At 43.5% G+C, this 144,179-nt stretch overlaps 1 protein-coding gene across 1 annotated transcript; it reads left to right on the forward strand.

Annotated features, from left to right (window-relative positions):
* The first annotated feature begins 6,053 nt into the window (after positions 1–6,053).
* RERG (RAS like estrogen regulated growth inhibitor) lies at positions 6,054–118,313 on the forward strand. Its single transcript, XM_084765416.1, has 5 exons — positions 6,054–6,484; positions 10,418–10,586; positions 104,550–104,606; positions 115,248–115,321; positions 116,612–118,313. Exons 2-5 carry the CDS (start codon positions 10,526–10,528, stop codon positions 117,017–117,019), a joined length of 600 nt encoding a protein of 199 aa, XP_084621542.1. The 5' UTR covers positions 6,054–6,484; positions 10,418–10,525; the 3' UTR covers positions 117,020–118,313.
* Positions 118,314–144,179: the final 25,866 nt, after the last annotated feature.

Below are 144,179 nucleotides of genomic sequence, written 5' to 3' on the forward strand. Positions count from 1 at the left end.
TAATGCTGTGACTTGACTTGGTTAATGGTCACTTATTTTGACCTACGTATTGGCATTGACTGAACTTGTTGGTTACTATTTATTTATTTTTCTTCCATCGAGAATCATGAACATAAAGATAAAATATTCTTCAGTGAATTCTCCCAAATGGTTTTTGAGTGAATGACTTATTTCAGTCAATGTACAATTTTGGTGTGGAACTTTAATTATGCCACTCTGTCATTTTTCATCTTCCATACATTATGTTGAGAGATTATCATTCATTCTGATTAGCTTTTTGTTTGTTTGTTTGTTTGTTTTTGTATTTCAAGACAGGGTCTCTCTGTGTAGTGATGGCTGTCCTGGACTTGCTCTGTAGACCAAGCTAGTCTCGAACTCACAGCAATCCCCCTGCCTCTTCCTCCGGAGTGCTAGAATTAAAGGCATGCGCCACCACACCTGGCTTTCATTCTGATTAGTTTTAAGATGATATTTCCATGGTTACTTTGAGTACTTTTTCTCTGTATCTTGATTTCTGCATGTTGGTCAGCCTGTGTGTAGTAAAATTCTTCTGGTATTTGTCTTGTTGAGTGTTCATGGAGCTTCTTGTACAGGCGCGTTTCCAGTTCTCACGTTTGCAAAACATTTGCAAAAATCTTTTTCAACCTTTATTTCCTGAGTCTACTCTTTCTCGCTTCTTCTCTGAGTGGGACTACGGTTGTGTTAGGCTGTAGCATCATGGTCCACCTTTCTCATGAGGGTCAAGTTTTTCTTGTCACTTGCCTTTGTTGTTTCTTCCAGATATTTTCTAATATCACATCTTTGAATTTACTGATTTTTCTTCTTTTTAAATTTTAACTTTTTTGTAATTTTATATGAGTACTGAATTTATTTCATTTCACTAATTATTTCTTTTAATCTTGTATTCCACAGTTAAACTCACCAGATGTGCTCTTAATTTAAGGTATTATATTTAAATTCATATTATTTATATTTATATGATTTTCACACAGCCATTTGCTTCCATTCTGTGTCAGTTACTTTCCTATTGCTGTGATAAAACACCATGGCTGAGACAACTTACAGAAGGCCTATCTATCCCCAGTGACACATGAAGCCCGCCCCCACGTGTCATACTAAGCCTGCCCTAGTGACCTACTTTCTACAATTAGGCCTTCCAGCAACTAAAGCCTCCCAAAGCAGCACCACCAGCTAGCAATCAAGTATGCAAATTCTTGAAATTGTGTGTGTGTGTGTGGGGGGGGGGGTTGGGCAGGGCAGTGAGGGGGTGGATCTCACCCAAGCCACCACTGTCTGTTGAGATAGCCACACACATGAAAGCTGTACTTCATGGTTTCACCCGTTCCTGCCCACCGTTTCTCTCATTGTCTTTAGCCTACTGACGCAGCACCAGCGCCCCTGAAGCTGCCCTCACACTGCAGCTCTAGATCTCCCAGCAACTCGCCTCCCTCCCTCAGTGCCAGCTTCTGTCGCTGCTGTTTTGTCTTTTGTGTTTCATTGCTGCTTAGTAAGTTTTACTGCGTGTGTCATGAATGAATGTCTGTGTGCCCACAAACATCCTACAGCGACACCATCATTCCCAATGTGAGTGGATTTGGAGAAGATAAACATTCTCCCAAATGAGCTACATTCCCAGGCTCAGTGCGATTCCTGATAAAAAGAATAAGCCATGTAACAAATATGAAATATATTGTTGTGTTAGTCAGGGTTCTTTATAGGAGCAGAAAGAATGTGTATGTATGTATGTATGCGTGTATGTATGTATGTATGTGTGTATGTATGTATGTATGTATGCATGTATGTATGTATGTATATGTGTGTGTGTTTGTGCATACAAACCTGGAGAATGGCTTACAGGTAGTGGTCCAGCTAGTAGAACAATGGCTATCAACAGGAGATCCAAGAATCTAGTAGCTTTTCAGTCCACAAAGCTGGATGTCTCAGCTGGTCTTCAACATACACCAGAATCCCAAAGAAGTAGACTCTAGTGACCATGAAAGGATGGAGTAGCCAGTAAGAGCAGACAGGGAAGGAGAGCAAGCTCTTTTCTTCCATGGCCTTTGTGTAGACCTCCAGCAGACTGTGTGGGCCAGAGTAAAAGATCTTCCCACCTCATAAGATCAGGATTAAAAGTGAGTCTTCCTGCTTCAAATGATTTAATTGAGGGGGGAAAAATCCTTCATAGGTGCACCCAGCCACTTGGGGCTTAGCTAATCCCAGGTGTAGTCAAGTTGACAACCAAGGTTAGCCACCACACATGTACAAGAAACGATGGTGGCGGGATCAATGTAAGCAAAAATAAGCTAATAAAATATGGCTGAAAAGAGGCAGACATCGTCAGATAGGTATACAGAGGGTAGCTGCAGGGCCTTCTGGGAAACACTATTTCATGAGTCATAGCAAAGAGCTGGTAATAGACAAACCATGATCATAGAATTACTAAACTAATTTCTTCCACTAAAACATTTAAATGACCGGGAGAATGAGAACTGTAAGTGAAATGCAAATGATACACACCTTGACAATGAGCCAGTGACACCCCAGCAAAAACAGAGAGGAAGCTGGAAGCCGTGAGGGCACATAAGAAAGCTGGTCGCCTGCCCTTGTAATGGTGGCGAGAAGCCCTCTGAGAGAGCAGGAAGCAGACACTGGCGCAGATATCAGGAAGTCAGATCCACGGTATGTAATAATGCTGACTCTGGAGGAACTGTTAAGGATGGAGAAGCCTGTGACACAAGACAACATCTAAAGGCCACTTCTCCACGTTCCCTCTGATCTAGTTACCAGCTGCCTAGCTGTGTGTTTCTTAAATGGGAGATGGCATTTCAAAATGATGGGGCCCCTGGCCTCATGGTGAGCATCACTATTGTTACTTGTGGTAACAGTGGCCATTTGTGGACACTGTGAGTTTCAGGGATGAGTTTCTACTTCTTTGTGATTTCCCACATGCTTTGATCATTTATGATGAATAATATATTTAGCAGCTTTACACACAACTTCAGCTTGAGGTCGACTTTGCGGTTGGTTTCACTGTCTCTTCGTCTATTAACACCGAGTTAGAAGTTTAAGTCTGAAAGCCAGGGAGTGTGACAAAGCCTGTCCCCAGCAGAGTGAATGCCCAGCTGGCAGCCAAGCCTCACGGAACCCTCTCTGCTCCTGTGACTGATCTGTGATGCAGGCGGCATAAGGGAGAGAGTGGGCATTTGGGGGTGCTTTTGGTAAAGGATTCGTTCCATAGAGCAGAGGTCCTTGGACTAATATGGCCGACGAGAGGCTCCAGCAGAGTGCTGTGTGTGCAGGACGGCAGGCATGACATTTATACATCCATGTCTGGTGGGGAGCACAGAGGTCTTTGTGCTCACACAGAAGTATTAAGTGGAAACAGGACTTTTTAATGGGGGCGGGGAGCAGATAAAATACCTGTTTCCCTTCCCAGAAGGCTGAGGGTGGATTTTGTTAACAGTCTGGTGACCTTCTTGCTATCTGTGGTGACAGACCTCACCCACTTTTTGCTACAGAGGCAGACCTCACCCGAATTCCCTAGAATGGTTATCCCAGATTCTTCCCTCCCTAGACCATGACCCATCACTAGGGGAGATGCCACATGCCCTCTATGGCCTGCTGTCCTCTATGCTATTGGTCAGAGACCACACTAGATTCTAGGCCTCTTAGTAGTAGAATGCACCCTCATGGTCACATGGGCTGTGTGAAAGAGTCTCTGTGTAGTCACAGCTTAAGCTTTATTGTGCACCTGGGATTGGACTGATGATTGGTGTACCCTGTGTCCTTTTCCCAAATTGTTCTGTGCTTTAAATATGCCGACAATGAACCTTCTGGCGTTAGACTCCCTGATGTGTGATCCAGGCTGCACTGGGTTTTCACTGTTCTCCTCATGAGGTTTGTTTCCTCGTATGACACCTGCAGGGACTCCTCACATGTGCACTGATGTCCTAGCCACAGTGACAAGGACAACATAGAGCCAGCCTGCATGCCCGTTAACAGAAGAACAGATCTCAAAAATGTGCATGCACACACTATGGGATTTTAGTCATCTGTCAAGAAAAAAAAACAACAACAACAAAAAACAAAAACTGAACCTATGAAACATGCAGGAAAGTGGATGGAGCAGCAAAGGATTCTATTGATGCAGCTGACCCAGCCTCAGCAAGTTGGAAAGTCACATGTTGTCTCTCATCCGTGGGTCCTGACTCCTAACATTCATATGAATGTAAACAAGGAGTTGGGAGAAGAGATATAGACCATGGGACTAGAAAGGAGACCCTGAAAAGGGGGCACAGAGGTGTTTGTGGCACCAAAGGTCACATGTGACATGAAAGTGGAAAGAGGTTGGAGGGCACCGGAGAGGGAAGGTGGGGGTGGGGGGATGGGGGTGGGGGGATGGGCATTCCAGGGATGGGGACATGGGGGGTGAGAAACAACAAGAGTTTTGTTTGAAAAAAAAAAAAGCCACAGTGAAAAACGTAATTTTTTGTAGGCTAATACAAAGTTTCAAAGAAGTTGCAGGCGTGCACACTAACGCCTCCCTTTACTGAGTGAGGCGTGCTGGGTTGTAAGGGGCATACAAGAGAAGAGAGAAACAGCCTCTGGGACAAGATGGTAAAGGTTTGTTCACATGTGACCTGGCTTGTGTCCTCAGTAGTATCTATGGTATAGGAGAGGTCTAATGAAAACTCCACATTAAGTCACTGTAAAATTACATATATATATACAAATACATATATATATTCTAATTTTGTTTTACATATAAAGTATATATTTGTAGATACTGTAAATATGCATCAGACATTCATAGACATTGTTATCAAGTACTGCCTACAAAACATGATGGGGAAAGAGAGTAAATGGAAACTTGACAGCATTAATGCTACAAAAATTCCACAAAATTTAAATTATATAGAATTCTGTATCATCTTCATGAGTCTTATTACTGTAGGCTTTGAGATACTTTGTAATCTGAGATGCTGAAATCTCTGTTTCTTAAATATGGAACCTGTTTCTTCCAAGTCCACACTGGATAGCTCTTTCTAGATCAGCGTATAAACAATTTAGATAAATCTTATCTCAAGTTGTCTTCGTGTTGTATTCATTCTGTCATAGTGCTGTGTAGTAGGCCTGCAAGAAAGGAAGACTGTACACACCACACACACACACACACACACACACACACACACACACACACACAATGTTCCTCAATTTTCCAGCCTCTGAGACTTCAAGGTTTAGCAGAAGACTGAGAAACCAGAGTGAATGCAAAGCAAACACGGTACGGGCAGGGTGATGTGAGGTGTGGGAGGGAGTGTTGCGGGGAGGTTGAGGTGATGGGGAAACTCATGATGGACCAGGTGCGTTAAATTTTCTCAGTTATCAGGACACATCCCCTGGCTGTCACAGGTCCAACCACTTTATCCTGCCTTCTTGGCAAGTCCTGCCTGCACAGTAACCTTTCCCACCCCACCCCACCCCCACGCCCGTCTCCTCTTGTTGCCTTGCTCTCAGTAAGTCACCAGATACCCTGGTAAGAAAGCCCAGGCCGGGAATTAAAAAGGAGAAAGGCACAGACATTTCCTGTTTGCTTTGTTCACGCACACCATTGTCTTTGGGAATCCTTTAACCTCTCTGAAGCTCCCCTTCCCCACGGAAAGAACAGCAATTACAACAGGCCGGCTTACCTCAAGGGAGGTGAATATCAAAGGAGGCTTAGGATGTAAGCGGGCCTTGCATAGCTTTAGCATAGCATGCATGTTAATTATCTTTGTTAGGCTTTGAGCACGGTGGGGTTTGACGCCAAGGCAAATCTTATAAATGCTGGTCTTGCCGAGGGAACAGAGCACTCTGGGGACTTCCTCATACACACAAACATGAATTGCAGTTGAATTTTGTGTTTACATCTTTCGAAGTCTATTTGTTTCCGATCCGGTCTGGAATTCCTCCCAACTATTTACTAGCCTTGAACCGTTTTTCCTCCTCTCTTTTCTTTAAAAGCCCCTGCTTCCTCTTGAATATCTTGAGAATAACTGAACACATTCCCAAGGCGCATCGGCTAGATCCTTTGAAACGAGGCGAAGGGAACACTGCGTAAGTGATGCTTTTTAATCAAGAAAGGACTTTGCTGGAGCCTGCAGGCCTGGCGCGGAGCGAGGCTGGGGTGTGAGGCGCTCGGCTCGCAGGCTTGTCCGGCAGGGGGCGCCCGAGCGCCTCACTGCAGCATCCCGGCCGCGGCCGGAGCTCGCGTCCTGCCGCAGTCTCTTCGGCTGCTAGTCAGGGCGAGCGCGAGGGAGGAGACCCCCGCCCGGGCACCGCACTTGCAGCCGGGGAGACTCCCACCCGCGATCGCGGCCCCCTGACTCTCCAACGCCACCTGCAGTCTGCGTGGGACAGCGCGAGAAGGCTCCCGGGGCTCCGAGGCCGGATTGCGAACTTAAGAGAGGATCGCGGTTCTCTCCCCGGCCTGGAGAGTGAACAGGTGAGTGACACACACGTGTCCAGGTGGCTCCCCGAGGACAGTGTGCGAGTCCCTGAGAGCTCAGCCTCTGGGTACGCCGTCCAGGTCCCTCGGTCCCTCGCCAAGGGCGACTTTGGGGTTCTCCGAGAAGGATGTGAGCGCCCGCACCAGGCTTGACAGCGCGTCCTAAGCTGAGGGCGTCCTTCTGATACCAGGGACATCTGCTCTCAGTGTGGAGCCTGCGGTCTGCAGGACCTGCAATCTACCATGGGATTGCTCCTGGTTTCAGACCTGTTGATTTCAGGGTAGCGAGATAACCCGGGGGCTTGCACAGTTAACAACCTCTTTGCCGAGCGTATTGCGTTGTGATAAGACGAAGGAAAATTCCTAGCAGAGTAACTGAGAAATCTTGATTTCAGGAGAAGTCTGGCCCAGAACCGTCAGACTGGATTCATTGCTGTCCTGGACAGCTAGCTGCACTTCGTTGTTTTTTGTTTTATTTTGTTTTGTTGGAGGCCATAAAAAAAACATTAAAATGTAATTATGAAGATGCCCCTCCCCGCCCCCCAGAGGAAGTAGAAAACACTGATCTTGATAAGCCCCGTCTGGGAAATGATTTAATAGGAGCAAAACCTTTTGATAAGTAAATAAACGTGTGAGTGAGGCTTTAGAAACACAAATGTCATAGGTCTAAAGGAGTCCCCACAGGTAGGCGCTTTGGTTTGTACGAACATTTTTCTCTTTAGTTTACCCAAATATGACTTCATGCGTACTAAACAAAACAAAAGCAAAATAACCAAAGCCACTTCCTTTTATCTCCTAACGTGAAAGTTGGCTGTTTGTGTGCCCCCCAGCAAAGCGCTCTGCTTCCAAGAGTGAACTTCCTGCCCAAGGAAGGCATAATTCCTTGTGGTGTTAGAACCAATGAGTTCTCTCAGATGTGAGGCTAGGTCTCCAGTTAATTCCACAGAAACTTGCCTGTGGGTTACTATGACAACAATTGACACGTTGATGGCTTCTGTCAAATTTTCATGTGGAAATAAAATGTGAAGGCATCTTTAGGGGTCAGCTTTGCGTCTTCCCTTTGATTTTTCTAAAAATATCATGAGTCTGACAGTAACCAGCTGGACCTTTATTACGTTACAGATGGGGGAAACTTAACTCACGTAATTTCTCTCTCATCTGCGAAACCCATGAGTTTCAGAGGCCAATGAGAGTTGCTGAACTATTTGACCTGGCTTTAAAAAAAAAAAACATTTGATAGTTAATTTTATGAAGCATTTATCAAGAATATAAGCAGAGTTTAGATACATAGCAATGACACTTTTGTATGAAATAGCATATTATTATTTATGAGTGCTCCTGACACACGCATGCTCTGTGTTTCAAAACAATGCAAGCCAGCAGCTACGTATACGTTGAAATATAGTTAACAAATTTAATATGCAAATCTTCAATATAAGGCCTTTTCTAAGTGGATGCGAATTGAATGACAAATAAAGAGTTTTGTTTAGTTTTGGCACACTGTCTGAGGTGGCCTGGAATAGGCTGGAAGTCATGATGTACCTCAAGCTTCACCACTGTCCTCCCATCTCAGCCTCCCACGCGCTGGTGTTACAGACCAGCCCCTGAGGAAATACTTCCTCTACAGCCAAAGGATGGGCCTGGATATTTAAGATCTTAGCCCGAGAATCACTATAAAGTTGGCGTTGCTTCCTGTTTGGATGTGGAAGAAAAGGCCGCGTTAAGCAACTGCCTGTGCTTTCCTTAGAAGCACCCACACTTAGAAACCTGCACATCAAAATGGGTTTGGTACACGTTAATGCCTCAAATACCTGATAAGAGACTACATAGGAACCAACTCCTCTTGTGGGATGTATACTCAGAGGGAGTTCGGTTTTCTTTCCCTTTCTTGGGTTGTTTTTAAAAGCTGTCTATCTAAATAAGTAGCCCAGACAGGATGGGTTAACTGTGCTTCAAAACCCACCCCACCTCGCCCCCTTTTTGGATTTGAAAGAAAGGTTCTCTAGCCCAGGCTGGCCTCAAGTGGGCTATACAGCTGAGAGTGGCCTTGAACTTCTGCACCTCTTCCTAAATTCTGGGGATATAGGTGTGTGACACCATGCCTGGCACAAATATAACTTCACAAACTCCAACCGTGAATGAATTCCAAACACGAGTGCCACTGAGTTAACATATATAAAAGGGAGGCTTGAGATTAGGTCAGGCACTGATGGAGTTCAGGCAGTGAGAGAGTCCTTAGCCCGTGGGAGAGATGAGAGGCTTCCGGTGATTGGCTGTGCTGGGGGCAACTAGAGAGACCAGATCCAGAGCTCTGTTGTGACAGGCTGTCAGGTTATGTGTCAGGTTGTGAAGAAGGGAACTCCATGTTTTTAGAGTCATTAAAACAGCGAGTGCCTGGGGACAACTGTGCATATGGCAAGAGGGAGACGGGAAAGCCAAAAACTTAAGCAAAGAGTTTTAATTGCTGTGTGTCCCCTGAAGTACAGACCAACAGCTGGCCTTTACTTTCCTCGAAAATGGAAGCCTGGGATGGGGTAGCATCCTAACAGCTGCCAGGCTATTTAGCCAGATATGAGTGAAAGAAATGATTTGTTTTTAAGAGAAGGATCAGGACATCCCAGGCACAAGTCACAGACTTGTCATAGCCTAATGTAATCAATAAGTAAGAGAGTTGTCCTCTCTTAGAAATTAGAAAAGGCTGCCTACAAATGATACCAATTACAAAGGACATAAACTTATCTCGAATACCTGGAAGCAGCCAATCAGACAGACTTGCCTGAGATCATCTTTAAAAGGGAACATGGAACACACTACATGCCTTTTGGGTACGAGGGTATCATACCCAGCAAAACGTAGAAGTTTGATTGGCTATTATGTATTTATTGACTTTGGAAGATCCATCTGTGTATTTGTTACATGGTTTATCCTGTGACCTAGAATGAACAGAGATGAAATTTAGCCTTGAAATAGAAAATTAAACTGTGTGGCAGTGGAGTCGACTTTTATGAATCCATATTGTTCAATAAGGAATGCCTCTCCTCATCGTGTGTTATTTAAATGTTGAGTGTTATCAAGCGGGGGGTAGATGTATTTATTCACATAGAACATATTATCAATTGTGCCAAGAAACAACCTATTCATAAAAACTTAAAGTACTTTAAGAGACGATACTATGTGCACAGTGCACACATATTTTAAAACCAAACAGTGCTAAATTCTTTTTTTAAGATTTACTTTATTTTTAATTATGCATGTGTATGTTTGGAGATGTGTGCACATGATTGTAGTGCCCATGGAGACAAGCAGAGGACTTTTGATTCCCTGTTGTGAGTCACTTAATGTGGGTGCAGGGAACAGAACTCAGGTCTCCCGGAAGACCAGTATTTACTCTTCAGCACTCATCCGTCCCTCCCGCCTCCAGATCCACCTTACTGGTTAGTGGTTTGCAATCCGTTTCTACTGAGGCCTTCTCACTGGGCAGTGGTGAAAATCAAATTAGAAGATGCACAACTTGGGCAGTGTGATTGTCAGTGGTAGCTGTCAACTTGACAGAATTCTGGAAATCTTCTGGGAGATGGACTTTTGAGCGTGCCTGTGGGAGATTACCTTGATGGCAGATGGAGAGCCCCGCCCACTGTGAGGTGGGCAGCGGCGCTCATGCACTAATCCCTAAGCGCTTTCTGGTTGTAGGTGTGAGGTGCGCACCTGCTTCCAGCTCCTACTGTCTTGACTTCCTGTCTGCCATGGTAGACTATATCTTGAACTGTGGACAACAATAAATTCCTTCCCCCTTGTTGCTGTCGCCACAATATTGTACAACAGTGACAGGAAAAGAGACGAAGACAAAGGGTGCCCGGTGTGCATCCGATGCTTCATGGGTACGGATTCATTTCTCATCGCTCAGAATTCCAACTCTCTGTTCTCTTAAAGATCGTGAGCCTTTCCCTGATTGACAATGACGCAGTGGAACTAAAGGCCGCCACCCAAACCGTCTGTTCACATCCGGAGTCTAAACAGTAAGGCCAATCACCAGCAGCCATGGCTAAGAGCGCGGAGGTCAAACTGGCCATATTTGGGAGAGCAGGCGTGGGCAAGTCAGGTAAGGTTCTTCCTGTGACATTTGTAGGGCCTATGAGTTGGTCACAGCTTTGGGAATGTGGCAGATAAGCAGTCAGCATTTGCGGCAGTCTATCTGCTGTCCTTTCTCTGTAGCTGGCTTTGTTTTTCACAACCAACTCATGAATTCTTCTGCTTATTTATGACAAATTAAATTTGCTGATAATATAGCAAGGAACTCTATGCATCATAAACAACCTCCAAAGAAATCAAGCTGTGGGAATTTCATAAAATATCTGGGTTTTTTTCCTATGTTCTTTCCTTTACGATGGAAGATCTCAAGGGGTCCATTATATGTCTCATTTGTTTGGATATTCTCAGCAAAATGCTCCAAGCTCAAGCAGATGTTGGGGTCCTAGTAAGTTCTTATTGAATGAATCTGTCTTCGGCAGTGACAGAATTGTTTCTTGCTGAACGCTTCTACAGCAGGAGAAGGGCACTTGAAAAGTAGGAATGCAAACTTCCAAGCAAGGTTGCCAGGCCTGTGAAATGGCTTTAAATCGTCAAGTCTGAGCAACATCAATGACCTAGAAGCCTCCTTTTCTTTGGCAGTGCTCTGGAGGTGGAAGCCTGCACCTTGTACGTGCTAGGCTATCACTCTGTCCCCAAGCAACAGCCCCAGCCCTAGGTCCTTGAGACAGAGTCTCACAACAAAGCGCAAACTCATCTCTTACTCCCTATACTTAAAACTAAGTGCATGCTAAAGGAGATGTCACCCAAATGCTACTGCCGCATGACTTCCAGTGATAAGGCCTGGTGTCTCGGAGGAAGGACCCAAAACCATGCAGAACGTTTGGCTGTCAGTAAAGGACACAAATGCCTCTGGTTGGGGCGCGTGGGTAGACAGAAACCTTCCTGGAAGCAAACCAGCTAATTCCCACAGAGATGATCTATATGCTCTTAAAGAAACGTATACATACACACACACATGTACACACACTTACATACACATGGACATGCATGCCCACGCATGCACACATTCCTTCTAGTTCTGTGCCCACCCTCCCTTCTACTGGTCCTCCTGGCTTGAGTCTCTGCAGTGCTCTGCCATGCTGTAAGTCTTAGTCTCCGTTTAGATTTTCTCGGCTTTTTCTGTCACTTGCTTCTCCTCTGCAGTTCTTGCCTCTGCAAGAATCCAAGCAAGGTGATTGTATGTATTGTCCTTGGTTGGTGCCTTAGATCGAGCAGAACCCCTGGGCCCAGATCCACCCATCATAGTGTTCTTCTTATAGGTTTCTAGGACCTTCTGGATCCATCTATTTCCCTATCTCCTATATTTTTCTCACCTAGAGTCCCAATAGGATGTCCTCACCTCTATCCCACTTTCCTGGTAAGTGAAGACTTCCATGAGACTTGCCCCTTAGGCTAGTGTCGAGTTATAAGTGAGTATATACCATTTGAGTCTCTCTGCTTCTGGGTTAGCTCATTCATTATGATCATTTCTAGTTCAATCCATTTGTCCACAAATTTTGGACAGATGTAGCCAAGGGACAGAACATTCTCCACTGTTAAGTGGAGGCTGGGGACTGACTTTCACACGAACTCTGGTGCCCCATATTTGGCCATGTCCCCTTGATGGGGAGTCCTGATGGCACTCGGAGGAAGGATAGCAGACTACCAAGAAGAGACCTGATACCCTAGCATCATATTCAGGGGAAGGAGGTCCCCCTCAGTCACAGTCACAGGGAAGGGGAATGGGGTGAAAGCGGGAGGGAAGGAGGGTGCATGGGATGGGATAGCAAATGAGATGTATTATGAATTATTTTATTTTTCAATTAAAACAAACAAACAAAAAAAGAATCCAAGCAAGGGAAAGAGCAGGCCTGGACTGAAGATGCTCAAGCCCCTCCCCTTTAATCTCCTGTGGTGTTTCCCAATGGCGTGAGAACCTCTGCCTGTTGCTGGCAGAAGGATGTGGAGAATGAGGAAACTGCCCCAGGGAGTGTCTCTGGTGGAGGGAATAGACTATGTGGGATGGAGAGAAGGGTGTGAGGGGAGTGGAGGGAGGGCTGATGGCAAGTCTGTGTTGCTAACACTGGCTTGATTTATGTGACTGAGGAGTTTGGCCCGCCATCCATCTTTCTTTCTTTCTTTCTTTCTTTCTTTCTTTCTTTCTTTCTTTCTTTCTTTCTTTCTTTCTTCCTCTTCCTACATCTATTCCACAGGTAGAATATGAGGATGAGCTCTTCCAAGCTTTTGTGTATGGTTTGGAAAGCTGGACACAGGGCCCGGGAAGATGATCGGGAGATAGGAGAGCTTGCTGCTCAAACACAGGTCACTGGAGCAGAAGCCCAGGCACCGGTGTAAAAGTCTGGGCATGACTAGCTCTCATCCCCAGCCTGAGCTGTGGCTGAAGGAGTAGGATTGCTGGGCCTTGCTGACAGGCAGCCTAGCTCCAGACCCCATGAGCCTTTCTCAAGGTAATTATATATAGAACAACCAGGACCCTTAGTACCCTGCCGGAGCCTATATACATGCTGCACACGCCACACAGACTGTACACACACATCTCCCCTAAATGATAAACACTTGAATTAAAAAAGGATAAAAATAATATAGACATAAAGACAAAGCCCCTGAGAAGAAGTACTCAGGTCTGTGAAGACCCATCTGTGTTCCGTCTTCACCACATCAGAGGAAACTGGATCCTCCTCTATCCTGAGCTGCACCCTTTGTGGACTTTCAAAGTAGTTTCTTTTACTGTCGCACCTGTCCCCATCACTTCCCCACTGACTGGTTTTCCCCAAGCCCCCGCCTGTGTTCACATCACCATCTTTGTCTTTTCACGGGTCTAGCGAATGTGGGCGCTGTGTTTCCTGACTTAGCCTTTCCACTCGTTCATTGTATAAGCACGTTGGCCCGCCACTGCAGCCATTCCACAGAAGGTCACTACCTGGGAATAAAAGTCAGTCCCTGAGAAAGGGAGTCAACCAACCACCATGATGTGCCCTCTTAGGCTTCCTTGTACCACTTTACATGACCAGCCCGTGTCTCCCACATTGCCTAGCACCTGCCCTCCAGGCTTTCTGGGTTCTTCTGTTGTCTTCTGCCTGCCTCTGTCCTTGAGTCTCCTGTGGGGGGAGGTGGTCTGTGTGATAACTAGACCCTCCAGACTCTTTCCATTTCCTGTGGGAGATTCTTCACATGCAAAGGAAAATTGGCACCCACCCTAGAGGGATAACATCAGCTGAGCTAGCAGAGGTTGAAACTGCGTATGAAGGTTCTAAACCTTGATTGTTAAAAAGTAAGTCTTTCTTTTTCAATCTGTTTCTCTAGCCTCCCTGCAGATGTTCCTCCAGTGTTCAAACATAATAGTGTGTGTGTGTGTGTGTGTGTGTGTGTGTGTGTGTGTGTGTGTGTGTATGAGAGAGAGAGAGAGAGAGAGAGAGAGAGAGAGAGAGAGAGAGAGAGAGAGAGAGAGACAGAGGCAGAGACAGAGAGACAGAGAGAGAGACAGAGAGAGACAGAGGAGAAAGAAAGCATTTATGGAAGGCAGGGAACTACTTGTTTTCTCCTTCCACTATGTAGGTCTTGAAGGAGAGGGCAGGATGAGGGAGTTGAACTCAAGGAGTCAAGCTTGGTGGCAAGTGCCTCTACCTATTGAGCCATCCTGCTGTGCCAGGCTCTTCCCCTTTTGTTTCTTCTCACTGAGGTGGAAATGAAAATGACAGTCAACTTGTCACTATCGTAACTTGCTGTGCGTTCTTTATAGGCAGACTCTGTTTCCCTATTTCAACATCCCATTTCTCTCCTGAGACCTGAGCCACACCCCTCACTGAGAAGACGCCGCAGTCTAGACTTAGGCCTGGGAAGACTATTCTGAACTTTTCCACAGCTCAGTGGAAACCACCACAGACTGATCTATCAGCTTTGAAAACACACCGTAGCGATGAGCTCAGGTTTACTCTAGGGTCTTAAACTGTCCCTACCTTGTTTCTGCTTGGTCAGGAAGCCACCCTCCAGCCTTAAAGACTTAAAAGTTACCTTTGCTTGGTTCCTCGCCACTCCCTGCCCCGTGTGTGTGTGTGTGTGTGTGTGTGTGTGTGCGCGCGCGCACCCAACCACACTCATGCATATATGTGTACAGATGTAAGCCAGAGGCCAGCCTCTGACATCTTCAACTGGTAGAAACCTTGTTTCTTGAGTTTCTCCACTTGGCCTGGAGTTTGCCCCTTCGGCTTGGCTGGTTGGCCATTGGACCCCAGGTATCTGCCTATTTCCACGTTCCCAGTGCTGAGATTGCCAAAGCACCACAAGGAAAGGCTTTCCCTCCACAGGTTCTGAGTATCAAATGAAGGCTTTGCATATAAAGCAGTTAATCAGCTGAGCCACTTACTTCCTCGGGCCAACTTTTTCTTCACATCTGTAGGAAATAGCAAATGCTAGGATAAATGGCAGTTCATGACTTACTCAGCTGCCTTTTGAGCCTAGCCATGGGTCTCCCTTGGGCCCGCAGTCTAATCTTTCTCCAGCCACTGGAATACCTCACAGGGAGTGGAGCTGTGTGAGGTTTGGGGCTGTAGAGACTGAGCAGCTCTGAGTTGACATGGTCTGAGTGTTCCAGGGTTCAGTCTTATGACACCCCTCTGCTTTCTCACCCAGTCACTGATGTACTGGTGTCCGGGATATGTAGGCCACATTGCCTGTGTACTATTCCGAGTCTTGAGCTCTGGGCATGTGCTGTGATGGTCTGATTTCCAAGCCCCACCCCTACCCCCATATCTGCTCTGTGCACTTGGCAATGTGAGGCAAGTCCCTTCTCAGTTCTTGAAGTATGGGAAGTACAGAGTAGTGCCCATCTCGGTTATCAACATTGAGTTATTATTACATTCAAGTCTTTTAGTGGGATCATGGCATGTAGCAGGCGTGCATGTTAGCTCGTGTTATTAGGATGTTTCAAGTATGCTTTTGATTTTTAAGTTCCCCAGTGAATAAATTAAATCAAAGTATATATATATATATATATATATATATATATATATATATATATATACGCTCATGCACATGCTCACATACATACATACATACATATGCACACATACAAACATACACAAATCAAATATACATACACATACATACACACAGCCATACATACATACACACATACATACACACCTATATACACACGCACACACACACAGGTGAGGAAGGAACAGACAGATATAGAGTGAGAATGAGAGAGACAATGAAACAGAGCTTCCATGAGTCCAAAGGTCTGGTTCATGTCAACTACAGCTTGTCCACTGGTGGTTATAATGAGACATCATGGCTTTATATTAAATCATGGGACAGTAACCAGAAATGCATTAGTGTCATCAATACATTGGCACTCTTCCATTTGAAAGTGCTGCTGGTGTGTAGCAGAGGACTTTCCGACCCCAAGTGACAGAAGAACCTTCGGGGTTTGAAGAAGAATTGAATAGAACTTTCCAGTTGACAGGATGACCACAGAAGCATCAGCAAAGAGACAACTGAAGAATGTGCTAATTACTAGAGTGGACCAATAACATATGTGAGCAGTGTGTATGACACTTATGTGGCAGCATGCATGTGGCCTGGTAGGGCACAGACTCTTCTTCCAGACTCATTTCACCTGGCAGGCCTGTCTTGAGTGAGCTCACTGGCCGAGTGACGGCATGCTGAGCACAGTGCTGGTGAGATACAGTGTGGGCTATGGTTTTTCAGCCTTTCCGGTCTTCTGCCCCAGCAGGATAATCATTTTTCTTCATTAGCCAATGAATAACATGATACCCACACTCCCCTCCTGAGTGCCTCAGTCTATATTTTGACAGGCTCCAAGTAATTAAAGCAAAAAAAAAAAAAAAAAACCTGCCAAAGCCCAGACGACACCAGACACACATTTTATTAAATGCTTCCTAGATTCACGTTATTCATATTGTAGCAAGTGTGGGAAGGGTTGATAGGAAAACAACTGAAAATTTAAATTTGGTCTCACAGTTGACACCCTAATTTCAGAACTGAAACACTCCGCGCCATCACAACATGTATTTTTTGAAAGGGCTAGTCTAGTTGATTGAGTAATGCTATCCTCTAATTCAAAAACCATCTGATGCACTCAAGCATGCAGGGCTTAAATTCATACACTCAGATTTCTGGACCATAAACTGGCTGCCAAATGAAAACAAAGCTTCTGATATTTTTATCCCTTGGCACAAAGTTATTTTTCTTCCTTGTATTCTTGTCTGCCACTTTTTACTCTAATGAAAGAGCAGCCTTTTAATTTAATTTAATTTTATTTTTGGATAGAGGGTCTCATGCAGCCCAGGCTGGCTTCAACTTGATTGTAGAGCTGAGGATGACCTTGAACTCCTTATCTTCCTGCCTTTAGCTCTCAAGTGCTGGAATGGAAGATGTGTTATACCAAGCCCAGATTTTTGTACCGTGCTAGGAATGAAAGCCAGGATTGACACATACTAGGTGCAGATTCTACCAATGAGTCATAGCCCCAGCTCAATGATTGTGATTTTAGAAGTGATTTTTGGTATGCACACAAAGCTACTTTAAAATATAGGTGTACCTTATGACCAGAATTTACTTGTGAGTCCCGTGTGCCATCAGGTCAGTCTCCTTAGGCTTAGAGAAGGTTTTGAGTGTGTAAGTGGCTATGCCATACCAATTTTTTTTGTCTTTGAGACTTCGTGGTGTCGCATGGCTCTTGAACACTGTTGTCTAATTATGACAAGAAAAGAAAAAGATGTAGGGGAATGGGGGTTTGTGAGCCTCTCATAATCTTTTAATTCTTTTGTGTGTTTCATTATATAAAATGCATGTAGAATAATACTAATATATGTTTTTACCTATGTTTGTAGCTGTACAGGACATTTTGACAAGTTGATTTTTGGCTCCAGTAAAACACCACAGAGGCCAGAAGAGGGCATTGGATCTCCTAGACCTGGAGTTGCGAGCCGCCTGATGTGGGTGCTGGGAACTGAACTTGGTTCCTTTGCAAGCACAGTGTGTTGTCCGAATCACTGAGCTGAGCCTTCAGCCTCCTCCTTAGTTTTTGAGACAGGGTTTCTTACTGAATTTGAAGCTCAAGAAGTGCCTAGGATCCTTATGTCTCTGCCCTGGGCCCCCAGGCAGGGATTACAGGTGTTCGCCACCACATTTGAGTTTTCAGTATGAACAGAAGGGATTCTACCCTGGTCCTCATATGGTCTTCTTGCTTTCAGAGCAAGCACTGGACCCAGAGAGCCATGTCCTGAGCCCTGATCTCCTCGGATAGTCATCATTCCTTTGTGGTGAGAACAGGCACCATTGAGTTATACATAATTAACTTATTAATAAGTTAGTAATAATATCACGTTAGTAATAAAGTGTTAAAGTCACCGTGGTGGGCAATACGCCGCCAGAAGTTGTGTCTCCTGAAAAGACCAAACTTTGTACCTTCGGATCAGCATCTAATCTTCCCCATCCATGCCTGCCCCCCCCCAAACTTCTGGTAAATGCCACTCTGTTTTCTGCTCCTGAGAATGAATTTGGCTTTTTAATGTTTTCCATGAAGATTAGATAGTGTGGCTTTTTTTCCTCCTGTGTCTAACTGTTCTTCCTTAGCATCTTGGCTAAGTCCTCTGGCTCCTCAAGGCTTTTGGAAGACAGGATTCCCTGATTCTAGTACTCTGTTCTGTGAACAAATGATCTTTTCTTTAACTGCCCATTGATGGTTAGCTAGTTTGGTGGCTTAATATCCTGATAATTGTGAATAATACTGTAGTGAATGTGGGAGCACAGGTATAGATTATATAATATAGTGATGACTTTCTAAAAATATTAGTTAGGATAAAAAAGGATAGACCATGTTAACTTTTTCCTATGTAAAAACTTGCAAGGTGTGTGTGTGTGTGTGTGTGTGTGTGTGTGTGTATGTGTGTTTGTGTGTGTGTGTGAGTGTGTGTGTGAGTGTGTGTGTGTGTGTGTGAGTGTGTGTGTGTATGTGAGTGTGTGTGTGTTTGTGTGTGTGTGTGAGTGTGTGTATGTGTGTTTGTGTGTGTGAGTGTGTGTGAGTGTGTGTGTGTGTGTTTGTGTGTATGTGTGAGTGTGTGTGTGTGTTTGTGTGTGTGTGTGAGTGTGTGTGTTTGTGTGTGTGTGAGTGTGTGTGTGAGTGTGTGTGTGTGTTTGTGTGTGTGTGTGAGTGTGTGTGTGTGTGTGTGAGTGTGTGTGTGTGAGTGTGTGTGTGTGTGTGTACCCCTCCCCCCTCATTTTTTAAGACAAGATTTCTCATCATAGCACTGAGTGCCCTGGAACTCACTACGTAGACCAGACTGGCCTTGAACTCACAGAGGTCCTCCTGCCTCTGCCTCAAGAGTGCTGAGGTTAAAGGTGTGCACCACCGTGCCTAACTGTCCTTCAATTGTTACAAGAAATGAGGTCAATTGAAGACTCCTGTAGTTAATGGTTAGAAGAAGAGTTTCAAGGATTGGGCCAAAGGTGAGGGTAGGGTGAGTGTGGGTGGGGAGAAGTTGTCTGCAGACATCTGAGTGAGGCTAGAAAAAAAACTAACTCCTGCAATGTTAGAGAAACATGTGTCTTCTTACATCTACACTGACCAAAAAAAAAAAAAAAAAAAAAAAAAAGCAAGAGGATGAAAATGAGTTTTTGTTCCATCCATCTCAAGGGCGCCCAAAGGATACTTTCAAGTTGTAAGACTCTGTTTGTGAGTATATGTAAAGCCGCTGTTCTGTGTAAGTCTAAGCCGTGCATGGCCACCCTTGCATGCACAAGCAAAGAAAGTGTATTATTTCGTCTCTCTTTGCTGTGACTAAAAACTTGACCAGAAGCAGCATCAGGGGTGAGGGAGGAAGGGCTTATTTTGCCTTAGAGGTTGAGGAGCTACAGCTGATTCTGGCAGGGAAGGCATGACCTCCGGAGAGTGAGTTAGCAGGTCTTTGAATCTGTAGAGCTCCAACAGGAAGTAAGGCTGCACCATAAGACCTCAGGGCATGTTCCCACTGACCTCACACTTCCTCCATCCTTCAGGGAGTCCCTACTGCAGGCTGATGATCAAGTGTTCAAATACATGACCTATGGGAGCAACAGAAGATATATAAACTGCAACAGGAAGAGGAGGAACTGTGCCTTCTCCAGAGTCCCAGGGAAAGACAAGCAATGCAGATGTTAACTGACTCTTAGGAGGCAGCTAAGAGCTTTGTCAGCGTCAGTGATCAATTTCTAGTTAAAACTTTCCACTTAAGAGGAATTGTTGCAGTATCACATGAAAATGGCTCTCGTTCTTTTATTTTTATTTTTATTTTCGTTCTTCTTGTAATGGAGGCAGCAAGACAAGAACGTGAAGGAGGCAGAAAGATGCATTATGGGGGAAACAGTGCTGGGAAACAAAACGGTTAAATAATGAACTCTTTTTAAAAGCCAGCAGGACACTTCTCTGCCGCTGTTTATTCCATTGTAATATATTATTAAATTCAATCATACTTTACTTTTAGTTGCTGGCTACTTAATTCACTGAAGCACCATCTCAGTAGTTAAGGATCAGGCATTTGCTACTTCCAATCGAACTTGACATTTTTTTTTCCTCTGTAGCTGATGAGGACTAACTTTAAGATGAGTGAAGAATATTTTGAATCATCCCTTTTATTCCCTTGTTATTCTTGGTACCTCTCCAACTTAAGGGTTTGGGGAAATAAGCCAACTTTTCAAGGTGGTACTGGCCTTGGAGCCAAAATTCCAGTGCAAACGCATCTCTGTAGCTTCAGCTGCCTTTGAAAATTGATGTGGTTTCTGGGGGGTGGGGGGGGAAGACCCATAATTTCTTCCATCTCATTAAAAATAGGAGTGTAGTATTGCAAAAGCAAGGCAATCTGAAGTAGGTAATTGCAACATAAGCATACAAATATGCAAAGCTGATATACATATGCATGAGATGCAAATGAAGAACCTGGTGGTATATGGTCACAGCTCTATGGTGTGAGAACTGAGACTAGAGCCCCAGTTTCGGACTTCACAGACATTTTCTTACGACTATGCTCATTTTGCATCATCCAGGTCTTCTCCGTGTCTTCTCAAACAATTTCTCTTACGAAATGAGATGATCATCAGAGTTTCATAATACGACCCTTGTAAAAGCCAGCGCTTCGTTTTACAGGAAACTTCCAGTGAATAACCAGTGTGTGGCAACGATTCCTGGGAATGCCAGGTGTGTTGTCAATCATGACTTGTTGGCGTGCAGGCCTTCCGATGGTTGGCGGAAGACCACCCACACTCTCAAGGTCATCTGCTATAACGTCAAGTCTATTAATGGAGAATGGTCGAGCCTGAATTAGTATTGATTGCATGCAGGGCCCCTGTGCAGCACATCTGCATCAGCACAAAGCTTGCACAGCACTCATGATGCTCGCTGCTTTGGCTCTTTGCAATCTGGGATGTTTTTAGCGCCTGCTCATAACACCACCCAGAACCACTTCCTTTTGACAGCCCGTCACATAGTTAAAGGAAACTAGCAAACTTCACTCAACCCTTTCTCTCCTAGTCTAGTGACAGTCACTTCGTTCACTGCCCAGAGGGCACGGCTTTGGGTCGCAGCCTTGTCCTCGCTGACCTGCTCAACCTGGTTACCCTAAAGCACATTGCTGAGGATGGATTGCAGCCCTTGCTGAAGTGGTTGGAACAAAACAAACCAGGGCAAGACAAATTTTCTTCCACATACTCATGCTGCTAAGACATCCAGAGGTCACCGCTGCTCTCGGGGTGGCAGGAGACATGAAGGTGGCTTGCTCGTGGGGACTTCGTGGCAAATGAAGGCTTTGGGTTTGCTGTGTGTGGTTTGGGTTTTTTAAATGTATACTCTTGCTGAGCTAAGTATTCTCTAACAGGGTGTGTGCATTCTACCCTGGTGAAGAAGTTTATTTTCACCCTCCTAAGTATTGTTTTGTTAGATTTAATCGGGCTGTCTGTCAGGGCCTTTTGGATCTAAATATGTGTTATTCCTCCCAGTTTTCCATCATCAGAATGTATATTTGTTTGGGAATATTTCAGGCCTCTCTCTCTCTCTCTCTCTCTCTTCTCTCTCTCTCTCTCTCTCTCTCTCTGTGTGTGTGTGTGTGTGTGTGTCTGTGTGTGTGTCTGCCTGTCTGTATATGCGTGCACGTGTGTGTGTGTTTGTAAAAGCCAGAGAACAACCTCAGATGGACCTCTTGCTGGTCTGGAACTTGCCAAGTACGGTTTGTGAACTGGCCAGCCCCAGGGATCTGCCTGTCTCAATGGTAACCCCAGCAGGGAGGTTATAATCTCACACCACTGTGCCTGGATTTTTAGACTATAGATTTTAGGTACTGACACCAGACCTTTTGATTGACTGAGCTATCTCCTCAACAGTCAAAGAATTTTCTACTTTGATATTGCTTGATTTAGTGAAATCATGAGAATGACTAGTATCATTAGACCATTGTTAAGGATAATGTATTATTGCGTGAGAAGAAATTATGGGTCTTGAGCTGGCAAGGTAGGTGGCTTAGCAGGTAAAGGCGCTTGCCACCAAGTCTGAGGACCTGAGTTTGATTCCTGGAACTCACATGGTGGAAGGAGAGAACAGACTTCCACAAGTTGCCCTTTGCCCTACACACACACACACACACACACACACACACACACACTTTATTTATTTATTTATTTATTTATTTATTTATTTATTTATTTATGTCTTATTTCTTTATCTATCAAATAACTTCTGCTTGGGAGTTATTGCACTAAAAAGTGAGCTGTGTGGGCCCTTATATTGCTACGTCCTCATTTATTATTGTCCTCAACCCCTCTTGTTTCTGTGGCATATGCTCCTCTTAGGACCCATGGTCTACTACTATATAAAGTGTACACATGATCCAATGTGGTTAGTCCCAGTAGGTCTTCTAGTTAAAAAGCCATTTTCAGGAAGCCATTCCAAGATATGTCGGTATAAAACTAACCTAACCTGTGTGATTTGAAGTTGATGCTACCAACCAGAGCTGAATATGGGCTAGAATGTTCTTTTCTAGTTTACGATAATCGCTAGGAAATCTACCCACATCTCAGAATCACCTAGAGGGGTTAGGACAGTATGTTTCCAGCCACCTCTGCCAGGGCTTTGATTTACTCAGTGTACAGTGGGGTTCAGAGAATTTGAATTTCCAGCAAGTTTCCATTGAGGCAGATTTTCTAGCCTCACTTTGGGAAGCATTGTGCTGCTTGCTCGGTGTTTAATTTCCATTTAGAGATGAAAAAAATTCAACTTCAAAACAAACAAACAGGCACAGATGCATTAGCTAGCTGCGTGCTCCGTGTGTCCAGCACTGCTGAGGGCACGGGTGACTCAACATGAAGTAGCAGACAGAAGGCATGACAGAATCATAGTGGGGGCGGTCCAAGTGAGCCAAAAAGAGCCCTGTGCAACAAGGCACATGCAGCACTTTTCTGTGGTTCTTTGGTTAAAAGTGGGACTTTCCCTCACATCATACTAGGGCAAGGATGGTTTTCTGAGAAGTGCACACCTAAGTAATTCTTATACGAGGAATTTTGGTTTTGAGAGGGTGAGTTATGTGCTGGTAGTGGGGACAGGTGGAGCTACCCTGTAGCATGTCAGAAGTTAATCACGTAAGCCAACTATGACCCAAGTTAAGCACTCCTAATCGAAAACTCCAGAGTTAGAAATGCTCTGAAATTTGATGTTTTCTGAGTGTGGACATAGGGCTTGAAAAATTTCAGGCATGAAGATAAAAGATTCTCACCTGTTAATTGATGAAAACATTTCAATATCAAAAAAAACTGTAAAAAAAATTGAAACGCTTCTTGTAGAACACAAGGATGGATGGTCAGCTTGCCCCAAAGTTTTTACAAAGAAGACCACACAGGAATCGAACCCAGAAACTGAATCTCCTTAACACCGTGCTGCACAGTCAAGTCTCAGACAGAGACAGACCGAGGCACGATAGCCAGATACTTGTTACAAAAAGATTTTCGTTGCTCCTTGGTAAATGGTGTTTATAAGATTTATTGAAGGTGGTGTCGAAAGACCTGCCAGGTAGAGAAAAGCTTATGCATCTCTACATTTTCAGGAGCATGAGTAACACATTTTCTTCAGTGATACATTTCCTGTCTCCTTAAAAGATATTTTTAAATGTTTTCCTCTATTTTCTGCCATTGGGCAGTAATTTAAGAGAGAAAGGCAAAAATAAAATAAAAATAGAAAGGTAAGATTTAAAAAAAAAAATATGAATATTTTCCTGAAAAGTAATTCATTTCTTTTTGCATCAAGAACTCTATAAATTATAAGAGAACCAAACAGCTGGGCCAGCTTCTTGCTCACGTGGCCTCAGATAGTGAGATGCTTTCAAGGGTGACTCAACTACAGGTGCTAAGAGGAGACAGACAATTATCCTCTACTGTGCCTAGGAGTCTTCCCATTAATGTATGTTTATTGTGTCTTTTTTAACTCTTTTTTTTTTTCTTTTTGAGACACTACATAGACCTGGCTGGCCTGGAACTTGCCATAGAGACTAAATGTACATCAATCCTCCTGCCTCTGCCACCTGAATGCTGAGATTACAGGTGAAGATGTTTTGTATCTTGACCATAGGTATTTAAGACAGGGTCTCATTTAGTTCAGGATGCCTTTGAACTAACTATTCAGTCTAGGGTGGCCTTGAACTCTTGATCCTCTTGTATCCATCTTCAAAATTCCTGAGTTGCTCCCACAGGTGTCACTGGCTCACTTGTTTGCAGTGCTGGGGTTTGAACCCATATCTTTGGGCATGCACTCTACCTCCTGAGCTACATCTTCAGCCCAATGATAACTCCACTTCTTTCTTTCTTTCCTTCTTTTTTTCTTTCTTTCTTTCTTTCTTTCTTTCTTTCTTTCTTTCTTTCTTTCTTTCTTTTTTCATTAACCACAACACATTATCACAGGACTGACACGGCCCGGCATTGACTGTATGACACGAATATAACAAAGCTAATCTTAAAATGATTTTTTTTCTTAATTCAGTTCATTCTTGGGTCCTGTTTGAAGAGAGAATTGGGAAGGAATAGATAATAGCTTGAAGGAGGGATAGAGCTTGTGAGTTCTAAAAGCAGGAACTCCAATAGGCAGGTGCGAACAGAAATGCTGTGTTAGGCCGGCAGGCTGGCTCAGCGGCAAGGGCGGTTGCCGCCTAGCCTGATATCTGAGTTCTATCCTCAGAACTTGTGTGGCAGAAGGAGAGAACGGGCTACTGCTAGCTGTCCTCAGACCTTCCTACTTTCACTGACACACACACACACACACACACACACACACACACACACACACACACATCAAATAAATAAGAAAATGTTTCTTTAGGGAAATCTCATCTTGCGGTATGTGTATAGTCACTGTTTAGATCCCAAAGAGACAGAATGTTGGCCTCTGCCTTTAGGTCATGAGGGCTAAGGATGGGTTTGAAGAAGAGAGCGCTGCCTACAGATGAACCAAGCAGAGTGCAGATGAGTGAGTAAGGAGATGTCCCTGTCGTAAGTCAGCCATGGGACTCTGATGATACTCGGTCATCAAGGGCCTCTGGTTCCCTAGCATTCCAAAGTGTTCCAGCGTCATCCCAAGCGCAACTGTAGGTGCTCAGCAAGTATGCCTTTCCCTTCTCCTTGCCTGGCCTTTTCCTTGTAACCCAACGAATTCATCGCCTTTCTCATAACTATGACAAAACATGACAGAGCAACTGAGAGAGGAGAGGATTTGTTTCACCTCACGGTTTGAGAGGGCTGTGCGTGACGCAGTTCATGGCGGTCCGGACATGTGGCTGGGATGCCCTCCCATCTCCATAGTTCAGGAAACAGGTGCAGAGAGAGAGTAAGACAGCAAGCCTCACACCCCACTCCCACCAGTCATCCCCGGTTGCAAGGATCTTCTTATAAAAGGTCCAGGAGCCCCACCAGCTAAGAGCATGTGCTAAAACACTTGAGCCTATGAGGCTATTTCACCTTCAAACACAACCCCCCTCACCCCACCCTCCCCCCCCCCCCCCCCCCCCCCCCCCGCCGAAGGCTGATTCAGGCTAAAACAGTGTCTGTCTATGAAAATGTGTCTTTACTTTGTTTGAAAATTGCTAGAGGAATAGGGACCCAGAACAAAGGAAGCTGCAATTACACTAAGAGATCCGGGAGCCTTATTTTTCGACGTTCAGCTCTGTTTTAAAAATAATTTTTCTTTTTCAAATCCCACCTATGATTTCACGGTAAAACCTCTTATTTGGCTTTGGAAGCTGAACAGTAAGTGAGTGGTTGCAGAGGGAAGATGGGAATTATAAAAAAAAGATGGAAAAGCAGAATTTTTAGTCTGCAAAGAACTTGCTAAATGTCCTCAGTGGGGGGAAAAAAAGAAGGGATATGCTAAAACTTGACTCTAAAGCCCAGTGAACAAAAATGAGTCGTTTTTCTAAAACATGAGAGTCCATCTTTTCAATAGTAAGGAAAATATGCAGTCAAGTCAAAGAGTTTAAAATAGCTGTTCAATACAGTGGGAAGGCCTCTGGTCCTTCACCAAGGAACAGGATGGCCTTGTGAAGCAAGGAGCAGGAAGCACCTGGGCTGATGATCGCCAACTGGTTAGGCTGGAATCCCATCAGATAAGTGGAGATCTTGAACCAGCCATGAACAGTTCATGATTAATTATTGCTGGAGCCTTCTAGGTCATCATAGTTTTAAGAACTACGATGCTTCTTATAAATGTCAAGGATCACTGTTTTTATTGTTATTAATATTTTGATTCTGTAACTGAATGTTCAACGTTATAATGTGTGGACATTTCATGAAAATTTGACATGCAGATCATTGATGGCAAAGTAGGAACTTTACTACGTGCTTCTTTAGGGACCCTTTCTCCCCTGCCCCCAAGTAAAGTAGTAAAGAAATTTTCTTTAGTGCAAGTTAAATTCTTCAAACCGATCATCACTGAGACCATATAAGCAATTATAAATGGACTTTTTTAAGACTCCAAGTCTCATGAAGAAAGATTTTTTTTTTCAAAGCATAGCTTTGAAAATATTTGTTTTGTTTTTATTTGTGTGTCTATGTGTATGCCATGTGTGCTTGGGTGGGGGTGCCCTTGGAAGGCAGAAGAGGCCATCAGTTTCCCAGGAGCTAGAGTTGGTATTATTATCTAGTATTACCATTGTTTTTAGTATATAAGTAAACAGTTTCTGTCTTAATTGATCATCTGTCAGATATCCATTATTACCAAATGCCAGTCCAGTTTGTTGGCTGACCTGGGAACCTTGTTTGAAGTTGAAATATCATTCCCACTATCAGCACACTTTATTTGTAACAAGTAGTAATTTGAAAGGTGCTAACTTCTCTTTAACTTTTATTATGGTGGTAAGATTTTTCCATTTTACCGAAGGAATGGAATTGTTAAGAAATGGCAAGTTTGTTTTCACCCCAGAATGCTTTTGCTATGAAGGTGCCCTGATGCAGGCAGGCAGAAAGCAAGTCAAAGTCCACAAGTGTCAGTTCAGTCAGCTGGCTCCTGAACTGAATTCATTGTGTGCTTTTCAACACTCCAATGGGGGGGGGCAGTGAGATGCAGGTGGCCCAACCCTTGATTGACAAACTGAATCCAATCCTCAGGACTTACACGGTAAAAGGAGATAACCAACCCTGCAAGTTGTCCTCTGACCTACACACACACACACACACACACACACACACACACACACAGAACTTTAAATTACCACTGTTTGTGATTAATGGGTATGTACCACCTTGTGTCTGTGTGATGGTTAAAGCTAAAATTCCAGGCACTCGGAAGCCAAGTGATCTGTGAATGATCATGCTTGTTAGCTTGTCAATGAATAGAAGATTTGGGGATATAAAGAAAGTCAGTATTTAGCTTCACATTTAGGTTTGTTCCTCCACACAGGGCAAATCCTCATCTAATATGGGAATATAAGAAAAATGTGAAACTGCCTCTATCCTACACGCTGGGATCTGTACTAGGCCTACAGTAGCCTGATCCAAACCAAACCAAACCAAACCAAACCAAACCAAACCAAACCAAAAACACTCATAAAAATGCCTGGGATGCAGCAGAGAAGTCACAGTAAGTCAGTCATCTTTAAACTGCTACATTGGGAAATAAGACAAGACGCCGCCAGCCAGGGCCTCACTCATGTCTGATCTACAGGAAGTAGATGATGTGATTCTGGACATTTGAGCTAGTGACATTTTGGCCTGAGACTACAATGGGCTGAGAATATTGAGGGAGTTTGGATGAAGTGAATTATGCTACAAACGGGTATGTCTGTAGCGGGGTCACAGAGAGAACTGTGTCAAGTGGCTAGTTTTCGAAACTTGTGATTATGTCCCCTTACACGGAAAAGGGGACTTTGCAGCGAGACTGAGATGATGAATGCAGAGATGAGGGGAGTTTTCTTAGATGTATCCAGCGGAGCCAAACCTAGAAGTTGAAACGTGAGGGACCTCTCCAGGCTCAGGTGAGAGCCTGAGGCCGGGGGAAGATGGGTCTAAGAAGTAACAGACATGAGCCATAACGGTTCCAAGACTTTTTTTGAACCCTGAAGGGGCCTGTGATGGTGAGAGATTTTTAACAAGTCCCCAGGGCATGGATCTAGGAAATGACCAAGTGTGAACCAGAACTAGGTATGCAGCCCACGGGAAGATCTTTGTATTTTACGTCAGTCTCCCACTACCGTATGGTGACCAGCTCATCTGAACTCACCACTTCAAATCGCAGAACACAAATGTCTCCCAGTTGTCTCCCCTTAATCTGCTTATTACTTATGAGGTTCTCATTGGATTCCAAAAGAGCCATCAGTGCAGTAAGTCTATAGCACTGTAGATTCCAAACCCTGGCCTCACTGCTGGACTGGAATGCGAGTCACAGAAGGTGGGCATTTGTGCGTGAGCTGACCTCATCACTCATTGGAATAAATACCTGGAGAAGAAAAGAGCTCCTTGGACTGGCATTGTAAGTGCTGCAGAGAATAGCCTGGGAGATACTTTAGAATAAAGCAGCACATGCTGTTCTCAGGCATGAGAATAGGACCTGTGCATCCACGATTGGCTGAGTCTGCGGCCTTGGAACACTCATTATTGGGAAGTAGGGTTATTTTATGACTGGAGCCTTCTTCTCTTGTTCCTGGACTTTCTCACCTTTCATTCCCACTGGAACTGTTTTGTTTCAGTGGCAACACTTAAGTAGGATTATACAGTGTTTATCGAATACAAGGTCAGCTACAAACGCTTAAGAATAACCTCCATTCTCCAGTACAATTTTGCATAAAATACCCAGCACTCAGTGAATTGCTAGCAATCGCTTAGGTTGGAGTCCTCCCTTTAAAGGTCTTTAAGAATGAATTTTCTGCCCAGAGAGGTGACGTGGGTCTCATTTTTTTTTATTAACTTAGTGTTTTCTGTGATTATTCTTCGTTGTCAACTTGGCTGGATGTAGAGTCAAGATGGAAAGAAAAGGCTGGGTTCGGTGAGGGTTTCCCAGCATGCTTTGATGGAGGAGGTGAAAGCCACCCTAATATGGCTGGCACCATGCCGTGGGCTGGGGTCCCTGGAAAAACAGAAGCTGAGTACCACCATCCACTTCTGTGTGCTCCCTGCCTGTGCACACAGTGTGACCAGGCACCTCACTCTCCTGCTGCTGCCGTGTCTTTGCTGTGATGGGCTGTACCCTCGAGCCACATGAGCCAACATAAACCTTCCCTGCCTTATGGTGCTTTTTGTGAAGGATTTTACCACAACAATGAGGAAAAGGTGACTAAAAGCCCACAGGGTAGCAATTGCTTTCCCCTGCCCTAGTGTTTGAGGTGACCATCAGCATATTTTTAACCTCACACATTAGGCCCTTCAGCTTGAGCTTAGTTGATGATACAGAGTCCAAGCTTGAGGCTGCAGGTATCTGAGAAATACCTTCCCCAGAGACAAAGTGTGATTTTTTTTTTTTAGCATGTTTATGCCAGCTTTGTCATAAGCTGACCATGTTAATTATGTCTGTTCAGGAAGCTAGGGCCATCTCTTCAGTCTGCAAAGCTTTGCCTGAACAGTGTTCCATCTTCGTGTTTTCGTGAGTAAAAATGCCATGTCTATACTGTCTCACATGACGGCACACTGTGTTCAGCCCCACATGCCTGTTACTGCTTCCTCTATGTACTGATGTCTTTAGATTCACGAATCAAATAAGAAATCGTTGCCCAGTGCAGATTCTCTTGCACACGAAGTTGTGTAGCACCATAGTCTTGCTATCCTTTTCTAAACGCACAAGGGAGGAAGGTCATTTGGTCTACACTCTTCAAGCAGTCAAAGATCACACATTGGGCTCTGGAGCCCCTGTAGCATGGGACGGCCGTGGGTACTGTATTGGGTGTACTTAAAGATTTGACAACTTCCCCCCTTTCACATGCTTCTCCGTCCAAATTTTGTAACACTGAGGTACACAAAACACAAGCCATTGATTGAGTTACTGTTGGCTTTTAGTTCATGCGTCAGATCTGGATTCTGAAGCTGTAAACTCTCTGGGGAGGGGAAATAACACATTCGCAATGTATTCACTGTAAGTGACGTAACTCGTGTGTCTCTTGCCTACCTCCGTCTTGCGCCATCCTGGTTTCCACCCACTTTCTCTGAAGTGATTTTATTTGACCTCTGTTCAATTCCAAACAAATAAACGCTAATGGGTTCGGGTAATTAATGAAACAAACAAGGAGAAACAAAACCAGTTGAGCTCGCTGTGCCTTAAGAAGACAAGTGGAAATTTTCCACAGGTACAGAAGCAGGCTATGCCATCATTCACAGAGCTGGGTGAAGGCCACCTACTTAGCAGGAAGAAAAATGAGTGGGCAGGAAAGAAAGGTTAGCAGTGACCTTTCTCTTTGCCCCCATACTGCTTCCTAAGCAAGCTGAGAAGTTGCCCTTGAGGGGGAGTGGGGGGCCTAGTCTGTTCCAGCACTTTGGAGGTGTTGGACTTTTCCCAAATCAACACTCCTGAAGGCTGCTGAGGAAATCTCAGCACCCCCTTACCCTATCTCCCCACAGCTAATTAGATTCTTCTCAAGTCAACAGCTATTTGTTCATTAGTCATGATTTGAGTGGTGCTCAGGAAGGCTCTTCTTCTCAAGACTTGGCAAACATTAACTTAACAAGCTCTTTGACTGTGGGGGTAGTGGGGTCAAAACATTTTTAAGGATTTATTTTGTTTTTCGTTATAAGTCTACATAGGAGTTTGTGGACGTGAGTGCAGGTGCCTACAGGTGGTAGAGGAGTGGCAGGCACCCTGACGTTGGAGTTACAGATGGTTGCAAACAACCTAATGTGTGCTGGGGAGAGAACAAGGGTCCTCTGATAGAGCAGTTGATGCTCATGACCACTGAGCTTTCTCTCCAGCCCTACAGGTTAAATACTTCTACAGATTATGTTATGTGCTGGGAGGTATATTGGATGGAGGTTTTAGCAACACAGAATATTCCACTTCTCGGGAGTGGGTGAGCGAATCCTCAGAACAAGCTACTTTGTGATGTTAGGCAAGCTGGGAATTGGTTTTGCAGACACAGTGGCCATTGGGGTGGTTACACAAATGATGCCTGGAAATCAGGTGACAGAGGCCAGCCTGGTCTACGCAGAGAGTTTCAGGCTGTCTTGGGAGAAGGGAAGAGTGGTGTTAATATGGGTCTGGAGAGATGGCTCAGTGATTCAAGTGCTCTGTCTGCTCTTCTAGAGGCTCTGAGTTCAATTCTCAGCATCCTCATGAGGCAGTTGTGAGCTGCCTCTAACTAACTCTGGAAGCTCCAGCTCTCCAAGGGCACATAAACTTATGTAAGATAAAGGAAATCTGTTCTGAAAAAGCAATGCCCAGAGAATCTTACTCCTAGGTAAGGTGTTTTGTGTTTTATTTTTGGTTTATTTTTTTTTATATACTTTATGTACGTGAGCAGTTTGTATGTATGTCTGCACATCAGAAAAGGGCATCAGATCCAACTACAGATGGCTGTGAGCCACCATGTGGTTGCTGGGAACTGAACTCAGAGCCTCTAGAAGATCAGAGCAGACAGTGCTCTTAACCATTGGGCCATCTTTCCAGTCCTTGGTAAGATTTTTGCCCTCAGGATTTTAGCACGTTCTCAGCAGTCAGACACAATGAGCCCAAACTCAGCTAGCTGGGGGAAAACCAGGGTCCTGCTGCCTTCACCAGAACTGTTCTGAATCAGCAAAGCAGAGAGAGCCCGTCTCTTGGCGACTGGAGGCTATGTTGAGAATTCTTGGGAAAGATGGGCTCCGGTCTTTTAAACAATGCTGCGGCTGTATACACAGTGTATGAATCTGAGATAAGGGTCTGCTAGCAAAATTCATAGCATTCCTTTGTGACAGAGACCCCACTGCGTTAGGGGAGCTGTGCTCCCCTTCATTTAGAATCATAAATGATTTTCAAAGGAAAGATATACCTATTTTTAATTGAAAATAGTGTTTTTCATGCAGTATATTCCGATTATAGCCCGTATCTTCCCTGTGCTTCTGACTCTGCAGCTCTTCTGACAGCCTCTCTAACTCCCTTGCCATCCAAAGTCACACCCTGCCTCTCTTTCACTAACAAACAAACATCTGAGAAATAATAATAAAATAAGATAAAGCAAAAGCGTACAGGCAAGAATAGGACAAAAGAAACATAAACTAAAAAAGAGGCAAAGAAAGAGCTCAAGAAATACAGTTAGTTGCAGACAGACAGACAGATACACACACACACACACACACACACACACACACACAGGGATCTATTTTTTAAAACTAGGAAGCTATAGGCAAAGTATGTGTGAACAGGAAGAATGTTGTTCCAAAGAGGCCAGTTTTTGTGTGACTTCTGAATGAGTCTGTGCTGTCCAACTGAAGGCCTCTGCTGCCCCTCCCACCCTCCTGTCCCCCACCCCCTCCCCCTCCCCCACTCCCACCCCCTCCTAGCAAGGCCTGGAATGTGCTGCAGAAGGAAGTCTGTGTTTGTTAGTTAGACTTCAGCCTGCAGCCTGTGAAAGTGTGCCAGGCAAGCCTTGAAGTCCTCCAGAAGCCAGCTTTCCCAGCTCCACCCTGCTGCATGCAATTTACCCTAATCCCCTGCAGGTTCTCCACACTGGGAAATGATCTTAAACCCATAACTCACTGTTTTGGTTGTTCTAAAGGTACTCAATTTCTACTTCTCTTCCTCCTCTTGCTGCCAAGTCTGGGATTCAAACCCTTCTTGGGGGGAAGGGTGGGAAAACAGAGTCTGAGAAGAAGCACCCTACCCCCCACATCCCCACCCCTGCTCTTGTGCTGGTGTGCTTTCCTCAAGGTGACAATAACCAGAAACATTTGCTAGCACCCCAATTTAGGGACAAGGAAGAGACAAAGAAACAGTAGCCAATGGGTTGAGAACCATTTACAGTCATACTTACTTGTTTGACACTTATTTTTTTCGCATTTGACAGAATCGTTATTTTCATCCAAACCAGACAGTCGAAATGGCGGATGATCAGGGATGTCTCCTAGCCTTAGGTCAGCACACCCTAGGTTGTATGCTGTGAGACTGTTAATAGGTCACGTTTGTCCATTGAACTCCTAACTCCTTTTCCTGGTTTGTTTTTCTTTGAGGGGAGCCTAGGAGTGAGGATAGAGTTTAAATTGTCACTGTCTTCAGAGACAGGCATACGTTCTAGTCCTCCCCAGGAAGAGCACACCAATTGGCTATCCCACCCCAGATGCTCAGCTCTGAAAACACATGTACAAGTAACATTTCACAGACGGAACAGGCTCTATCTGGAAATATGTACGTATATACACATCTGTGTGGCAATAATCAATAAAAAAGAGTCCCCCGGATTTGAAAGAGAGTAAACAGATGTATACGAGAGGGCTTGGAAGGAGGATAGGAAAGGGAGGGAATGAATTAATTATGCTATAATCTCAAAAAATAACAGAGAAACCGTGAAAGGAGCCAGAATTCCACAGAGAATTGGTTGCGTGTGGCCTTGCTACTTGGAGATGAAAGTTTATGGGGAGTATCTTGCGATGTGAAAAGGAAGTGTATGTGTGTCAGGCGGGGGGCATTACTATAAAAGAAATCTGTTATTTGGTTGATAGTATCCTAGCATTATTACTTTCTTAGGGCGCATGCAATTTGGTGGTTACATGCGACACTGACATTCCCGAATCCTGGCAAAAGTAGGTGGGACTCTTCCACTGTTCTTACAAATCTTTTCTAGGTCCACTGTGGTCTCAAATGAGTTATGTAGGTTGCTATTTTGTTATCTTTGTACACTTTTCAACACTAGGGAATAAGTGATTAGGCAATAACCAGGTCAGTGTCAAGATAGCTGCATCCAAAGAAACTTGGCGTCTGTTTGTTTGTTCCACAGTCAATAGAGCAATTGCTCTGTCAATCTGGATTAAACAGCTCACAGTTAGGCAGATCCTGGTAAAGCTATTTGTACCAAGACTGGGGAGGTACTCAGGCCTGAGGGGAGACAAAGAAGAAGCTAACTTAGACTCAGAGGACCAGATACCATGCAGCTGCAAATATGCACGGGTTAGCCAAGAGGGGACTGACTGAAGAAAGAGGAGAGGTGGGGTAAGACTGTCTGAGGCAAATGAAACGGCACAGCAGAGAGGAGAGACAGACAGATAAGGAGTCGGGGGAGAGTGAAGCAGGAGTGTTTAGATTCTGGAGCTCAGTGAGGGACCGATGAAGCTGCAAAGATAATGGAGTCTAGGTTACACTAAGGCGTCAGTGGTCTAACTGAAATGTGATGGGAATCTAATAAAGAGCTTGGACCAGGAGCCTCAGGAGATGGCTCTGTTGGAGAATGCTTGCTTCACTAGGTGATCCCCAGAGCTCAGTCCACAGTGGAGTGTGGCAGTGACCACTCACACTGTCGAGCAGCTGGACCCAGAACATTTCCACCTAGACAGCCCAGCAAACCGCTGGGCTCCAGGTTCAGTGGGAGACCCAATTGAGGATACACCTGATACTGACCTCTGACCTGCACAATTACACATATGTACTCACGTGCACACATATGAACACAAGCAGGACTTGAATCAGGAAGCTTAATTTAAAAATTCATATTTGCACCCAAACCAAAAATCTCTGGCTTCCTTAGAAGAGAAATAAATTGTGTTGGGGTGGAAGAAGAGGGGACGGATGAGAGAGCAGTTGCCATAGTCTTAGTAAACAATGTCACAACCTTGGCATCCTGATAAGGATTTAGAACGAATGAGGACAGATTGGAGGAGCCTCCGGAAAACGGTCAACAGAGCCAATGTTTGATGTGCTAAGAGTGACAAGGAAGGGGGAGATTTGCTGTTTAGAACATTCCTCTCCACATCTAAACTTTGTAAGTCATTTAGGCCACACATGCATTCGAGCTTGGCGGGCAGCAGTGGTCTGTGACTGGTCTGGGGGCTCTCAGGAGATCCATACGCGCATATGTGGGTGTGGCAGACATACTCCTCATCAGTCATGTCCTCCCTCCATCTTTGAGTTCAAGCAGAATCTGTAATTTGCTTCTAACCAGTAGAAAATGAGAAGGATGGGGAAATGGCACTTCTATAATTAAATTATGCTATATAAAACATTATCTCAGCTGATTGCATGCAAAGACCTTGCCTGCTCGCTTTGAAGTTTCTGCTGTATTTAAAAGGAACTTCATGGCAAGGGTTTGTGGGTAAAGTCTTAGCTCTATAGTGGCCATGGGTGACCCTGACCATGAAACCTTAAACCTACAAAAAAACAAATCACTTTGAGCCATCGAGTTCTGCCAAGTATGGGAAGACATTTGGAAGCAAATCTTCCCCAAGCCAAGTCCCCAGCAAGGTGACACTTTCCAACAGATGCCTTCGTTGCTTGGAGCCAAGGTCCCCTGACCTACAGAAACTGAGGTGCTCAGTTTGGTGGTGTGGACCTGTAATCCAAGCACTTGGGAGGCGAAGGCAGCAGAATCAGGTGATGTTAATCCACTAGAAGACCAACAACCTCATGCGAGCGCTTGATGGTTGCCAGCTGAAAAGATCCATGAAATGAGCTCAGAACTGGAGGTGGGGCTTTTTGGAGACTTTAGATAGTTTTGGTGGATAGTTTTGGCTGTTCATCACTGCACTTCAAGATGCTCCTAGAGAGAACCGCTCGAGGGAAGGCTTCGGGGGCTCCGGCTCCTGCTGAGGTTCCGGGTTCTGGTTACTCCAGGTTGCAGCAGAAGAAATCCTGCTGATGACACCAGGAGAATCACTTCTCCAAACTGATATCCTTACGGTTTTGTTGTTGTGTTCCTTAATCCTCATTTCATATAGTTTTGATTAGTTGAGTTATAAGTGGCGTACGCTCGGTTAATAAGTTATAATAAAATATAGTGGTTAAGAAAATTGAGCCTACAATCAGGAGTCATGGACAGCCTTGGCTACATAGTGTGTTTGAGATTAGCCCAGGCTACATGAAAGAAACTCAGAAACCCTAAGGTAACAAAGTATGCTGTTCTGAGCCACTGAGTTGGTGTCAGTTTGTTCTGCAGCAACAGGAAGGGACATCCAGCATCTCTTTGTTCCTCCCTCTTCTGTGCTCCTCGTCCCTACCCGTGTGAACCCTCAGAGGCTTAATCCGAAGGCTCTTCCATTCGTCTTTCAGTTGACCTTTACGTTTCCAGTGACCTAGGCTGGATATTCCCTGTACTGAAATCTCTCATTGGCCCTGTTTGCAGAACTGGCTCACTTACAAATTAAGACATATCTTTGCCACCTTGGGGCAAACTTAGAATGATGGTGTGAAAACAGGACATTTGTTCCCAGGTGTTAGAACACCTCAGTGGTTTCCTGTTGCTTAAACGGGCAAGCCGATCAAGGACCCACAGCGGCCTCCCACTCTGTGGACCTATGCTGCCTTAAAGCTTTATGTAAGCCACCGTCACCCTCATCCCCTTAGTTTTGTGCTTTTTTTTTTCTTTTTTCTTTCTTTTTTTATTTTCTTTTCTGTTTTTTTGTTTGTTTGGTTTGGTTTTTTTTTTTTTTTTGGTTTGTTTTTTGGGTTTTCGAGACAGGGTTTCTCTGTGTAGCCTTGGCTGTCCTAGACTCACTTTGTAGACCAGGCTGGCCTTGAACTCACAGTGATCCGCCTGCCTCTGCCTCCCGAGTGCTGGGATTAAAGTGCGCCATCACGCCTGGCAGTTTTGGGCTTCTTGAACTCCTCTTTAATCTCTAGCAAAACATCTGATCCTCCCTCATTCCCATGCTACCGCGAAGAATGAGATGCCTTGAGTCAACACTAGTGAATGTATAGAAATCGTGCAAACAGCACGTTTGGGAATGTACAGAGTCTAAGAATTCATGCACGTGTCTATCTGTGAGTCCTCCTGAAATCAAGGTCAAGCTTTGGGCTGAGATTGGTGATAACCAGAGGCATTCAGCTTTAGATTTTTCCATGGATTAATGAGAATGGAGTTATCAAGAAATTCCTTTGGCTTAAAACAAACAAACAAACAAACAAACAAACAAAGCAAAAACCCAAACAAAACAAAACTATTTTTTTGGTCCTCACTTTTAGTGAGTTTATCTCCCAGAAGACCCCTTTCCTAATCCTCGGGTTATTGAATAGTTTATTCAGCTAATGCTTATTTGTCACTTGTTCTAAGCCTCTGCCTGGGGCTCTGGGGATAGAGCAATGAGCAGGCTGGCTGAACTCAATGGAATTTGTCTTGTAAAATAGAGATAATATATCACAAGACAGTTAATAGCTACGGCACATAGCGTTTCAGAAGTGATGTCTCCAGTAAGCAAAATAAAGAGATGGGACTAGGAATAGAGTGTGGAACTTTACAAGTTTGGACAGAGTGTGTCAGAAAATAATTCCCGGGGCAACAGTGCCCTTAATGAAATAGCTGAACGGAGTGAGGGAGTAGATGGTTAACAGTTCCCCCATGCAAAGAGAACCCCAAGTGTGGAGGTCTTGTGTTTGTGAAGGGGAAGGTCAGCTTTGGGGACCAGAGCGGAGAAGAGAAAATGGAAGCGGTCTGAGAGAATCTTTAGCGTGCTTGAACCATGCAGATCTATGGACTGCAGTGCAGCTCTTCCTAGAACAGGATGCAAGGCCCCTGGAATATTTTAAGCCGGAGAGCGATCAAAGACAAGACGAAAACAGACGCCATCTAGGAGTATGCTGCCGCAATGTGCAGTAAACTCAGCACGTCTCCATCACCACAGAAGGTCCTGCTGGAATTCTGAGCAGGAAGGACCACCTGGGAGTATTTGTTCTTTTTGAGTGATAGTGTTTCTTTCCTCTCTCTGTGATGACATGACAGTCTGGAATATTCTCTTCACTGCTACCAATGGAGTAAAAAACAAAAAACAAACAAACAAAAACCTGTGGAAGTGATGGTAGATTCCTCCTTTGTCTCAGGAAGGATGCCTATGTGCCCTCTAATTTTAGCTGGAAAAGCCTTTAAAGGAAGCAGAAATAAGCTGTTCGTTGCTCTGTGAAAGTACAGCTTTCATATGCTTTTGGTATAAGCATGCAGTATGTCAACCCATTCAATGTCTACAGCGGTTTCACTTTTATATTCACACTAATCATGTAAACTATATCTCCATCTGTGGGTAGAGCTGTTGCTCAAAGATGAAGGAGAAGCTCAGGGTAGAAGCCAGCGTTGAGTAGGGACTGAGTTCCCAAAGGTCACCCCTTTTCAGGCATGTACTTTACACTGCCTGTCTCTGGGGGATTTCTGCATTGCTGGCAGATGAAAGCAAAGCCAAGACTAGAAAGCCTTCTGCTTTTGTGTAACTCCATGGATATAGCTGTCTGTGACCATCTCCAAGTAACAGTGGCTACCCAAGCTCAGACCTCTGACCAGGTGAGCTTTCTCATTGCCCCTAAGCCTAGTCTAATACAGCACAGGCTATGGCTGTACCAGAAGACATAAAATAGTGGTGATATGAGCCCTGGATGGATAGAAGGTGGTAGCGGGGGTGGGGGGCAGGGGGGGTGGTAGGGGGGTGGGGAGCGTTATATTCTGCATTTGGCCGCTAGCTAAACTTGTGATCTTAGCGAAGGAAGTAACCCATCTACCTGGATATTTACTTCAAATACTTCCTGTTTGGGGGACTGAATCCAGTTCTGGTTCTGGGACTGGATAACCCAGCATGATGCTCTCATCCTTATTCTCCATGCCCTCATTATTCTGCTATTTATGTATATTATGATGATGCAGAGATCAATGTGCAGTCTTATAGCATTGTACTGAAGACTCACTTCCACACCATTCACTTCATATGGGTCAATAGAGAGCATCAGTGCCCTTAGTTTTTCTCTAGAAAATAGTGAGATGGCAAAGAAAAAGCTGTGAATATTCATTAGCTTCATTTGCATTTGTGCCTGACTCAAGCTTTAGGGTTAACATGTCATGGCTGGTCTCTGAAGTGCAGGCAACTAAGCAATAGTGTTTAGACCTTGGGCCCGACGAACTTGCTGCCTTCTAGTGCAACCCCACTTGATCCACATGGGTGTTGTCAGCACTGGATTGCATTTGGGGCTACATTTACTCCGGGGCACACTGTAAGCTTTGCTCTCCCACTAGGACAGTGCCTTCTACTGACTGTTCATTGTTGGGCCTTGATCCTATTTGTTTTCTCAAGAGCAGGCTCCGCTACCTCTGAAAGGTCAGTTTTTTTTTTAAATACATTTTTATTAATTTATACATATTACATCTCAGTTGTTAGCCCATCCCATGTATCCTCCCATTCCTCCCTTCCTCCCACTTCCCCCCTACTCCCCTCCCCTCCCCTAAGTCTGTGTCTGAGGGGGACCTCCTCCCCCTGAATATGCTCATACGGTATCAAGTCTCTCCTTGGTGACCTCTTATCTTTCCTCTGAGTGCCACATGTCCAAGGGACATGTTCAAATATGGGGCACCAGAGTTTGTGTGAAAGTTAGATCTCCTTCTCCACTCAACAGTGGAGAATGTCCATCGGCTAGTCCGGGTAGGGGTTCAAGGTTTTTACTGCCTATTTTTTCCTTGGCTGTTGCCACAGTTTGCGGAGGGCCCCAGGGCCCAGACTCGCCTGTAGTTTTCCAGGACCCACTGGGTCCTTCCATTTCCTCTTTCTCCCAGGCTTCTCACACCTAAAGTTTCAATAGGATGTCCTCCCCTCTTACCCACTATTCTGGTAGGTACAGTTTTTCATGGGGACGTACACCTTGGACTAGTGTCTCGATATAAGTGAGTATATACCATTTAGCTCTTTTTGCTTCTGTGTGAACTCACTCATTATGACAATTTCTAGTTCAATCCATTTGTCCACAAATTTTGGAAATTCCTTGTTTTTAATAGCTGAGTAGTATTCCATAGTGTAAATGTACCACAGTTTCTTTATCCATTCTTCTATAGAGGGACACGTAGGTTGTTTCCAAGTTCTGGCTATTATGAATAAGGCAGCTATGAACATGGTTGAGCATATGTCCCTGTTGTGTAGTAGTACATCCTCTGGGTATATTCCAAGGAGTGGAATAGCTGGGTCTTGAGGAAGCCCTATTCCCATTTTTCTGAGAAAGCACCAGATAGCTTTCCAAAGTGGTTGTACTAGTTTGCATTCCCACCAGCAATGCAGGAGTGTTCCTCTTTCTCCACACCCTCGCCAGCATGAGGTGTCAGTTGAGTTATTGATCTTAGCCATTCTGATGGGTGTAAGATGGAATCTCAGTGTCGTTTTGATTTGCATTTCTCTGATGACTAAGGAGGTCGAGCATTTCTTTAAGTGTTTCTCAGCCATTTGATATTCCTCTGTTGAGAATTCTCTGTTTAGCTCTGCGCCCCATTTCTCTATTGGGTTATTTGGTTTGGTGGTGTTTAATTGAAAGGTCAGTTTTTAATGGTCAATTTTTCCCCCTCCTCTCTTTAAAAAGTGATTTTGGTCCCAACTCCCAAGTTGGCCTCGGAGAGTGGAAAAGTTCTCCAGGGTTGAGACTGGAATAGCAAGAGCTGACCCAGACAGTCTATCTCTGTAGGGATCTTAATTGAAACCAAACTCTTTCTCCATGTTAATGTTTTCTTAATAGGGGGAAAAAAAAAAGGAAGCCAGACCCAGTACCCAAACCTCCTTGCATTTTCTGCTCAGTGGTGAAGTTAACAAGGAGCCTTTCCTGGGTGTTATGCATTAGCTGGGAATTGGTTGACTGTCCCCAGGGCCATGCACTGTCCCAGCTGTCTATTAATCTCTGGGAAATCCCCAGCACTGCAACTGTCACTGTATAATTAAATGCTTTGCTATTCTCTGCGTGGCCCTGTACTTTGGCAGCATATTTTTTTTTTTTATTAAGAGCAGGGCCTGTTGTTTGTCATTTGTTCCATATGGCTGTTGAGAAAGCAGCTCTGTGAAGTCTCCGCTGTGTTCATTTCTTCTTCTGAATTAAGCAGTATTCTTTTCTCTCCTTCCTTCTTTTCCTCCTCTTCTTCCTTCTATCCATATGGACACACACACATACACACACACACATACAATTTTGCTTTTTTTTCTGTTTGAAATGGGGTGCCATTATATGTAGCCCTTACTGACCTGGGTCTCACTCTGTAGGCCAGGCTGGCCTTGAACTCACAAGAGGCCTCTGTCTCCTTAGTGCTGGCTTCAAGGTGTGCGCACACCTTTCCTGTACACAGTATTGGGTTTCAGTCATAAGGATGTGTTAATACAGGCCTAGGATGTACTTTGACCATGACTGCTGTCTTTGTATCTTTTCCCTCATTCTTTTTGCTCAAAGACTGATTCTCCAAAGTATTATGTCACCATCAGCTGTTTTTTCCCCTTAATCTGTCCGAAGAAGGAAATGAAAATTAAAGCATTAGTATTAAGTGTGCAGTCATGTTGCTGCCACCCAGAAGGTTAATCTTTCACTTGGGCACATGACCGCCTACTATCCAGATAGTACAAATTGTAACAAAACATTTAACTTCCTGATGCTGTCACTATGCTAGTAATGTCTTATTCGTCATGACAAAGGCGTATCCTGATAGTATGGACAGGGCTTAAAGTCATTATTTTGACCTGGAACAAAACTTTCTCTTGAGACCTCCAATTACTGCTCAAAGACAAGGCAGCTGCTTCCCCATCTGTAGAGAGATTTTTGTCACAAAAGGAGTCTCTTAGTTAGGTGAGAGACGATGGGCTTTCTAGAAGCAAAAGGTCCTCTGCTCTGAATTAACAAGTTCCTCCCAAAGAAGTGCCCCTCCCCCTTATATTAAAAACCTTTGTCCATTTGCTCTCAGCTTTGAGGGAACATTGCAATTAAGTTGGAACCACACCCAAGACTGACACGTGGGTGGGGATGGAGGTGGGGATGGGGGTGAGGATGGGGGTGGGGCTAGGGGTGGGGGTGCTGTACTCAGGAGACAGTAACAACAAAGGAGGTAATCATGATGAGAATGGCCTCACGGCTCCTGCCCCTATTGCAAGCTGTTACACAGCCAGCAGCTGGGTTTGGTATCTCTCTAGAAATCTCACTTTCTTAAAGGGAGGTGGCAGAGAGGAGCAGATATTCTTAGCATTCTGCTTCAGTCTGCCTACCTGTGATGTCACTGCTTACCTGCCATGGGGCGTGGCCCTGCCCAGGGCTATATAAAAGCACAGTTCTACCTCACCCCTCCCTCTTACTCTCCACACACTCTCTCTTCTTCTCACTCTTCCTGTCTCTGTCTCTGTCTTTCTGTCTGTCTGTCTCTCTCTCTCTCTCTCTCTCTCTCTCTCTCTCTCTCTCTCTCTCTCTCTCTCTCGGATACCCCTTCCCCCCCATCCATCTCCCCCCATGCTCATTTAATAAACTCCTCTATACTATCTGGCATCTGGTACCTTATCTTATTATCCTACAGTCTAGTTTTAAACATAAAAGATATGCTTGTTTTCTGGGGTCAGATCTTAGCAAGATTTGAGCCCGCTGCCTCTTTGAGTCTCAGAGTTCTCATTTTAAACAATTGACATAGTGCTACTCATTCCATATGTTTGCCATCACTTAAGAACTCACCCATGAAGTGTGCAGGCAGAGCGAGGTGCACTTCCTAATAACCTGACAAGTGGGAGTTATGGTTAAGGTGGGGTCTAGTAGGATAACAGTCCAAACCATCCCCTCTCTCTGCCTCACATCCCCTCTGTGCCCACACAGTTGCACCAGGTGGACCTCTGTTCGTGTTTCCTCCCACAGTTTCCTCCACAGTTTTGCATGTTTTCCCTTCTAATCATGAGCATCCCTTCCTTTGACAGATGGTAAAAGTGATACCTATCCAATGATTTTTGTCTTGCATTCTAGTACAATGAAAGCATAGTAAAGGGAACCAACTAGATAGCCAGGCCAACTAGATAGTCTAGGAATTACTAAGGAGAGTTTCTTGCTCTGGTGTACAGTATATCTATTTGAGAGACTAGGAATATGGGGAATATGGGAAAACCAGTTCTGAAAAGGCCGAGATTGGGTTGTAGTAAAGAAGATGGAGAGGCCTTTGTGTTCCGGGGGCACAAAATTTAGTTTATAAAACTGAACTGAATTTCCATCTTCCCAAGGAGCTTCCCAACTCTGACTGCCCACTCACCAAGGAACTAACAGAGAGTTGAGCCCAGCATCTTATATCATTCCCCTAGATCCAGGTGTCAACATTTATTGATAGTCCCCTAATGACTTCAGCCACGAGCCAGGGTGGGGACCTGCTGCCTAGTATATAGTGCCTGTCTGAGATTCTGGCCCACAGGAGTGAACCATCTGCTTCTAATTGTGTAACTGAACCTTTTACTCAACTCCCTCATCACTGCTGAGAATCTGAGCAAATCACAGTTTCCCAAATACTGAATTAATCATTCCTATAAGTCTTCAAAACAGACAAGAGCAGCTAACTTGTAGCTTCAGGAAATGAGTGTCTTTGTCATCACTATTTTTGGTGTGAACCACTTTTCTCTGTCAAACTAATGCATTAAGTCCTTACCGTTTTTAGAAAGGCCCAATAGTACGGGGACAGAAAATGGTGCTGTATGGTGTGGAAAGAGAGTGATGAGCTGGCTGTTCCTGCCAAGTGACCATTGGAATGTCTTGTTACCCTGGCCAAAGAATAGAGATGGCCTATGACCCTCACAAGCAGAGAGTAGCTATTTGATATTCTCCAGAGCAGTGTTCTAAGCTTAGCTTTTGGTCTCAGTGCAGAACTGTACAACACTCACACAATGAAGAGAAGAAGCATCCATGTGGATCACAAGGGCCTTGCCTCCTAGATACGAAGGTAGTCATGATGTCCTGAGGATGGGGAGGTGAAGGAAGGGGGATCCGGGGGCCATCTTTAGTTCCATCCCTCCTTCTTATCATGGAAGCGGTAGCATGCTGATTGTATATATTAGTGTTCTTGTTGCTGTAGCAGACAATGAAGAAACGTGGTTTTTTTTTTTTTTTGACTCATGGGTTGGAGGAATATAGTCCATCACGTCAGAGAAGATGCAGACATGAGTGGCTCAGTGGTGGCAGAAGCACGTGGCTTCTATCTCAAAGGACCAGAAGGCACAATAAGGATAGGAAACAAAGCTAGGCTATACAGCTGAAAGTCCTAAATCCGCCCCCCCCCCAAAATCCGAAGAGAATTGCTTCCACCAGATTTGTTGCAGCTCTCAAACACATATGGGGAGCATTTTACACGAAAGCTACAGTGCTGATGCTCCTCCAAACTTCAGAGCCTATGAATTCAGGTTGGGACAAGATCCGATACACTTGCTGATTGCTTATAGAACACTGGCACACCGTACAGGAAAGTTTCCAGAAGGGGATCTTTCAGCAGCATTCCTTGAGGGTGGAAAGGGTGCTTCTTATAGATTGGCACTGCTCACGGCTCAGGAGTGCCTTCCCTCAGGGGACCAGCTCACCTCCTCCCTCCAAGGATGTTTAAATTAAATTGGTGCCTTGGACTGTGTGCCTATGACCCATGAACTACAGAACAAGGTACTATTTATATTACATTTCATTAAAGCATAGGAAGTTATCCCAAATTTAGTGATGCATTTTCCCCAGTCTTTACAGGCCAGGAGTCTAAACTCAGCTCAGACACACTCCCTGCTAAGGGATTCATCAAGAGTCAACTGCTATTTGCTCTTCTTAAAAAACATGAGTAAGGGAAAAACATTGTAAGCTCATTTTAGGTTTTAAAGATTTATTTTTTATTTGAATGTGTGTGTGAGTGTACACAGACACCTTTAAGTAAGAAAAGCTACCAAGATTAAATCCTTCTTCTGTAACTCAGTGTTTCAGTGTTTGAGTTACGGTTTATCTGGAAACAGCACGCTGTAGATTGTTTTCTCTGGAGTGTGGACTCCTATAGGCAGGGTCAGCCTCCTGCTGAATCTTCCAGGGCTGGATTGGATAGATGGGAAAAGTAACCAAACAAATAGAGTTACCATAGTTACCATAAACCTTGCCTCTCCCTCTGAAAGAGACATGCGTGTCAATGTGAAGAGAAGATGAAGTCTTAGATGATGCTAGTGTTAGGCTAGCGGAGAGCAGGTCACCGCATCGCAGCCCATGCGTGTCAGTGTGAAGAGAAGATGAAGTCTTAGATGATGCTAGTGTTAGGCTAGCGGAGAGCAGGTCACCGCATCGCAGCCCACGCCGTCCTTCTCTGGGGACTCTGTCTGAGGCTGGGGTATTCACAAGCAGTGTTTCAGGAATGCCTCTCGTTTACAAAGAAACTGCATGCTCTGCACTCTGCATTCGAGTTGTTGAAACAGGAAGGAGATGGGGTCTGCTTTGCGTGTGTTCTGAAAACAAGCGATTCTCTCCAGAGCTAAGTGTTTTGGAGTAATAGGCATCAGGTATCGGGAGGAAAGAGGCTGAGGGCTCCTGTGGCTTCGCTGTCAGGGAAGGGAATCAGAATGGGAAGAGTGGGATGGAGACAATTTACGCCATGCTTAGCCTGGGCTTGACACATTACTGGGGTGCTTTTCTGTTCATTCCCTTTGGAGTGCTATATTAGGTTAAGGAAAGATAGAGTTCCTATAGACAGAATATCCTCTGCTCTTCCCGCGCCCATTCTGAGCTGTGTTCCATTATGGCATCTAAAGAACCCCCTAAGTACTTCAGATAGGTTCCGAAAGAGCCCCCAAGGGTCAGGTAAGAAGTGCGAAGGAAATCACTTTGTCGCCCGCAAACAGGCTCTGCAGTGTTCATCTTTCATCATTCGTCTCCTGTTGCCTGGAGAACACACCCTCTGCCCATATGACTGGGTGCCATTAAATTCATCGTTTCAAATACACTGTGTTCCTAGGTTTATGGCTTGTAATAACGATCAAGGGCTCTGCATTCTTGATAAGCGAGGCTCATCATGATCATATAGCATGCATTGGGAAGGCTTGCTGGGTTAAAAAAAAAAAAGCAATTATTCTGGCTCAAGGCATAGTCTCTAGTGTTTCCTTATTGGAAATAATCTCTTTTTCTCTCTTAAGTCAGCTAATGTAGAAGTGCAGCACCCACTGCAGGAGCATGACCGCCTTTCACACAATATTAGTGTCACATACAAAGAAACAGCTTTGCTTCTTGTCAGCACTGGGTGCACTCAGGGTTCCTCCCTGTCACTCGTGCACTAACAGTCTGCACGTTATAAAAAATACAAAAGACTAGAGATGTAGTTGCGACGGTAGAGGGCTTGCCTGGCATGCAAGAAGCCGTGAGTTCAATCCCCAGCACCGCACAAAACCAAACGCAATGGCGCCCATCTGTACCCCTGCGCCCCCCCAGGATCCAGGAAGTAGAGATTGGAGAATCAGAAGTTCAAGGCTATACTCAGCGAGATAGCAAATTCAAGCTCAGTCACCTCAGGATACACGAGAGCCTGCCTCCACTTCCTCCCCCCCCCCCCATAGATAGATATTCAAATCTGAGCACTTCCTTCTTGGACCCATGTGCAGGCCTGTCATGGGGATGAGCAAACAGACGCAGTGACAGGAAGGGACTCATCTCTCCCTCATCTCCAGCTGTGTTTCCTGTCCCCTTCTGATGTGACCTGCATGCTGCTGGTTGCAGGAGGAGCTGGGCGGTTTTTCATGAAGTCACACCACACGTTTTACTTTTTGAGACCGTTACAGACATATCAAGCGTTTGCTTACAGGTTCTTCCTCCTATTCCGCACGGACTGTGAAGAGATGCAAGGCTCTGATAAGGCCGGGCATTCATCCCAGCTCGGTTCATGGCAGGTTAAGTCCCAAACACAGGAGTCTAGGGTGAGTCAGACTGTCCCTCTGCTTTCAAGCACCTGGTGCCTTTTCTGAGCTGAGATGGACTGAAGTTGTCTCTCCAGCATAACAGAAGACCTGTTTCTAAAAGAGGAGATAAAAATGCTAATAGGTTCTGGTTTCCCAGCATCTCAGAATAACAGATTGTAAACATGCTGTACGCATAAAACCAAGAAGTTTAGATTGTCTGCCGTATTTCATGTCTCATTGGCTTTTCTTTTGATGAATATTTAGATAAATGTCTATATTTTTAGCTGCCAAAACAAAGACATTGTGTGTGTGTGTGTGTGTGCGTGTGCATGTGTGCCTATATATGCATGAAATGATAAAAAATAGTTTTTAAGTTACTTTGATTTCACATCTATAATTTTTAGAGTCCTGAGCTAAGTTGAGAAGTCAAATTTGACTTTTTTTAAATACTCTCTCTCGTACATGGTAGATCTTGGTTCACTTGAGTGCTCCTGCTTAAACAAACTTGATTTGAGAGTCCTATGATGCTAGGCATCAGAAGGCATCCTCTGGACCATGAAAACTGATATGATAGTGGGTTCTTTTTATGACATCTCAAAGATGTGTCACGCTTTGGGCCTTAAGTTCTCCTTCTCTCCCATCTGACCTTTTTATAACGTTTGGGCCAGAATGTCTCACTAATGCTTCCTTAGTGTGATAAATGCGGGGTTAGGTGTTTGGAGATCTTCGAGAGAGTCGCACGGGTTGTCACGGAAACACAGCTGATGTGCTGTCATTCTGAAGTCAACACCAATATGGAGAAGGCGTACGCTTAGCAGTCTAGAACTTTACACTGGAAATAGCAATTTCCTTCTCTTTCCTAGAACTCGTGCTAACTTTGGTGGCATTAAATAAAAAAAAAAAAAAGACATTTGCCTCACGGCACTGTGTATAGGCCAAACACAGTGATTTGACTCTGAAATCTTTGCCTGCTGCTGTCCCCAGGTTCCCCTGTGATTAAGGCTGAAGGAGAAGTGATTTGGTAAGGATGAATAGTGAAGTTAGCAGAAACCCAAGACATCCAGAGATTTGCTTTACTTTAGTTGTATGTATTTGCCTGTGTGTGCGTAAGGGTGTGTGCCTGTGCCCATAGAGGCCAGAAGAGGATGTAAAAGCCCCTGGGGCTGAAGTTGTGGGTGGTTGGGAACTACATGATGTAGGTGCTAGGAACCAAACTCCAATCCCCCGCAAGAGCAGCAAGTGCTTGTTAAGCGTTGATGCATCCCTGCAACCCAGACGATCCTTTTCAAACACCACTCAGACTGTTTTCTGACTGGGAAAACTAGAAGTAACATAGGTTGTTTGGCCGATGCCTCTGGTTCTGAAAGGATGGTGCTGGCGTCGAGCACGGACATTCTTGCTAGGTCATAGCCTGATCAAGTGAGTTGGAAAGAAACAGAGGGAAAAAAAAATATGTCTGAACTCTTGTGGTAACTATCTTATTCCCTGAATAACTGCATTATTCTCCCCATGCCAGGAAAGCCGCAGCATTCTGCCAAAGATCTCCCATCTTGATACCCTCATAATTGAATTAAATTTAAGCATGAATTTTAGAAGAGCCATTCAAGCCATATCAGAACTTATTCTGTTGCAGTATTTTCTTCCTTTGAGAAGGAATTGTGTCACAAACTGTAATTTGCTTCTTCGAGGTATGAAAAAGCAGGAATTAATTTCCAGATGGCTCCTAGTGGTCGTCATCATGATATTTTCCAGTTTACTCTATAAATAGCTAAGCTGTGAGGTCATGTATGACAGTGACCTCAGAGGACATTTCACCTGGCTGTAATGTGACGTCACATCTTGCGATTTTTCTCCTTGTTGATGTCAACTTACACAGTATCCCAACTGTCCGGTGATTTCCTTTGATCCTACATGGCTAAAAATAAAACTTCACATTTATCGAATTCTTAGGATGCCCAAGTATGATTCTGATAAATTTATGTATATTCATCAGCAATCATAACAGCCCATGCAAGAGTAATATTTACACACACACACACACACACACACACACACACACACACACACATACACACACCACCGCCACTTACAGGGGGAGAAACTGACGTGAGAGAGGTTGGGCATCGTATCCAAGGTTACACAACTAGCAAGCGACAGGCTAGGACCATACACCAGCAACAGTGACTGCCAGCACTATCCACTAACGTCTCAACAGTAACTCATTCTCCCTTAAGTCTGCAAAGCTCAGCCATCAGCAACCTTGATGGATGAGACATCTGTGACAAGCAAGGGAATAAACCCAGCCTAGCTTTTCAATCAAATACGGAATTTCATAAAAAATACTCTGCCCTTAGTATTTGATTTCTTGTTTGGGTTATTAATATTTTCTTTATTTTTCTTCCTCTAGTATGGGGTGGGGTGTGTGTGTGGGGGGGAGCCAACAAGCTTGCTGACTGTTGAGTTCTTGGATGAAATCCACATGACTTAGTCATAATCAGACTCCCTGGGGGGGCCCTCTACTGTCCCGGGTAGACTGAAGGCTTTCCGTAGACTGCATGTTGTTTGCTAGCTCTAAATGAAACCAGTCTTAGCTGCAGAAGGTGAAGCAAAGGCATAGCCTTAAAGACTAGTGATGCCCCTGTTTGGTTCGTGATGGCTTAAGGAAGTCTCAGGGCCAGGGGGAAGGGGGACGCAATCAGAAAACAATTGAGTATTTGTCTTCAGGAGACCCGCTCCTATTAATCATCTGTGTATGCTGCAGGACTTGAGACTGAGAGCATGCACGGCATCTTAGCAACCTGGAGAGAAGCGACCTGGCTGTGTGGTCTTCCTCTAAACTGGAGAGAGAAAAGGCTGCTTTTTACTCATGAGGCTAGGAGTTCTGTATGCCCTGATAGATCAAAACCAGGAGAAACTAGAGGCCAAGGGAGCCAGGAGGGAGGCTAACAGATGAGCCCCAGGGTGTTGTTGTTGTCGTCATCATCATCATCGTCGTCATCGTCGTCGTCGTCGTTGTCGTCGTCTTTTTAATCAGAAGGTCATGTAAGGGATAGATGATGGCCCTGCTGGTTCCTAGGAGAGAGGAGAGTTTCCCATATATCCTGTTGATTTCAGCCAGGGCAACTTCCGTCTTGGGCCATGGAATCCAGTCAGAGGGTCTTATGGATGATTTATTAGGCTTGTCTCATGAGTGTGGGTGTGGCATTGAACGTTCCTGGCCATAGATCTCCGAGCTACTGCTTGAAAGGAAGCTGGGCTCTGGCTGTTCGTGAGAAGAAGCCCAGTTCCAAGCCTTCTGGACCGAGGGTCCCCTGCTGGCCTGCCCCTTACTCCAGGACAGAGGCTTTCTTGCTGGAAATTGGGTCTTTCCTTTTGACTTTATAATTGCAGCTTTTATTCATTTCACACATCAGTCTTTTATAGTAAAATCCCAAGGTTTCAGTCACTAGCCCAGTAAAGTTGTGTGTTTGTGGGGTCTCTGTGGCATTGTATTCTTCGGCTTTACCTATTTAGAAAAGTTAGGGTTTTTAGAAACAGAACTTGTTTTCTTTCTTCTTCTATTGTTTTTCTATAGTAGATTCAGATGAGTGTATCTGTCTCAGCACCCTTGTTTTCAGATTTCTAACTTCAGTCCCCCTGCCTTTCAGTTGACCTTTGGCCGGATCACTAACTCTGTTGTCTAAGTCCAAGCAGAAGAAGCCTTGTTCTGTGTTGCCTTTAAAAGCTGGGCAGAGCTTTTGGAGCTCCTGGTGCATGGTGGGTAAGCAGCGATGCTGTTTGATTCCCAGTGAAGCGGCTCGCACCGTATCTTTGCTGTCTGACTTCGCTTTCTCTGTTGACTGGTAACTTTGCCCACGACAAGCGGTGAATCACACTGTTGTGGCTTTCACGGATGGCGACTGGGATGGCAACCCCCCGCAGGCATTTTCACACATGTCTCCTAATGCCTTGGTATTTTGGGATGTTACATGGCAGCTAGCAAATGTTTCCTAACAAACTTTTTTTGAGGGAAAAGAAACTCAGTCTGCATATGGAAGAGAGTGTATTCAAGAGAATAAGCCAGAAACTTTAAAAGGTTTTGGTGTAAATTCAGAAAAATCTATGTTTTAGTTGGAGCAATTTGGGGTACAAGATTATGTTGGATCAGCTCCAGACCCCTCACCCTGTCAACAGTGACTGATGACAGGGCCGTTAATGTGTTTCTATACCCCAGCTGGTCAAGTACAAGAGATTTGGACTGCATTGGCCTTTGACCTCTTGGTCTTCTGAACCACTTTTGAGACTTCAAAACGTCATGGCTGATTACCTAAGAACCATCTTTAGAATGCACTGGATTAACTAGAGGCCAGTCATAGAGTTGAGCCTGGTTTTCAGATAGCTGCGAAGTAATTACTCTCACCGCCAATCCTGGCATACCAGCACTCACATTCAACCCACGTGCCCTGCCCCCCCAAACACACATCCTCTCCCCTTCTGCCCATTTTTCCTTTTGTCTCTCCTGCTAGTATCTCAATAGAACAATTCTCAATATCTAGTGACAGAGCTTTGTCTGACCTGGGCACAGGGAAGCAATGCCCCCTGGGCAACAGATGAAGCTGTAGTTTATAACATCAGCTCACTCTGCAAGAGAGAGGACCTGCAGTGTCTATGGCAGATTCTGGTCCACAGCAAAGACCTTGCTGTGAGGAGGCAGAAACTCTAACATGGGGAAGGAGTTGGGATCATTGTTTCCAAGGGCCTTAGGAAGCATGTTCTCTCCCTCTCTCTTTCCTTTCTTCACTACATGGTGAGCTATTCTACCCTGCCACACTAAGCCCACCATTGCTGTGTGCCATCCAAGCAACGGGTCTTGGACTGAGACCGCCCACTCACTATGTAGCTGAAGATGACCCTGAACTCCTAATCTTTTGGCTTCCAACCCCAGAGTGCTGGATTACAAAATCACCATGTTTCCCTACACTGACCTGATTTCTTTTTAAAGATTATTTTTATATTTAAATTATATGCTTATGTGTAGCTGCATGGTTTTTTGTTTGTTTGTTTGTTTGTTTTTTGTTGTTTTTTTTTTTTTGGTCTGTGACCGCAGTGCCCATGGAAGCCAGCAGAGGGCATCAGATCCCTCGGAACTGGAGTTACAGGCAGTTGTGAGCAGCCTGACATGGAAGCTGGGAATCAGACTCTGGTCCTCTGGAAGAGCAGTAAGAGCTCATAATCTTTGAGCCACTTCTGCAGCCCAGCCTGATTCTTTAAAGCACACTGTAACCCTAGACATGACAGTGACTGTATAGTGACTGAAAGACTCTTTTCAGATATATACATCTTGCACAATCCCAGGGACCCCTTGGTTGAATCCGCACACAGGTTGAAGACCTTGGAGCATGTATCTGCTTTGTTGCCTGGGTAAAAGCCTTGGAGGCTTACAGATGCTAAACTCTCCTTTTCGTGCAGTAATTCAATGTTTTTATTTTCCTCTACTTTTCAGTGGAAGAAATTTAGGCTTAAATATAATAAGTGATTTATATATAATTCAGTTAGTAAGGGATGAAACCAAAATTAAGAAATTACAACTATAAAATTAAGGGAAAGGGGGGGAGGCTGTTGTCTTGGGTGTTTTCCTAGAATGTGCACCGATTATTTCTGATACTCTATTTTACATGGTATAAGTTAATTCCATCCACCAGTGACATGGTTTTAGTGGTTACTTTTCTAGCAGTGACTCAAATAAATAAAAAATAGCAAATATTGCAGGAAACCCCAGTGGTGCTGGTTTCAGTGGGGTGGGAGGTAACAGATCTCAGTTAGGAGAATGGCTGAAATGAGGAAGAAGAATGTGGCCATCATAACAGAGGGCACATCACCTCTCAACTTTAATTTCACTGTGGATTTGAATTCTTCTCAGTGCTTTAGTGACATAGTGACAGTGCTATGTGGGAGGAGCATCTTTCCCTCTAGGGTCTGTGAGGCTGTGTCTGCTTTTTTCACAGCCACTGTGGTTGTGTCTGCTAGCTTTCCAAGCTACTGCAGAGCTGGGAGGTGTTTCAGAACAGTAGAGCGGAGTGAAGCGCTGCAAACAGTCAGCAGTTTGTGTGTTTTATGAATACGTGCTTTTAAGATTGTTGCAGAACTTTAGTTGATTCTTTACGCTGAAAACATCAATTTTGGCCAGCCAGGGAACGACGCTTCTCCTGCACAGAACTGTCACTAAAGCCTGTTTAGTAGTCTTGAGAAACACCATGGAAAGGGTGTTGTAGGATATGAGTTATAGACTCAGGAGATGCCCTATCTACAGGGTGCTCATCAGAAACAATCAATGCTAATTGCTTAACATGTCAGACAACCAAGATGATGGCTAGACATGTGAAAGGTCAACAGAGATTTTTGGAAAGCTCTGATATAATCCTGGGCATGTAGTAGGGTGCACTCATGTTTGAGTGCATATACACAGAATCCATATACATATACAAAATACATATACATACACATGTACATAGTGCACATATATACATACACATATACAGAATGCATATACATACACATGCACAGAATACATACACATGTACATAGAATACATATACACACATATACATACACATATACACAGAAACCAAATACATACACATGTACACAGAATACATATGCATACCCATATACACATACATAAGCATATATAGAATACATACACATATACACAGAATACGTATAAATACACATGTACATAGAAGCAGACAGCTGCCTGGCCTGGGTGTTGAGGGATGAACTTAGGTCCTATGAAAGAACAGCCTGTTATACTTTTCACTGCTGAGCCATCTCTTCAACTCAGTCACCCAACATCCTTCCAAATCCACAAGAAATTTCTAAAATTTCTTCAGAAACTTGGTGGTCACAAGGTATCCAAATGGTATTGAAAAGAAGAAAGAAAGCTGGAAACTCATACACCCTCATTCCTAAACTTTGTACAAAACCATAATGACCAAGATAATACAGTATTGGTGTGGAGACTGACATATAGCTCAATGGAACAGAATGGTCCAGAAACAACCATCTATGCTTTTTTTTTTTTAAATTATCTCTTGAGGTGTCTACAGAGAAAGCACACTCTCCAAGCAGCTCTATAACTGCTGACTGTTCACATGCAAATTAATGAAGTGGAAACTTTGTCTCAAGTTGTCTACAAAATTTTACTCAAAGTAGCCCTTAGGCTTAAATAAAAACTCTAAGAAGAAAATCTAGGAGTTGGGACTTGAAAGTTTGACTTAATTGAGTTTCTTACATATGAGGTGAAGGACAAATAACAAAAGAAAAAGTTCATCTTGTCAAAATTAAGGCTTAATGCATCAAAGGATAGTATTTTTTTAAAAAAAGAGCTGGGTGTACATGCTCCTCATCCCAACCCTTGAGAGCTGCGAGTAGGAGGTTGAGAGGCGAAGGCCGTCCTTGGCTGTATATAAAATCCGAGGCCAGCCTGGGCTGTGGCTACGTGAGACCTTGTCTAAAGACAGAAAAAAAGGGAGGGGAGAGGCTAGAAGACGGAGGGAGGGAAGGAGGAAGAAAGGAAAGACAGAAAATACAACTCACAGAATAGGAGAAAATACATTAGAATGAAATATTAATTAAGGTTATATATTCAGAATTGAAGAATAGAATTTTATACTCAGTAATAAAAAGATGAACAACTCAGTTGAAATTGTACAACGAATTTAAATTGATTCTTTGTCATAGAAAGTACTCAAGAAACAGTAGGCGCAAAACCATAAGCATAAACATCATTAACCATTGGGGACAAAAGCAAGTAAGAGCATTATAACACACATTCCCTTAAAACTACAGTGACAGCTAGGCATGGTAGTGCATGCCTTTAATCTCAGCACTCGGGAGGCAGAGGCAGAGGCAGGTGGATCACTGTGAGTTCGAGGCCAGCCTGGTATACAGAAGAAGTCTAGGACAGCCAAGGATAACACAGAGAAACCCTGTCTCAAAAAACAAAAACAAACAAAACAAAACAAAAGAAAAAAAAGCCTAATCATCTAAACAAGAAACTACAGTGACAATATTCATACATAGCATACAAAGGTGTGGGAAAAAATTGTCTCTGGATGTTGAGAGGAATGTAAAACAGTGAAGCTACTTTGGGAAACAATTTGACAGTCCATACAAAATGTTGCATGTGACCAAAGTGTTCTCATGTGTTCTCTCTCTCTCTCTCTCTCTCTCTCTCTCTCTCTCTCTCTCTCTCTCTCTCTCTCTCTCTCTCCCTCCCTCTGTTCCTCCCTCTTCCCCCTTCTTTTCCCTTTCTCTCTACACACAAAAGCAATATAAAGAAAAGTCATATCTGCACAGGATTCTCTATACATATGTTTATAGAATATTTACCATCATCTGAAAGTTAAAAATCACCAAAATGTCCATAAATATGTGGATAAACAACATCACACACCTACAGACTAGGCTGTTACTCAGCATGTAAATTAATAGCAATTGATGCACGGTGAACCAGGAAAGACTCCTGAAAACACAATGCAGAGGGAAGCAAACCAGCCACAGAGGCTGCATGCTGGTGATAACACGGAAGGTGGGATGTTCAGAGAAGAGGCAGAAGGGTCAGCAGTTGCCTGGGGCGAAGGGGCATGGGAGCGGGCTAAGGACTGATGGATAACCGGGTATGTTATAAGATTAGATTGTGTGGGTGTGACACAACTGTCAATAAACTGAGAACATTGACTTGTACACTTAAATAGAAGAATTTTTGTGTTGTGTTAATTAAGTCTATTTCATTTTATTTTTGAGACAGGGGCTCACTATGTAGCCCTAGCTGGCCTTGAATTTGTTTTGTAAACCAGGCTGGCCTTGAACTCACAGGGATCCTTCTGGTTCTGCCTCAAAAGTGCTAGGACTAAAGGTGTCTGCTACCATGTTAGGATCACCATGCATACTTTACAAAGTTATTTGGGAAAACTATAAAAATAAGAAGTATTGGTGGTTATGCTGTAATTATTAAAGCATATATTAATTGTGCATGCCAACATTAATTGCATATGTTAAAATACTAATTATACATATGTGGTGCCTGGCCACCATAAGCTCATAGGAGCTTGTAGGAGAAAGTGTGTCGTCACTGGGGGATGGGCTTTGGGGGTTCAGAAACTGAGGCCAGGCCCAGTGTCATCTTCCTTTCCTGTTTTCTACCAATTGGGATGAGGACCTCTCAGCCACTCTCCAGCACCATGTCTGCCTGCATGCCACCGTGTTTCCTGCGTGATGACAAGGGGCTAAACCTCTGAACTGTAAGCCATCCCCAATGAAATGTTTTCCTTTATAAAAGTAACCGTGACTGGGTGGTGGCGGCACACACCTTTAATCCCAGCACTCAGGAGGCAGAGGCAGGTGGATCCTTGTGAGTTGGAGGTCACCCTGGGCTACAAAATGAGTCTAGGACAGACAGCCAAAGCTACCCAGAGAAACCCTGTCTCGAAAAACAAACAAACAAACAAAAAAGTAACCATGGCCATAGTGTCTCTTCATAGCAATAAAATCCTAACCAAGACAACATATAAGCTATCATTTCTGCATATTAGCTGTACATGTTAATAAATTAATTGCATACTCATGGCATCTCTGGGACAATTTTATACATGAACATATCATACTGTTGTCTCAGCAGCTTTTTCCCACCCTGCGCTCCCCTCCTGACATCTGGCTCTCTTCTTAGCCCTGTGTGTGCACAAACCCCCGTGTCCTGGGAAGGGCCTTCCCTTCTACACCAAATGCTTTCTTTTTGCTATGAAGCACTGTTGGCTCCTGTTGTGAAAACCTCATTCTGTATCTACTGAGATGATTGCACGGTTTCCACCCTTCATTCGGTGCCTGAGCTGCATTATGTTCATTGGGCCCTGTGTGTCGTCCTAGCCTTCTATCCCCAGAGTAAAACCAACTTATTCGTCGTATATGATCCTTTTAATATTTTTTTAGGTCAGCTGGCAAGGACTTTAAATGTGATTTTTGTGTCTGTGACTAATGAGGACACTAGACTGTTGTTTTTTCTTTCTCTGTTTCTTTTTCTTATTGTTATGTCCTTATTGCTTTTGGACATTAGGTAATGCATGCTTTGTAGACTGAGTTCGGAAGCAACCATGCCCTTTCTACTTCATGGGATGCTTTGGGGGAAAGTACTGTTGGTTCTTCTTTAAAAGTGTAGAACAGTGCACTGTGAAATCACCCAGCCAGGGGATTTCCCTTGATGGAAGCTTTTAATTACAACTTTAATCTCATTATTTACTATTACTTATCTTGATTCCATATATGGTCGGGTCAGTGTTTGTGGATGATCTTGCTCTAGAAATTGCTTCATTCTTCCTGTTTTTCTAATGTACTGGCATAACATTTTAAAAAATATTTGCTAATGATCATCTGAGTTTCAATGGTGCTTCTAATTTTATTGATTTTTGTCTTCCCTCATTCCTTTAAGATTAGTTTGGCTAAAAGTTGGACACTTTTTACTATTTTCAGATCTAGTATTTGCCCAATTCTTTGAATCATTGAGCTTTGACATTTTTTCATTTATATTTTTATTTATTTCTTCTCTAATGTTGTTTTCCTAACAATTTTGATTTTATTTGTTCTTAATTTTCTTGGGATGTCTCACCAGGTTATTTGAGCTATCTCTTTTAAATATAGGCATTATTACTATAAAATTTGTTCATTCAACAACTTTTGTTTGTTTCAGTTTTCATTTGATTTTAGTTAAGTTCTCAATTTCCCCATCAGAATATATTGATGTTTTGTTTTATAAAAACTATAATAAATATGATCTTTATTAATTATTGACATGTGTTATTTTGAGGATGTTTGATCAATAACCTCCATTATTCTGATGAATTATACTTTGTGTGCTAGTATTCTTTTTCTGGGTATTATAACACTTACAAAATATCCTTGTATGTGTTCAAGGAAACTGAAAACACTTATGAACACATGCCTGCATGACTGGTTAAAGAAAATGTACACTCTGCGTGTTCGAGGCAGCTTTCTCTACAAAGTGAGTCCAGGACAGCCAAGGCTACACAGAGCAACCCTATCTCGAAAAACCAGAGACAGAGGGGCAGGGGCAGGGAGAAAATGTACTTAGAGCCAATGGAATTAGGCATTCTTAGGACAAGAGATGGATTAGAGATCAATATATTAAGTGAAATAAGCCAGACTCAGAAAGACAAATCTCACACGTCCTCTCTTACGTTGAAATCTAGTTTTAAATGTACACACATAAGAGTTGACTAAGAGAGAAGAGAGGAGGGAAGTCTAAATGGAGGGAGAGCGGAAGCCTGCGAGAAGGTGATGGAGGAGATGAGAGTCTGAAGAGGATGAAGAAAGTGAACATCGGAGGCATGCAGGGGAGCAGGGGAGCAGGGGAGCAAAAGGGCCCCGGCCAGGGTAGAGGGAGGGTTCATACGAGCAGCAGATAAGAATGTGTGCACATATGAAACGTCGTAATGAAATCTAGAGCTTGCTCACTTACATTTACTTGCCTGTGGAGAACACCAGCACAGTAAGCACTGTAAGCATAACTTAGCACCATGTGTGCTAACTTGGAGGACATTTTGACACACTCCCAGGAGTTGCACAGCTGGGTCATATGGTGGGTCTAATTTTAGGGATTTTTGAGGATCTACATAGTAATTTATAAAGGGCTTTAGTTTACATTGCTACCATAAATATACAAGGGTCCCCCCACCCCACACACTTGCCAGCATTTGTTGTTGTTTGTTTAAGATATAGAACACAAGGCAGGGGAGATGGCTCAGTCTGTAAAGTGTTTGCCTTGCAGATATGAGAACCTGGATTTGATCTCCAGAGCTATTAAATGCACACATGTGTGTGCGTGCACACACATACACACAGACACACACACACTCACACTGATTATTTCATATAAGATGGAAAAAACAAAAAACAAAAAAACAAAAAAGATGGAAAAAACAGGCTTTGTGGAACTCACTTGTAATCTGCAAGCTGGGGTGATAGAGACAGGCAGACTTCTGTGGCTTACTGGCCAGTCAGTCCAGCCTAACTGGCAAGGCAGTAGCAGACCTGTCTCAAAATAAACAGCGGTCTTGAGAAATTGCACCCAAGGCATCCTCTGGCCTCCATGTGCAAACACACCAGTGAATATACAGCCCCACACACATGCACCTACACATGCACACACACACATATGCACCTACACATGCAACACACACACACACACACACACACACACACAAACCATATAAAGCACAAAACACTTTACTGTCCTGGTCTTCTGAGCTCTTGTGTTGCACAGCCCTGATTTTATACATACATGCATTCACACAGAATCTTAAGTCAACAATGTGTACATTCCTCATGTGGGTGCATATGTGTGTCTGGCTGGCTTCTTTTAGTATCCTTAACATGTGGTGTCTGTAAGGACTTGTACTTAAGCTTTTAGAAAGGAAGTCTGGTAATGCGCAGGGATTGGTGGTACATAACTGTCCAGCTAGGAGCTCATAAAAGTAAAAATTCTGTACACATAGGGATTTGCTGTGTTAGCATTCTCTAGAAGAATAAAACCAATAAGATATACATGTTAAGTGAGATTAATTACAAGGAATGGCTTAACATAATCAATTCCACGGTCAGCTATCTGCAGTTGGAGGCCCACCCGGGAGTCTCATGAGGTGGTTGATCCTCACACAACTGTGCAGCCCGTGGACCAGAAGCACCAAAAACAGGAGTTCACTGTCAAGCTCAGGGACAGACAGAAGAGAAAATTCTCCTTGCCAATTTTTTTTGTCCTAGTCAGAAGGAACAGATGATTGCCACCTAGATAGGTGAGAGTACACACTCGAGTGTGCAAATAAATGTGTGTGCAAGAATGAGTGCGCGTTTGTGCACATCCGAGTGTTTGTACCTGCATCTGGAGGCCAGCAGTCACACTTTAGTGATGTTACTCAGGGCGCACAATAATGGCTCCTGCTTTCTTATGGGAGTTCTGGAGAGAGAGAGCTCAGATCCTTAGGCTTGCACAGCAAGCTGTTCACCAACCGAGCCATCTCTTTGTCCCAGCGATGGTTTATTCTTACTCAAGTCTCTTAACTCAAACCTTGAGTCTTTCTGAAAACAGCTTCGTATGCACACCTAAAAAAGGCAAGACCATAAGATGCACTCCCTGCCCCAAAAGTGGGGGTGTGGTGGGTGGAATTAGGGTGTTCCTTATGGTCCAATTGCTGATTTTTACTGTTTTTCTTGTTTTACTGCTTTAAAAACTGGGTGGGTCTTATGGCCAGGTGCATCTTATAGTCCAAAAAAAAAAAAATGGTAGTTAGCCAAATGTCTGGACACTTTTAACCATGTCAAGTTAATGAATGAAATTGCGTGCCACATCCTTGTCTAGCCAGAAGGAACACCACAGACCTGCCTTTCCCAGGTGGTTTCTCAGAGCGGTCAGGAGGTAAAAGCACTTAAGGGCAGCACTCTCTTGTTTGAGTTTATTTTTCACCTTGGTATCTCCTTGATTTACAACGCTTCCTCAGAAGTCATTAAAATAACATCATTTTCAACACAGAATAGTTTGTGTATTAAAATAATACATGCTGGAGCTGAGGAGGATACACGGTTTGAGGAGTGCTTTGCCCAGCACACACAGCACTCTGGGTTCAGCCTGAAGTGTTGTGGTGAAAGGCACTATATACCCTTTAGTTAGGCGCTGTCTTAGTTACTTTCCTGTTGCTGTGGAAACACTACGACCAAGACAACGCATAAATGAAAGCATTTGATTGAGGGCTTGTTGACAATTTCGAAGGGTCAAACCGTGACCACAAGGTGGGGAGCATGGCAGCAGATAGGCAGGCATGGACCTGGAGCAGTAGCTGAGGGCTCACATCTGACCCACAGGCAAGAGGCAGAGAGAGAAAATAGACAGGGCTTGGTGACAGCTTTTGAAAGCTCATCGTTCACTCCCAGTTATACTTCCTCCCAACAAGGTCACACCTCTTGATTCTTCCCCTACCCCTAGAATTTCCACCAACTAGAAACATCCAAATGTGATCCTATGGGAGCCAATCCCATTCAAACCACCACAGTTGTCTGCCTTCCCCCCTAACCAATTTGTTGATATAAGTATGATTTCCCAACTGAGGATGGTAGTAACACATACCTACAGGTTTGTGTGTGCATATGTGTGTGTGAGTGTGTATTTCATATATATTTATGTTTCATATATACATGTATATCCACAGCAGCATAAAAGGAACGGAGGCACTATAAATCTGCACCTGTGTTTCTCCATCTGAAAATGAGGGGGGGGGGATGAACTGTACAGGGTGATCAGTTTACAGACATCATGCATCTGGAAAGGGCTTTGTAGAAGAAGCAGGGTAGCATAAGCAATGTCATACTGGTAAGTCAGTGTAGGACTCTCATCAGTCTCCATCAGTCTCCAAGTTGAACAGAGAGCCACATGCTTGAGAAAGTGCCTGAGATGCGCCGGGGCACACTAACCATCCATCATAAGGAATGCACTCCACCCACAACTGGACAGCAAGAAGGCCTCCTTGGCTCTCGGAAAGATCAATAGTCTGAAGTGTACTTGCTCGTGTTATCTCATCTTGCTCTGGTCAGTACAACAAGCCCCCGGAAGTAATCCACATACAATAAAAATACTCTGGGGAGTCAAGGTGCTCCCTTCAAGGTTCTCAAACCAGAGCACAAAGGAGCTGAGATGCAGGCTGAGTCAGCAGTCTTGGTCAGCACCACCCCCTTGCCGTGTGTCGCCCTGGGACTAACATAGCCAACTGAGGTGTGCCAGAGGCTAAATGTGGCAAAGCAGCAGGAACTGCATCCACGTCATGGCTGAAAAACCTGGGAACAGCACATGACTCTTGGGAAAGCAGATCTCTCCTAGAAAAGTTTAGTGTTCTGCTTTTCTAGTGAAGCCTTGAATAGTCAGACCTTAAAGACCTGCTAAGCCATTAGCTTGGAGGGCAGGGTTTGAGCCACCCAGGTGTCAAAGGTTCCCAGGAGATCAGGAAGCACACTGCTCCAGGAGAGGCAGGCCTACAGGTCCAGTTTGATTGCAATTTTCAATTGGGTAAATCTCTGTCTCCTCCTCCTCTTCTCTGTAGAGCAAGTAGGGAGACCAATTTGGAGGTTGGATCCTTCCCAAAGAGACACGCTCAACCGAAAGTGAGTTTAGTCTCTGGCCGGCTCTGGTTTGTCCAGTTGGACTTGCTTGGGAGTGGGAGAAAACCCCAGACATCTCTGTGTGTGTCCTGCACTTGGCAAGGAAAAACATCTATCTTTTGCACCAAGGCTTGCTTTGCGCTGTCTCCTTATAAGCCGTTCCTTGTTTGAAGTTAGGCGCTGAAAGGCCTTGTGAGCACACAGCAGATGCTGGAAAGCCCTCCCAGCCCTTTGCCAGGAGTGCAGAAGAGTAATGGCAGTGATGGCAGCGATGACTACCCTCCTAACACTTCATCTTGTATAGTCTTTTGTGCGTGCTAACGTGACCTTCAAGTAGCACGCACATTAGGGGAAGTACACGGCCAAGGGAGCATCATCATCCTCACTGCCACGCAATCGTCACTGCCAAGAGGCAGGTCCCTTTTGTCTCACACTTTCACGGTCTCATGGGATGAATCAGGCTGTGTGAAGTTAGTTCTATTTCTAAAACATCTCTGTGCAAGCCTGGAAGAGCGTTTATCACTTTTGCGGTATTTTAAGCTGCCAGGAATTGTGGACTCACTATTGATACTTTCTCTAACCTCCGTCTTTCCCAGTCACCTTCCTGTTCTGCATCACTGCCCAAGCATCCAGCAGGGCCACATGCCGTCCTGATAACAATACAAGTCCCTTAAGAGTTGTTTTTTTTGTTGTTGTTGTTGTTGTTGTTTTTGTTTTTTGTTTTTTGCAGATGAGAAGTTGTTGTTTCCAGAGACTTAAGTCTTTCTTTGCTCTAACTACAAAAAAAATTAGTCTTCCAATTAAAAAAAATTATTTCGCATACAAAATAATGAATTTCCTTATGACATTTTCATTCATATGTTCCACTGTGCTTTATTCATGACCACCCCCAACTATACCTTCCACCAGTCCTTTTTCTCCCCTTCATGGCCCCTCTTTTGCTTTCATGTTAGACATGTTTATATGGTTAAATCTAAACATGCTTATAAGAGAAATTGAGATCTTTTCTTACCACCCCCATTCTACCTGCCACCACCATTTTCATTCTCTCTCCCTCCCTCCCTCCGTCCCTCCCTCCCTCCCTCCATCCATCCCTCCCTCCATCCATCCCTCCCTCCCTCCCTCCCTCTTTTCTAAAACAGATTCGAAGCCCATGCTTGCCTTCAACTTGCTTAGTAGCCAAGGGTGACATTCAACTTCTGATCTTTCTGTCCCCACCTCCCTGGTACTGGGATTCGTCCCAGCTTGGTTTTATGCAGTGGAGAGGAGGTTGAACCTAGGGCATCAAGCGTGCTAAGCAAGCACTTTACCGACTTATCCTTTTTCAGCTCTTTTATTGGGCATGTCACATGGGAGACCCAGTCCTGACAACCAGTCCCAGGGGCTACACTGCAGACTCAGACAGCCCCAGACTGCAGCGACTTTGCAGGACACATTGGCTCCTTGCTGATGCTTCCTGTTCATGACAAAGCCCCTTCTCAACATTATTACTCCCAGCCCAGTCAGCTTGGCCACCTCACCAGTCCCTGTGCCACAGGAAGAACAGGATGCCCTGGAAAAACCTAGCAGTAGTGAGACTCCAGGCTTGACCTAGGACACACCACTTCTGTTCCCATCTCACTGGTCCAGAAATGAGTGTCTTCGCTGTTTCCTGTAGTGATAAGAATAGGCCACACTTCTGGAGTGTCCTGTAAGGAGTGACTTCCACCTACTGGGTAATTGTGGGGCTCCTGCCAATCACAAGCCTAGTGTGATCGAAGCACTCCCAAGCTCTGTCTGTCTCCATCTTCCACAATGTTGGCAGGGCCTGACAGGGACGATAAAGGCCAGGCTGACCTTTGATATTGGACATTCGAAGGGGAGGACATCCCTAGAATTGCCATTAAATTCCAAAGTCGGCGCTGTGCTGGGAATGCGACAGTCATTATTACTTTGCCAACTCTTTGGATCTTGCTAGTACATCCTCCAGGGCACACTGACCCCAGTTTAGAATCCCTTCTGCCAGTGAAAGCTTGCCAGACACATCTGGGTAGGGCTGTTATTTAAAGCTACATCAGTCTCCGCCTGCTGCAAATGAAAGTAACTTGTATGTGGCCTGTCTTACCAACTTGCATAGCAACTAAGTGATCTGCCCAAAGGCGGTTGGTCTACAAAATGAGAGAGCCAGAGATCACTCCTTACCCACTCCGTGAGTTCCCCAAGGGAAGTACAGAGTGTATATTTTCTGGAAGTCAAGTTTATTATGTTGTTTGAAAATGTTACTCTGAGCAACAGATGTTATTTTTGGAGTCTGTGCAACTTTATTTTAGAAAAAAAAAAAAAAAGAGTCTTGGCCCAAGTTAAAAGCTTTCTGGCTGCAAGGGATTGCTGGTATACAGGCTTCCAGTCCGCTTTCTCTAGTTGTGCTGTGACCGCTTGAAGGCAGAGGCAACAAATAGTTTACCAGTTTCCACCGGATTCCAGACTTGGAGTGGTCACCACCCTGCAGTGATTAATGTCCGCTGGCTCAGAGAAGCTCCTCTCCCTAACCTTCCCTTTGAAGAGCTGAGGGGAGAAAGAAGGATGGCAAATCGGTGGCTCCTGTCCCCAGAATCCATTTGGATTCGGTACAGTTCGTTCCTCTCCATTTGGCTGTGAAGAATACCAGTTTGGAGCCTCAAAGGGAGAGAGAGTGTGCAGTCCTCGGTGCCAGGAGGATTATTCACAATTTCCTCTTATGTGAAAAGTCTCAGAGTGGCACTCTGGCTTAATGAAGCCAGCCAGCACTCTCCCGGAAAACTTCAATCAGACCTCTCTGGATTGTCTCCAGAGGGCAAAGGTCAAGCTTCCGGTAGAAATCTGATTGGGTTTTTTTTTTTTTTTCTTTATTCTCCTGTGCCTTTGACTCTCGTGCTAGCAGTGATCACTCTCCTGTGGGCGGCTCATTACTGTGTGAAGCAAAGAAAAGGAAATGTGAATAGTTCGACATGAGGCGAGGTCCAAGCGCAGGGTGGTGATGACAGTGGATCTTCTCACCCAGGACTGGGTCTAGAGCACTGGGCAGGCTGGTGCAGATGTCTCCCGCTGGTTCTTCCTCCTACCCCGTTCCTCAGCAGACCCTAACGGACCTGTACATCTCCAACCCAAATCTGACTGGAGCAAGTGGCACATGAACGGCTCCGGTACTGTTCCTTGAGCCTAGATTTGTCCATACTCCTCTCGCGCTTCTGACAGGACGCTACCGCTCAAAATCTCAACCAAAATTGGAGTTTCCTCCACAGCTCGTGTGTTCAACTGGCTCTGGCGCTCACCACAGGGGCTCATGTGGATGGCACTGCTTTCCAGAGCCCACGGCAGTCTACAAAGCTCACTGATTCTCTTTCCCAAGAGAAAAGAAGCCAGAATGTGGTGGCACACGCCTTTAATCCCAGCACTTGGGTGGCAGAGGCAAGCGGATCGCTGTGAGTTCGAGGCCAGCCTGGTCTACAAAGCGAGTCCAGGACAGTCAAGGCTACACAGAGAAACCCCATCTTGAAAAAACAAACAAACAAAAGCCAACCAACCAACCACCCAAACAAACAAACAAAAAGCAAGAACCCAAACTTCTCCTTTGAGACAGGATAGGAACCCAGAGGCATGGGAAGGAGGGAGAACTAGTGTGCTTCCTTCTCTTGATGCTTCTTGTGGTATTTATCTGCGGTGTCTGCAGCTTGGCTAATTACCTTAAAAAATAAAAATCCTCCCTCATCTGTGCCTTCCTCTGACTCCAGGTTCTTTGGGAAAGTTCCAAATGCTGTTCTCTGGTTACCCACCTCCTCGCACTTACTTCCCACTTACGCATCGGTTCCCTTTTGCCGTGTCTTTCTGTGTTGTTTGATCACCATTATCAACTTTATTGGGCTTAAAACCACCTAGGACATTACTATAGATGATTTTATGTGAAGGCAGTTTCTCAGTTAACTGAGAGGAGAGTCCTGGGCTGAACATGCGCAGCACCATCCAATGGACTTGGGTCCAGACAGAACAAAAGGAGCAAAAGAAAAAGCCAGTCTGCTGAATCCCAGAATTCCCCCCAGCGCAGCTTCCTGTCACATCACATGAGCTGCCTTCTCTGCCTCTCTCTCTCTGTTCCACCCTGGTGCCCAGGACTGAATCATCATGACTGGACCTGGGAAACCATGAGCCAAAACATTTTTTTTTCTTTAAGAATTTTCCCAACCAGTATTTTGTCACAGCATGAAGGAAAATGATTCGTCCCAGGTCTTGAGCTGGGCTGTCGGACCTTTCCTTACTTTAGGAAATAAGGTCCCTATTAAATGGCCTCTATTTGGAAAACCCAGAGCATTTTCTCTTTCCCTGGAAGATCTCAACCTACAGGAGATGCCAACCACTAAATTACTTCCTTTCTTTTAACACACACGTATGCCCTATCCCTTCCTCAAATTATTCTTCCTTTCTAACCCGTTTATTTTCTTCACATGCATGTTGAACTTTAGTTCTTTCAGGACATTCTGCCTTTCCATTGAAATCTGTATTTTCATCTGAAAATGAGCACAGGTACCATTTGTTGTATAGTCTAGGATGCATGGCTTGGAGCCACAGAATGAAATTAAAAGTCTTAATTGCATTCTTTCCTCTTCCTCGCTGTCTCAGGCATCTATTTGTCTACTGTGGAGTTAGTTTCTTTCTTTCTTTCTTTCTTTCTTTCTTTCTTTCTTTCTTTCTTTCTTTCTTTCTTTCTTCTTCAAATATCAGGCCACCTGGCAGGCATAACCAGCCTGCCTTTTATGAGCATCCTCTGGTACTATTGGCCGGAAGCACAGGAAAGTGCTTCCTGATCTCTGTCTCCATTCTGTGTTATTTCAACAAAAGGCAGAAATAGAGGCCCGCATTAGCACCAATTCTTAGCACAACGATGGCTTACCAAGGCTATAAAGATGTTATTAGCTGAGTAATTAAAACTGTTTGGGTAAGATTCCAATTCTGATGTAGTGTTATCAAGAGGTCCAGGATCAGCTCTTCCCTGTGATGGTCACTAGTTGTGTGATAACAGGTAGGGCTCCTTTCTGGGACCATTTTCAAGCTAAGAGTTGGGTACATAATCTCTAAGAGTCCATGCACAGAAAATGATAACTTTAAAGTAAATCTAGCCATGGCTTTTAAAAGCTATTTTGTGTGTGTGTGTGTGTGTGTGCGTGTGTGTGTGTGTGTGTGTGTGTGTGTGATTTATTTTCTATCCTTGAGAACAAAAGAAACCTCCACATGCATAGGAAAGAACATGCTCTGTGTTCCCTTCCTCACCACAGTGTCTCACCAACCTTACTCTTCCTGTTCTCAGCTGTGGTAGAGGTAAAGTGGGTACGGCCAGCTCTCTTGCAGTGGCAGTGAGCTTGAGGCTGAAGCGTTAGCGTAGCTAAGATCACGCACACCTTCTATTCCATTACTCCTTTTGGTTTCCATGGTGGACGGAGCCCCTACAAAGGTTCCCAAAGCACGGACATGAAGGATCCATGTTTCCTCAGCATTTTCACAGGCCTTACAACTGCTTCAAGCTCTGTACACTTTGTTCCATGATGTCACCTGGCTTGGACTTAGGTTGCTACACACAGTGAGGGAGCTCTGATCCTATCATAGTGAAGAACACAGTGTAATACTACAGCTATGTTTAATACAGCATCAAAGAAAGATGTAAAACAAATGAGCCAACTGATTTGGGAGAGAGAAAGAGAGAGGATTGCCCAGTTAAGCAAAAACTGTGCCACCACTGTACTAAAATACATCTGCAGTTTTGCACGAGAAGAAATTTGCCATAGATGGTATGCAGTAGTGTTCTCCTTTCCCTCTTCTGCTTTCCAACATATATGATAATCTCTGAGGTTCTCAGACCCACTCAATCACCATTTTCCCTGCTGTCAGGAAGAGAAGTTAGTTTGAAATTTGTATTTCTTTTTGTTTTCTTTTGTGTCTAGTAATCATAAGAAAGTATCCAAAATCAATAGCCAAATAAAGGACTAAAAATCTCAAAAAAAAATAAATGCAAGTTTATATATATATATGTATGTATGTATGTATCAACCAACTCAGCTTCCCATTAAATTAAAATCAATCCATATTTATGTAAAAAAACTAAAGATTTGCCTCTATATTATCAATGCAGAAAATATGCAAAAACAACAAAATGCTGAGGGTCTGTACTAAACAAATGAAGACCTGCCAAAAGATTCAAGAGGCTTCTCCCTGGCCAGTCCCTATAACAAGTAAATAATGGTAGCAATGTCTCCCACCCATTGAATACAGTGAGAATTCAAGTGTATCTGTGGCTGTAATAGGTATCAATCTACCAACTCGCCCAAGAATGCCCGTGTCCCCACTGATACAAGGACTAAATGAACAAATAAGGCAGCGGAGAGAAGGGCAAGCTCTTGCTTGCACTAGGATGTCACCAACAGCTACAGTAGGAACGACAGAAGGCCAGCATTAGGGTGCCATCTGCTATGGGGTGGGGGTGGCGATGAGGATCAGGAGGTTTTCCAAGCATCTGAGTTCCCCACACATACACAGAGTCCCTGTCACCCATAGGAAAGTTCTATGGTTAAGGGGTCATAAATTTCCAACATACCTTCAAATGGTACAGGAAAAAAAAAAGTACAAATAGCAAAGAAAAATTCATATGTGTGCAAATGCATCCTGTTCGTATCATTTGTCTGTATTTGTGCATATGTGTAGACATGCGTGATCTGTATGCCCAATTATACACCCATACAAATATATGGAGAAAGAGAGTAAATAGTAAAAAAGGAAAAAGAATAGGACAAAATGTTAATATTCAGACAAACAGAACACGAGAAGCATTTGTTCTCTTCTCATAGCTTTGTTTGGAAAAAGAGACTGAAAATCAAAATTCCCCCACAGCAGAGGCCATGGGGTCCATCTCAAGGCAAAGAGAAAGAAACGCTCAACTTCCTGGAGTGAGCAGCTGGACTTCCTGTTTTCTAGTCCTTAATCACCTTCCTGCGCTTCTGGAGCTAAAATTCTGTTTCACTTTCTTTCTTTCTTTTCTTTCTTTCTTTCTTTCTTTCTTTCTTTTCTTTCTTTCTTTCATTCTTTCTTTCTTTTCATGTTTAAGATGGAAACCAAAAAGGAACTGTCAGCTCTGCTCCCCCCATCCCCCAGCAAGGTTAGTGTGACTTCAGGGACAGGCAGACCTTCACACATGTTAGCAGCCCATCCTCAGGAGAGAGGGAGATGGCTGTTTCCAAAAATGGCCATAAATTCCACCCTACAAGTAAGTCTCACATAGTGGGAATCTGTCTGAAAAAAAAAAAAAACCGACTCGTTTCTCAAGCTTCTCGCATATCGCACGTGACAGTTTGGCACAGAAACACTCAGGGTGGGTGGATTGTAAAATATTTCCCCAAATTATAAAATATTTGAAAGCTGACACCAGACTTCCACTCTTATCTGCTGATTGCTTTAAGCTATTCCTGTACGTCTTCTGGTGTTGGTTTTCTCCTGCTTTCTTAAACAGGGGAGTTCTACTAGCCAGTGGACAGGACATTCTCCACAGTTGAGTGGACAGTGGGGACTGACTTTCACACGAACTCTGGTGCCCCTTATTTGACCACGTCCCCTGGATGGGGAGGCCTGGTGGCACTCAGAGGAAAGATAGCAGGCTACAAAGAAGAGACTTGATGCCCTATGAGCATATACGGGGGGGAGGAGGTCCCCCTCAATTACAGTCATAGGGGAGGGGAGTAAGGGAGAAATGGAAGGGAGGGAGGAATGGGAGGATACAAGGGATGGGATAACAATTGAGATGTATATGAATAAATTAATAAAATATATATATATATAAAGATTAAAAAAACAGAGGCGTTCTAGAGTCTTAAGTGAGGGACAAGGCCTATCCAGGCAGATAGATAATTTAGAGGGCTCCAAGAAAAGAAGCTGAAGGACAGGCCTGGAGAAGGTTGGCAGATACACATCCGGCCTGTTCTCTCACTGTAATGGGCAGTAGGTATTTTACAACCCTTTGCAAAATCTAACACTTCATCAGGTGTTACCTCGCTTAATCCCCTTAAAAGCTCCTTGAGATAAACACTGTTTTTATGCACATTTTGTGGCTCAGATACCTAAGCATAGAGAACCAGCTTGCCACATGTGTGTGGTAGTTAGCAAGCTTGGGCTACCCTTTACCTTACCAGTAGTTCATACCTTGACTCCACTTTGTTCTGGGGCCTCTCAAGGCAATGATAGCAACACTCCTTGTATGCTCAAATTGTTGCATACAGACTGCCGGGCGGTGGTGGTGCATGCCTTTAATCCCAGCACTCAGGAGGCAGAGGCAGGTGGATCGCTGTGAGTTCGAGGCCAGTCTGGTCTACAAAGTGAGTCCAGGACAGCCAAGGGTACACAGAGAAACCCTGTCTTGAAACACCAAAAAAAAAAAAAAAAAAAAAAAAAAATAATAATAATAATAATAATAATAAAAATAAAATATAATAATAGTAATAATGAATAAATAAATAAAACAACAGACCAACAATGGCTGAAATTTTTCTGCACTCACTGATATTTGCCAGGCATGCAGGGCCACAATGTTTGCTGCTCATGGTGTCACCTTTTCTGGAGCTAAGATGAGACATCCCATGAACACTGACTATAAAGTTGAGTCCTCAGTGAGGCAAGAGCTGCTGAGGGATCCTTGGGAAGCTGGAAAGGAAAGACAAGCCTCTTCGGTGGGAATCTGAGTCTGAAGTCCTGATCTCGTGAGGACTCCATGACAGTATCCATGGGGATGTGTTCTGTCTCTGCTAACTTTTTGTGACATGTAGTGTTTATTCCTCACTATGAATGTTGAAAACATCCCAGTGTTGTTAGCAAACCTATGACTATGTCACCAAGAAAAATCTGTTAATTTCGATCATATCAATTGTTGCTATCTTAAAGTGTCACGTATACTTCCCATGAGGGTATAATTATGGTAGCTATTAAACTCAAAACTAGTTCCTATTTAAGAAGCTAATAAAAACACAACTGCTATGTTACATTTTAAAATTATTTTCACCATTATGCTAGTGTTTTAAACAATGTAATAGTGGTATTTCAACATAGCTAGTGTTATCTATAATTATATATAATATGTCCAGTAAAATAATATTATATTATAAAATATCATTATAAAACATGATGGCGTTTCAACATAGTGGGTTTATTTGTAATTATGCATGTCATATATGTTATAAAGTATTACTGTGAGATATGAGTCACAGGCTCTGTAAAAACGAGCCACAGCACAAACGTGGCTAAGGACTCTACAGCAAAGGCCACATTAGCATTTGGGGGGATGGATACTTGCTGCCTCAAGAGCCCCCTGAGGGCACTACAGAACAGAACCCACTGAAGTCCTAGATGAAGGTGGTAGTTAGATATGACCATGACTCCAAGCACTTTACAGCCACAACAGGGAAGACACCATCACCACACCATCTCTTTCCTGCTGGCCCCCAAATGCCTCCTCTGCCCTCCTACTCAGTTTGAATGAAGGTAAAGCTCCTGGACCTCAGAGAGACCCAGTGCCCCGGAAGCCGGGCCTGTGTTAGCAGGCCCAAGGGGTGGATTGAAGCCAAGGCTTTGGTGACTCCCACACCCATCTTGTTTTCTTGTGGAAACACAGCTCAGGAGGCCTATGCTGCAGGGTTGACCGACTAAGTTTATATAGCTTTACTGGAAACTCATGCTGTCCCTTTGTGTGACATTTTCTCTAGTTTCAGTGGTTTTAAGCTTTTATTTTCCAGCAGGCAAAGTCTGGTTACATCTACACAGGTGGCCCCAGGTGTGCATATTTTTCTGATAGCTATAATGCATCATAAATACTTACTGGGAGCGGAAAGGCCAAAATGAACGGATGAAGTTTATAAACACAGCATCCAAGGATCATTGGGGTAACTGCTAGCTGTGCTGTTTACACTGTCTGACAGGGGATGGATGAACTGCCCCATGTTCAAAGTAGTAGAAGCCTTTCTGTGCTCCGGAAACAGCAGCAGGTGACCGTGATGGCTGTTTGTAATTCTAGTAGGTTTTTTTTTTCCTTCTCTTGACCAAATTATTAATCAGGCTACAGGGCTGTTTGCAAAGGACATAAGCAAACACTGAGCCTTTTCTGATTATCGTGTTCCCTTCTTTCTTCTTTGAGTTAACAGATTTTCTTTCCTGAATGTTTTGGGCCTGGCAAATTTTGAAAGGAGCTGGGCATCACATAGATGGCAGCCTGGAGAGGACCAGTTGGTCAGATCACATGGCAATCCGGGCAAAGCTTCTGTGCTCTGTAGATTGCCAAGGAGACTCGGTGGTTAAATTGCAACCTCAGAGACACATACCAAAAAGATCGTCTGCACTCAGTCCCAGCATGTCCATCACAAAGTACCATGAGCTAGAGAGTTCAAAATTCAGAAATGTATTCCCTGGTAGTGCTGCAGGTGAGATGTCCAGAATCACACGGCACTTGTTTTCTCCTGAAGGCTGAAGGAGAGTCTGCTTCATCTTTCTGTGCTAGCTTCTGATAACCTTGAGTGTACTTTGGCTCTTATTTCTATGTCTTATTTATTAATTTTTTATTATTTTGTTTATTTTTTTGCATGCGTGCACACAAGCGCATGTGCACGTGTAGACATGTGTGTAAATCTGGAGGCTAGAAGATTTCAAAGCAACCTCATGCTTAGAAATTTGAATGGCCCGGGTGTCTTTTCTACCGCCCTTCCTCTAGTCTTTGAGGCAGGGTCTCCCCTTGAACTTGGGATGCACATTTTTGCCTGTCCCAGCTAGCCTGGCAAGCAGCAAGCCCTAGCTATCTCGTCTCCATCTCTCTTGGAACTGGTGTTATAAACACACACAAGGCACCCAGCTTGTGACACACTTGCTGTATCTGGACTCCGGCCCTCACAATTACATGGCAAGCGTCCTGAAGTCCCGACCCATCTCTCTAGCCTCCGTGTTTATGTCTTAACATCATCTTATTCTGTATACATCTGTGTCTGTGACCAAATTCCCCCCTAGAAGAACACAGTTGTAATTGATAACAGCCCAGGAAGCCATCTTAAGTCCATCAATAAAAGCCTGCAAGGACTCTGCTTCTAGATAAGGTTACATTCGTGGGGCTGACGACTTTAGGATCATGGGGGAGGGCACCATTCAACCTGTAACACTATTCATCTTGAAAACTTCCCAGAGAAGATAATTCATAGCTGCTAGTGGAGTGTGTAGGCGCACATATTTTGCCTTTAGTGAATGTAGTTATTCTAGATTCCTTATCTAGGTGAGGAGATGCTAAAAATATCAATTTTTTCTATAAATTATAAATATTCTTTAATTCCACATTTTCTGGGGACTGGTTCTCTTGCTAGTTCTTCCTAGAACTTGTGGGCATTTTTTTTTCCTGAATGATTTTATTTCCCCTTCATTTGTATACTTTAGAGTTTCTTTTGCTCTTTAAACACATGTCTAAAGATAAGGAAAAAGAGCTTCTTTTATGGACAAAGTATGTATCTGTGGCCCTGTTGTAAAGGGCGTTTAATGGAAGAACATTCGTTTCAAAAAGCTCACACTCAGGGTTCCAGAGCAGGAGCTGTCACAGTGGTTGGTCGTGTTGTCTAGAAACAGCAGATAATTTTACAATTCAATATAAATGCCTATCTAAGTGTCCTCCCCTGCTTCTTTGAGAAAAACCTAAGGAAACCCTTAGTGACCCTAAGACTGCAGAGTAGCTGGAAAAACACTGACCCAGAAAATAAATGTGGAACAAGTCAGATTTTCTCCATTACTTAAGGGAAACTGTGTTGTTAATTTTTATTCTTAATCTATCTGCTAAGTGTAAGTCCATGAGTCACTGAACTGCCTTACTCCTACACCATAAATATTAGGACCTACAAAGAAGTTGAGTCCACGTATGATGAGCAAATACTTTCCTATACTTACTCACTCACAAAGGGGCAGCAGGAAGCATTTTTTTAAGCGGCAGTAGTAACTTTAATGTCATTAAAAAGCAATGTTATTTTCAAAGAAAAGTTATACTAATAAAAGAATCTTTTTTTTTAAAGATAATAATATAATTACATTAGGCTGTAATACCTAAAAGCACGCAAGCTAGATCTGGTTCTAATGAAAAACAGCTCTGTTAAACTTCAAATGAATACTATGTGAAATCAATTAAAAAAAAAAAAGCTTGATTTTGGCAGATGTTTATTCCTAGGAACAGGGAAGCACAGGGCAGGAATTCGAATTCCACCTGAGTCGGCTTCCCTGTTTCAAGTCATCACACTATGTCTAAGGCACGCCAATATGGAAAAGTTGTGCACAGTGTCACAGAAGGGAAGGCACACATGTCCTCTGTCCTTCCAGCGGCCTCTCCTGCCTGACCTAGATCAAGGAGCATGAAACAACAATCTGCCTTCTCCATAAGGTGCCTCTGCTGTCCAAAGCAAGGGCTTTCAGCTTCAACTGTCCCTAGGCCTTGTGGCTGGAGGGGGGAGGGGGCACTGTGCACAGTGACGTCAGAAGATAGCCCGTATGCCTTGGTAGATGAGGCAGAAATACCAGTCATCATCCGATGCAGGTGCACGGAGACATTTAGAAGGATGTGAGTCATCTTGGGACAGGCAGAGGTACCAGAGGAAAGGCGTCTTCATGATACAGTTTCAACATCATTGCGCCTTTGCTAACAGTCTTCTGCTTTCTTCTCTGCCCCAACAGCTGCCCAGCCTCTGTGCTTTCTGTGGGAACACTACCATCTTCTACTACTTCCTTGTAGAATTTGATGGGGGGTTTTGGAACCTCCTTGTTTCCTTTCCTTGATAAAGATTAGGTTTTCTTTCTTTCTTTCAACAAAAGCCTAAAAATGAGGCTAAGGGATTTCTTTGTTAAACGTTGTTCTCAGCAGTGCTACTTAATAGCTCAAGACTAACCAGGCCCTGCCTTCTGTGTCTTATAATTCCAGAGTCATTGCATGTATTTTGTAATTATCTCAGAAGGCCTTTATTAATCTCTGGAGTGCAGACAAGGAGACGCTATTATAGTTCATTTAAACCATCACAGGACAAGTCAGAACTTTGTACAGAGAACACACTGGGCATTTATTGTCAAAGCACAGATTTTTACTATCCAAATGGTTTCAGCCATCGAAGAGGCCCCTAGCAAGAAGAGTGATACAGAGTTCATCATCCTCCTGTAAGGGAGGAAAAAATATTACCTGACTTATACAGCAAAGACAAGCATAACAAGGCGGGTTGGGGGGCATGGGGGGGTCTGGTGGCACTTCACTGGCTTTGCTTTCTTTGCTTAGAATGGAGGAAGGTGGGGAGGGCTGTCAACACTTCTTCACAAAGCTTCGAGCATTCTGGTGGTGCCCTCTGGTGGATGGATGGAAGGCTCGGCTGACACCCCTCAGTTTGGGGACATTTGTGTCCTCTGTAGATTTGGTGTCCTTTGCACTCATCCCTGCATCTCCTCCCCATCTCGGAGGCTAGAGCTTTCTGTGACAAGATGTGAGCCATTCATGGTCTGCGAGGGGCATCAATGGTAAAGTCAACCAAAGTGGTAGCCTTAGAGTGGCCTCCTGGTCAGTGTGGGTGCAATTTAGCTGCTGCGTGCAAACACCAGCCTTCATTATGTTTTTGCAAATGGTTCAAAGCTGCGGCCCGTGTCTCTGGCAAACTGCTTACGAGGAACAAAGGAGAAATGAGAATGTTTTTCATTTAAAAAGGCATGTGGTTCTTATTGCCTCCCTGAGATTAGGTTTTGTTTTCTCTTCATTTTATTCTTAAAGTTCATTTTCCACCGTGAGATGAAGTGATTTTCATAGTCAATGTTGACAGTTTAGAGGGAGGGGGATCAACTATAGCCATACCAAAGCGAGGACTGATTTGGGATGTAGCCAATGGCTCAGACTCCTTCCTTGGCGTGTACCCTACAGAATTTAATGGGTTGGGCTAATTTACCTATCTGCACAGCTGCTTATCTGATTTAAGAATCCAACGATAACATTGCATTTATGTATTTCCTGTCTCAAATTAGGAATGGTACCCGTCGGCATACTAACAATAGAAGCTACTTAGTCATGTTCAGTCCTTACCTCGGCAAGGGCTCCTTATCTCCTGGGGAGAACAACTCCATCCTTGGCCAGTCTTTCCCCACAGTCCCTGCCTGAGCTCGTTCAACTTCCTTGGTCCTTATTCCACCAGGATTTGTTTATGTGGCAGTAGTTAAGCATAGCTTATTAAATCCTTATCACATAAAAATCACACGCAGCCTGATTGAGTTGTAAAATGGGCCTTCCCGCCTTGTACCTGTGACTTCTTGGATGAGCAATTGACAAGGATTCAGATTCCTCCTTTTATGTCAAGAAGAGGTCCCGAGGCCATAGAAAAAGCATAGAGGCAAGAATCCTATGATCGTCTAATAATGCCTGGTACAGACATCAAATGAGGATGGTGAAAGTCCATAGAGGCAAGTATGCTGTGATCAACTAATAATGCCTGGTACAGACATCAAATGGGGATGTCGGAAGTCCACAGGCTTCTGTAGGATGTCATTAATATACATTTGCATACATACTTTCTTTTAAGCATTTTATTTTCTAAATCCGGCCTTGGGGTGTTAGTCTATTGGAAGCAGAGGCAAGAGGATAGTGAGTTTGAGCCTAGGCTGGGCTACATAGCAAGACCCTGTCTGAAAATAAATAAGTAAATGAATAAACAAGAACACCCCTCTACTATTAAAAGACTTTGAAAAAGGGCTGGGGTTGGAGCTCAGGGGTAGCATGACTGCTTAGCATATAAAAAAGACCTGGGTCACCACTCAGGGTCAAAACACACGAACAAAGCAAAGCACCCTAAGCCAGATAGATGAAAGTTCTCACGGCTGTCAAGAAGCATCCAGGAGCCAGAGAGATTTATCAGCAGGCAAAGGTACTTGTCACAGGCCTGACCACCTGAGTCCCATCGAAGGACCCCATAGAAAAAGAGAGCTGAGCTAAGTCCAACAAGTTCTTCTTTAACTGTCACAGAAATGCTGTGGTACATGTATGCTCTACTCTACACACAAACACACAAACAAACACATGCACAGTTATACGTGTGCACACACACATGCTAGAGGTAATAAGAAAATTTAAATACCTAATAAGCAAATAAACATTGCCCCTTTTCACAGTCATTATTACAGATCAACATTTCCAATTTAAAAAGTAACTGTCTGTTAAAATGGGCATTGTAGCACACATCATAATTCAAGCACTTGGAGAGTAGAAGCAAGAAGATCAGGAGTTCAAGGCCAGCCTAGACTATATAGAAAGATAGTCTGAGTTTCAGAATGAGGCCCTATTTTATTTAAAAAATAATAATAATAGAGGAAGGAGAATGCTAACGAATGAGATAGAACTACTGTTCAAAGAATTGGGGTTCAAAATCTCTGTGCTCAATAGACATACTAACATAGAAGCCGCAGGGTGTGGCTCACACAATAGACATACTAACATAGGAGCCGCAGGGTATGGCTCACACAATAGACATACTAACACAGGAGCCGCAGTGTGTGGCTCACACAATAGGCATACTAACACAGGAGCCGCAGTGTGTGGCTCACACAATAGACATACTAACACAGGAGCCGCAGTGTGTGGCTCACACAATAGGCATACTAACACAGGAGCCGCAGTGTGTGGCTCACACAGGTCACTGTTGTCACCTGTCAGGTCTCACGGGTGCACTCTCCGAACCTCAGGCTTTTAACCTGACAGAAATGCTCAAAGCATTAGTTTCTGTTTAAAGGAGGCATCCATTTCTCCCAAGTAGAAAGTAGTTCACTAGGCTGTCTTTCTTGAGCAGCGTATTAGGACATGAACTCATGTTCTCACCCCGTCAATCCATCCAGATCTCAGCTTTCATTCATCTGCCTGGAGTAATAATCCTGCTCAGTACTGAGTGCCACTGAACCACTGGTCCCTCCTGTGCTCGCTCCTCTCTCTCTCTCTCTCTCTCTCTCTCTCTCTCTCTCTCTCTCTCTCTCTCTCTCTCTCTCTCTGCTCTTGGGTACAGATGTGAGTCTAGAAAGCAGACACTGAAGTTTCTAAATTCTAGCTCTTTTTTTTTAAAACAAATTATACAGACATTACCTGGACAGTCACAGATTACTAAGCGGGAGCTACGAAGGGAGGGGTGACAGGCAAGGCTCCGCAGCTCTTCAGCTGTGGCCTGGCTCCAAGAGAGCAAGAAGGGTGAGAGAGGACAGAGTGGGGTGCCGGATGACATCTACTTATGTGTCCTTCACCCGGTTCCCCTTCCCCTGCTCCTATGATGAGGCTCCCCCAGGCAGTGCTCTCTTGGCTGAAAGAGGCTCAGGTGGACCTGCTGCAGCCTTTTGTATGTTGATCTCTGGAGTTTTGCTCTTCACTGATTCCCTGACTCTTTTTGGATATGTATGTTGTAAGTGTGTCTGCATGTTATTTTACTTCACACTTAGTTATGTTGTATGTGTGTGTGTGCACGGTCATGCCCGGGCACACATGAAGCCAGAGGTCCACCCGTAGTCATGCTTCGTCATGCTATTCGCCGTCCACCATGTGGAGCTTGTGAATAAGCTCAGGTCACTAGGGATGGGAGAAAGCCCTTTACCCATGGCCTGCTGTCATCCCCAGAACATGTGTATTAAACCAAAATTCCAGTTTTTCTTGCCATTTATTAGTGTAAAGGGGAATTAATTTATGTCATCACTCTCCTTTAAAATAAACTTGCAGCACGTGGTAAAAATAACGCCACTCTTCTTCTGCCTTTATTTAAATTGTTTCAGCCCAAATTGACTGAAGATTGTTCCCTCGTTTTCCATCTCATTTGGCTCGCAAAGGCGCAATCTTAGTGAGTGAACGTTATAAAATGCTTTCTTTTTTTTTTTTTTTCCGTTTGTTTTTGCTGGAAGCAAGTTTTACAATAGGAATTACGCTCGATATAGACACAGATTGTAATCGCTTGGATTTATGATGCCAGAGTACGGATCCCATAATTCTATGAACTGAAGCCAAGCAGCCAGGAAGGCCCTCTGGTCACCAGTATAAGTTTCATTCAAAGTTTACAGAGAGACAAAATGAAGTCTTTTTTTTTTTTTCCTTAATAAGTTCCAGCATTAAATGTCAGCTTAGCTGAAACAAATATAGCCTTAAAACAAAAGAAAAAAGCAAAGAAGGGGAGAAAGGGAGAAAGGGAGAGGGGGGGACAGGGAGGGAAGAAAGGAAAGGGAGAAAAAAAGAGAGTGACAAAATGACAGGAAAGGGTGAGGGGGGAGGGAGGGAGAGGAGGGGAGAAGGAGGAGCAATTTTAAGTTTCAATAACTTAGCTTTGGAAACTGAACACAGGACCTTCAGAACGCTATGAAAAGGACAGATGTCAACAAGATAACAGCTTTTCTCTTTAAAATCATTTGAAGAAAACCCAAATAAAAATTGAGCCGAAGCAAAGGGCCATGGGTCATTCGTGTAGTATTCCTAAGTTACCCCCATTAAGTTGATCGGTTTGTGTTTGGACTTCTTGCCAAAGCCTACCTGGATCCTTAAAGTAAACAGGACTGGGAGGCTGCCTGCCCAGGAGTTCAACACCCAGACCTCACCCTGCTCCCACCTTGTGAGGCCCAGGTAGAGGGGACCCTTGCTTTGCATCTCAGAGGAAGAGGTTCATTTCATACCATAAGGTTTTAATGCCACGGGAGGAGTCATATTGGACCTTGTACAATGGCTTCACGGTAGAACAGCCTGAGCTCCCCCACAGAGGACCAGACTTGACTGTTCTTGAGGAAGCATGAATAGTTGTGGGCTAATTAGTCAGCCTGTGTGAGCATTAGTGACCTCACTTTTGAAAAGAAAAAATAAACACCTGTATTGCTGTTAAAGGCTATGGGCTGGGGAAAGAATATCATGAAACTTATCTCCCCAACCAAAATGTCTACAAATAAAATGGGAAGTATTTAAGATCATTACAGTCGAATATCAGTCAAATAGCTCCATCTCAGGCAATCCAGGACTCAGATAAAATGGTGTCATAATAATACAGAGGACTAAAATACCACAGCTCAGAGTACCTGCCATGGCCAAGGCCAATGAGCAGAGGCAGGAACTGAGGGGGGTTTTGTTTGTTTATTTTTTCTTTTCTTTCTTTCTTTTTTTTTAATTAAATTAAATTAAATTTATTTTCAGACAGGGTTGTCTGCACTCACTTTGAAGACCAGGCTGGCCTTGAACTCACAGCGATCTGCCTGCCTTTGCCTCCCAAGTGCTGGAATTAAAAGCGTGCGCCACTGGCCTCGAACTCACAGAGATCAGTTGCCTCTCCTCATCCCAAGTGCCAGGATTACAGGCATGTGCCACTGCAGCCAGCAGGAATTGAATTTATTTATTATTTATTGTTTTTTGTTTTTTTGATATAGAGTTTTTCTGTTTAACAGTGCTGGCTGTCCTAGACTCCTTTTACAGACCAGGCTGGCTTTGAACTCACAGAGATCCACCTGCTTCTGCCTCCAGAGTGCTGGGATTAAAGGCATGCACCATCACACCCAGCGGGAACTGAATTTTCCAAGTCATGCTTGTTTCAGAAGGCTGCAGTCTGAGAGGACAGCAGATCAACGTCCTTAAAAAGCCAACTCCCTGCCTTGCATCTTTCTTCCAGCCAGCGGAGCCTACAAAAGAGAAGGGGCTTAGCAAGAAAAGGCGTCAGTCACTCCAGGGCTGCGTCATCCTGGTCAAGTGCCCAGTCGCATGTCTGAGATTTGTGGTGTCTCTGGGTCTCTTGTCACTCTTCACTCTTGCCTCCTCCTCCAGTGTCTGGAGGCAGGATCTTCTTGACACGTGGAACAAAGGCTTCTTAGTATCTGCTACTGTCAGTCCTCTGCTCCTCCAGGGCCTCTGGCTGAGGGAGGGGCAGGATAACGTTAAACACACTGTCAGCACTGTACATGTTAAGCGATCAGTGACACCCACCTGCAGGTCTTTCTACAGGATGGAGGACGTACACATACTTCTTTATAACACAGAGTATGAAATTTCCCCTGTCATTTATGTCCCGTATCATATATGATTCATCTGTCTTACTTTAGCTTTCTTTTGCTGTGATAAAGCACCGTGACCCAAAGCAATTTGGGAAGGAAAGCATTTATTCTGCTTACACTTCCACATCTCAGCCCAGGACAGGACAGGCACTCCAGCCAGGATGTAAGAGAAGCAGAGGCCCTTGTACTCACAGATAGGCACTAGGACAACCTAGAATGTTAACACACAGGGTTGGTTGTCCTTCAAGGGAAAAAATGCACAACCTGCTCTCTTCCCAGAAGGCTGGGAGTGGATGTGGCAAATAGCCTGGTGACCTTTACTTTATCTGTGTGGCTGAAGACCACACAAGACCCTCATCACAAGCTTGTTTTTCTCTGTTACTCTATAGAACCCATCTTTATGGAAGGGGTCACATGTAGTCAGTCTATAGAACTCATCTTTTAAGAATTATTATTATTATTATTGTTGTTGTTGTTGTTGTTATTAATTTACATTATATCCTAGTTGTAATCCCCTCACTCTTATCTCCCTGTTCCCACCCTCCCTCCCTTTTCCATTCTATTCCCCTCTCCTAGACCTATGACAGGTGGGGTCCTCCTCTCCCACTGTCTGACCACAGCCTATCAGGTCTCATCTGGATAGCCTGTATCCCCTTCCTCTGTGTTCCCACAGGGCCTCTCCGCCAAGGGGCAGTGATTAAATCGCAGGCCCCAGAGTTCTTGTCAGAGGCAGTCCCCCGATCTCCCCCACCCTCAGGTGGAGAATGAGCTGTCCATTGGCTACATCAGAACGGGGGGGGGGGGGGGGAGGCTAGGTCCTCGGCTTGCATTGTCTTTGCTTGGTGCTTCAGTTTGTGCAGCCCCCCCCTGGGGGGGTCCAGATCCGCCAGCCTTGATGGTCTCCTTGTGGGGCTCCTGACACCCCCCTTTCCCGTCTTTCCATCCTCTCACAGCTCTTCACCCAGAGTCCGGCTGCATGTCCCAGTATCTGTCCCAATTATGTTGGGCTAATATCCACTTATAAGTGAGTATATGCCACGAATGCCTTTCTGGGTCTAGGTTATCTCACTCAGGACGATGTTTTCAGATTTCATCCATTTGCCTGCAATTTTCAAGATTTCCTTGTTTTTGATAGCTGAGTAGTATTCCATTGTGTACATGTCCCAGAGCGTCTTTATCCATTCTTCGGTTGAGGGACATCTGGAAACAACCTAGATGCCCCTTAACCGAAGAATGAATAAAGAAATTCTGGTACAGAACTCATTTTTATGGAAGGTACTTTACAGAGTCTTGATGTAGTTACATCAAATCTTTATCCATCTTTGTTCCTCAAAGAGATTTATGTCTGCTTTATTGTGCACACAATTGAATTAATTGTCACACACACAAAAAATTGGTTTTACCAAACTGGGCTGTGATTAAATGTACCTGGAATAAATCACTTGGGGTCAGACTCCTGAAGTTTGAACCAACACTACTTAGTCACTTTGAACCGAACTGCCTTCTTGTCTCCTGCAGATTGCCACTCTGCTGGCTGTGCAGGCCACACAGAGACCACTATGCTTGCTTTCTTAGAGTCCTGAGGACCACCATCCCCGGGGCAGCCCCACTCACAGCGGGCTGCTTATAGCGGCTCTACCCTTTCTTCTGTTTAGTGAGTTCTTATCCCAGATAGGCACATGGTTCATATTTTAGTACCTGTTTTCAGTCTTTATAAGATAACTTTACATGGATTCCTTCCTCCTTTAGTTAGAGATTTTTTACGGTTGATAAAATGCCATTATGTGTATTGTGGCATTTAATAAAGACATAGTTATTTCAAAGTTTTCGCTTTGCATATCAGAATGCTAGGACTCAGCAAGTCTGCCTTGCTGGGCAAACTGGAGTGAGTGAAAGTTGTGGGATTCTCTGCTTCATGCTCCCCTAAGATGTGTAGAAGTGAGGGGTCCCATTAGCACAGTCCTGCCACCAATGATGCAGCTACTACCATGCTTTCCCCTCCATAATGGACTGTATCCTCTTGCCCTGTAAGCCAAAATAAACCCTTCCTTAAGTTGACTTTGTCACAACAATGAGAAAAGTTACTAGTAGGGCTCCAAAGACACGAGGGCTGACTCTTCATACATCCTGGTGTTGCCTGTGCACTTTCAGCCATGAAGCCGTTATTTGGGTCGCCTTGGCCATGTGGGGACTGTGGCTCTGCCACTGTTTAGGATCCAACTGCCATGAGCTGCCCCCACAGTTCCCTACCCAGTGGGGTTTTCTAAGGCCTCTTAGGAACCAGACAATATGTGCATGAGAAATTTCTCCTTATGTGAAGCCACTAAAGCCAGTAGAAGTTTCTATCTGTGTCTCTTCTCCAACTCCACAAGCTGACTCAGCCTAAGGGAGAAACACAGGACACCATTACCATTTCTTTTTTAAAAAATAATTTATTTAATTTCATTTTAGTGTGAAGGTGTCAGAGCCATTGGAACTGGAATTACAGACAGTTGTGAGCTGCTATGTGGGTGCTGGGAATTGAACCTAGGACCTCTGTAAGAGCAGACGGTGCTCTTAACCATTGAGCCATCTCTCCAGCCCCCACCATTACCATTTCTACCTGGCTGTCCTCCCTTCCTTGTCTTGTGTTTCTCCCCAGACTTCCAAGTAGGAAGTGTCCAGAGACCGGAGGACACAGAGATCTAACTACAATGTAGCTGTGAGTGCTGACAGCCAGTGCTGTGTTTCAAGTCAGCAACTGATATTTTCTATCCCCTTGCATATTTGAGCTCTGAGTATGGAAGTCAAGGTGAAATGTAAAGAGGAAAGAGGGAAAAAATGGGGGAAAACTACAGAAGCTTTTGGCTGACTTTTGGAAGCCCCACTTATTTTATTCTTGTCTTGTTTGCACAGCAGTGGGCACTTAGCCGGCCTTTGGTGCTGCTGAATAACAGCGAGAGATGTCATTAGGTTTGTGGGAGTCATGGTTTTGCGGATCGGCAGAATAACAACCAGTGAATGTTTAAAATGAGCACATTAGAGACTCGACTGTGGCTGAGAACAATTTGATAACAGCTTGAGGCTGAGGTCCACTCACGGTTTCTCCTCCTTTACATTTTCCCAAGCTCACTCCAAGTGAGGGGTTATCCGCACTAATCCATCGCCTGTGACCTCACACACGGAATGCAGTTCTGGCACTCATGCTATCTGTGGTATGAGGAAAGGGCGACTAACACCCTCTGTGTAGAGAATGTTCATTGAGCAGCCTCCTTCTCCCTTCAACTTCCCAGTCACCTCCACTGGCTTCCTCCCCCCCCCCCACACCCCCCATCAACTTGGATGCTAAAAGTGTGTACCATTGACTCAGAGTCCAGGGCCCATCTGCATCCAAACAGGGTCTTCTAGTGACCTCATCCAACTGTGAGGCTCCGCATATCGTGATTAGACTAACAAATACCAAATATGTCTATATGTCTATAGCATGGGCCTCTGTACTCGACTCCAGGCTCTTTTTTATTTGTGTTTGTTTGTTTAATTTGTCATATTTTCCCTGTATATTGTACTCAGCTCTGTGAGGACATGTTCCTGCAAAAATACAACGCAGTATAATCCTTATAGTCCCACCTTCGCCATTTTCTCCCCTCTTCTCGCACTAGCCCCCTTTATCCTACCTAGAGGATTTCATTTCTACTTTCATGTCATATGTTCATGAGTTTATCTTTCTGTATGCAATCTAGGGTCCACAATAAAAGAAAATTTTGTGTTTTAGAGACTCACATGATTTACTTAATGTGATCATCTCCTCTTCCAACCTTTTCCGCAAAGATCACATCATTGGTTGTTGTGTTTTATTTCTCTCTCTCCCTCTCTCACCTCTCTTACCCCCCTCACACCTCTCTCTCCCTCCCTTTCTCTCTTTTACTTCCCTTCTTCTCTCTTCCTCTGTCTCTATCTCTTTCTTTCTTATTTTTTCTTTTCTTTTTATTTTTTTCAATTAATTTATTCAGATTACAACTAAATTGTTATCCCATCATGTCTCTTTCTGGAGTAGCCTCTCCCCCTTTCTTGTCTCCTCATTTAATAAACCACTATATAATGTTTGTTGCCTGGCATTTAATTTTCTTATCTCTTATTTTTTAAATCATTAAATTTGTACCGATGCCAAGGTCGTGGGTTCGATCCCCATATGGCCCACCAATTTAATAATTAAAAATAAGATGCCAGGTAACAGATATTAGATGGAGAAGTTTTATTGTATGAGTATGGGGAGAGAAAGAAAGGGGGATGGTATGAGAGAGAGAGAGAGAGACAGACAGACAGAGGAAGAGTAGAAGAGACAGGAGGAGGAAGAGAAGTGAAAGAGAGATGAGAGAGAAAGAGGGCAAGAGGAAGGGGTGAAGTAGGTCTGTCCTTTTATATACTGGGCACAGCCATACCCCCAAGGCAGGTAGGCAGACTGAAGCAGAATCCTAACACCAATGGTTTGTTAAAATGGCTTTAAACTGCCTAAAAATATAATGAGAGATTAATGTTACATATTTATTTTCCTTCTCAACCCTCCCTTATTTCTCTCTCCCTTGAGATCGCAAAAAACCTCATTATCCAGAGGAATGCTGGGAAAGCAAATGCAAAGTAACTCAAAGACTAGTTGACAAATCATCACCAAATAATTAAATTCATGTTTGCATCACAGCACATGAGTCCTATCAACAACATTTCTGTGTTAGGATCCTATAAATGAACCCAACAGTGGCTTGATTAATTTCAGAAGTCAGATATAGAGAAACAGAAGGGGGAAAATAGATGCAGCATACAGTGAAATCTTACAAAATATTCCAGGGAACCACATGGGAAGTGTAGCGTTTGCTGACGGCATTCTAACTGCCCCCATCCTAGCAACTAACATTGAATAAATCTGCTCTCTTGAGTTGCTAGAAAGAGCAGCCTTTGTGCCATTTGTGTTGAAAAGAAAATAAGATTAACAAAGTGATGCTGGGGCTAAGTTTCCAGTGTGAACAAAGAAGTAGTTCTGCTTGCAATGACTAAAAGGCAGTGCACGGTTTATAAATTGTGAGATATAATACATGTTTATTATGGAGCAGAGTCTTTGGTTATATATGTGTGTGTGTGTGTGTGTGTGTATGTGTGTGTGTGTATGTGTGTGTATGTATATATATGCACTGCACATATGTGTGTATTAATACACACACACACACACACACACACACACACACACACACACACATATATATATATATATATTAACCAACTAGGTGTTTGAGCACAATCTGCAAGTTAAGGTTAATGTAAAAAGGTAGGAAGGAACCAACCAAAAATAATGGTTGTCCTAATTGGCTCCTATATCTGTTACAAAATCATGATTAGAAGCAACCTGGGGAAGAGAGGGCATATGTTGTCTTATAGATTACAGTCCGTTAGTGAGGGAAGCCAGGACAAGTGCTTAGGGCAGAAACCTGGAGGCTGGAACTGAAGCCAAGACCATGGAGAAATGTTGCTTATTCCCTTACTTTTACTGAGTCTGCTTTCCTATACAACCCAGGACCACCAGTCCAGCTGTGGCACCACCCGCAGTGGGCGGGGCACTCCCACATCACTCATCAATTAAGACAATGTCCTATAGACTTTGGTTCCCACTGGGTCACAACCTCCTGTAACTCCAGCTTCTGGGGATCTGATAGCTTCTTCCAGTCTTTGAGGGTACCCATACACACAAAGCACATACACACACACTCATACGCACATACACACTCACACATACTCACTCATATACACATATTAATAAAATTTTAAAAGAGGAAATGTGTTTTAGGTTGAAATTTGGGAGCCAATGCAGAAGAAATGATGAACTCTTTTGCGTTTTTCACTCCTTAAGTGATCTGATTGATAATGCTTCTTCAGACAGTGGTAGTAACAATGTGTATAATTAAAATGTGTGACGGTAATCACCCAGGGCAAGGACAGGTGACAGTCTACACCTGAGGAGGAGCTTGTTGGCCCGAGGCTGACCTAGGTGCGCTATAACTACATATTGCAAGCTCTGAGCAAAGCACTCCTGTTTTAAAGATATAACTGACATGTTAAGAGAAACTAAAATTAGAATGGTGCAGGCTGCTCAAAATAAACAAGTCTAGGAAAAGAGGGACGGAAGAATGCATAGGAGAAAGAACGCATAGACTGTAGGAGACACTGCAGGCGTGAAACAGGATGGGCTGGAATGAGACGAGGCATCTAGGGAGGTCCATCACTGGTAACAGAAACGCTCCCTGGTGTGAGTTACAAATAATGTAGCATGGGCTGGTTTTGAACTAGCAGCAATCCTCCTGCCTCAGATTCTCAAGTGCCAGAATTACCTGCTTTAGCCGTCATGCTCCATTTAGACAATGTGATGTCTTTTTGCTGAAAAGGTTGCAGGCCTGCAGGTGCTGTCACTCATGGTTATGGAAATGCAAAATGGTGCACACACATTGGATTACGCTGGGTACTTTCTTATCAGACTAAATATATAGTCTTATAGTAACCCAGGATTATGGTCTTGAATATTTACCCAAACATTCTGATGATGTCTGCCTACATAAATATTTTTATGTGAATTCCCAGTACTGAACTATATCTGCCGCAAACTAGAATCAATTAAGACATTCCTCAAATAGTTGCTGGTTTAAAGTCATATATAGAGAGATAGACATATAGACGTATAGATATATATCCATATGCTGGAATATTCAACAGTAGGAAGAAGTAAGCTATCGAGCCACACAGTGACATGGGTGAACCCTAGTGCTGCTGCAGAGTGAAGGAGTTAGCCCAACAACGCCACACATGGGTATTTCTAAGCCCGATTCCACACATTTGCTAACGGTGGTAGGAAGTGGGCCTCACTTGGTCTTGCTTTTCCTCCGGTAGTTTTCCTTACACAGTGCTGGGAGCACTTCAGTCTCACCTGTCCCTCCCCGTTCACCTTGGTAGTGAGACAGCAGCCACGTGGATTAAATAAAAAAGGATAAAAATGTCTTATCGCTGTTTGTGATGCTTCTGTTTACTTTAGAATTTTTAACTGGCGTATATTCAGTGTACACGGAGCAGAGACTTTCATAGCATCTGCATGCAAGCACACGATGCACTTTGAGCACCTCATGGTTTGTCTTATAAGCTCCTCATGAGTGGATGGTTCTCTAGCCTAGCTGCCCACAATTTCTCTCATCTACACTCTTGGGTCTGCCAGCTGTAGCTCCATGCACAACGGACCTTTGAGCCTCAGGAGTTGAGTTGAAGCTCCAGGGGTACTCCCTGCCACCTACGGTTATATCTACTTACTAGCCATGGCCGGTTAAAACCATTAGGTACCACACAGACAAGAAGAGAAACCAGAGCAGAACAAAGGACTGCTGTAGACAGAGCCTCTCTGTCACTGGTGTCCCCATGAGCTGTGTGCCAGAGTCTTCTCAGCTTCCTTGGGACACTTTGTCATTCATAATCTCTTTTATATCTGTAGTAAAATATGAATATTTCCAGCTGTTAGGTTCCACTGCTACATGGCTATAAATACAGGAGGGGGAAAAAATAGACATTAATATCATACGCATTTCCTCTTCCAACAAAAAATAAACATTAAAAACCCACTTTTATATCCAACATTTAAAAAAAAAATACTTAATTCCTTGCAGACAATCCTGGTGAACTCCTGTGCTTTGGAATGAAATATTGTTTTTAATAAATATACAACAAGCTAGAAATTTGTAATTACAAAACCCTGTATTGGAAAGTTGGCATAATTAAAGCAAATAATTTTTGACTTATTTGAAGCTTGACGGACCAAGAATATATAAAATTTGATTGACATTTGATGTATTGACCTTTAGAGGTCCAAGGCAAAACCTAGTGACCTCATTACAACATTCCGTGCTGGGCTCCTCTTGTTTGTTCTTTCAGTTTCAATTGAGCGATATTATATTGCCAGTCAATCAAACATAGTAATTTTGCTCTTGAAAACTTCATTGCTTTCATTTTAGAATCTTCATAAGTATTCGCAAACTTCTTATCATCTGCGCTGGGAGTTTTCAGTCACACTTCCATGTCTTTCCCACTCTTACTTGTCCTACTCTAAGACACAGATGCCATTACCCAATTAATCCTTACTTGGCTGCTTCCACAGCAATGTGAGTCAGTACCCGCGACTTGAATGTGCGGAAGTGAGACTCCACAGCTAGAGTTTCATAAACAACGTGTTTCGAACAGTTCTTGGAAACTGCATTAAGAAAAGCCTTTCACGGAAAACGCATATTTCCCTCGGAACTGTTTTTCTTCAGGGTGATAAACTTCTCAGAAGGCAGGACAAACCCACATTTTCAGGCTTAAACAAACAGTCATTTCAAAGCTGTTCGTTGACCCCATCTGGATCTAATTTACCATGCATTTTCACTCCTACCTTATAAAGCATGCGTCTTCATCCTGCGTTCATTTTACACGTCCATTAAATTGCTCCATTTCTATTCTTTTTTTATGAGGCTTAACAATTTTCGCATCAATTTGTTTTGACCGTCACAGGAAAGACAGCAAGGGGCCAAAAATAGAAAGGGTGGGGGGGATGGAGGCACTTCAGAGAGTAAAGCTATAGAAATGGGTTGTTAAAATACCTGCCTTGATCTGCATCCGTCCACTCTTTCAGTGCAGTTAGGAATTTGAGATTAGGTAGAGAAGACAGGAAGCAAGAGAAGCTTCACAGCCTCTTTGTGACAGCAACTACATTTGCAACCCAGCAGAGTGGGGTGGTGACAAGGGTCGCTTCCTCCAGCGGTGGGGCCAGCTGCTATGGAACAGTATCTGACAGTAACTATGATGGGAACACAGGTTGCCTAGGTGACAGATGGACGGACGAACGGAAGAATAAAAGGGGACGGGTGAGTAAGCGCATGTGGAAGGATGGATAGATGGTGACTTCCTATTTCACGTTATCGTTAACACCACATGCGCATCAATTTTAAGTCTGATGTCACTTTTAAAACGAATTTCATTGTGTATGAAACCCTTGTACTCATTACTCTTCCGTACTCTCAACTCCAAATCAATGAACCTCTCTGGACCAGATCAAGGCCAGTCATCTCTGCGCCCAGGAACTTGTGTGTGTGTGTGTGCCTGTGAACTTCGGAGTAAGCTCAAGGTGCTCAATAGGACACATGGGTTTCTTCATATTCCGGGCTCAAAAACTACGCAACCCTCCGCCAACACACATGCCTAGCTCCACCCACACAGTATTCTACCCATCCCTCAACATGTGATTCCTGGATGAACTTGGCTCTTCTGCATCTACATCCCGTTAGATGTGACAAGTGTCTATTTGACTCCCTCTCTAGAAACCAGCAAGCTTCAATTCATCCAAACCTCGGTTTACAATTTAACTCTAATATGAAGTCATCTTGACTGGAGAGTCATCTGTCTCGCTTTCTTTGGTACTTTGCATAATGTTCAACAAGTGTGTGTCGATTAAATGTAAAAATTGCATATGGAAAGAAGAAATATTTGATAAAAGGCCCTCTCTCTTTCTCTCTGTGTGTATGTGTATTTGTACACACATACAGAGCATATAAGTATATATCTTTGTGCATGCACATGTGTGTGGAGTCTAGATAGAGGCCAACGTTAATTTCTCTTCACATTTTTTATTTTAATTTTCACATGTATGGGTATTTTGTATGAATTCTGGGCATCTGATCCCCCAGAACTGTAGTTACAGATGGTTGGGACCTGCCATCTGGGTGCTGTAATGAAACCACTTTTCTCTAGAACTAGCCAGTGCTCTTAACCGCTGAGCCATCCTCCAGACCCCCACACACCCTTTTTCAGATAGAGTATGTCGGTGAATTTGGATCTTACTGATTAAGCTGGGCTGGTCCCCAGCATACTCCAGAGATTCAGTAGTGGAGTTATAGACACACCCCACCATACCAGCTTTCCATGTGGGTGCCAGGGATCCAAACTCAGGTGTTTATGCTTGTATAGCAAAGACTTTGCTAACCCATCTTTTCAACCTTAAAGAATTTTTAGAGGGCTGGAGATAGTTATCAGTAAAAACATGTGAAATTTGATTTTTGTGCCTGTATCTTTGCTATGAGGCTTTCTCCTTATGTCTTGGCATTTCAAATCATGCAGCTGTTACCATTCTGCCTCCAGCCCACCTTGTTTCTGTCACCTTCCAGCACAGTCCATCAGTTCAGAAATTACTTCTGTTTTCCTTTGGCAAAAGTTCCTGAGATTTCCAACTGGCATGTCATTGCTCTCAACCATTGCCACTGCTTGATAACCCAGTGCTTCAAAGAGTTGCCCTAGCAAACCATACCAGGCTGTGTCCTGGAGCATCAGTAGTTCTGTCCTTTCTTGGAGGCACAATGACTGCTGTTGTAGAAAGAAAGAGCAGCCACAGAAAGTCCCACTCCAAGGAAGGATGTGCACATAGCACATGGGAGAGAGAAAAGACCCAGGTCTGAAAGACAAGAACTGTGCCAGGCCCAGAGCATGAGGTTTGGTTTGACCTGAGACTGGCATATGTGCAGGTGAAGGGGAAGAGATGCTCAGTTTAGATTTTAATCTGAAGTTTGTGAGTATGAAGGGTCCTGAGTAAAGGATGTCTGGCTTTCAGCTGGCCCTGAGGTGTGCCCTAGTCTGATGTGGGGAGTGAAGGAGAGAGGTGAGTAGGTGTGTTCCATAAAATGAAAGGCTGAGATAGTACATGCCTGCGATCCCACTATGCAGGAAACAGATGCAGGGGCGTTGCCATGAGTTTGAAACATGGCCCTCTCTCAGATACAAAGAGGAGAGAAGAGGAGCAGAGAGGGCCATAGAGGGAATGGAGAGGAGAGGAGAAATAAATAACTTTGAGGGTAGTAGCGTTGTTATTTGAGGAGGACTATAATACTGAAATTAATTAGGTCTCTGTGATGCTGAACTTGAACACAGGACACTATCAAAGCTATAATAGGCAGAGAACTACCAGTCACCCTGTAACTCTAGGCTGAGCAGAAGCAGCACAGTCAGCCCTCCACGTGACTCCAGGCTCATCGCCTGCATTTCAAGCTCTGGAGAACACAAATGTGTTCTCTCTGCAGCACCAAAGTGAGTCAGGGTCCCTTTCCTCACTCTTTGCAAGACCGCTGTGACCATCTCACCTGGACTTGAGTCGTGTTCTGTATCGATGGCCCTACCACCATCACCTCTCTCTTAGTTCTTCCCAGGGCATGCAAGAGAAATCCTCAAGTCTTTGGGAATGAGACACACGTGTTATTGTCTTTGTTGAGATGGTTGCCTAAGATGGTTCCTGACTTTTTTTTTTCCCTGAAAGAAATTGGCCAGGAGACAGCAGTTCATCGTACACTGCTTCATATCTGCACCATTGCGTACTTCCTGTCCTCCTGGTCTGTTGCTTGAGTAAAAGGCCTTTTGAAGAGAGAACAAAAATCTTACTTATCTTAAAGTTTCTACTTTGCCTCTCAAAATTTATATTCTCTCTCTGTGTTGCCATGGTTTTGGGTCATGGTGATTTCCTCCAGTAAAGGAGAAATCCAGTCATGAATCAAAAATGCAATTCCCAAAGCCTGCTTCTCAATAGGGTGCACATTCATATAGAAAAAAAACTCAACCATGTAGAACTGAGTCATATGTGGAAATATTAAGATACAGTGGTAACTATGATTGCTAAAAGCATGTGCTTAGAGATTTAGCAGTTAGTGGAGTTGGAGTCAGTTCCTCTAACCATGCTGCAGAAAGAGAAAGTTAATCAAGCTCTGATCGTGTTCTTTCTGTAAAAAATTAGAATCATTAATTCCCATTTTCAAGAGTTTCTATGATAAATAAATACTCTTGAGACCTATATCCAATATGTATTCGACCCGCCTGGAATGTTCAGAAAACCATTGGTGTTGTGGTTAAAAATTCCTAGAACCTCTCCAGTGTCATATTCAAGGGGTGTGTACACTTCCAACCAGCAGCTAATTTGATTAATGAATGGAAACTTAGCTTCACTTAGTTTAGTCATGACAGCCCACCATCAACTATCTCCTGCATCCTCTATGAAAGCTATTTGGTAATGAATGCTCATTTCTGGTTTTTTTGGTTTGTTTGTTTGATTGTTTTTGTTTTTTGTTTCTTTGTTTGTTGTTGTTGTTGTTGTTTTCTGGAAATCTTTGCTGTCTGTAGGGCCAACAGCAGTGCCAATGATGGTGGTTCTTCTCTGACCTATAGTAAGAGGCACAGTGGGTGCTGCAATTTGGACCAATCAAATATGTGAAGCTGGTGGACCAGGTGGCATCAGAACCAGGGATTGGACCTCGGAAGGGATTCATACATATTTTCAAGAAATGGAAAGTGAAAAGAAAATATGGACTCAGGACCACCAAGACCAAGTTCTCAGCACAGAGGAGATGTATTTGCCCTCGAGGGACAGAGGGCAGGGATAAGAGACAAAGACAGGAGATAGAAGGTAACAGAAAAAAGGAAGGGAACAACAGAGAGGGAAGAGGAGTATTTGTCCCAGAGGACAAAGGACTGCCTCTGGATAGAGAGAAGCCAGACGTGGCACATAGGAAAGTGGTGGTTAGGGGTTAGGGATTTAGCTCAGTGGTAGAGTGCTTGCCTAGCAAGCACAAGGCCCTGGGTTCGGTTCTCAGCTCTGGTGGGAAAAAAAAAAAAAGGAAAGTGGTGGTTTATAAAGCTGAAAGGGGACCCACCCTCTGTGTTAGGATAAGGTGCTTGATTTTTATCTAGGCATGTTAATTAGGTGAGCCAAAGGGGGCTTTTGATTGGTGGGCTTCAAGACTTTGATAGCTGGACCTTGGTAGTCAGTCTCAGGAGGAGGAAGTGGCCAAATAAGGGAACAGACCTTGGCAGCTGGCTTTAAGAATCTAACCAAATGGTTTGTAGTGAGGCAGAGGGAATGGGGGAGAAGGAAAAGGCTTGCCAGAGACATGTTAGCAAGGCTGGGCTGGTCAGAGTCCCTTCAGAGTCCTCTTTAAGGAGCATGTTTCTTCAACAGTGTAAACACACCAGCATACCGACCACCCTCAACAGTGGCATTGAAACCAATGATCTCTTAATATTTTAATTGTATCCATTTCTTAAATATGTAATGGCTGTCTGTCATGCTAGGCATTTATGACGAGCAGGAGAGATGAACGTGCTCAAAGCTTCATCTCTTACTTCACATGGATCACTCACACTTGGTAGGGCAGAGGAGAGGCAAATGTTTACCAAGCAGTTGGATACATTGCATAATAGAGAAGAAATGAATGATCTTGCCATGGCACAGTGAAGGAAGTGGTGTCCTGGCAAGGCCACGGAAATTTTTAAATAGGAGCTGGCTGCTTCAGCCCTTACTGTAGGTAAACAAGCTATCTGCTGTATAATGACATTATCTATGGGTCTGCTGTGTCCTGCATGTCCTTTGCCTCCGCTTCACTTGAAGGTCCAGGCTGTATTGCCTACTTAATATGCTGGCTAGTTATTAACTTGTAGGAATTTTAAGGAAGCCAAGTCAAAACAAAGTTGGCACGAGAAGACCTAGGAAGTTCCCCTACCCCACCCCACCCCACCCCCGACCCCCTTCAGGATGTTCTTGCTTGATATTTAAAATACTCAACCCTAAAGGACAAAAGTTACATCAGCTAAATGAAGACGTTGAGGCAAAGCCGTATGGGAGGATTGTCACGCCACCTGTGAGTGTGTATTAGTGTACGGTGGGTTGCAGAAGTAAAAATCATGTCTTTGTTCTACACTGAGGAACTATGGGAAGGTAATTAGCACTCAACTCATGTCTAGAAAACTGGTTTTTCTTGGAGATATTTCAGGCTTTACTTTCTTCATGGCTTTGATTCTTTATAGCAAAAGGAGTGTTGAGAAAAACCACCCCACCCTTTAATGGAACAGTGCATGCAGTCTAGAGGGTGTGTTAAAGAATTTATGCATTATTTATGCTCATTATCCTCTGGACATGTTTCACCCAGAGAGTGCAGTGACAGAAGAGGGATGCAGCAATCTCTGGTAGCACCTTCTTTATCTGAACCCCAAAACTTGATGGAAAAACTGAGGATTATGAAGCTGAAAGTCCTGCCTCGCATGAGAAAGACATGCATGGCTAGTTAAATGGCTTCTGTGGCTAACAGCGCTTGCTGCCAAGACTGAAAATCTGAGTTCAATCCCTAGGACCCACATGATGCAAGAAGAGAACTGACTCTCAAAAGTTGGTCTCTGGCTTCCCCAAGCACACGTGCGCATACGTGTACATACACACACACACACACACACACACACACATAATAAAAAACAAACCTGTAAACATAAATGATCTGATATTTAATTTCTTCATGCTGCATAGCCATATATAGCCATATTTTCCTATCACAATCAAGTGTGGAAGAAAGATGTGCTTGCAAAGGCTTAGCACTCTGAGCTCCAGTTCCTACTCAATAAATAAGAGTGGGTAATGCTAAACCCTCTGTATTCCTAAAGTTTTCCCACTGTAATTTTTATGACACTGTTTCAAAGTTGTGCTTAGTGAAATGAGCAAACAATTCAGGGTGATATGAAAACTCTCCCATCTTTCTCTTGTGCATCATTTTTATTGGTTGCTTTATGATGACATTATGATTTACAGATCATAAATTCTAAGTGGAAGCAACTTTGTATTGATCTTACAACCCATGTGGGCTTGGCCATAGGTACCATAGCCTGGGGCATTTGCTGTATTGAAGTCAAATAACCATGCAGTGAGTGCTGAGCAGAGTCGGGCAGAAAGATATTCTGTAGTACAGTCTCAATTCCAGAAGCTCCAAGTTGGGACTTATTTATTATAAATAAACAAATTATATATAATGTCCTCATGTAAATGTATTATAATGTCCTCATGTAGTTTAATTAATTTTGTTGATCAGTTAACAAATGTGGTTGTAAATTGGGAAAATCTGATAACAAATGGTAAAGAAATCTTACCCCAAGACGGATGAGCCACGAATGTGATATGAAAAAAGTTCCCTTCTATTTTGTATAACCAAAAAAAAATTGCATTGTTCCAGAACATTTGAATGTTTCTATGACAGAGGTTAGTAAAATGTGTAAGGCCATTACAAAGTGATGTGATACTATGTGGTCTTAGAACTCTAAATGTTCCCACAAAGGTCTTCAGGGTTATAGGATAAAAACAAGAATTCATTTGTTCATAATCAAACCTTTCCCTATTACATGAGTTAGGAAGTGTAAGCATTGTCTTAGAGACTAAATTAAGTTAAGGGTTTTCACTGGGGTATGACTAGGATGGTGGACACAACTCAGAAGAGGTGCATGGTGACCAGCTGGGAAGCAGGAAGCAGCAATGGTCATAAAAGCTTTGACCTGGAGGCTGAAAAGATGGCTTGGTGGATAAAGGTAGTTTCTGCCAAACCTGAGGACCTGAGTTCAATCCCCATGAGTTCAAACCTACATGGTATAAGGTGAGAACTGATTATCACAAGCTATACTCTGAACATTACATATACTGTGTGGCACATGTATACGCATACATGTATACACATACACACAGATAGATAGATAGATAGATAGATAGATAGATAGACGTGAAAATATTTAAAACTTTGACTTGGGTATCTTCTTTTAAAAATATTTATTTATTTACTTTACATCCCAGGCAAGGTCCCTGTATCTCATATCTTCCCAGGCCCACCTTCCCTCCTGAATAACCTCTCCCCTGTTCCTTAGAAAAGGGAAGCCCTCCTACCTACCCACCCTAGCTCATCAAATTGCATTAGGACTGAGTTCATCCTCTTCCCTTGTGGCCTGGCAAGGCAATCTCATCAAGGGGAAATAATCAAAATGCAGGCAACAGAATCCATGTCAAAGACAGCTCCTGCTCCCTTACTAGTGGAACTACATGATGCCTGACCTGACCCTTGACCACATCTACGCATGGTCTTTATTTGGTGCTTCAGACTCCACAAGCCCCTCTGGGCCCTGGTGAATTGGCTTTGTTGGTCTCCTTGTGGAGCTCTTGTCTCATCTAGATCCTTTTATCCTTCCTCCACTTTTCCACTAGGCTCCCTATGCTTCACCGGATGTTTGGCTGTGAGTCTCAGCCTCTGTTTTGAACCTCTACTGAGTGGAGCCTCTCATAGGGCAACTCTGATAGGCTCTTCACTGTAAGCATATCAGAGTGTCTTTAATAGTGTTAGAGGTTGGGCCAAGCATTGGTTGGACATTCCCTCAATCTCTGCTCTATCTGTTCTATATTTATCCCTGCATGTCTTATAGGCAGGGTAAGTTTTGGATCAAAGTTTTTGTGGGAGGGTTGGTGTTCTCCCTCCACTAGGAATCTTGTCTAGGAATCTTGTCTAGGAATCTTGTCTAGTTAGGGAGTGGCCTCTTCAGTATCAATGGCCCCCGATAGTAGGAATCTCAGCTGTGGTCCCTCTCCAATCCTCCCAGAGGCCTATTCTGCCTTCAGTCTCCTGCTTGTCACATAGATGCCACCACCCACAGTTTCTCTTTTCTCAGCAGGCCTTCTGTTCTCCTGCCCCCACTTGCCCCAGGTCTGATCTCCACCCTTATTTATTTCTGTGAACATATTTAAAACTTTGACCTGAGTATTTTTAACCTTTACATGTGGATTTTTCAGTCCCATCAGTTCACCATAGCCCCATCACTATGTGTTGTTTTTCTCGGCTGCTCGGTAATAAATGCTTATTCTCCCACGCTGCTGAGATTAGAGCTGGTTTGTTGCATAGCCATGGCAGCAGACCTGGAGTCCTGCAGAGGTGAGCAATCACAGCTCTGTAGGAGGTTGCTGGCATCCTATGGACGTCACTATCAGGTCACTTCATGAACTTACTTATCAGGAGCCTAAAAAAAACCTGCCATCAGGAGGTTCTGTCTGTGTTGCTGTTGAATCGGACTCTCATCAATATCAGTGCTACTCTGCGTTCATCTGAATCAGCTTATTTATTTCTGAAATGATTTCTCATATAGAACATTTAAAACTGTAAGAGGAAAAGTCTCAGTGTCAGACTTCTGTGGGAAGCAAAGGTTGCCAGTGTTGCATTGTGCTTCAAAAAATTAGACAAGCTAGCTCAAAACTCTGTCCAAGATTGTTGGAATAAAGCAAGAAAGTTAGACTGACATTTATAGTAACCTTCCTGAGGGAGGCAGCGCTGAGGACCATGTGTGGGGCTCTGCATGGTCTAGGAAAGCATTCCATCCCCAATTCTTACAACAAACATTATAAGACATTTTATTTATTTTTTAAATACATTTTTATTAATTTATACATATTACATCTCAGTTGTTAGCCCATCCCATGTATCCTCCCATTCCTCCCTTCCTCCCACTTCCCCCCTACTCCCCTCCCCTCCCCTAAGTCTGTGTCTGAGGGGGACCTCCTCCCCCTGAATAAGCTCATACGGTATCAAGTCTCTCCTTGGTGACCTCTTATCTTTCCTCTGAGTGCCACCAGGCATCTCCGTCCAAGGGACTTGTTCAAATATGGGGCACCAGAGTTTGTGTGAAAGTTAGATCTCCTTCTCCACTCAACAATGGAGAATGTCCATCGGCTAGTCCGGGTAGGGGTTCAAGGTTTTTACTGCCTATTTTTTCCTTGGCTGTTGCCACAGTTTGCGAAGGGCCCCAGGGCCCAGACTCGCCTGTAGTTTTCCAGGACCCACTGGATCCTTCTATTTCCTCTTTCTCCCAGGCTTCTCACACCTAAAGTCTCAATAGAATGTCCTCCCCTCTTACCCACTATTCTGATAGGTACAGTTTTTCATGGGGACGTACACCTTGGACTAGTGTCTCGATATAAGTGAGTATATACCATTTAGCTCTTTTTGCTTCTGTGTGAACTCACTCATTATGACAATTTCTAGTTCAATCCATTTGTCCACAAATTTTGGAAATTCCTTGTTTTTAATAGCTGAGTAGTATTCCATAGTGTAAATGTACCACAGTTTCTTTATCCATTCTTCTATAGAGGGACACGTAGGTTATTTCCAAGTTCTGGCTATTATGAATAAGGCAGCTATGAACATGGTTGAGCATATGTCCCTGTTGTGTAGTAGTACATCCTCTGGGTATATTCCAAGGAGTGGAATAGCTGGGTCTTGAGGAAGCCCTATTCCCATTTTTCTGAGAAAGCACCAGATAGCTTTCCAAAGTGGTTGTACTAGTTTGCATTCCCACCAGCAATGCAGGAGTGTTCCTCTTTCTCCACACCCTCGCCAGCATGAGGTGTCAGTTGAGTTATTGATCTTAGCCATTCTGATGGGTGTAAGATGGAATCTCAGTGTCGTTTTGATTTGCATTTCTCTGATGACTAAGGAGGTCGAGCATTTCTTTAAGTGTTTCTCAGCCATTTGATATTCCTCTGTTGAGAATTCTCTAAATGTAATTTATTGTTCGTGTATGTGTGTGAGTGTGTGTCAGAGCACACCTGTCACAGCACACGTGTGGAGGTCAGAGGACAACTTGGTGGAGTTGTTTCTCTCTCTCTCCACTTTTATGTGTGGGTTCCAGGGCTCTAGCACAGGCCACCAGGTTTTACAGCAAACACTTTCACCCACAGAGCTGCCTCTCTACCCCACACTGTAAATATTTTAACAGAACTATAAAATAACAAATTCCACTGTGACCATGGAAAAGACCTTATGTGCTTTCCTTGTGCTTCTGGAGCCACTAACATCATATATCCACATCACTTCTTAAGGGAAAATGTACACAAAGGGCATGGTGCTGTTGGGAGTTCTGATGGCTGACTTACCTGTGGTGTCTTTCTATGTTTGGTTGTTATTCCTCTGTTAGTAATGAGTTATCATTATTACCATTACTGATCCTTGCTTTTTCATCTATCCAGTAACTATGTTTTCCTTTACCAGGAGCTATGATAGGCATCAGAAAACTGAGGAACACTCTCATGGAATATTGCATTTCTAAGGAAATGGCCAAGCCACATAACAACAATAGCAGCAGTAATGATAATAGCATTTGTATAAGATTCCAGTTGTCCTGTTCCTCTTAGTACTAGTGTGTGGTTGTGGTAGTTAATAGCAGCTGTGGCTCTGTCATGAGCAGCAGTGCATGATGGGACAATGGTAGGAAACTGCCTCATTTCCAACTGTGCTCACTGTTGCTCCTTTTGCACTAGCGACACTGGCCTGGTTCACACTCCTGGATCATGCCACCCACACTTTCCTTTGCATTTGCTCTTCTTTCCTGCATTATCCCTCAAATATCTTCCCTTATACACTTGGTGATTGCTTATCAAAAAGGATTAGCAGGGGCTGGATGGTCAAGAGCACTTGCTGCTCCTGTCCTGCAGAAGACTCGGGTTTCATTCCCAGCACCTACATCGGGTGCCTCACACCTGCCTGTAACTTCAGTTCCAGGAATCTGATGCTCTGCTCTGGTCTTTTGGGTACCTGCATGCTTGTGATACACACACACACACACACATAAAATTAAAAGAAAAATCATATTAAAAAGAGGATTACCCAGCTCACAGAGACCAAACCACCTCCATGGTATTGACCTAGGCCCCTCATACATATTTGCACCTCCTATGGGACCTCTAAGAGCAGGAGCAGGCACTGCCTCTGACTCTGTTGCCCGCCTTTGGATGCCTTTCCCCTAACTGGACTACCTTGCCTAGCCTCAATAGAAGCCGATGTTCACAGTCCTACATGATAAGTCAAGGCGAGTTGATATCCATGGGAGGTCTCCCCTTCTCTGAAAAGGAAGGGTGGCCCAGGTGGAGGGGAGAGGAGGGAAGAGGAGGGAAGAGGAATTGGAAGGAGGGGAGGGAATGGAAGTTCCGATGGGGATGTAAAATAAATTAATTAATTAACTAATGGGGGGGGGAAAGTAGGGTTACCCTCATCACGCCCTTAAATAGCATCCCTCACACCCATGTCCATCAATGCCAGCTCCTCTGTAACTTCTTCTGGGTATTCCACTCCCAAGAGCTCATGCTCTCTGGCAGGCTGCTCAGAGGAGCTGTCATTGGTTTTGTTTTGTTTTGTTTTTTTTAAACCAGTTTCTTTCTAGAAGGTGGGGTCACGAGGTCAAGGATGGTGATTTGAATTGTGACCTGGACATTTCCAAACAGAGCAGATGGCAGCACAGAGCAGCCAGTGCATGAGGATTAGCGCAGTCATGGACAATCTAGGACAAAATTGTTACATGAGATGGGCTGCATTGATTCTCAGCACAAGGAGATTGCTCAGGTGAAGAAAGGCAACCCCCAAACAAGGAGGCAATAGCTGTATTAACTGATGAAGCGGAAAATGAAACCTGCAACGGTGGGGGCCGACATGGGGTAGGCTATAATATCATATATCATCTCTAGACATTATATTCCATGATGAAATTTGTAAACAGAAATCTTGGGGCTAAATAGTACTGGTAACTCTTAAAATGTGGTAATACTGAAGCATCTTAAAGAACAATAAATTGTTTTCCAGTACAGCACAGGTATAAAATTATTGTTTTTATTCTTTATGTTAATCAAATTAAAATATTATAGCAATATAAATCTAAAACTATATCAATTTGTCTTTCCCAAAAGTAATCTATAAGGAAAAAAAAAAAAAAGGCCACGAAAGCACATCTCTAAAGAATGCACAGCTAATCTCACAGTTTCTGTGTGCTTTATATATATTTGAAATAGATTAGTTTCTTCTATATTTAGAGATAATCACTCAAGGGCAGGTGTGGAGAAAGAATTTTGACACTGTTTAAAGTGGTTCCATGGCTTATGCATGGGCATGCTGCCTGCCGGAAGGAGGTTATTCTGTGTAGTTGGCAGTGAGAATTCAGCCGTATCCCAGGAGTCAGCAGGAACAGTTTATCAACAACATGCATGAAGGCAGATGAAAGCTGCACTTGCTTACTGTTGGTATTGGTGTTGTGTGATATGTGTGTATGTGTGCGGACACACATATGCCGTGGCGTACTTGTGGAAGCCAGGGACAACTTTCCAAAAGTGTTTCTTTCCTTCCACTGTGGGACCCAAGGATCACACTCAGGTCACAAGGCTTGGGCCTCCAGCTATCTTATCCACTGAGTCACCTTGCCAGCCCCAGTTAGGTGGTTTTGTTTGTTTGTTTGTTTTTGTTTTTGTTTTTATTTGTTTGTTTTTAATGAAGAAAAGGAGTTCTTCAGAGATAATGCATCCAAATTCCTCCTGTATTATATAAAGCAGTCACAAGTTTGTTCATAGGGTGACAAGTCTGCTATAATTAGACAACATGGAGCATCAGAGTCACTATTAGAAATGGTCCCAGTGGCCATAGCTGAAGGACAAAGTTACAGGCATGTAAAATCCATGTGTACATATTCAAAGCCTTCAAACATTCAAGAGCACCAGCATTCTGGGTGTCTTTTGCACATCTTCCTTAATGCTTCCAAACATATGACCAGACCCAGACATCTTCAAATGGTGCAATTATGTTTAGTATATTTGATTTTTGAAAGGCAGTGGAGTGTCTAATATAGCTCAGAAATATTTTGAAAAATGATTGCATTTTAAATGGTTTTGGAATTGAGAAAGGCCAGTTATATTTTTTTAAGTGGCTCATTTGAATAAGTCATTTCTTGCAGATAGCACTTTTTACAGATTGACCTTTTGCATTGCAATTTACATCCTAACTAAAGATAGGGCCCTTTACTTACATTGGCCTGCTCTGTTTACTAACATTGTTGTTTTTGTTTTTGAGACAGGGTCTGACTATGTGGCCCTGGCTGACCCAAAACTCACAAAGATCCCTGCCTCTGTATCCTAAGTACATCACCATGCATGGCTAACATTGATTATTCTTAAAAGAGAAAAGCATCTAGCTGTACTTATTATTTCACACATGCAAAACACAACCTAAAAATAAAAGCCTTATTCTCCAGGGAATTCCCCGTGATGGACTGAGGGTGCAGCTGAAACCCCAAGTACACTCCCTGTAGGAGGGCGACAGGGTCAGTGGCTGTGCTACTTCAGGCTCTGGGCATATATTAGCTCAAATCTCACACTCTGAAGTTAAGAAAGAATATTGCTATTTTTCCTCTTCAGTCACCAGCAGTGAAGCCAAATATGGCCGTGGTCTGTCTGACAAAGTCCACGTTGCAATAAGCACCGTGACAGCTCAACAGAAGACTTTAAGTGAGAGGCGTGCATCTCTGCTGACCCTAAAAGTGATGTGGAACACAGTGGCCATAACCTTCAATTAGTTAGCCTTCACCCTTCAAGGACTATCTGTGATCAACTCACTCAAGGCACTGCTGTAAAGATAAAGATATAATTGATATTTTAAACTAATAAGACATGATTTGGGGGTTAAGATCAGTGGAGTCTCAGAGGCCCCATCAAGAATCTTCAGAGAGCCCTGAGCTTACTGCGATTATTTGCCAACTCGCATGAATGTGCTTTTTGGGGGGGCGAGAGGGGTAGAGAAGGATCCAATATTCTTTGTCTATTTTTAGTATCTGTGACAACCTCCTTGAAAAACTTGATCTCAAGTTTGACAACCACTCAGGAACTGCACTGACATGGGTCCCACTGACTTTCAGCACAACAGTCCAGTTGCTTAAGCATATTTTGCTTTGTTTCATTTTCTTGTAAGACAGGGGCTATTTATGTAGCTCAGGCTAGCCTGGAAGCTGCTGTGTAGCCCAATGCGTCCTCAGCCGCACTCCCCTCGGCCTCCCCATGCTGGGATTGCAGGGGTGTGCCATCATGGCTGACCACCACATCTCTTCTTCCAACCCCGTATTTCCAGCCAAAGATCATCCAGAATGCCCATGACTTAAAATAAATGCAGAACCTTGGAGAGATAACAAGCATTTCTTTGAGACAAACCCGGAACAAGGTGGCCAGCAAACCCTGGCAATCTTCCTGTCTCAGGTCCCCCTCTCCTCCCAAGCACGTCTGGGCACACAGACATGCACGGCCACCCCCAGATCTTTTACGTAGGTGCTCAGATTTGAACTCAGGCCTTCATTCCAGTACAGCAAGCATTCTTAGAGCCCCCCACGGTCACTTTCTGATGAATTCGCATTCATGAATATGTAATTCTCAGTTTCAAGCAGCAACCTTTCTACAACCTTGTCAGCTTGTGTCTTTCATCTCAGCAATGGTGCTCTCTCTTACTTTAACTCACCTTTGTCAATCTCTTTTCATACTCACACTCTAGGGACCTATGATGTGGCCCTTTGTATCTGAATTAAAGGCTTTGTTGAAATTTTAGTATGTACAATTTTACATTGTGCTCGGGAGCTTTAGCACAATGACTACAAGAGTAAATATAAACCACCCACGTTTGAGGCCACCGTATGAATCATAGGTAAGCTGGGCTTTTAGTCAAGGAAATACTGAATGCATGTGGTGCTGTGTGAACCTCTTTTCCTGCTGTAGAAGGGAAGAGCTCCAGCAAGAGCTCACGTCTGACATGTTCTTCTTTTTCTTCCACAGCTATCGTAGTGAGATTTCTGACCAAACGATTCATCTGGGAATATGATCCAACCCTCGGTAGGTCACACGCTGAATCCTCATCTCCTCCTCTTCCAAAATGCTTATGACCCTCAAAAGAGGACAACATGTCTGTGGTATGCTTGTTAAACCCCTTTTTGCCGTTTAGGATGCTCAAGTCTATTGGTCATGCGTGAAGCCTTCCTAGAGACCAGCAGTGTGTTGGTGTCCTGTTTCAAGCCCTGCAGGATTTAGAGATGTGCGTGGGTGCAATAGGGTGCTCACTCTCCCATCCAGTGTGAACTGTTTCCTCCTGGGAGGAAGGGTAACACGGGCAGCATTTGGGGTGGGACAAAATGGCATGCTGAAGAAAATATCACCGTAAGACCAAACATCTGTGCACAGATCCAGGGGAGGTGTAAGCAGAAAGCCTTATCCCACGCCCTTAGCTTCCGATAATTAGACCAAGTGGTGTTTATGGGTAAAGAAGTAGGAATAGTGGTTATGCATAAATGTGGGTAAAGACTATTTCTCAGAAGTGTGTGTGTGTGTGTGTGTGTGTGTGTGTGCACGCGCGCATGTGTGTCTGTGTGTGTGTGTGTGTGTGCGCGCATGTGTCAGAGGACAACTGGCTGGAGTCAGTTCTCTCCTTCACCACGCATGTCTTAAGGATCAAACTCAGGTCCTCAGGCTTGGCAGAAAACACCTGTACCCACTGAGCCATCCTGCCAGCCCCCTGTTTTGGTTTTATGTTTATTGGTGCATAATCGCTGTACATAATATTGAGTTTCACATAAGCAATTCCCTACAAATGTATCATGCATGAGATTGCATGTTCCCTCTAAAAGGAAGTTTGCCCCTTGCGCTTTCCTTATTTTAGCCATCCATTTTGCAAATACATATGAACTGCTTTCTCTCCATTTGCCCTGCAGTTCAGGTCCTAAGATAACCCAGGTACTGGACTCTGATCTGGGGGTGAAGGGTACACTTATACATAGAGGTCAAAGGTTGCCTTCTCCCTTTATAGCCACCTTACTATTTGAGACAGGATCTCTCACCGACCTGGAAGCATACCAGTTTTGCTAGACTGGCTGGCCAGCCCCCAGGATCCAGTGCCACTGTGCCTGGCGTTCAAAATGGCTTCAAGGGATACAACCCCAGGTCTGCGCCTCACCCACCGAGTCACGTCTTCATGTCAGGCTCTGCTCTTTTGACCTGGCAGTGTAGAGAAGAGTCGGAGAGTCAAGGACCATAGTGACATGCTGACAGCTGCTAAAGGGAAGTGACAAGGAAGGCACTGAGGGTTCTGTTGATTTATTTCTTCAGTGTTCAACTTTAGAATGGCTCTGGACCTTATTTTAGTGAGGGGTAGCAGGTGAGGACTCAACAGTTGCTGTGAATCATCGATCAGGTTTCCGGTCACTGATTACACAGCTCCTACCTTTTCATTCGACTTCTGGGGCCAGCTTCAGATACCAAGTGATTTTAGTTAGATGCAGTTTAAACATCCAATGCCGTCCTCTTTAGTTTACTTATTTACTTAATTTTCTTTATTTTCATCATATGTGCTATGTCTGTGGTGCTGCACTGCCTAAGGACATTTCACACAGGCATATGCAGTACATTGAATATATTCCCCCCATACTCTCTTCTCTCCCCTCCCCTCCCTCCCTCCCCTCCCCTCCCATCCCCCCCCCCCTCTCTCTCTAATCACGCCTGACTTCTGTTACTTTCTTTATTCCTCTGGAAAGCTTTGCCTCTACTCTCATACCATATAAACCTACATGATTCCATGTATAAAACCTATAAGCCACAAGTGAAAAAAAAAATGAGATCTGTGTCTCAGGGTGCTGTGATTTGTTTAATACAATCATCTGCAGTTGCATCCATTTTCTGGCAAATGGCTCATCTCTGTTCTTCTAGATGAGTTAAAAGCATGCCACTGGGTGCACACACACAGTCCCTCTGTCTGCCCTTCCACTGCTGGACACCGAGCTTGCTTCCGTCTCTCAGCCACTGCAAACATTACCAGCACCTCCACCTGCTCCTTACTGTACTGTGATGCTGGGAGTGTGCATCTTTCCCCCTCCACATGTTGACAAAAGCATGTTGGCAGCGCTGTGTGGTAGCATGCCATGACTGATTGGAATTGGCTGAAATCGTGAATTATATTTGAATCCTCATATCTTTATGACGTTCTGGTTTTGGTTTGTTTGTTTGTTTGTTTGTTTGAGTTTTTGTTTTGTTTTGCTTTTGTGAGACAGGGTTTCTCTGTGTAGCCTTGGCTGTCCTGGACTCACTTTGTAGACCAGGCTGGCCTTGAATTCACAGCAATCCACCTACCTCTGCCTCCTGAGTGCTGAGATTAAAGGCGTGCACCGCCATTCCCAGCCCGCTGTTCTTTTAAGCAGGAGCCTGACATATCTTCACTTTAGTGGACTCTCTTCTGCCTTTGCTTTAAAAAATACTATTAAAAGTAACTTTATTAGTAAATACATAATTTACTAATTATAACTTCTCAGATTTGTGTCTGGGTAGAAATAGCAGGTAAAGATGCAAAGTCATATGCCAAGACATTAACATTGGCTATTGAATGAGAATGAGACTACAAGATATATTTTTTTCTTATCTAAATACATACCTTTCTAACACAAACAGGAAAAGAAACTAAAAAGTACCCACATTTGGAATGTAATATTTACCTGGCTTAAATATAAAAATAAAAAAATTTAATATTTCAAATTTCTAAAATTATTTTATGAGAATGCATTATAGAATAATTTTGTCAGTAGAAAAATACAAAAAGTACATTTTGATTCATAAGTTTCTTCTGAGTATAGTCTCCAATATTACCTAAGAGTTAAAGAGGAGAGGAATAATTATTTCTTGAAAAAATATACTTTTAAATATAGTGTTCACAAAATAATTTCAATATACTTACAAGTATAGCAAAACTCTGAGTTTGAGACATCCAGATTACATCTATTTGGATGTAAAGATGAACCTGGCTTTAAAAAAGAGCCATTATCTATTGTCTTTCCCAACTATGGAAATACTCCCTCTTGTGTTTTTCTCATTTGCATATGTTTTACAGTGATTATCTGATACGTTCCATGATTCATAGGAAAACCACTTATTCTCTATTCTATCCACATATCACAACAAAAGATGAAACTTACAAAAAAAAAATGGCGTGGCATTTTTAACTCTCTCTGGATGCATTCCAGTAACTAATGTTACAAATTTTAATTAGTTTTGGTGAACGCTTTTATGTTTGTTTTGGTCACTCTGAACAGCAACAGCTATAAATAGGAATGAGTCCGCACTGGCTATCTGAAGTGCAGACATCCTTCCCTGGGAAGCATCATGCTGCAGAGAAGACCCTTGCTGCTAAGCAACCAGAGCCTTCCTCCACCTTCAGGCAGAGCAGGTGCATGACTCACTAGCAGGTGATGCTGTCATTAGCTCGCACACTGGAGAGGGGATCTGTGTAGGCGTGAACACTGAAGACCCGTTAATTTTCCATCACACAGAAAGCCATTGGATTTAAAAGAAATTACCCTTTCTTGGGCTTAACTTCCTACTCCCATAGGGAAAGACTGGATCTTTGTCGAACTCATGGGTACTTTACAAGTTTCAAAACAACCAGCAACCGAGATAGTTATATTATAAAACAGAGTGGCGTATTTGTGAAGGAGAAAAAGGAAGGGGGAGGAGAAGCTGTCTTCTCGGCTTCTGAATTCAGTCCCTTCCTCAGAAGTTGAAGAAGTGGGTTTCCTGATTTTGGACTTTTGTTGTTTCTTGAGAAGCTGGCAGCTATGAACACCCTACATACTAACAGAGCAGAGTCATTACTGCTCTGAAGCAATCCTGTAAAGACAGCGCTTTGCTTTTTTGTCCTGGTTTGGTTTTCTGTTGCTGTGATCAACACCACAACCAAAAGCAACCTGAAAAGCAATGAGTTGATTTGGTTTACACATCAATCACAGTCCATCCTGAGGGGGCGAGGTCAAGGCAGGATGTCAAAGCAGAGCCTTGAAACCTTCCCCATTAGCTTCCTCCACTGTCCTTTTAATACAGTGCAGGTCTATTTGACAGAGTGCTGGGGATGGTGCTACCCACCGTGGCCTGTACCCTCCTACATCAATTGGCAATCCAGAAAATGCCTCACAGACCTGCCCATAAGCCAATCCAGTGGGCACAATTCCTCAGCTGGTCTTTCTTTCCAGGGACAGCTGGGTTTGGGTTACAGTATTCTGTCACAATATCTAACTAGCACATTATTACAACGGCCAGTGATTCTAGGCTTCTAAATTTCAGGCCCAGTGTTTTTCTTACTTATTTTTGTTGCCTTCGTGTTTTGTTATTTGCTTATGAAAGGCTTTATCTCGATGATCCTTATTAGAGGTGCGAGCAAGGAGTAGAGAGTGGACTAAGGGAACCATACCCGTTTCACAATGAGTGAACTTTTTAATACAGTGTTTTGAAGAATGTAGTCTCAGAAAATACCATAATCCTTTATATGGAATGATTTTTCGTTTCCCTTGGATTTTCTCATCTCGCCGGTGGATTCTTTGCCAGAGTTCAGCCCTGGTTTGTTAGTAACACCAAAAGCTACCCCTGAAACTCCTCAGAGTTTGGATGCGGTCCATCTAATCAGGAAGCAGTCTTGATGGTGGGAGATGGCTTCTGGCTGTGGATTAAACACAATCCATATACGTCTAGTCCCAATCAAAAATTGAGTCCCTGCCTTCTAGAGTCATGTTACCAGCAAAGGATGCTGTCGGCCACACGGGTACAAAGAAAGACTTATGACACCACATAATTGTGTGTGTCCCTGCTCACGTGTGCATGTTGGAGGCCTGGAGAGAGGAAAGGAGGAAGTGCTTATTTGCATCAGCTACTACTATCCTGGGATAAAGATACTGCCCACAGTACACATTGACCTAGAAATAAGGGAAGAAGTCAGGAGACATGACAACCCCATGGGTCACTGGGTCTGTACTTGGTTCATCTTGTCTGCCTTGTAACTTCTGCTTAGAAAGGCCTAGGGAGAGGGAGAGGGAACAAGTTCGCTTAACTGGATGCTAAAACAAAAGTACTCTGCCACACCATAGAACAACTTAGTAATAACACTTTAGGAGAGGGAGATGGTGAATTGATGGACAGGGCCAGAAAAGCAAAGCTTCATCGAGGATGACACGACTGGTTTGCACTCGGGCCAGCAACAGGAAACAACTCAGAAGAGTTTCCACTCTAGCATAAAGCCACGTGACTAACTGCTGCTGGCTCAGCACCGGCCAAACGGCCGTGCAAATGTGTTGCAACATGCAAAGCAGCTAAGTTAGTCCACGGATTAAACACATACAAACAGCTGTGAGTGTTCAACCTTGCCAGAGTGTACAAAATACATGCTGGAAGTACAGACATGTCACAGAATGCATGTTTTTCAGAGGTTTATTTTTACTGTTCTTAGTTACGAGTTGGGGAGGGTGGACTGTGCAGGTGTCTGTTGAGGCTAAGGCATCTCATTGATCATTGACCGGGAGAGAAAGTTGTCGGCTGCCCAAAGTAAGGGTTGAGTATCAAACTGGGGTCCTCTGGAAGAGCAATGTACAAGGCAGCCCAGTTAGGGGTAAAGGATCTATAGGCAGGCAACAGAGTCACACACAGCCCTTGCTCCAGCTGTTAGGAAACTCCAGCTGCACGTCTGCTGCATATGTGTAGGAGGCCTAGGTCCAGCCTATACATGCTCTTTGGCTGGTGATTCATTCTCTGTGAGCTCCTTAGTTGTTTTTTGTTTTTGGTGCTTTGTTTTGTTTTGTTTTTTTGAAACAAAGTCTCTATATACCACTGGCTGACCTGACACTCACTTTGTTTACCAGGCCTTATCACTGCTAGCTTTTCTTTGAATTTTGAAAGAAAAAAACAAAAACAGAAACAGAATATATGTGTTTTGTTAGAATCATCTCACGCTAGCTCACAAGTTCATATCCAATATTTTACCTTGTTAGATAATATTTTCATTACCTCTACCTTTCATTATAGAGAAAAATGAGTTTATAATGAGAGAAAGACACATAAAAGAAAGAATGCTCAAAACGGTGTGAAAACAGTATTCATCTCGGATGAAATTGTTCCGCCACCCGCTGCTGTCTGCATCAGACATTCCATCGTCTCCTGCGTTTCATCTGTTTCGTTTCAGTTAACAAACAGCCAAAGAATCACACAACTTCATGCAAGTTTCACTCTCTTCTGTTACCCCCCGCTGCCCCCCTGCTGTGGTTGCCTTCTGTGGCTGAGACCCACAGCCCGTTTATCACGGGAGCCACAAAGGACAGAGAGTCTTTTCCTCTGAGACGAATTTTGGTGCAAAGAGATGGGTGAGAGCCCGGGTTTCTGTTTTCCACACTGCAAGGCTGGTGCTGGTCATTCAAAACGAGAAGGTCAATACAAAAGGCACTGAAGAGCAGCCTAGGGGGAAGGACCAAAAGGGCGTGGACGCCTCACATGTGTGCAGCCAGCTGGGCTTCTCCTTAGGAAGACTCAAGAAGAAGGAAGGAAATGATTAGGGAAACAACCTGGAAGCAGTAGCTGCTGTAAATGGCACTTCAGAGAATTCAATCCCAGGAAGCTATAATCTGTCATTTAACATAACCAGGTGCAGTCCCAAATGCTCTTCAGATGAGAGTTGACATGTATGGACCATGAGTTCCAGGAGAGGGACAAGATACAAGCTACATTTATTCAAGTGTACTGAGTGTAGTCTCATTTCAAAATGACAACTTTTCAGAAGAGGACTGAGCTCTGCCGGTTGCTGCGGTGACTGTTCACAGTACTAAAGGCCCCTAGGTAGCTGAGTCCTGACACAGCGTCTTCTCCACACTAGGTGCCTTGGATAGAGAATTGTTTACTGTAAGAAAACAGTGGTCTCCAAAGGCTGAAAAAATTTTGCAAAGTAGTAGACAAGAAGGAAGGAAGGAAGGAAGGAAGGAAGGAAGGAAGGAAGGAAGAAGAGAAAGAAGGGAGGGAGGGAGGGAAGACGGAAGGAAGGTCGATTGCTCAGTCTGGAAGGTAAACTGTGCTGAAGAAATGAACAAACCAAAGCACTGACTTCTCACCTAGTCCCCAGGAGAGGTAACACCAAGCTTGCTTACTTGATTAATTAGATGTTTAGGGACAGGTATGAACAAACACCCAGTTAGTAACTGTGTTAGGTGGCCTGCCATTTCTCCAGCCCCCATGAATGAACAAATGTTAAGCTGCAGTTCTTGGTTTTATGTTCAAACATAGGATGAGCCTACAATTGTGTTCATCATTTATTTTCCTGCTGCTGCTTTCGAACTACCTGTTGCTAGGGCTGTCACATGACCTGTGTCTGCCCATCATTTTTTAAAATTTATTCTGGATTCCCTCTCCTATTTTATGAAATTGAGTACTTAGCTCAGTTTTTCTAGTCCCTGCCCCCTTTTTCCTGAAATGTTTGTCAGTTGAACTTGCCTTTGATGTTTGCATCCATCCTGAAGACACATGAGCATCACCAAGAATTGTAGTGCCGGACTGCTTCGGAGGCAGTTCCACTGATTTGTTTGTGCCACTGGTGCCCTGGACTCAGTTTCTCTAGTAAGAAGTCCAGTGTTAACTGAGCCATGCTATTTCATGGGGAGCACACTTAGTTTTTCTCCTAACTGTGCCCCTTTGTCATCAGTATCCCTACATTTCACTGTAGTGGGTACATTTCTTTGGATACTTGTATCCTAGGACTTTCGGCGCTCTTTTCCCCCGGAAAGTCTAAGACAGTACAACCTCAGCTGTTCCCATTCCCCTACAGATTTTATTCTCTCCACTGAGGCTCTTTTTTTTATATACAACGAATAAGATTTATAAATCTGTTATCCAAACTTCTTATTAAGATTTCAAATCATGCTTTCCTTCTTATGAGCTACGGATACCTTCTGAGAAGGTGCCCTCCACCAGCTCAGTCAGTCACTCTTGGCTCCTTTGTCTGCATCGCAGCTTTCAAATATGGCAACAGCAGTTGATGCTGCTTTGATCTCTGATTTTACTTAAGAAGACGGGAGCCATCTTCTTATCCCTCCGGGGTTTGGGGAGCCTTCTACTATGGACCCAGACACTGAGCTGGTACAAAACAACTGCTGTTTTCTGCTTTGATGGGGCAGCGTGAAGAAGGAAATTCCTCGCTCCACATCCTCAGACCCTTTATACCGTGGGTTGCCATTCTTCATCCACCACTAAACACAAGCTCAGCCACCTCTAGCTCAAGGCCCCTGGTAGCTCCACATCATGAGTTCAACCTGTTACATTCTAGGGGCCTTGATCAGGTTCCGTATCGCTGTCGCTGTTGTTCCATCTGTAAGTTAAGGAAATAAAAGGCTGGCAAAGCTGGAGTGTGACAAGTAGAAGAATGGAAATCAGCCGGTGAAGAAAGACTTTTATTAGAGGCGAGGAACCACCACGCCCAGTACGACAAACATCGTCTGCAAAGCAGAGCAGGACTTGTAAGAGTCTCTGAAGGAGACTGTGCTGCCTGTCTACCACATCTGAGCAGAAGGTCCAGGTCCACATCCCACATGGACCTTGGTTGGCACATCAGTCTCTGTGTTGTAATGTGGTCAACCTGAATTAAGTGGCTAACGTCCGCCTATGAGTGAGAACATACCATGTGTGTCTTTCTCGGTCTGAGTTACCTCACTCTGGATGATTGTCTGCAGTTCCATCCATTTGCCAGCAAATTTCAAAATTTCTTTGTTTTTAATTCATTGGTATAGAATGTTGTATATTGATGCAAAATAAGTATAATTCTGATACATTGGTATAGAATTCAAATCTAAGATTATTCACACACACATACACATACACACTATATATATATACATATACATATATGTATATATATATATATAAATTTCTACTCTAATATGAGGTATTATACCCATCCAACTCATTTATAATACTAGGTTTACTTCCAATACCTTGAAAGTGGTGCTGCAGCCTATTTAGGATAATTAAGTAATGCAAGCTAATTGTTAGTTGAACAAATCATGGTCATGTCAAATACTAGTATAATTGTATCATAAGAGTATATATCCTAGGTCTAACAAATAGATATGATTCTATAGATATATAAGGTAAAATAGTTAAATAAAGTCTTCAAAGGCCTTAGAGACCTACAAAATATGGCACTTAAAGATGTTTTTATTATCCTAAAGATTCTTTGAAAAGACAGGTTAACTCCTGGCAACGCCCAGCCTACCTCAAAGAAAATGATCAACATCAATGAACCTCCTTATGGAGATGGCTGCAGATGTGCCAAACAAGCCACTGGGCAAAATGTCCTTGTTTCTGCCACAGACAGAATTCTGCCTAAAAATGGACAAGCTATGATGCAGACAGAGTTGATGGCAGAACTCTGCCAAGACAGGGTAAACAAGTCCTCAATAGTTCCTGCCTCACAAATATGCCTGTCAGATATACTGGGATAGAAGGCTGAAGATGATGCTCCAAGGTTGTAGGGAGTGTTGCGTGACTATTCAGGCAGTAAACTGTCTCTGTCATTTCTTCATTTTGGAAGCTGCTAACCTACACTTCCAGTTCACTCAGGCAATTAAGTTTTATTCCTTCTTAAGTCTCTGATGAGGTTGAAGACAAGATAGCTTGATCTTACAATTGAGCTTAGTTTGTTAGGGGTTAAGATATTTTTAGATCAAGATAAATGTTTTAAGTTAACAGAAATGAAATATGATAGATACTGATTTTCATTCAGAAATTTAGACCCAACAAGATAGGAAAGATGTTTACTTCAAGTTTGCCAAATACAAATAGCCCAATCACTATGAATGTAACATTTATGTAATTCCTGTGGTTCTTGCTGCTGTATGTAGTCTATTTTATTCATGTGTAATAATATAAATGTATATGTTAAAAAAGAAACATAATTTTAAAAAATACTGAAAAAAGTCTCTGAAGGATTTTCCTCCCATAATTTAAGAACAAGGGTAAAATGACTGACTGTCCCACAACTGTTAGGTAAACACATCCTGATCAGACTTGCCCTGTCAGCCCTGTCAGCCAACAGCTCTGTCCTACTGGTAAGGGAGATAGAAAGAAAATCCTTTGTTTTAAATTGCTGGGGTTAGAAGGGTGAGGAAGAAACCTCGGTCTTTGTCTGCTTTTCATGAACTCTGTCGAAGTCCTAGTCTCTCAGTCCTGTTTTACTCCCTCCAATGCTGAGGATTCTTGGCAGGCTTCAAGTTAGGAAGAGACACATTAGGTTTTTCTGTTTAAAAAAACAAACAAACAAACCACTGATCAAGACAGAATGTATTTTGTATGGGAAATGCCTGGTTTGCTTCAGAAAGTAGAGACCTCATCTAAGTTAAATGGAAAAGAGCGGTAGGGAGCTGGCCTCACGGGAGAGCGTGACGCAGCCTTGAGGAAAGGAGAGAGGAGCAAAGAGGCAGCCAGCTTGAGCTTGGGCCCTTATGAAGCTCTGAGGAATGCAATGATGTTTCTCTGTCCCTCTGTCCTTCCGTCCATCCTCTCTTCCCTGCACAGCTCCACCCGCCTCCCCCAATTGCTACAAAGGCAGAAATAGTCTTCCTGTGCCCAATTTCTCACTTAAAGGACCAAATTAAACCTCACATGGGCCTTTGTGCCTTCTTCGCTTTGCCATTCTTTCAGAATCGACCTACCGACACCAGGCGACCATCGATGATGAACTTGTTTCTATGGAGATCCTAGACACCGCTGGCCAGGTGAGCAGGAGTGCAGCTGTCTACCGCATCAGATAAAAGAGAGATGATAATGTAAAAAAAAAAAAAATCTCATTCTATATTTAGAGGGTAGGGGTGCCAACGTATTCACAGGTTTCTATAACCAGGTTTGTTTTTTTTAATGCTTGGATGGATTTAAATAAGCGTCTCTATTGGAAAGAATTACTCATGTCCTCATGTGCAAGGTGAGTATTTGAGAGAGCCTTGGTCTACACGCCAGTCCTCTCTGACCGCCACGCACAGGTTTGCTTGTGTGTGTTCGGGTCCCAGTATGGGGAGATGCTCCCCTGCAGCACTTCCTTGCAAATTTTCTTTGACATCAGTCAGATCAGGTCCTACAAAAGAGTTCACAGTCTTTGTCCCCAAATATATAAATGACCACAGAAGTAAAGGTTAGGTGGCCAGTCATGCCCTTGGTGCTTGTAGCAAGGACCCGTGGCCTTCATGAATACTTGAATCAAAGTGTTTAACCCAAGAAAAAAAATGCTCCTGAAATTAACTATGCTCATTTCCTTCTCCTCACACCCTCCTTAGGCATGGCTCTTCACACAGCACTGAACACTGCGACAGGCAGAAGCCTCTAGAAGACAATAAAATGTGTGAAAACAATGCTTTTCTCCCTCTCCTCCTTTCTTCTTCCTTCCTTCCCTTTTCCTTCCTTCCGTCTTTTCTCCTTACTCTTCTTGTCTTTATTCTTCTCCTCCACTCCCTCCCTCCCTCTCTGTCCATCTTCCCCCACACAGTGTCTAGGTCATCATCTGACCACATAGCTCAGGCTGGAGCATGACGTCATCTCACATCTGCCGCCCAAGCACTAGCATCACAGGTGCATGCACCTCTAGACTCACGCAGCAACACCGTCAGACTGTCCACGTTTGAGTTAGTCACCCCTCGGACGGTCACTGCAGGAGAATTTTCATCGTCACCACTACTGTATAACACAGATTAGAGCATTGGGGTAGGGTCGGGAGATCCTAAGCCTCAAGCTTAAACAGTAGACTTCATATAGCTTGCCACTGGTTTTTTTTCCTGTTCTTGGGGTTATCAACTATCTATAATCTGAACAAGAAGAATATTAAGCCAAAGGGGGGGGGGGAGGTGAGCTGTACTTATCTTCCAAACTGACTAAGAAAATAAGCTCATCCAGGAAAACAGCCAAGACATTTAATAACAAGCAAATCCAAGGCGGCATAAGTAAGGGATAACTAGGCAATAGCAGTGTGCACTTTTGGGCCCAGGTCTCCTGCTCATGGGTCTTTTCTTTGCCCACAGGAAGACACTATCCAGAGGGAAGGGCACATGCGCTGGGGGGAAGGCTTCGTGCTGGTCTACGACATCACTGATAGAGGGAGCTTTGAAGAAGTGCTGCCGCTGAAGAACGTCTTAGATGAAATCAAAAAGCCCAAAAACGTAACTCTCATCTTGGTCGGAAACAAAGCCGACTTGGACCACTCCAGACAAGTGAGCACAGAAGAAGGGGAGAAGCTGGCTACAGAACTGGCTTGTGCGTTTTACGAATGTTCGGCCTGCACGGGAGAAGGGAACATCGCCGAGGTATTCTATGAGCTCTGTCGGGAGGTGCGTCGCAGGAGGATGGTGCAAGGCAAGACAAGGCGACGCAGCTCCACCACACACGTCAAGCAAGCAATTAACAAGATGCTCACCAAAATCAGTAGTTAGAGGCCCTGCCAAGGTGTGCCGAAAAACGGGAAGTCCTTCCTGGCTCTTCTTTTGCCCTTCCAAACACGAGCAAAATATTCTATTCCTTATTCTGACTTTGGGAAACGTCAGGGTTTCTCCTGGTTTCCGGTCTGCTTTCTGCTGGGATGTTCTCGAGTGTCTTCTGTGGTCCCATGCTGTGACGGGTCTCTCCTTTTCCTGCTTGCGTAGGATCCGTGCTAGCGTAGTTTGAAGTTGTAACCACCAAAGATGCTGAAGTGGCTGGGTTCGTGGACGCTAACTTTAGGCTTAAATGAGGTGAAGTCTTTTCAAAGGCAGTTTAGGATTCTGTAGAAGACTACAAAGGTCACCATAGGTTTTGGGATGTCGGCTGAGGAGTTGAGAAGGTAGCTGAGTGGTTGGAGTGGGGAACAGAACTCTTGTTCCCATTTGAAGTGAGGTTTTATTATTGTTGGTGTTATTGTTATCTTTCTTAAATTATGCAGTTTTTCTTTATTTCATTTTTAGGTTGAAATGTTATCACAGCTTTTTGTTTTTGTAATGTAACTGTCCATTTCAATTCAAGTTGGTTCTCTCAATGATCTATACCCGTCCTTACACCCCGATTCTATTACACTTTCCCTAATAACAAAAGAAAGAAGACCCACTTTTCACACCGTGCCGTGGCTTTGCTCCCCGAAGCCTGGGTGACAGAACACACCAGGAATCTTTGTACCGAAGCTTGAATTCGCTGCATGTTAGTAGAGGAATTATAATTAGAGGTACCCGGTTTGTTTATTACTCTATTAGCCCTGTAGCGGAAAGGTGACTCTCTAAATAAGAAAATTATGATGCTTAGTTATTCCTCACTGGAAACCGAGGCTGAATCCCATGCAGTCAGAAAGAGCCAGCCTCTGATTCAGGAAGTTGGCCACATGCCTTCTTAGCTGCTTCACCTTTGACTAAGATTAATTCACTTGGGAGAATTCAGAAGAAGAATGGATGATTAAAATTCATTATACCTGAATGAGCGTGCATAGAGTGGATGCTTGGCTGGTGAAAGGGTTACGTAACTGCCAAGAGTTTATGACCCTTTTCTCCATTTCCTGCCCCATATATTAAGATTTGGGCACTTTATTTTAGAAGAAAATCTATATCTTTTACATATGTATGTATTTATATGTATACATATAAGTATGTATAAAATTTGTAAGCATTGGAGGCTTTAATTCACCAACGTATTTGAGCAATCTGGTGTAACTGACTTCGTTTTATGTGACTAAAATAAAAAGTATAATTTTCAAATACTGCTGAATTTTTTTTGTGTGTGTGAATAGTTTGTAAGTTTAGGGAAGCCTTGGGAAGCAACTAAATTGCAAAAGGAAGACTCAATGGATGCAATTTAAAAAAGAAATTAGCTCCTGCTAATAATAATAGCTGCTACTTTTAGAATACCCAAGCACTTAATTTTGGGCACTTTGTTCATTTTCTCCCCCAAATTGTCACTATTATCCTAAGACAGTAGTGCTGTGATTACCACGGGGAAGGTGCAGATATTGAGTCAGAAAGGAAAGGAAGTGATTTCACCAAGTCCACATGGGTGTCTAGAGGGTAGCAGGAGAACAGAGTCAACCTCTGTGGTCCACATTGTGAACGCACTAGACAGTTCTTAGCCTGGACTGTAGGAATGACGGTACAAAGTGGAGTGATGAGGGGAAACTGACCTCCATTATTCTCGTGTTCACTGATTCTCTGTGAAGATGTTTGTATATGCTGAATATATAACTTTATATAGCCCACTTAATGGTACATGACCCAAATTGAAAGAACACGTTAGAACAATCTAAGAAAGACGTGAAAATCTTGTAAGTAGTAGAAACAGCATGGAATGAAAATACGGAGATCTGAAAAGTGATGGTGAATGAAGAACCCGAGGGAAGTTGGAGAGCTGCGAGCTTCATTCTTACAGGAAGAAGGAATAGCAGACATGAAAGAAAGAATTAAAAGTATACAAAGGGTAGGAAGCAAGAAAGAAGTCAAAAACTCACATTTCAGCGAGAACACCTGTTAAAGAATGACGTCAGTGCCATGGTGATTGATTTTCAGAGATGTCTATTCGGACAAGGCAAAGGGAAAGGAACTAAGGAACACTATTGTTTGGAATTTGTCACCTTCTAGATCTAGGCTCCTGCATCCTCACATATCATATCACATATCTTGACGTATTTACTAGGAAACGGGGTTCAGCTGGCTCCTGCTAAAAACAAACTCTTAAGGCAGTGAAAGCTTGAATGTCGTTCTTGAGTCAGAAGTTAAGTTGGAGGTGGAGAGGTGACTCAGCAGATAAGAGCAGCTGCTGAGCTTGCAGAGGGCCTGGATTTGGTCCCCAGCACAACATGAAGGTTCACAGAGGCCAGTTCCAGGGCCTCCAGTTCCCTCTTCTGGCCTCTAGGGGCACTACACATATATTGTAAACATGCACATCAGGTAAGTACTCAACACATAAAATAAAATAAACAAATAAATAAATAAACTAAGGAAGGCAAGTGCACAGTCAGTGCAGTAACTACAATAGACGTGAGCATGTAGATCCAGGCACATCTAAAGTTCCATCTTTTAATGAAAGAATACGTGAGTACACCACCGTAGCTTAGTTACTCCTCTCACGTTCCAAGCTTCTACACAAGTAAAGAGTATACATGACCTACCAGTTGTTTGAAAAGTTGGCTTCATTTTCATGAATGCTAGTAATTCATTTACTATATTAAGGATGGGATCTGATATCAAATGCATGTCATCCATGTGGCCACAGTGAAGTGGCCAGAGCCCTATTTATCACCACATAATATATTACTAGAGTGAACCAGACAAAGTATGTTTGTAATTCTACTGACACTGAGTAATGAGCAATAGGTACTAGTGTTTATCAAGGTAAATGCCTGTGACGGTACCAACTTAATTTCAATTAACTGATTAAAAAAAAAAAAAGGTATGTCTTCCAAGTGATACAATAGATCCTAAGAGCTCATTGAGATAAAAATCAGAATTTGAGGAAGCAAAGTTCATCAGAATCTGTGGCCCAAGAGACCTGCTATAGACTGACAAGCATGACTCAGGCTTAAATATAAGGTGAAGAGACCATCACCGGTTCCTTTCCCCACCCCTGTTACCAACAGAAGGGAAGAAGCAATGCAAGGGAGGTGGGGCTTGTTTTGGCTTACAGGTTAAATGGATACGGTCTATATTGACAGGGAGAAGGACTAGAGCTTGCTCATATCTGGACCTTGGTCTGTGGGATGGCACCGCCTTCATTCAGTGTGGGTCTTCCTCAGCAATGCTTTCCTATTCTTCTCTGCGGACTCTGGACACACTCAGTGATGTGCCTGACTAATACCATCAAGTTGACAGTAAAAATTAGCCAGAACAAGAGCAACGGATCCATGAACATTAGGAGAAGCATACACAGGGCTGGAAACAGTTTGTGTTCCCATCAGCTATGCTGAAAAGACCTCATAATGTGTAAACAATACACAGGAGCTTGGAAAACCAGGGGATTAAAAGAAAATTATATTGGCTGTGAGTCTTAATTGTTCCTTATTGGTGTTCTAATAGAGCTTTAAAAAGTTGAAGACTGAATCCACGTAACTTGGGGTTTTTTTTCTTCTAGAAATATATCTAACATCCTATTACAAAAGTATACAAGCAGATTCTGGATTTGACAAGATTGAAAATCAAAATGATTCATATATGGTCTAAATTTCTGCATGCAAAGAGATAAGAAAACGTGCCCCAGAAATAGGATTAAAAAGCATTAAACAGAAACAAATGAAGGCGAGAGATGCTATCACTATCAAACAAGGAAATTAAAACAGCTTTACAGATGTACTCTATGTACTCAGGAAAGTAAGGAAAAGTCTGATCATGACAGGAGCAGATGAAAAAGGTCAGCATGAGATGAAGGTGACTTCCGTTTGAAGAGATAATTACTGAGTTTGATTATCATCAGACTGGACACTGAAGAAATTCTAGTCAGAGAGATGTCATAGCAATTGCAACAACTGAATTGAAACAATGAGGAAGAAAGGTCACTGACTATAGATTCAATTAGACAAAAATGCAGGCAGAACAACATATGATATGATTGAACTCCTAGAAGAAGAGGTTACTAATGGTGAAGCAAACACTAACAGCAGGCTGGAGAGATGGCTCAGTGGTTAAGAGCACTGGATGCTCTTCCAGAGGACCCAGGTTTGATTGCCAGCACCCACATGGTATCTCACAACCGTCTAAAACTTTATTTCCATGAAATCCAACATCCTTTTTTGGCTTCTGTGGGTACATGGACATAAATGCAGATAGAACACTCATGTGTATAAAATAATTTTTTCTTTTTTTATTAATAATATTTTTACTTTTATATATACATTTATATCGTCATACATATATACAATAAACTACATACAGCAAGAAGAACCACAAAACAATCAGGAATTATATTAATGTTACATTCATAGTGTTTTGGCTATTTGTATTTGGCAACCTTGAAGAAAATGTTTTTCTATCTTGGTGCATCTAAAATTCTGAAAGAAAATCAATATCGATTAGACTTCATCCCTATCAACTTAAAATATCTATATCAACTAGAAAACATTACAAACCCTAAACAATTAAGCTTAATTATGAAACTAACCTATTCGGTCTTCAACCCCATTAGAGACTTGAGAAGGAATAAAATTAATTACCTGAGTAAACAAAAAGTGTAGGTTAGCAACTTACAAATTGAAAAAAAAATAACAGAGACAGTTTGCTGCCTGAACAGTCACCCATAACTCTCAATAATGTTAGGGCATCATCTTCAGCCTTCTGGCCCAATATATCTGACATACGTATTTGTGAGGCAGGAACTATTGAGGCATATAAAATAATTTAACAACAAAAACATTGACTAGTAATAAATGAAAATAAAATAATAATCACTGAAAAAATCTAAACTGTAAACTTTCAGATATAAAAAAAACTCAAAAGACTCTAGGAGTCAAATAGTCAAAGATACTAATAACATAATTACTAAAATCAAACTGATGAAAGACAATGATGAGGGAAAAATTTAAAAGACACTAAGCGGGCAGAGAAACCCATTACCTACAGAGGAACAAGGGTATGAACAATCCCCAACTGCTCTGCACACCAGGCCAGACTGGAGGACATTAGAGTGCCTTTTTTTTTTTAGGTTTATTTATTTTATGTGCAGTGTTCTGCCTGCATGTAGTCCTGCACACCAGAAAAGGGCACCAGATCTCATTACAGATGGTTGTGAGCCACCATGCGATTCCTGGGAATTGAACTTAGGACCTTTGAAAGAACAGCCAGTGCTCACTCTCAACCACTGAGCCTTCTCTCCAGCCCTAGAATGGCGTATTTTATTTAAACCATTAGAAGAGGACAGGTCCCATGAAAGTCTGCACCTACCAGGAAACGGGGATAGAGGTGAGGATATCCTATTGAGACTCTAGATGAGGAAAATATAGAGGATAGGCAAGTAGGGGGACCCAGAGGGTCCTAGAAACCTACAAGAAGAACATTAAGATGGCTAGATCTGAGCCCAGGGGTTCTGCTTGATCCAAGGCACCAACCATGAACAAAACGGGCAGTCATCATCAAGCCCCTACCCAGATCTAGCCAAGGGACAGGACATTTTCCACAGTTAGGTGGAGACTGGGGACTGACTTTCACAGGATCTCTGGTGCCCCATATTTGGCCATGTCACTTTGTTGGAGAGGCCCAATGGCACTCGGAGGAAGGATAGCGGACTACCAAGAAAAGACTTGATACCCTAGCACCATATTCAGGGGGAGGAGGTCCCCCACAGCCACAGTCATAGGGAAGGGGGATTGGAGTGAAAGTGGGAGGGAGGGAGGAATGAGTGGATGCATGGGATGGGATAGAAAATGAGATGTAATAGGAATTATTTTTAATTTTCAATAAAAATGTGTTATTATTTTTAAAAAATTTATTAAAGATAGAGAAGTGGAGCTGGTGCCTACATGGAACCTTTGCCCTGTGTTCCATAATCATTACTACAGGAAGGCCCTCAGCAATATACCAAAGGAGGAACAAACACCAACCCAGCCACAAACTCTTTGATCTACAATGGTGTTCTGTCTGTCTGAAAAATAATGCTAGCATGATAGTGGCATATTGTTTGTGGGAGTAAACAACCAATATCTGATTTGACTTAACCCCTACTCCATGATTGGAACCCGTACTGACACTGTTTGGATGCCCCAGAACCTGAGATTATAGAACTCACGTAAAAACCAAGTACTACTGTATTAAAAAAAAAAAAAAAAGATAAAAAAAAATAAACCATAAGAAGAAAAAAATAGCTTATAATACTATTACAAGTTATAGTATTTTTCATCAACAAAGGTGAGTGAAGACTATCACCTATGAAAACAAGATAAAGGAGAATTTATTCCATTAGGAACGTGAAAGGATATTTTTTGGCAGGAAAAAAAATTATGCCACACAGAAGTGAGTATCTGCAGAGTAAGTGAACTGTCCTGGCCAAACAGTCGCTGTTTATCCCGGTTTCTTTCCTGTTACTTCAATAAAATATGTTGCAAAAAGCAACTTACAGGAGATTTCAAGTTGCTGGCCATTGTTATGGTGAGTCAAGGTGGCAAGAGCTTGAAGTGTCTGGTTACATGATATCCACCAGCTGGAGAAGAGAGAAATGAATGTGTGTTTCTGGGCTCGGCTTGCTTCCTGTTCTATAATCCAGAACCTCCGCCCAGGGAATAGTGCTGCCCACCCATGAATTGGGACTTCTCGTATCAGTTAAGGAGATCAAACAATGCCCCAGCTATGCCCACAAGCCAGTTTGATTCAGCCAATCTGTCTCTGCAGTTCTGTTGGCGAGTGATGGTTCTAGGTTGTATCAAATGGAATATTAAAATGAGCAATCACACTGTCCATGCCCAGAGCTGGGAGGCCTAGTGGCAGCTCCTTTTCAGAGAAGGATCGTGCCAGGACATGTGCTGTGAGGCTAGCTGGATGACCCCTGACACCTGCTTGAAACAAAGGTTTCAAGACTCCAAAGTTTCCTTTTACATCTTTTGTGACCTTAAGAAAGTATTGATATTTTATGCTAAAATAGTAATTTTACTTAAATTTCCTTTGCCGAAAATAAATTTGGTTATTCTATGACAGATTCTCTCTCTGACAGATTCCCCCCACCCTCTCTTGTCTCTCTGTCTTTCTTTGTCTCTCTGTCTCTGTGTCTGTCTGTCTCTGTGTCTGTCTGTCTCTGTGTCTGTCTGTCTCTCTCTCTCTCTTTGTGTGTGTGTGTGTGTGTGTTGTGTGTGTTGTATGTGTGTGTGTGTTGTGTGTGTGTGTATGTGGTGTGTGTGTTGTATGTGTGTGTGTGTTGTATGTGTTGTATGTGTGTGTGTGTTGTATGTGTGTGTGTGTTGTATGTGTGTGTGTGTTGTATGTGTTGTATGTGTGTGTGTATGTGTGTGTGTGTTGTGTGTGTGTGTGTTGTGTGTGTGTTGTATGTGTGTGTGTTGTGTGTGTGTGTGTGTGTGTGTGTGTGTGTATGCTATGGGTGCACTCACTCGTGCATGTTGGCCAGGAGGCTAGAGGTTGCTAATGGATGTCTTCTTCTATTATAGCCCCTTGTTTTGGGAGACAGGATTTCTCACTATTTTCCTTGCAGCTGACCCTACTCTCCCTACTCTCCCCTACTTTCTGTTCCCTAGTTCTGGGTTTCCAGATGCTATGCTAGTTTGAATGAGGATGGCCCTCACAGGCTCGGCAATTTGAATGCTTGGGCCTCAGTTATCAGAACTGTTTGAGAAGGGCTGGGGGTGCGCTCTTGTTAGGTAGAGTATGTGTGGCCTTGTTGGGGAAGATGTGTCACTGTGATGGGTTGGGGTTTCAAAAGCCCCACCTACCCCGGCCCAGTGGCCCCACCCCCTTCCTGCAATTGACCAATTAGATATGAGCTCTCACCTACTCCTCCAACACCATGCCTGGCTGCCTTCCACCATGCTTCCCACATGAAGATGATGGACTGAGCCTCTGAAACTGTACGTAAGCCCCCAATTAAATGTTTCCCTCCATAAGTTGCTTTAGTTGTGGTGTCCTTTCACAGATGCATACTGCTGTACCCACTTTGTGTGTGTGTGTGTGTGTGTGTGTGTGTGTGTGCATGTGTGTGAGTGTGTGTGTGCATGTGTGTGTGCATGCCAGAGATCCTAACTCAGGTCCCCATGCTTAAACAGAGACCATTTTATACACTGAGCCATCTTGCCAACTCTGAGAATGATTTTTGAAGGATAAAGGTTGTCGCTGTAAACCTAGTGAAATTCTTGACGAAACCCAAGTGGTGTTCCTCCATGACAGCCTGTAACACGGTCATAAACACTTTCATCATGTCAATTCTCTCCATCTTTTCAGAGTTTGGAGAGCCAAGGGAGTATTGCAAAATCAAGGTATTACATGGAAACAAATATAGAATGCCCCCTGAGCGTCAGAGTCAATCTATGTGCCAGTGACATCCAACTTCCAATTTATACTCCTAATGTTTGCTGGTGAATTAGCTTTTAGGAATGCTGAATGTGATTTCCCTGGAAAAGAACGTTGTACGTCTCATCTAAGTTCCCTCCAGTGAGTCTGCAGCAGCAGACTTCAGCCGCATACAGCACACTGCTCAGCGTTTGGGTACATATCAGCATCTCATTATCCTGAGGATACTTTCACCACCCCCTCACCTGTCCTTCAGCCTCTTGGTGACATAATCAGGTCTCCCTCCCTTGAGCTCTTGACAAAACACCTTCATTTGGGAGAAGCTTCAGATTAGAAATCTTTAACGATCATGGCTGATAAGTTAAACAGAACTAGCTGGTGTTATTTCAAAGAGCATAGAAAAGAGAAAAATATGCAACAGGCTTTTAGAGGGTTTTGTTGTTTGTTTGTTTGCTTGCTTGCTTTTGGAAAACATGAATATACACATAAAGCACCAAAAGGACACACTGATTACCCAATTTACCAGCGTTTCCCAAAGGCTGCTGTTTGGAAGTATACACCACTACCAAATAACATTCAAAAGGCGGTTGAGAGCCAGGAGCAGAGCTCCGTGCCTATAATCCCAGCACTCAGGTGGCTGAATCAGTCAGATCTCTGTGAGTTGGAGGCCAGCTCAAACAACCTGGTGAGACCATCTAGGGTCACACAGAGAGACCTTGACTCAGAAAAGGGACAAGGAGAGTAGAGGACCAACAGAATTTTTTCAGCCATAAAGAAAAATGAAGTTATATAATTTGCTAAATAAATGAGTACAACTGGCAGTAATCATAGTAAGTGAATTAAAGCAATACCAAAAAGACAGCTATAATGTGTTTTCTTTGTTATGTGATTTCTAGATATTTTATATAGGTACATAAAATCATGTATGTAGTATGTCATGACAAGAGAGCAGAAGTGAGACTGTCTAGGGGACAAGAGGGACTAATGAAAGGGTAGAGGAAGGAGGAAAGAGACAGGGTGGGGAATATGTTCAGTGCACACTATATACTTATATGTACCATGTACTTGTGTGCCTTTATGTAACACAATACCATGTACAATAAATGTACACATGAGTATTTGTGTGATGTTTGTATGTATGGTGTGGTGGTGGTGTGTGGGGGTAGCTATGTAAGGGAGTGTAGGAGAATTCACATGCTACAGCACATATGTGGAGGTTGGAGGACAAATGTGGGTGTCAGTCCTGCCCACTCCACCTTGTTTGAGACAGGGTCTCTACGGTGCTTGCCACTAGGAACACCAGGCTAGCTGGCCTGTGAGCTTTCATCTCCAGGCTCCACATCATAAGAGCGATGAATTACAAATATGCAAGACCTCACCCACCTTTACATTGGTTCTTAAGCTCGCTGGCAACCGTTTCTACTACTGAGTCGTCCACCTTGCCCCGATAGTTTTAAAGTATAAGAAGAAGGGAATAAAGAGATGACTCTGCATTTAGGAATGCTTGTTGCTCTCACGGAGGACTGGTGCTCAACTCCCAGGACCCATGAAGAGCAGCTCACAACTGTCTGTAACTCTGTCTCCAAGGGACTCAACGTCTTCTCATCAAAGATTCTCTGACATGGTTTGGATATGGTGTGAGCAGGGCTTGGGTCCCACTGTGGCAACATTGAGATGTAGTGGCCCTTTAAATGTGACATCCAGTGGAAACTCCCCAGAGGAATCCATGTGTTTCTGGAAGAACCATAACGTCTACAGGAGTGAGCTGTTTGAAAGGCCCCCTTGCCTCTGAATCTTCCTTTTCTCCTGTCTTACTAGGAAATCTCTCTTGCTGGAATAATGTTCATAGTGAGCAGATAGAACCATTCAAACAGGGACTTAGAGTCTCCAAAATTGCTCGCTAAAAAGTCTCCTTTGTTAATATTGCATCCATTATCAGATGTCCTGTTACCCAGAACTCCCTTCTCATTCCAGGATTGCCTTGAACTTGCAGCAATCCTCCTGCCTCAGCCAGCCTCCCAGGTGCTGGGGTAAGAACCCACGTAAGAGCCACCACCTCTGCCTTGAGAATTCAGGCCTCCTGTGGCCTGATGACACTCTGTGAGTTGGCATACCAAACTGCTTTTGTGTGTTTTCTTTAAGACTGAAGACCAGGGAAAACCACAGAAGGAGGGACAGATTACTTAAGAGTCGTGACACCAGGACACAGGCAAGATGTGCCTTCCAGATGAAGCAGGAAGCCGCCCCCCCCCCCGCCCCCCGGTGAAATCTCAACAATATTGCTTTCTAAACAAGACATGCATTGTGACACCATCTAACGTGCCAACATGGATGGGGGAACCTTAGAGCAGAGAAGGCACCCCACTCCAGATAAACAGCTAAAGGCAATCAATGACTGCTGAAGGAGGGGGAATTGGATTCTCTAGGGATGAGCGCCCTCATTGGTTATCCAGTCGCAAGCTGTCATTCCCGAACACATAAACAGAAGCGACACTAAATGTACTCACTGGGAGATATGTGTGTGTGTGTGTATATATATATATATATATATATATATATATATATATATATATATGTATATATACATATATATATGAAGAAGAGGTCATGAATTTGAGAAGCAGTAGGTGGTAACGGGAAGAATTAGAGGAAGGAGGAGGAAATGATGTGACTATGGTACTCATGCGTGAAATCTCAAGAAAATTAAATTTGAAAAAAAAAAAAGAAAAGAGGTTCTGCACACACAAAAGATCGAAGTTTATAAAAAGAATCTCTAGATTACTTCTAAAAGGTCAGTGGATAATTTCCCATTTAAAAGAATAAAAAACCAACAGGGAGCGGTGGCACACGCCTTTAATCCCAGTACTCAGGGAGACAGAGGCAGGTGGATCTCTGTGAGTTCAAGGCCAGCCTGGTCTACAAAGCGAGTCCAGGACAGCCAAGGCTATACATAGAAACTCTATTTCAAAAAATAAAAAAATAAAAAATCCTCCAAAAACTTAGCGTATAAGACTCTTTCCAAAACTCAGTTCACAAGTACACTTCCCAGGCCATCTCCAGCACACAGACCGATGTTGCATACTTGGAAGAGTGACAGTCTTCAAATAGCGCGTTTTATAGCTGAAAGTCCAGCTTTTGTTGACATCTGTCTTTGCGTTATAAGAAGTAGTTAGCCGGTGATAAACTCGGCCACTTCGGGACAGCTTGTAACGTAGGAGCCTGTGTCTCACAAGAGAAGGACGCTCGGCTTCAACCCTTCTGCATATGTCGCTTACAAGCCAATGCCTCCACTTCCAGCTCGGATTTTAAACTGCACTTTGCTATTCTCCCTTAGTCCATGTTACTTGACCTTGGTAAAAATCTGAACCACGAAAGAACTGAGAGGTCCTCTAGGTCAGGTACCATGTAATTAGCTACACTAGCTTTATCAAGACACATTCCTGCCCATGATTTCATTTCATAATTATGCTAACATTTTCCAAAAAGTGGGTCTGTAGCATGTCAGTGTGCCATATTACTCGAAGTTTGAACAGTAAGAAATGTGCACCTGACTGGGCATGGTGGCGCATGCCTTTAATCCCAGCACTCGGGAGGCAAAGGCAGGTGAATCACTTGAGTTCGAGGCCAGCCTGGTCTACAAAGTGAGTCCAGGACAGCCAAGGCTACACAGAGAAACCCTGTCTCGAAACAAACAAACAAACAAACAAACAAAAAACAACACACACATACACACACACACAAAAGGAAATGTGCTCCTGAGTCAGCCAGTGCTCAGAATCAAAGCCTTTTGTTGCTACTGATAAAGTCTTCTGGGACTGGAGAGACGATTTGGTGTGGTTAAGAGTGAGTACTGCTCTTAGAGAGGACCAGAACACACACACACACACACACACACACACACACACACACACACACACACACACACACACACACACACGCTACTGAAAGATTAAAAAAAAAAAACTGAACGAAGAGCAGGTGGAAACAAGGCAAGGAGATAGGTTCCACCCAAGTTTCTCAGGCAACGGCCCAAAACCAAACTAAAGATGCAATGCTTTAGTGGTCCTCCCTGCTGAAATACATTAACAGTGAGTCAACATCCTGTCTTTATCAACCATACTGGCTCTAAACAGTCAACTAAGCCCACAGCCGCATGTGGGGAGCGGACGTTATGCGGAGACGCCTCACGCTGATTGAGCAACTGGATTGGAACCAGAAAATACCACGAACAATTCAAACAGCTTGGAGCGCTCCTCCCTAGCTGTAACTACAGCGCAACAGCCCACATACACACTGCTGTGCCTGAATTCCGCGCGGTAAAGCCAGGCTACACACTAGGCTGCCAGATGTTCCCTCCACGCAGCAAATCATGTCCTTGCTAAAAGGTCAAAGACAAAGTATGGCGGAAAAGCCATGAGTTCGTCAGTAAGTAGTTGTCTGTCTTGGGACTGTTGTGGTCAAATCTTTCTGGCAGCACACTGGTAATAACGTGCCCTGTCCTGTCTCTATGCGGAGAGCAGGGGGCAGAGGGCTTTAAGAGTCTCACTGTCCTGACCTAAGTGACTCCCCTGTTCCCTGTGGCAATGTTTCTCCACATTGGGCCCCTGGGCCACTGTCAAAGAGTTATCTGGGAAGCTTGTTTAAGATTTAAGCCCTGGACCCAGTCCAGAACTACTGAACCAGAAGAAGTGGGCGTGATGCCCAGAAATCAGCTCTGCAACAAGCTCCCCCGGCGATGCTCATGAACACCAAATGATGGCCGCGTTGGCTGCAGCACCAGATACAGGGAACACGGCACGCATATCAAATGTCTGTCTTCTGGAGAATTTGTGAGTCAGGAGGGAGGCGAGTGATCTCTAAATTGTGTGGGGTTTTGTTTGCTTACTTATTGTCTCGACTTTTTTTTCCCCCAGTTAGGCTATAGAGCAGTGGTTCTCAACCTGTAGGTCGCAACCCCTTTGCAAGGCGACTGACCTTTTCACAGGGGTGGCCCAAGAAGACCTTTGGGAAACACAGATATTTATATTACGATTCATAACAGTAGCAAAATTACAGCTATGAAGTAGCAAGGAAAATAATTTTATGGCTGTGGGTCACCACCACAGGAAGAACTAATTGTATTAAAGGGGCACAGCATTAGAAAGGTTAAGAACCGCTGTGATGGCGGGATATGCTGGTGTGTTAGGGGCACGGCCCTCCAAGGTTCTTTTTGTTTGTTTGTTTGTTTTGTTTGTTTTGTTTGTTTTGTTTTGTTTTTTTTTGTTTTTCCAGACAGGGTCTCTCTGTGTAGCCTTGGCTGTCCTGGACTCACTTTGTTGACCAGGCTGGCCTCGAACTCACAGAGATCCACCTGCCTCTGCCTCCCGAGTGCTGGGATTAAAGCCGTGTCCTTAAGGATGGACGTGCGGCTGGGGAGATGGCTCAGAGGTTTTGAACAGAGCTTGCTCTACCAGAGAACCAGAGAACCCGAGTTTGAGTCCCAGTGTCCGCATGGCTCTTCACAAGAATCTGAGAGCCTGGTTTCAGTGGATGTAATCTCTCAGAAATTCAGGGGGGAAAAAAACCAAACCAAATCAAAGATGGGCATGCTTTGATGAAGGCATCTTGGGTAGGGTCTAGCTCTCCATCCCCACCTTGCTGATATGTTCATGTTCGGTAAAGTGCTATGGAGAATTCAGATCTCCATCAGTTTCCTAAAGACAGGTCTTTCTACCCATATCACTGCTTTATTTGCAGAACAAAGATTTCTCTTCAATCAGGGGAATAGTAGAGTTCCTTCTGATACCCCAAGGCTGCACTTCAAAAGCCAATTCTGACTTTCATGAGAACCCTGGTGCCCCATTTTTGACCACGTCCCCTTGATGGGGAGGCCTGGTGGCACTCAGAGGGAGGATAGCAGGCTGCCAAGAAGAGACTTGATACCCTATGAGCACATGCAGGAGGAGGAGGTCCCCCTCAGTCACAGACATAGGGGAGAGGAGTAGAGGGAAAGCAGGAGGGAGGGAGGAATGGGAGGATACAAGGGATGGGCTAACAATTTAGATGTAATATGAATAAATTAATAAAATATTTTTTTAAAAAAGCCAATGGCTCCAGGGAGCCTAAAAAACATGCTGGCACACAACTTCAGCAGTGTCAGTCCCACCTGGAAGATCACCTCTACTCTGAAAGTCACAGCTCTGGATGGCACGGGTTTTCATAGCTATCCCTGGGATGCACAGAGTGCCCCGCCCGCGGTTATGTCGCCTGCACTGGGGACACTAGTTCTGTATCCGTCCCTTTACAGTCCCAAGCTCTTCAGGTCCATGCCTAGGAAATATTGTTTGTGCTGGTGACTTTATGTCCTTGTGTGCTTGTTCAGGAAGTGCACAATTATGCACATGTAAGTGGAAGCCACTTTTTGTCATATTTAATTTTTTTTAATAAAAAAAAACTTTGCAAATTAACAAAAGCACCCACACACTCAGACTAACCAGACCCAAAGTCCATACAGCTCAGCGGAATTGTCCAGTTGGGAGAGGCATTCAGAGCGGAGGCTGTGGGGCTTCAAGTTCCATTTCACTCTTTCATTATCTAATGTAGCTAGCACTCACCAGCCGCCGCCACCAGAGCACTCACAGCACAGCAGAACTAGAAAAACAATCAGCTTTATGTCCTAATTCATCACTCACGCCCATCACCTGAACTCAGTCCTCCTTCATTCCCTAATATGAAGCCTTCCTTTCCTGTTCTATTTTCAATATTATGCTGCGCCTGCAAGTACGCTTGTTTACATATGCACACATATGTCATCTTCCAGATTCCACATGAGAGAGAACATGTGCTTTGTCCTCCTTCTTGAGATAGTGTGACCTTGGTTCTAAGTCCGTCATTTTCTTTCCAACTTACATTTTTCACTTTATTTTATTTAGAGATGAATAGTGTTCATGTGGGGTGTGTGTGTGTGTGTGTGTGTGTGTGTGTGTGTGTGTGTGTGTGTGTTTGTGCACATGCGTGTTTATTGTGTACATACTGAAAAGGAAAATACAGAAGATACTAGGTGATGGAAAATACTCTGTGTTCCTGGTACACAGAATTAGCATTGTGAAATATTCTGTACTTCTAAAATTAATTTATAAAATTAATGCAATGCCTATCAAAAGTACCATGTCACATCTTACATGTTTAGAAAAAACAATGCAAGAATTCATATAGAATCATGAAAGAGCGTGTATAGCCATAGCAACCCTAAGGAGTAAGAACACTGCTGGAGGTATCACACTACCCGACCTAAGACTATACTACAGAGCTTGAGTGACAGAGGCAGCATGGCATGGCATAGAGACAGACAGGAAAACCAAAAGAATAGCTGATGGGATCCAGAATTAAAATGGCAAATAAATGCCCACTTAATTTTTGACAAAGGGAGCAGAAAAACAAATAAATAGAACATATGTTGATGGGAAAGACAGTTTATTCCACAAACGCTGCTGGTAAAACTGGATTTCCACCTGCAGAAAAATGAGTCTCATCATTCAGTTTGTACAAAGACTTGTTCAAAATAGATCAAAGACTTTAATTTAAAATCCAAAGCGTTGAAATTTTTAGAAGAAAAGACAGGGAATAACTTTCAAGATACTGGAGCAGGCAAGAACTTTTTAAACACAGAACCAGTAGCATCAAAACTGACCCCAGCTGTCAACAGAAACATAAAAATAATAAGTTTGTGTCCAGCAGAGGAAACACTTCACAGAGAGAAGCTGCCCCTTCAGTTCCACTTAGTCTAGCAGCATAGCTAAGAAAATAACAAAAGTGGAGTAAATAATACTAAAGATATTAACTGCTAATCCTCATAGTAGCAAAAAAACAAGTAAAATTATGTATTTAAGAATAGTGACCTGTTTAAAAGTATAAGTCTAAGTAAATAAAGTCTATACAGACCCTGCAATATGATTGGGAAACTTTCAAAAACATGGAAAATTTCTCACCTCAGCAGCACATACACTAAAACAACACAGGAAAGTTAGCATGGCCCAGGGCAAAGAAACATGGAAATGCATGAAAATGCCCAAGAAAACATTTTAGGAAGTGGGTTTTAAAGACGAATGGGATTCAGATTAGGCAAACTTCAAGTAGAAATTATACATCGAAAAGAACACTAATGAAAGGGAATAAAGAACCAGTGGTTATCTTCTGCTAGGTGATACAGGATTGGCCTGGTGCTTGTCCGGGAGCCTCCACCTGCAGGACTTTGGGATAACCAAATGGCTGTAGACCACAGTCAAAGAGCGCGCTGCACAATTCTAATGACTCAAGGTGTTGCCTTCTCAGTCACCGTTCCCTTGACCTCCGTTCAGTTCCTTCTTTATACTCACAGGTTACTCAGTTTGTAACATCCTCTCTCTGTCTTGCTAAGAGTTTGTCTGTGCTTCTGTTGGTGTTGGGAACCCAAGAATTGGCTGCTTCATAAGAACTCAAGCCCTGTTTGATTTGGCAACACTGGTCCTGAGCATCTCATACTCAACTACACTGTTTTAATAGAAATGTGTAAAGGAGTTTTAGGGGCTGGAGAGATGGCGCGGTGCTTAAGAGCACTTGCTGTTCCTGCAGAGGACCTGAATTTAGTTCCTAGCACCCTCATGAGGGCTACTGACTATACATAGCCTCGGGATCTGATGCCCCCTTTATGTAGAGAGATCCATGTTAAAAAAAAAAAAACCACTCATACACATCAACTATTTTTAAATAAAATAAACCTTTGAAAACCAGAGTTATAGCGGTAGACTTTTGTTACTATGCCCCTACCTTCAGTATGGTTGACAGCTTAGGAACAAAATAACTATAATAAAGAAATCAAGGCACACTTCCCATAAATGTGAGGCGCCTGCTACTTACGCATCAGATCAGTCTCTGGATGAAAACTGCTATTGTTTCCAAGAGTGAAGAATTAGAGCTACAGCCCATGGCAGTGCCAGTTTAAAAGGCTAAGTGTGCGAACCGTGATCTCTCCCCAGGATGACACGCCACTTGCTTCTTGGCGTCTCTGTGCTGACTCAGTCCCAGACAAGGCTTTTTTAGTTCCCTTCAACCACACAGATGCAAAAACCACAGCTTAAAAAATGTCCACTTAGTAAAGCCAGTGATTTGTATCCACAGGACCCAAAGGAAACCATTGTTAAGACTTTTAAAGTCTGACACTAACAAATTGATCTGTGGTCTTTCCCTTCCTGAAAGCGACTTTAATGTAGTTGAATTTGGACATATTGCAGGGTTCTGCATCAGTCACAATTCTGAAATAAGCAGTTTGTCTTGTTTATAGCTCCTTGCTCTTTCCATCTGCTTGTCGTAATATAAAATGTTATATTATAATGAAGTGCCTGAGGTGGAATAATTTATTAAGACAAAAGGCTCATTTAATTCACAGTTGTGGAAATTTACAACCTGCCTGTTGTGTTTATTATGTATTTTATCAATGTATATTAAAAACACGACGTTTGTCGGCAACATCATACTGGATAGCCTGATGGTGGGACTATGTGGGAGGGGAAAAAATGAGACAAATTCAAAGGCTTGGCTTGCTCTTTTCATAGCAACTACATTTTGTCAGAGCAAATTCATTCCATGAGACCAGTTTTAATGTCTTCCCAGGGTGGTGTCTACGACTGGCATTAGACCACTCTTGTTAGTACAACTATCACATTGAGGACCAAGCTTGGGGCATGTAGATCCTTGGAGAATAGTCTCAGACTATGTGTAAACCCCAGCGGTGCTGTCCTGTAGCCCAGCCTGCCACATGAGAGTTCTTGGTATAACCCCGTTGAGGCTGTGGATACATGATCTAACTTCAGAGCTGTGAAGCAAAGACATGGCTCCATAATGAACAAGTCTGTCCAAGATAATGACCTCTTTACTGCATTTTGTTCCATATTAAAGTGAATGCATAGCCCACAGCAAAGATGTTTAAAATCCTTTTTTACTCTGCTATAGAGTTGGGGGTGAGGCATTACTCTGGGCTTGTATCCATCGTAGGGCCAAGCAGACCAGACCAAACTAAGATGGAGCCATTGGTGTTGAGTGTCACACCGGCAAAGCGAAATACAAAGGCAGTTTTTTCCTGAAGACAGAGAACCCAGGTTTGGTTCCCAGCACCCACATGGCAGCACATAATCATCTGTGACTCCAGTTTGAGGGTCTGACGCCCTCTTCAGGCCTCCGTGGACACTGCATGCAAGTGGTGCACACAGACCACATGCAGGGAAAAAACCCTCACACACAGAAAATAAAATAAAAAGTAAGAAAGAAAAAAAAATGAAATACTATAAATCCAAATTCTGTTCCTTTTCCTTTTCCTTCATATCAGACACTCAGAAAATTTAAGACAAAATTTAATTGTCTTAATTAATGTTAATGAATACTGAATGCCACAAGTATGATAAATATATTTCTTATATCTTTTCATTTAATTCATAAGTCAGGTCTGTAACTTTGACATTATGTGATAGCACTCAAAAGGTGAAGACAAGGTTCAAGTGAAGCGGAATTCTGCCAAAGCCACTCAGCTAATAAGATAACAGACCAACTGGTAAGCCTCAGGATCATGGTCGTAAAGCACAGAGTCTGAAGGCCTGTTATTACGTTGCATGACATGCAGTCTTACATTGTAAGCCACACACACTCTCAGATGGTATCATTAGTCCATCTTAGAACTAGTGAGATAAATTAAGGGTGTTCGACACCTTAGACTATAGCAGTACCCTCAGTGTAGAGTTTAGTATCTAAAAGACACACACTATGTCCTGGTTCCAGGGCGTTGTTTGTAGAACACCTAAAGAGCAAAACATTTTGGCTTATGAGGTGGTATAGTCATAGTAATTCATTAGCAAAATAAGAATCTAGACTTGAACTTAGAAGGAAGGAGAGAGCTCTCAGTGAAGTCGAAGGAAGCTAAAGTCAGGTACAGGACAGAAATTAAAAGAAGTTACCACAGTGAAGAAGAATCAACCAGTTATAGAGTAATGATTAGAGATTTCTATTCAGCACAGAACTGCTATTCTCAACTAGAAAATGATTAATTTGGTCTTCACACTAAATCTCTCTCTGAAAGGACAGTGACAGCAACACTGCCATGTTATTGTTAAAGAGCCAGTTCAAGGAACATGAGTCCAAGAATTCGGCAGCAGACAGAATAATGGCACCTATTACCGGGAACCCGGGGCTGTGTCACTTACACAGAAAGAGGGGATTTTACAGATATAATTAAGTTGAAGATCTCAAGAAGGGAAAATTGCCAATTCAGTGTCAAAGTAAGTCAAATCACACAGATCCTTTAAAAAAGAGAAATGCTGTTACAGAAGGGGAGAAATGAGGGTTTGAACAAAACCCTTGACTCCAAGGATAAAAGAAAGAGAAGGGAACTAGGAAACAGGAGATGGGAACAGGCTTCTAGAAGCTACAAAAGACAAGAAAAAAGATCGTCTTCTAGCTCTTCCTGAAAGGAGCACATAGCCTTGACAACACTTATGCTAGCCCACTGGGACATGTGCCAGAGTACTCACCTCCATAGCAGTAACATAACACATTAGCTTTGTTTCAAGTTAATATATCTGGGCTGACTTGTTACAGCAGCAATAGGCAACTAAACCAGACCTGGAATCTTGTTTTGTATTGCCTGAGTGCTGAAATCAGTCACTGTGTTCATCTCTTCCAATGAGACTGCAATGGTCTAAAATAACTTAGGAGCTATTATCCCTAGTACTCAGGGGGTAAAAAATCAAACTTGGCTTGAGCTGGAGAGATGGCTCAGTAGTTAAAAAGCACATTTATTCTTCCAGAGGACTTGAGTTCAGTTCCTCCCACCGACCAAAGTGACTCACAACTGCCTGTAACTCCAGCTCCACAGGATCCAACCCCCACTCTGGACGCCATGGGTGGCACAATCACATGGGCACATACCTACACATAGATAAACACATACACATACTTAAAAGAAAAATAATTCCTTAAAAATGCAGAAAAGGAGGTTTGAAAAATTTAGATTACTTGGATACAATCGCATAGCTATCAATTAAAAGTGCCACTGTGTCTACTAACAAACTCTGTGTGTTCCTAATATTCTATACCCCTTACAAGAGGTCAGGGCTAAAGGAGAGAGCCTGTTTTTGTTACGATCCCTTGTGAGAGAACAGGTGAGGTTAATCCACTACAAGACCAACCACTTCTCGTGGGAGCTTGATTGTTGCCAGCTGAAAAGATCTCGTGAACAGACTCTGGGAGGAGATATATAAATGAGCCCAGAACTGGAGGCGGGGCTTTTGGAGACTTCAGATAGTTTTGGTGATTCACTGCTACACTTCCAGACACTCCTGGAGAGATCCGCTCGAGGGAAGGCTTCAGGGCTCCAGCTCCTGCTGAGGTTCCGGGTTATGGTTACTCCAGGCTCCAGCAGAAGAAATCCTGCTGATTACGCCAGGAGAATCATTCCTCGGAATTGATATCCTTATGGTTTTGTTATTGTGTTCCTTAATCCTCTTTTTTCTATTGTTTTGGTTAGTCGGGTTATACGTGATGTACACTCAGTTAATAAGTAGTAATAAAATATGTTGGTTAAGAACATTGAGCCTACACAGGGCTCTTGCTTTCTGATAGAAGCTACAGTGAAGACATAGCCTGTTGTCAGAAAAATTATGATAGTTATCTTAATCGATGGGTATGCAATGCTCTGAAGTGGCCCAGAAAGCCCCTGGAGAATATTTCTAACCCACGTGTGCTATTTTGAAGCCAACAGTCTTTCCAAAGTTCAGACAGTGAAATTCTAACCTTACATACCTAAGCATGTGGCTATGTTTAGAGGCAGAATTTTCAGAGGTAATTAAGGTAAGAAGAGGTAATGTTTGGTGGACCTGACTTATTATGACTGGTGTCTTCATAAGACTTGATCAGGATAACCTTAATATTAGATAAGCAAATGAAAAACAAGCATATGGGGACCCAGTGTAAAGATGCTCATCTGTGAGCCAAAGATGGAACAAACCTGATGCACCCTTGCTGTTGACTTGCGGCCTCTAGGACTGTAAAAATCCATTACTGTTGTTGAAGCTACTGGGTCTGTCTGTTTGCTACAGTGGCCTGCCAAATTCGTAAATGTGCCGTGGGTAACATGGCCCTATCGGCTCTCCAGAGATGGATTTTTACCTGGTCTAGGTGAGGTTTGAGTACTGGTTTCTGTTTATGCTGTAACTGAAATCCGGTCTCCAGGTGGGAAACGAGAAGACTTTCCAAGCGTTCAGAGGTGTTCACAAATTCCCATTTGAATGCTGTCCTACAGAACAGCATTGGCTTTGCAAACAGAGGGAATCTTGGTTTACTTAGCAGCCATGCTACAGTTCCTACTGAAGTTTGTCAGAGGTCCATGAGCTGTGGGAAGCTGTAGTGCAAAACACAGGGTGTAGCTGGAGTCTTTTCAGTTCTTACCTGTCTGGGTGTGTTTCAGTGTCCCTAGCTTTGCTGTCTCTTGGTTTCCTTCTGGGCTTATGCCTCACCTTGCCCTTAAAAGTCTAAGAATAAAAAAGAGCACTGACAATCTACCTGTGGTGTCCACAGCTATGTCTGCACACAACAGTCTCTCCTTCTGTGTTGCCACCTATGTCCTAATTGCTTCTTTTTAAAATTTAGCTCTTTGATATTTTTATAAAATGCATTTTGATCACACTTCTCAAACTCTTCCTAGACCCTCTACCCCCCACCCTTTCTCTACACACCAAACATTACATCCTCTTTTTTTTTTTCTTATTCTTCTTCACTCATCAAGCTCACCTTGTGCTATCCAAATATTCTTGGACGTATGGCCTTCTGCTGAGTGGAAGTTCGGCTCACCAGGAACAATGCTCTTAAGAGAGCTAAGTGTGAGGCAGAGGAAGCCAGGTAGAAACGTTCGTCCATGGTTTCTGCTTCAAGTTCCAGCCCTGACTTCCCTCAGTTACAGACTGTGACCTGGCAGACATTGAGCTGCCTGGCATGAGTGACGGGAGCTGAATTCAAGTCTTCCCCAAGACTAATAAAGACTGTTAAGCACTGAGCCCTCTCTCCAGCTTCAGGGAGTTGTTTTACCATCTCTGAAATGTTATCATAGGTAGTTGCACCCTTGGGGTATGCTGCTCCGAAACAGGCATCTGCTCTGTAAGTATAAGCACCTAAGTATCTTTTCTCACTCAAAGACCCATGACATTGAACCCTATTTTACGAATTCTAGTTACCCCCTCCAAAATGTCTTTGCATTCAACATTTTTGGAAGATGCTGCTATATCTTATCTATTGTGATATTACATTTGGATGGTTTTCTTGTGGCTTCTCTTTTTTTTTTTTTCTTTTATGGAACAGGCCTTCCCCATGTAGCCTAGGCGACGGTCAAAATCCTGGTCCTTCTGTCTCAGCCTCTCATGTGTTTCAAGTCTAGACCCGTAGCCCCACCCCCAGCTTGTCTGGTAGTTTTGCAATGAATTTCAAATTACTAATTTATATACTTTATGGTCTAAGATACTACAAAATATTTACTTTAAGGCACGAACATAACTTGTTACAATGTATTTTTAGGATAAACATGCTTTCTGATAGTGTGAGGTGGTATCTATGACTTAACAAAAACTGATCATAAGTAGCCGAGGTAGTCCTCTACCCACTAAGCTTTCTACCCTCCTCCACGTCATTGAACAGCTTATTAATAAATGAAACTGTTGTAATTGTTCCTGTCTTCCTGACAAATAGTTGCCAGGCCCACTTACACCACAGAAGCCAATCACAATAGTGTAAAATTCATTTAACATGATGGTGATCCAGGTGTCTCAAGGACAAAAATACATGGTTATAAAATAGAGGCTTATAAAATTCTTACTGTGACCAATAAAGCCACAATGTCACCCCGTGGCTTCACCTTCACAATGTCTGTAAGTTACCCTCTTTTAGTGCCAGGCTATTTGATGAAATAAAAGCCTATTTTTTGACCCAATGTTTTAGAAGTTATCTGCATTTCAGAAACCAGAAAAATGTTTAGTTGACTTCTTTAATAAATATACTGAAGATGTCATTAATTTTTAATTACCAAATTATTAAACTTGTTCACTGAAGTATTAATGTTTTTAATTGAATTATTAAATTGTGGCTTATACTTGCTAGTATATAAAGGAATCAAATTTAGCATCCAAACTTGAAACACTTGGGTACAAAAGAGAGTATTGTTAGTGAATTTCCTTCACTAGAGTAATATGTATAAATCATTTCTGTCTCAGGCAGTATGTTAGCTGTGGCATAACACTAACAAGTAAATCCTTTCTGCCACAATATTAAGGAAAGGTCCATTGATGTCCATTTGCCTCCTCTTGCTCTAAGAGTGCTACGAGTTTGAGGGCTGAGAAGATGGCCCAGTTGTTAAATTTTCTGCCTTGCAAACCCCTTAATTTGGTCCATCTCCACACAAGTAGAAGGCCTGAGGGCTTTTGTGACCCCAGCTGTAATGGGAGAGGGAAGGGCTGGAAACAAGTGGGATCATTGGAGCTCATTGGCCAGCCTAGCCTGATTGACAAGCTTCAGGTTCTGTAAGAGACCCCGTCTTGAAAAAGAAGGTGGGAAATGGTGGAAGAAGATGCATCAATCCTACAGCTTTTGTGCATTTGTATACGCACATGTCTACCTGCCCCTGCACACACACACATGAATGCCATTATTTTCATTAAAAATCTATTGCTGTCAGTGTCACTTTCTCCTTCCAGAAAGAGTCCATATGTTGATTCAACACAAAGCACATATTACACTAGGGCACAGAGCAGAAAATGAACACCAGGCTTCTTTAGTGCCCCTGGTGCTAAACGTGACTCCCTGATGCTACACAAATCTCTTCTTGGAACCCAGCTCATTTCAAAGCTCTCTCTATTCCACATTACATGGGAGAATGGAAAGGAGAGTCAATTATTTTGTCTAGACTCTGTCAATCAATGTCACCCACCAAAGAAAAAACAAGCCTGGAGGACAATGACAAATGAGAGAACAGACATGGTCACAGTTAAACTGGAAACCTGTCCCCATATTGAGCTCACAGATAAAGCCTGGCCTCGCCTAAGCCTTCAGATTATATGCCCTGTAGAAATCTGCAAAGCTAACACCTACGCACAGAGCAACTCAAAAGGGTGTTCTGGTTGTAAAAGAAATTTGAATCCTTTCAAGAAAAGAATGGGATAAAAATAGCTTTATTCCCACGCAGCTAAATTTAAAGCACAACTTGTTTTGTGACAGGGTGAGGTACTAAATTTGAAGTGCTTTTGCTTCAAGACCTTGGGGTCTTAAAGATTATGATCTTGTTCGCTTTGGGTGGCTGACATTCAACTCACTGTGCACATACACAATAGCTCGTGTAGTTCTGGAACACAGACAAAAAGAACACAGCTAACTCCATCTCCTGCAGAGCCTGCTTTCCTCCTGTGGCAGGACAAAGACCAGACCCCAATCTAATTTATTCAATATCTTTGTACAAGGAAAGAACAAAAGACAGATGGAGGTCAATTTTCATGTTTAGTTGCTTTGTTATGTTTCTAGCAGAACTAGTGATGGAATATCATAACAAATGCTTCCAGAATGAGAAATCTAATAATCACTAGCACCTAGTGAGTGCCATCATAAAGGCTTAATATTTTCAGTTCTCTAGTAAGAATCATCACTCTATACATCCCAGAAAGAGCTTTCAGCAGGGTGAAAGGTGACAGGGGATGCTTTTGCAAAAAGCAAAAACAAAGAGCTACTGTGTTTTGCCTGCAGCCGCCCCTGGTGGGTGGCAGAGCCCCGGATGGACAGTGAATCTCCTGCCATGTTGTGCTATGGAGGGAAGGGCATTTTTAAGTGTTTGAGAACTAAGTGTTCTCGGGATGCTTTTTGTGCAGAGAACTCATTATGAGTTAATGATAAAATTGACTTGATCGTTGGTTTGAAATGTGAGACTAAAACCATCTCGAAGAAGTTCATGTGGAGTCTGTTAGAAATCCAGTTTCAGGCCCCAGCACAGATCGACCTACAACAAATAAGCCATAGAGGGACCAATAACAAAACAAATACAGTACCTAAAAGAATACAAAAGTAAATTGAATGAATTTTTAAAAATTGGATCCCTGGAAGCTACTGTTACTGAGAAATCAAACACACACCCTTTTCACAGTGTAATCAATGCAAAATGCTGAATACCCCATAGCCATGAAAGCAGCACTTCCCAGGATGTCTATATGTTGTCCTGTGGCCATGTCTGTCTCCTGCTGCCTGGTTTCCAGGTCCTGGGTCTTTTGGTCTAAGTGTCAAGTAAGTCTTCTCCAGAGAGGCAATGTGAAGTGAAGCATGGAGCAGCTGCACAAACTATTCTTGATTTTGATCAGGCTTGCTGGTGACTTGTCAGTGACAAAAGGCTTCCAGCCTGAAGCAGGGCAAACAAGCTCCCATCACAGAATGGATTTCCTTGTCCCTAGAAACCTTCATGCCTGGCATTCAAATGCTTGGCTGATAGTACGGGACTCACTGCTCATCAGAGAAGCTTGTCCCAAAAAGGACATCTATATCATAACCCCCATCCAAAGCTTAAGGGACAACAAGAAAAAGAGGGAAGGAAGTCAGAAAAGCCAGAAGGTCTGGATGGTTCCTGTGAGCAAGCATCTTCTGGGCATGCTGGGGATGCTACAGCTGGGAACTCTCAAAAGCTGCTATGCTACACAAGAGCCGCACGAGATGACACCTGTCAGAATTCCAGCATGAGCGAGGAAAGGCTCCATGGCCCATGGCTATTGGAAGAGTCACAGGTTACTCATGGCTGCTGAGGGCCTGACAGGTTTCTTCAGAGATGTGGCCGTGCCCTAGGAAATAGCCCTCTACCCACACACATACGGGCAGTGCCGATTGTACACCATGGTGAGTTGGTTATATAGAAAAGGGAGGAAGAGGAAGAAGAAGAAGAGAAGAAAGACTAGAAGGAGGAGGAGGAGAATGTAGAAGAAAGTTAGAGGGAAGGGAGGAGGAGGGGAACCCAGGAAGAGCTGAAGGGGAGAGTGAGGGGTAGAACACAGATCCATATAAATAACTCATTATGAAATCCTCAAAGAATAAACTAATTAACAATGTTATGGGTTTTTTTTTATCCCCTTGACTTTCTGTCTCCCTGGCACTCAGCCTCCCAATCTCAGACTTCTCTCGCCTTCCTCTTGGCCCCTCCTCTACAAGGCAGGTCAGGATCCATCCGCGTTCGTCTCACCTGAGTTTGAGCTTTCTAAGCCTCAGAAAGGTTTGACTTCTCTGCTATGAAAACCAGGAGTCCCTAAGAGATGATTTGTGCTAGGTGCTTATCACAAAGCGTTAACCTCTCGAGATGGCAAAACGATGCCTCACAATCTAGTCAACCACAGGCAGAAAGTAAGTAGTTGATATATTAGCAAGACTTTCTAGTAGACGCAGCTCACAAGTGTCTACTCCTAAGAACAGTCACCAGTGTTCCCAAAGCACAGAGGAAGTCTAGCACACGAGTGAGAGTCTGGCTAGGTTATAACGAAGTAAGTATGTCTCCATCGGAAGGGTCGAGTGCCTCCTGTGTTCTCTGATGATGTTCCTAGCTTCGGGGTTGGTGTAAGCCAGTGGCTGACCAAGTCAAAATACA

The sequence above is a fragment of the Acomys minous genome (assembly GCF_964271855.1).
Source record: "Acomys minous genome assembly, chromosome: 17".
Classification (NCBI taxonomy): Eukaryota; Metazoa; Chordata; class Mammalia; order Rodentia; family Muridae; genus Acomys; species Acomys minous.

Coding starts and splice junctions, on each gene's coding strand:
- RERG (XM_084765416.1), top strand. CDS start 10,526: ATGGCTAAGAGCGCGGAGGTCAAACTGGCCATATTTGGGAGAGCAGGC. Junction 10,587..104,549: donor AGCAGGCGTGGGCAAGTCAG/GTAAGGTTCTTC, acceptor TTTCTTCCACAG/CTATCGTAGTGAGATTTCTG. Junction 115,322..116,611: donor TCCTAGACACCGCTGGCCAG/GTGAGCAGGAGT, acceptor CTTTGCCCACAG/GAAGACACTATCCAGAGGGA.